Source organism: Cornus florida, unplaced genomic scaffold (assembly GCF_030987335.1).
Source record: "Cornus florida cultivar Cherokee Brave unplaced genomic scaffold, ASM3098733v1 CherokeeBrave_3.0.0_Hap2_Chr03, whole genome shotgun sequence".
Lineage (NCBI taxonomy): Eukaryota > Viridiplantae > Streptophyta > Magnoliopsida > Cornales > Cornaceae > Cornus > Cornus florida.
Genome location: NW_026775573.1, coordinates 10,975,011 through 11,119,189, shown reverse-complemented (window position 1 = coordinate 11,119,189; position 144,179 = coordinate 10,975,011). Strand labels below are relative to the sequence as shown.

General features: G+C 36.3%; 5 protein-coding genes, 1 long non-coding RNA gene and 1 pseudogene across 28 annotated transcripts; 4 read left to right on the top strand and 3 right to left on the bottom strand.

Annotated features, from left to right (window-relative positions):
* Positions 1 to 52,866: 52,866 nt before the first annotated feature.
* LOC132299466 (uncharacterized) lies at positions 52,867 to 57,719 on the top strand. Its single transcript, XR_009480123.1, has 2 exons — positions 52,867 to 53,084; positions 56,854 to 57,719. It is a non-coding gene; the product is annotated as an uncharacterized LOC132299466 (long non-coding RNA).
* Positions 57,720 to 62,479: 4,760 nt separating this feature from the next.
* On the top strand, positions 62,480 to 78,951 carry LOC132301096 (disease resistance protein RPV1-like; annotated as a pseudogene).
* On the bottom strand, positions 75,288 to 84,654 carry LOC132299465 (2-C-methyl-D-erythritol 4-phosphate cytidylyltransferase, chloroplastic-like). 5 transcript variants are annotated; one of them, XR_009480122.1, is made up of 6 exons: positions 84,234 to 84,654; positions 83,951 to 84,022; positions 82,583 to 82,638; positions 81,417 to 81,472; positions 76,376 to 76,501; positions 75,288 to 75,510 (listed from the first exon to the last, which is right to left on the bottom strand). XR_009480122.1 is itself a non-coding variant. In XM_059796098.1 (5 exons), the coding sequence occupies exons 1-4, from the start codon at positions 84,477 to 84,479 to the stop codon at positions 81,430 to 81,432; spliced, it is 417 nt and encodes a 138-aa protein (XP_059652081.1). In that variant the 5' UTR covers positions 84,480 to 84,654; the 3' UTR covers positions 75,292 to 75,510; positions 81,417 to 81,429. The 5 variants fall into 5 exon arrangements, 4 of the variants coding, with proteins under 4 accessions (XP_059652081.1, XP_059652080.1, XP_059652082.1 ...); XM_059796098.1 differs by lacking the exon at positions 76,376 to 76,501 and having other exon boundaries at positions 75,292 to 75,510; XM_059796097.1 differs by lacking the exons at positions 75,288 to 75,510; positions 76,376 to 76,501 and having other exon boundaries at positions 76,514 to 81,472.
* A 3,094-nt stretch (positions 84,655 to 87,748) lies between these two features.
* Positions 87,749 to 102,774, bottom strand: LOC132299464 (probable disease resistance protein At4g27220). Of its 2 annotated transcripts, XM_059796094.1 has the most exons (5): positions 102,711 to 102,774; positions 102,530 to 102,606; positions 101,277 to 101,353; positions 88,926 to 92,042; positions 87,749 to 87,927 (listed from the first exon to the last, which is right to left on the bottom strand). In XM_059796094.1, the coding sequence occupies exon 4, from the start codon at positions 92,035 to 92,037 to the stop codon at positions 88,975 to 88,977; it is 3,063 nt and encodes a 1,020-aa protein (XP_059652077.1). In that variant the 5' UTR covers positions 92,038 to 92,042; positions 101,277 to 101,353; positions 102,530 to 102,606; positions 102,711 to 102,774; the 3' UTR covers positions 87,749 to 87,927; positions 88,926 to 88,974. The 2 variants fall into 2 exon arrangements, with proteins under 2 accessions (XP_059652077.1, XP_059652079.1); XM_059796096.1 differs by lacking the exons at positions 102,530 to 102,606; positions 102,711 to 102,774 and adding an exon at positions 101,448 to 101,550.
* A 17,005-nt stretch (positions 102,775 to 119,779) lies between these two features.
* Positions 119,780 to 128,669, top strand: LOC132299462 (disease resistance protein RUN1-like). 10 transcript variants are annotated; one of them, XM_059796090.1, is made up of 7 exons: positions 119,780 to 120,305; positions 123,491 to 123,545; positions 123,644 to 123,693; positions 124,328 to 124,715; positions 126,313 to 127,424; positions 127,507 to 127,875; positions 128,024 to 128,669. In XM_059796090.1, the coding sequence occupies exons 4-6, from the start codon at positions 124,480 to 124,482 to the stop codon at positions 127,521 to 127,523; spliced, it is 1,365 nt and encodes a 454-aa protein (XP_059652073.1). In that variant the 5' UTR covers positions 119,780 to 120,305; positions 123,491 to 123,545; positions 123,644 to 123,693; positions 124,328 to 124,479; the 3' UTR covers positions 127,524 to 127,875; positions 128,024 to 128,669. The 10 variants fall into 10 exon arrangements, with proteins under 10 accessions (XP_059652073.1, XP_059652075.1, XP_059652076.1 ...); XM_059796085.1 differs by having other exon boundaries at positions 119,782 to 120,305; positions 124,157 to 124,715; XM_059796083.1 differs by having other exon boundaries at positions 119,782 to 120,305; positions 123,910 to 124,715.
* Positions 128,109 to 129,570, top strand: LOC132301095 (disease resistance-like protein CSA1). The gene is made up of 2 exons (XM_059798379.1): positions 128,109 to 128,939; positions 128,998 to 129,570. The coding sequence occupies exons 1-2, from the start codon at positions 128,109 to 128,111 to the stop codon at positions 129,568 to 129,570; spliced, it is 1,404 nt and encodes a 467-aa protein (XP_059654362.1).
* Positions 129,571 to 133,453: 3,883 nt separating this feature from the next.
* Positions 133,454 to 136,920, bottom strand: LOC132299460 (F-box protein At3g07870-like). Of its 9 annotated transcripts, none has more exons than XM_059796075.1 (4): positions 136,856 to 136,920; positions 136,516 to 136,618; positions 136,079 to 136,140; positions 133,454 to 135,276 (listed from the first exon to the last, which is right to left on the bottom strand). In XM_059796075.1, exon 4 carries the CDS (start codon positions 135,189 to 135,191, stop codon positions 133,941 to 133,943), a length of 1,251 nt encoding a protein of 416 aa, XP_059652058.1. In that variant the 5' UTR covers positions 135,192 to 135,276; positions 136,079 to 136,140; positions 136,516 to 136,618; positions 136,856 to 136,920; the 3' UTR covers positions 133,454 to 133,940. The 9 variants fall into 9 exon arrangements, with proteins under 9 accessions (XP_059652058.1, XP_059652059.1, XP_059652060.1 ...); XM_059796076.1 differs by having other exon boundaries at positions 136,516 to 136,580; XM_059796077.1 differs by having other exon boundaries at positions 136,831 to 136,883.
* Between the last annotated feature and the right edge of the window lie 7,259 nt (positions 136,921 to 144,179).

The following is a 144,179-nucleotide window of genomic DNA, read 5'->3' as shown; positions in this document are numbered from 1 at the left end:
CCGCTCAAGCACTTTCTTAATATAACTCTTCTGTGATAAACTCAACCTGCCAGCTTGACGATCCCTCTGAATTTCCATGCCCAAAATCTTCTTCGCTGCACCGAGATCTTTCATCTTGAATTCAGTATTCAACTGAGATTTTAACTTGTTGATTTCTGACATGTCTTTTGCAGCAATAAGCATGTCATTAACATATAACAACAAGTATACAAAGAACCATCTGAGAGCTTCTGGTAATAGACACAACTGTCATAACTATTTCTCAAGTAGCCATGTCCAACCATAAAAGTATCGAACCACTTGTACCACTGTCTTGGAGATTGCTTCAATCCATACAAGGATTTTTTCAACAAACAAACGTGGTCATCTTTTCCCTGAACAATGAACCCCTCTGGCTGATGCATATAAATTTCTCCTTCAAGCTCACCATGTAGAAAAGCTATTTTAACATCAAGTTGCTCAAGCTCTAAGTCAAATTAAGCAAACATGGAAAATAACACGCGGATAGAGGTGTGTTTCACAACTGGTGAGAAAACTTCATTGAATTCCGCACATTCTCTCTGACTATAACCTTTTGCCACCAAACATACTTTGTACCTTGCATCTTCAACACCTGGAGTTCCTTCCTTTTTCCTGAGACCCATTTGCAACTAACAATCTTCTAGCCTTTAGGAGGTTTCACAAACTCCCATGTCTGATTCTTGTGAAGAGATTCAATCGCCTAAGTCATAGCAACAGTCTACTTGGCAGATTTATTTCCTGTAACAGCTTTTTGGTAGGTGGAAGGCTCCTTATCTTCAATATTTTCTGCCACAGACAAAGCATAGGCAACTAAATATGCATAAGCATACCTCTCAGGGGGTTTAATTTGTCTTTTCTATCTCCCTGTAGCAATACTGTACTGTTGCTCATCTGGTACTTGATCGTCTTGCACCACTTCAACATCGGACTAAATAGGAGAGTTGATTTGTTTCTCTGGAGCTTCAAAGTCATGCTCCACTTGCTGCTTAACACCCTGAGATTCACCTGTAATAAAAAAAACTCATTTCTCGGGTGAAGTAAAGCAAACTCATCAAAAGTAACATCTCTGCTGGTAATAAACTTAGGTGACTTGGGATTAGGACACCACAACCTGTATCCCTTCATCCCGGATGCATAGCTAATAAAAATACATTTCTTGGCTCTAGGCTCAAGTTTTCCTTCATTAACATGAGCATAAGCAGGACATCCAAAAATTCTTAAATTTGAATAATCAGTAGGAGTACCAGACCATACCTCTTCAGGTGTTTTACATTCAATAGCAGTCGATGGTGACCTGTTCACCAGATAGTAAGCTGTGTTGACTGCTTCAGCCCAAAATCCATTAGACAACCCAGCATTGAAAAACATACAATGAGCTCTTTCCTAGAGAGTTTTATTCATACGTTCTACTACACCATTCTGTTGTGGAGTCTTTCGAACTGTTTGGTGTCTGATTATGCCTTTATTTTTTCAGAAATCATCAAACTCTCCCGAGTAAAATTCTAAACCGTTCTCTGTTCTAAGCCGCTTGATCTTCTTTCAGGTCTGCTTTTCAATCATGGCCTTCCACTCCTTAAACTTAAGGAACACTACATGTTTTTGCTTAAAGATATAGATCCAGACTTTCCTAGAGAAGTCATCAATGAAAGTCAACATTTATCGAGAACCACCAAGAAAGGGAACTCTGGACGGACCCCAAAGATCTGAATGAATGTAATCAACAGTGCCCTTGGTCCGGTGAACAGCTGTACTGAAATTGAGTCTTTTCTGCTTGCCAAAGACATAATGCTCGCAAAAGTCCAGCTTTCCTGTCTTCTGTCCACCTAGCAAACCTCGTTTGCTCAATTCTGTCAAACCCCTCTCACTCATATGCCCTAAACGCATATGTCACAAATGGGTAGTTTCTAAATCTTGATCAACTGAAGAAGATACTTAATCAACGCCTGTTACAGTACTGCCCCGCAAAAAATAGAGGCTTTTTCTCAGTTTTTCCTTAAGCATAGTAAGAGCACCTTTAGAAACTCTCAAAACTCCACCTTCAGCTGAAAACTTATAACCATTAGAGTCAAAAGTACCAAGAGAAATTAAATTCTTTTTCAAATCTGGAGCATGTCGAACATCAGTTAAAGTTCTAACAATACCATCATGCATCTTAATTTGGATTGTGCCTATGCCAACAGTTTTATAGGGATTGTCATTCCCTATTAAGACAGTACCACCATCAACAGAACGGTAAGTAGAAAACCAGTCCCTATTGGGACACATATGATAGGAACAACCAGAATCAAGAACCTATTCACTACTGGAGTGACAATCACTGACAGAAACTGAAAGAACAATTTCGACAACCGGGGAACTTTCCTCAGCAACCCCAGCAATATCAGAAGAATTACTAGTGGATTTATCCTTAGACTCTTTTTTATCTTTCTTCTTATTTTTCAATTTTGGACAATTCCACTTAATGTGCCCTTTTTGATGACAATAATAAAATTCAGTATCTTTATGAGACCTAGATTTAGATCTCGATTTGCCCCTACTACCATAGCCCTTTTTCTCACTTCTTCCCCTCACAACCAAACCCTCAGCCTGCTCATCTCCATTATTTCCAGACACCTTTATTCTCAACTCTTGAGAGTTCAGTGAGGATTTAACATCCTCTATTCTAATGGTGACTTTTCCATAAAGCAATGTGGTAACAAAACGCTCATAGGAAGGAGGCAAAGAACACAACAGAAAAAGGGCTTGATCTTCTTCATCAATTTTAATATCAGTATTTTTCAAATCCATAATAATATAATTGAAATTATCAACTTTTTCCTTAAGAGGCATACCTTCCTTCATATGAAGGGTGTAAAGTCTCTGTTTCAGATAAAGTCTGTTAGTGAAAGACTTCGTCATGTACAGACTCTCCAATTTCAGCCACAACTTTACTGCCGTGTCTTCGTCAATAACTTCACGCAGCACCTCATCGGCTAGATTCAAGAGAATCACACTACGCGCCTTTTCATCGAACTCATCCTTATCTTTATTGGACATAGTTTCTGGCAAATTGTCTTTCCCGAACAACACCTTCTTTAGACCTTACTGAGTCAGCAGGGCCTACATCTTGATGCACCAAAGACTGAAGCTAATCTTGCCATCAAATTTCTCGATCTCGTATCTAGTCGACATCTCAAAAAACTCCCGAAAAAATTTCTCGGTGAATAGTACCGTATTTGTGAACAGTACCCGAAAAGTATATGTGAACAGTATGTGTACACAATACACGAACCAATGCTCTAATACCAGTTTTTTACGAAAATAAAGATCGAATAGGGGTTTGTGAGAACAAGAGAAAAATAAGGACAGGAAAAAAATAAAATAGCACGCACACAACTAGACAAGGATTTACGTGGTTCGGCTGTGCCTACATCTACGGGGAGAAGACAGAATAATATTTCACTATGGAAATAAAGAGATACAATGCTAAAGTGGCTCACACCCAAAACCCAATTATACCCTAAACTCTCTCACACTCTGCTTTGCTTCATAGGGCAAATGAACACTCAATTTTTGGGATGCTTGAACCATGGAGAAGCCAGGCTATTTATAGCCGAAAGTTCACATTGTTTGTGAACTTGGAGACCACGAAAAAGTCTTGATCAGCAAGCACATGGCCGGACTGCTTGGAGACTAAGCACAGCTTCTTCATCAATCTACTTGGCTGCCAAGCATTGCTGATGACATGAGTGATGTATGTTGATGATGTAATGGGTGAGGTAATGCATGATGAGGTGGCGGAAATTAAGCCACAAAATCAATAAATCTCCACCTTGGCTAAAATTCAAATGAGCCACTGCATCTCTGTCAAACAAACTGTCTTCTCCACTTAGCCCCTAAGGGCAATTTCAACATTTGAGAATACCAACTAGGTCCAAGCCATGCTTGAACTTGAGAGCCAGAATGGACTTTGTCATCATATCCGCTGGATTTTCAGCTGTGCCAATTTTCTTCAAAGTAGCAATTCCATCAGATATGGCATCCCGAATAAAATGATATCTGACATCAATGTGTTTGGTTCTCTCGTGATATATTTGATTTTTGGTCAAATATATCGCACTTTGACTGTCACAATAAATAACAGTTAGGCTTTGTTGCAAACCCAAAACACTAACTAAACCTCTCAACCAAATGGCTTCCTTCACTGCTTCAGTGGCCGCCATATAATCTGTTTCTGTAGTAGAGAGAGCAACTGTAGATTGCAAAGTTGCTTTCCAACTAACTGCACAACCTGAGAGAGTAAAGACGTATCCTGTCAAAGATCTTCTTCTGTCTAAATCACCAGCGTAGTCGGAGTTCACAAAACCAATAACACTGTCAAAATCATCCCTGCTCTTTTGATAAACTAAGCCAATATCTGCAGTACCTTTCAAAAAGAATCCACTTCACGGTTAGCTAATGCTCTTTTCCTGGATTATCCATATATCTGCTAACTACACTGACTTCATGTGAAATATTAAGGCGAGTGCAAACCATTGCATACATTAAGCTACCAACTGCACTAGCATAAGGAACATGTGACATGTGCCCCTTCTCCTCTTCGGACTGTGGTGATAAAGCTGCAGAAAGACGAAAATAAGCAGTAAGTGGTGTACTCACAGACTTGGAATTCTGCATGTTGAACCGCTCAAGCACTTTCTCAATATAACTCTTCTGTGACAAACTCAACCTGCCAGCTTGACGATCTGTCTGAATTTCCATGCCCAAAATCTTCTTCGCTGCACCGAGATCTTTCATCTCGAATTCAATATTCAACTGAGATTTTAACTTGTTGATTTCTGACATGTCTTTTACAGCAATAAGCATGTCATCAACATATAAAAACAAGTGTACAAAAGAACCATCTGAGAGCTTCTGGTAGTAGACACAACTGTCATAACTACTTCTCAAGTAGCCATGTCCAACCATAAAAGTATCGAACCTCTTGTACCACTATCTTGGAGATTGCTTCAGTCCATACAAGGATTTCTTCAACAAACAAACGTGGTCTTCCTTTAACTGAACAATGAACCCCTTTGGCTGATGCATATAAATTTCTTCTTCAAGCTCACCATGTAGAAAAGCTGTTTTGACATCAAGTTGCTCAAGCTCTAAGTCAAATTGAGCAACCATGGCAAACAACACTCGGATAGAGGGGTGTTTCACAACTGGTGAGAAAACTTCATTGAAATCCACACCTTCTCTCCGGCTATAACCTTTTGCCACCAAACGTGCTTTGTACCTTGCATCTTCAACACTTGGAGTTCCTTCCTTTTTCTTGAAAACCCATTTGCAACCAATAACCTTCTAGCCTTAGGAGGTTTCACCAACTCCCATGTCTAATTCTTGTGAAGAGATTCAATCTCCTCAGTTATAGCAACAGTCCACTTGGTAGATTCATTTCCTGTAACAGCTTCTTGGTAGGTGGAAGGCTCCTTATCTTCAATATTTTCTATCACAGACAAAGCATAAACAACTAAATCTGCATAAGCATACCTCTCAGGAGGTTTAATTTGTCTTTTCTGTCTCCCTGTAGCAATACTGTGCTGTTGCTCATCTGGTACTTGATCATCCTGCACCACTTTAACATCGGGCTGAACAGGAGTGTTGACTTGTTTATCTGAAGCTTCAAAGTTTTGCTCCACCTGCTGCTTAACACCTTGAGATTCACCTGTAATAAAAAAACTCTTTTTCGAGTGAAGTAAAGCAAACTCATCAAATGTAACATCTCTACTGCTTAACACCATGATATTCACCTGTAATATAGTGATAAACGCTGAATACTGTATATTCAAGCGCCCTAAATTACATTAACAAAGTCCATTAAGTGTTTATTTTATGTAGATTAACTCCATTTGCATGTTTTTATGCATTTTCAGGTTAAAGTGCAAAAAGGAAGCAAAAATGATGCCTTGTGGAATTTTGAACAAAAAGGATGCCATTTCTGAATTTCTGGCAGCAGTGATCCTGACTTTTGTCGCCATTTTCGACCTAGTAAACTCAAGAACTGGACTTCCATCATAACATGAAAGATTTAGATCTCTGAATCAGCTTTCCAAATCTTCAAGTGGTTTATAATTCGGAGTTTGGAGCAGAGAGTTATGATCTTCTTAACAGAGGTGCGCAGAACTGCCTGGCAGCACTGAAGTACTGCCTTTCTCCCCATTTTCGACCAACCAGACTTGAGAATTGGGTCTTCATCAAAACATGAAGTTTTTAAATTACTGAATCAGCTCTCCAAATCTTCAAACAGATCATCATTCGGAGTTCGGGGTACAAAGTTATAGCAGTTTTACCAAAGTAGGTCAGCATTGAGCAAGAAGAGCATGTTGCACATTACACTAATTTAGAGTGCTCGAGACCACTTTTCGAGTGCTCGAAAATCAGGCAGATTGCACTCGGAAATGGCTCATTTTCAGCCACTTGCACATTGGTTTCCTCAATGCCATCTTCCTTCTTTATGAAGTGGTTGGAGGTGTTCCTTGGAGGAGAGAGAGGGTTTTGTTGGAGAATAAAAGGCTACCAAAGGCCACACATTTGGTATGCTTCATTTTTACAAGATAGAGGAGAGAGAAGAGAGCAAGAAAGAGGGGTTCTTCAAGCTCTAAAGAGGGTGCACGAAAATGAAGATGAGGATGATGCTTCTTCCTTCTTCTAGCTCACCAATGGGCAACTAAACCTCATCTAGGGAGGTGATGAAACCCCTCCCTTGTAAGCATGTGTTAGTATAGTTTATTTTTGGGGATTACAATGTATTTTTGATAGTCTTTCCATGATCAAGAGCCTCATTTTTGTTGTAATGAATGTTGAATGTTTATAAATGATTATTGTGAATTATTCATCTTGTCTTGGATGGTTACTTTTCTTAATTATATTGCTTGCACTTCCATGGTGACAATGGAAGTTAGATCATGGAATGGTTTTAATGGCATGGAGTTGGAGAACCTAGATAGTTCATGGCTTAGGGTTTCCCTTTGATGGTCTATACTTGATTCTTTGCTTTATATGCATTCACCATTTAAATTAGGGCTTGATAATCCTTGACTTAGTAAGCATGTTCTAAGCTACATTTGAGTTTAGGTAGATGATCATGTGAACCTTTGATGGTTTATTCTTGCCTTCCTATTTAAATGAACTTCTTGAGGATATTATAGCAACCTAGTATTGTTATGTATCAGACTATCATATATATTGTTTTTCCCTTAAATTAATCTTAACCTAGCATATGTATAGGGATGGAGGTGGATTCATTTCCCTAGCCTTCTTTACTTGTACTTCACTCCCTTGAATTCTTGCCATTTATTATTTTATGCATCTTTACATTTCTAGCTTAGTGACAAACCAATCAACAACTCTCTATTCCCCTCATTTTTGGGGATTACAATGTATTTTTGATAGTCTTTCCATGATCAAGAGCCTCATTATTGTTGTAATGAATGTTGAATGTTTATAAATGATTATTGTGAATTATTCATCTTATCTTGGATGGTTACTTTTCTTAATCATATTGCTTGCACTTCCATGGTGACAATGGAAGTTAGATCATGGAATGGTTTTAATGGCATGGAGTTGGAGAACCTAGATAGTTCATGGCTTAGGGTTTCCCTTTGATGGTCTATACTTGATTCTTTGCTTTATGTGCATTCACCATTTAAATTAGGGCTTGATAATCCTTGACTTAGTAAGCATGTTCTAAGCTACATTTGAGTTTAGGTAGTTGATCATGTGAACCTTTGATGGTTTATTCTTGCCTTCCTATTTAAATGAACTTCTTGAGGATATTATAGCAACCTAGTATTGTTATGTATCAGACTATCAAATATATTGTTTTTCCCTTAAATTAATCTTAACCTAGCATGTGTATAGGGATGGAGGTGGATTCATTTCCCTAGCCTTCTTTACTTGTACTTCACTCCCTTGAATTCTTGCCATTTATTATTTTATGCATCTTTACATTTCTAGCTTAGTGACAAACCAATCAACAACTCTCTGTTCCCCCTTATCATTCTAAAATGATTCTAGACGCTTAGGTTGCCTTAAACTAGCGCAGTCCCAGTGGTTCGACTTACCCGACCAATAGCCCTATTTTACAATGATTCGTGCTATTGCGAAGGTTGATGTATAGTTGATCAACCGATCAAATTTTGGCGCCGTTGCCGGGGACTGCAAACGGTTTAGCGACCAAAGTTCTAGGGTTAATTTTAGTTTGATTGTGAATATTGTGTCTTGTGAATATTCCTTGTATGTTTTGATCATCTTCGTGTTGTAAGATTCTAGGGACTCGAATCTCGCCGTGGGAACGCTAGCAAAGCGTAAGTCTAGAGGACCCCAGGTAAGTTTCTTGACCTTTTAGTTTCACATTGTAAGATATCGTGCATGTGTTAAGTTTAGAAGTAGTTAATTTAATTGCAAGCCCTTGTCGGGGCTATTTCAATTGTGTAGTTTCAATTCCAAGCATCGGTCCTTGTCGTGGCCATTTATTTTCTGTCTTGATAATTGAGGAGAAAGGGAACATCGTATGTGGAGTTGATGATAAAGATTTGTTGTGATGATGTTGTTGTGAATTGTTGATGTTTGGCCGTAGGTCACTCTCTCTACCCACACTTGACTCGCCTATTGATATAAATTCACTTGAAAGAACTCTTAGACGGAACCTTAGGGAACCCACTCTTACAAGGGACCTTGAAACTGAATTCAATATAATGGGGGATAACGTAGGAAATCCGGGGAATGAAAGGGCTGAAATTCCTAATGTAGAACCAATGACTCTTAGAGATCATTTCATTCCTACCACCTATGCTTCTTCTTCTTGTATAGTGATGCCAAACATTGATGCAACTCAATATGAGATCAAGTCTAGTACCATTCAAATGCTTCCATCATTTCATGGCTTTGATAATGAAGATCCATATAAGCATCTTGATGAGTTCCTTGAAATCTGTTCGACCATCCGGTTGAGAGGTTTTCCGGACAATGCACTTCATCTCCATCTTTTCCCATTCTCCCTAAAGGATAGGGCAAAATATTGGTTGAACTCCCTCGCTCCCAACTCTATTACTTCTTGGGCTCAATTGCAACAAGAATTTCTTAAGAAGTATTATCCGGTGAGTAAAACCAACCAAATGAGGCGTTCCATTCTAAGTTTTTCTCAAGTTGATGGAGAACAACTCCACGAGACTTGGGAAAGGCTACAAGATCTTCTTCAAAAATGCCCTCATCATTTGATCCCAAAATGGCAATTAGTGCAAGCTTTCTATGCTGGCTTGACCGAAACCCATAGATTCATAGTTGATTCTTCTTGTGGTGGGATGTTCATGTCCAAGAATGCGGATGAGGCTTGGACCTTACTTGAGAATTTGAATGAAAATTCACTTCAACACAATTCTTGTAGGGCTCCGACCGCAACCACTCCAAACAACACCAACCCTTGTCAACCAAAGTCAATAAGGGAGGAATCATCTCAAGTGGATGCCATCGCTCATAAATTCTACCAATTGATGGCACCACATCTTCCTCCTTCATTGTCTCAGAGTTTGGCAAGTTCAGTTTGTGCTTCATGTACTAGTCCATTCCATCTCTCGGAAGATTGCCCCACACCGGAGCAATTTCCCAATCCCAACCAAGAGCAAGCTAATGCCATGTTCTCGCGGCCCGGGAACAATCCATATTCCAACACCTACAATCCGGGTTGGCGAGATCATCCGAATTTCTCGTGGCAGCAGCAAGCCCCACAAAATTCCCAATTCCAAAACCAAGGGCGGCAAAATCAGCCCTCTTCTCAATATCAAGGTAGACCTTTCCAAGCCTCTTCAAGCTACCGTCCTCTTTACAATCCAAATGTCTCCAATCAACCTCCTGTGTGTCCAACTGACGAGATAGTAGCTGCAAACAAGCAAATGATGGAATCATTAAATAAGCAAATAATGGATGCCAACAAGCAACTCTTGACATCCTTGCAGCCTACCCTCCAAATGGTCCACTCTCATACTCAATCCATAGCTAATCTCGAAAATCAAGTGGGCCAAATAGCTAACTCGGTGAGTCAATTGCTTCAAAAGGACAAGGGCAAGCTTCCCTCTCAACCTTTTGAAAATCCTAGAGGAATGCATGTGATTGACGAAACCCCTCTTCCGAGTTGGCCGACTCATGAACAAGTTCAAGCTATCACCACCCTTCGGAGTGGTAAAGTGGTTGACAACAAGGTTGATGGAGACACAAGTGAGAAAAACTCTCCTTTGAAAAATCCAAATCCAAGCTCTTTAAATCCAAATTCAAGCTCTTCTAATCAAAATTCTTGTCCAAATACCATTCATGGAAATCCCACACATGTCACCCCAAATGTGGAAACTACTTATGAGCCAAAAGCTCCGTTTCCTCAACGTCTTCAAGAGTCGACACATTTTGGGAACAAGAATTGTAAAATTCAAGACATGTGGGAAGTTTTCAAGCAAGTGAAGATTAACTTGCCCTTCTTGGATGCTATCAAGCAAATCCCTCCCTACGCAAAATTTCTCAAAGATTTATGCACTCAAAAGCGCACTTCTAAAAATCATTTGCCAAAAAAAGTGAGGTTGACTAAAAATGTTAGTGCTATCATTCAGCACAGTACTCCCCCGAAGTATAAGGATCCGGGTGCCCCCACAATCTCTTGCGTCATTGGTGACAGCAAAATCGAGAGGGCCCTCATTGACTTAGGAGCTAGTGTGAATTTAATTCCATACTCAGTCTACCTACAACTTGGTTTGGGAGATCTTAAGCCGACTTCTGTGGTTTTGCAACTTGCCGATAGATCGGTCAAGCATCCACGAGGTATTCTCGAGGACGTTATCATCAAAGTGGATAAATTCTACTTCCCGGTAGATTTTGTGGTTCTTGATACGGAACCGGTCCATGACCCAAAAAAGCACATTCCTGTGATCCTTGGTAGGCCATTTTTAGCCACGGCTAATGCATCGATTAATTGTCGAACCGGGGTGATGGACATTGCTTTTGGAAACATGCAAGTCAAACTCCACATCTTTCATGCAACTCAACATCCCTCCAATGAGGATGATTGTTTTCTTGTGGATGTCATTGATGAAGTGGTCGAAGAATCTCTCCTCTTCATTCTAAGCAAAGATCCTCTTGAAACTTGCATGTCCCATTTTGACTTCTCAAACTTTGATGTTGATCAGGCCATTCAAGAAGTCAATTCCTTGCTTGATATCAATGCTGTCATGGACATACCTCCTTGGAAAATTCCAAAAGAACCACTTCCCCAACTTTCCACCACTCCTCCGGTCCCATCATTGCTATCTCCGCCACAACTTGAGCTTAAGCCGCTCCCGGCCCATCTCAAGTATGTGTTCCTTGGTCCAAAGCAAACCCTTCCGGTCATTATTGCCTCGGACCTTCAAAACGACCAAGAGACCAACCTTTTAGCGGTGCTCCAAGAGCATAAAGAAGCTATTGGTTGGACAGTGGCAGATTTGAAAGGAATTGACCCCTCCATTTGTATGCACCGCATTCATATGGAGGATGACGCAAAGCCTACTAGAGAGGTCCAGCGCCGGTTAAATCCAAATATGAAGGAAGTGGTCATGAAAGAGGTGATCAAATTGCTAGATGCGGGAATCATCTATCCTATCTCTGATAGCAAGTGGGTGAGCCCCACACAAGTTGTCCCCAAGAAATCCGGTCTCACCGTTGTGGAAAATTCAGCGGGTGAGCTCGTGCCACAACGAACCACCACCGGGTGGCGTGTGTGCATTGACTATCGGAAACTCAATTCATCAACTAGGAAGGATCACTTCCCACTCCCATTTATTGATCAAATCCTAGAAAGGTTAGCCGGCCAAAGCTTCTATTGTTTTCTTGATGGTTATTCCGGCTATAACCAAGTGGCAATCGCCCCCCAAGATCAAGAGAAAACAACATTCACATGTCCCTTTGGTACTTTTGCCTATCGACGCATGCCTTTTGGTCTATGCAATGCACCGGCAACGTTCCAAAGGTGCATGATGTCCATATTCTCCGATATGGTTGAAAAGTTCTTGGAAGTTTTCATGGACGATTTTTCCGTATTTGGCTCCTCCTTTGACTTGTGTCTCAAAATATCTCTTGTGCTCCAAAGATACAAAGAGACGAATCTCATTCTAAGTTGGGAGAAAAGCCACTTCATGGTCCAAGAAGGCATTGTTTTAGGACATGTCATTTCTAAGTGGGGAATCGAGGTAGATAAGGCAAAAGTTGAGTTAATCTCTAATCTTCCTCCTCCGAATTCCGTCCGTCAAATCTGTTCTTTTCTTGGCCATGCCGGATTCTATCGTCGCTTCATCAAAGATTTTAGCAAAATCTCACGGCCCTTGTGTAATCTCTTAGCCAAGGATGTTCCGTTCAATTTTGATGACGCTTGCATGGAAGCTTTCATCAAACTTCGCATTCTCCTCTCCTCCGCCCCAATCATGAAACCCCCTAATTGGTCTCTTCCCTTTGAGATCATGTGTGATGCATCCGACTATGCATTAGGCGCGGTTTTGGGCCAACGTGTGGATAAACTTCCGCATGTCATTTATTATGCTAGCAAAACTCTCTGCGATGCCCAATTGAACTACACCACCACTGAAAAAGAATTGCTAGCTGTGGTGTACGCCTTGGATAAATTTCGCTCTTATCTTCTTGGCTCCAAGGTCATCGTCTTTTCAGATCATGCCGCTCTTAGGCATTTGTTAGCGAAAAAAGAGATAAAACCCCGTTTAATTCGATGGATCCTCTTACTTCAAGAGTTTGACATTGACATCCGGGACAAAAAAGGGACCGACAATGTTGTCGCCGATCATCTCTCTCGCTTACTTATTGAGAAATCTTCAGAATTCGCAGCCATCCGTGATTCCTTTCCGGATGAGCAACTTCTTCAAGTTTCACATTCTACTCTTCCATGGTTTGCGGATATTATCAATTATCTTACGGTTGGCAAAATTCCAGCTCATTGGTCCAAACAAGAGAGGGACCGGTTTTTCTCCCAAGTCAAGCATTTCTTTTGGGAAGATCCGGAACTATTCAAGTATTGCCCGAACCAAATCATACGGCGATGCATTCCTGAAACCGAGGCCACAAGCATTCTAAATTTTTGCCATACTCTTGCTTGTGGAGGCCATTTTAGTGCCAAAAAGACCGCTAACAAAGTTCTTCAAAGCGGGTTCTTTTGGCCTACCTTGTTTCGGGACGCATACAATTTTTGCAAATCATGTGAACGATGTCAAAAACTTGGATCCATGTCCCGAAGAGACATGATGCCCCTCACCAACATTTTAATTGTTGAAATTTTTGATGTTTGGGGGATTGACTTCATGGGACCATTTCCATCTTCTTATGGCTATGAGTACATCCTTGTAGCGGTGGATTATGTATCTAAATGGGTCGAAGCTGAGGCTATGATAAGCGCCGAATATTGTATATTCAATCGCCCTAAATTGCATTAGTAAAGTCCGTTGTATGTTAATTTATGTAGATTATCTTCATTTCTATGTTTTTATGCATTTTCAGGTTCATTGGCCAAAATGGAACAAGAATAAGGCCTTGTGGAATCTTGAGCAACAAAAGGTGCCAATGCTGAATTCTAGCAGCAGTAGAACCTGGAATTTGCTCACCATTTTGACCTTCCAAACTCGAGAACTGGACTTCCCTCATAACATGAAAGATTTAGAGCTCTGAATTAGCTTTCTAAATCTTCAAACGGTTTGTCATTCGGAGCTCAGACCAGAGAGTTATAGCCTTGTTACCAGAGGTGTGCAGAACTGCCTGGCAGCAATGAAATTCTTCCTTCATCTTCATTTTCGACCAACCATCCTTGATAATTGGATCTCCACCAAAACATGAAATATTTAGAGATCTGAATTAGCTTTCTAAATCTTCAAACGGTTCATCATTCGGAGTTCAGAGCGCAAAGTTATGGCTGTTTAACCAAAGTAGGTCTGGGCGGAGCAAGTGAAGCATGGAGCTTTTTACACTAAATTCGAGTGCTCGAGGCCTTGCTTAGAGTGCTCGAATTTTGGGCAGAATGCCCTACGGAAATGGCTCATTTCAGCCCACTTGCACCTTGGTTTCTTCATTTTGTTTTCCTCTTTAATGAAGTGGTTGGAGATGTTGGTTGGTGGCCTTTTGGTGGTAGATAAGAGGGATAAGAGCCACACAATATCATTAAGCTTCATTTTGGCAAGTTAGAGGAGAGAGAAGGGAGCAAGAAGGAGGAGTTCTTGAAGCTTCAAGGAGGGTGCACGAAAATGGAGATGAGGATCAAGCTTCTTCTTCAATCTAGGGCCACCATGGGTAACTAAACCCCCTTCTAGGGAGGTGATGAAGCCCTCTCTAGTAAGCATGTTGTAGCCTTAGTTTATTTTGGGGAAAATGATGTATATATGTGATTATTTCACAATCTAAAGTTACACTTGATGTTATGAACCTAATTTCTTATAAATGATTATGATGAATGTATTATCTTGTCTTAGATCATCTTTTCTCATGATTGTATGCCTTGCATTTCTATAGTGACATTGGAAATGAGATTGTGAAATGGGTTTCTTGGCATGTTGTATGAGAATCTTGATATTCCATAGCTTAGGACCCTCCTTTGATGGACTATTCTTGACTCTTGACTTCATGTGCTCCTATCATGTGATTAAAGGCTTGATAATCTCTAACTTAGTAAGCATGTCCAAGGCTACACACTAGTTTAGGTAGTTCAAACATGTGCATCTTTGATAGGTTATACTTGCCATTGATTTCATGAATTTCTTGAAGGAATGTAGCAATTTTGGTTGTAGCATTCCATGGTCACATATTTATGTTGTTTCCCCAATTTAGCTCTAATCTAGCATGTGTTTAGGGATGGAGCGGATTCATTTCCTTAGGCTTCTCTACTTGTATTATATCTCTTTACTTCCTAGCACATTACTATTTTATGCATTCTAAGTTCTAAGTTTAAGTGACAAACAACCAAAACCCTCTATAAACCCCTTATCATTCTAAGAACAATTCTAGACACTTAGGTTGCCATAGACTAGCGCAGTCCCAGTGGTTCGACTTACCTGACCAATAGCCTTATTTTACAATGATTCGTGCTATTGCGAAGGTTGATGTTTAATTGACCAACCGATCAATTTTTGGCGCCGTTGCCGGGGACTGCAAACGGTTTAGCAACCAAAGTTTAGGGTTAATTTTAGTTTGATTGTGAATATTGTGTCTTATGAATATTCCTTGTGTGTTTTGATCATCTTCGTGTTGTAAGATTCTAGGGACTCGGAGCTCGCCGTGGGATTGCTAGCAAATTGTAAGTCTAGAGGACCCCAGGTAAGTCTCTTGACTTCTAGTTTCGCATTGTGAATATTGTGTATGTGTTTAATTTAGTTGTGAAGCCCTTGTCGAGGCTCTTATCTTGTTTATATTTTGTGTTCAAGCATCGGTCCTTGTCGTGGCCATTTACATTTTCTGTCTTGATAATTGAGGAGAAAGGGAACATCGTATGTGGAGTTGTGGTTGATGAATTGCTTTGTTGAGTATAAGCTTTGTTGTTGATGTTCGGTCGTAGGTCACTTTCCTTACCCACAATCGATTCTCCCATTGATATTAACTCTCTTGAAAGAACTCTTAGACGGAACCCTAAGGAACCTACTCTTACACGGGATCTTGAAACTGAATTTAATACAATGGGGGATAATATAGGAAATCCGAGGAATGAAAGGGCTGAAATTCCTAATATCGAGCCAATGACTCTTAGAGATCATTTCATCCCTACCACCTATGCTTCTCCATCTTGCATAGTGATGCTAAACATCGATGCAGCTCAATATAAGATCAAATCTAGTACCATCCAAATGCTTCCATCATTTCATGGCTTTGATAATGAAGATCCATATAAGCATCTTGATGAGTTCCTTGAAATCTGTTCGACCATCCGGTTGAGAGGTTTTCTGGACAATGCACTCCATCTCCATCTTTTCCCATTCTCCCTAAAGGATAGGGCAAAATATTGGTTAAACTCCCTCGCTCCCAACTCTATTACTTCTTGGGCTCAATTGCAACAAGAATTTCTTAAGAAGTATTATCCGGTGAGTAAAACCAACCAAATGAGGCGTTCCATTCTAAGCTTTTCTCAAGTTGATGGAAAACAACTCCACGAGACTTGGGAAAGGTTACAAGATCTTCTTCGGAAGTGTCCTCATCATTTGATCCCAAAATGCCAATTAGTGCAAGCTTTCTATGCCGGCTTGACCGACACCCATAGATTCATGGTTGACTCTTCTTGTGGTGGGATGTTTATGTCCAAGAATGCGGATGAGGCTTGGACCTTACTTGAGAATTTGAGTGAAAACTCACTTCAACACAATTCTCGTAGGGCTCCGACCTCAACCACTCCAAAGAACACCAATCCTTGTCAACAAAAATCAATAAGAGAGGAATCATCTCAAGTGGATGCCATTGCTCATAAATTCTACCAATTGATGGCACCACATCTTCCCCCTTCATTGTCTCAAAATTCGGCAAGTTTAGTTTGTGCTTCATGTACTAGTCCATTCCATCGCTCGGAAGATTGCCCCACACCGGAGCAATTTCCCAATCCCAACCAAGAGCAAGCTAATGCCATGTTCTCAAGGCCCGGGCATAACCCGTATTCCAATACATATAATCCAGGTTGGAGGGACCATCCAAATTTTTCGTGGAGGCAACAAGCCCCACAAAATTCCCAACTTCAAAATCAAGGGCCTTAAAATCACCTCTCTTCTCAATATCAAGGTAGGCCTTTCCAAGCCTCTTCAAGCTACCAACCTCCATACAATCCAAATGTCTCCACTCAACCTCCTGTGAATCCAATTGATGAAATAGTGGCTGCGAACAAGCAAATGATGGAATCATTAAATGTGCAAATGATGGAATCATTAAATAAGCAAATCATGGATTCCAACAAGCATCTCTTGACATCCTTGCAACCTACTCTCCAAATGGTTCACTCCCATACTCAATCCATAGCTAGGCTCGAAAATCGAATGGGACAAATAGCTAACCAAGTGAACCAACTTCTTCAAAAAGACAAGGGTAAGCTTCCTGCTCAACCATTTGAAAATCCTAGAGGGATACATGCAATTGATGAAACCCCTCTTCCGAGTGGGCCGAGTCTTGAGCATGTTTAAGCTATCACCACCCTTCGGAGTGGTAAAGTGGTTGACAACAAGGTCGATGGAGACAAAAGTGAACAAAATCCTCCTTTGAAAAATCCAAATTCAAGCTCTTCCAATCCAAATCCAAGTTCTTCTTGTCCAAATACCATTCACGGAAATCCCACGCATGTCACCCCAAATGTGGAAACTACTTATGAGCCAAAAGCTCCGTTCCCTCAACGTCTTCAAGAGTCGACACATTTTGGGAATAAGAATTGCAAAATTCAAGACATGTGGGAGGTCTTTAGGCAAGTAAAGATCAATCTTCCTCTCTTGGATGCTATCAAGCAAATTCTTCCGTATGCAAAATTCCTTAAGGATTTGTGCACTCAAAAGCGCACTTCCAGAAGTCATTTACCAAAGAAAGTGAGGTTAACCGAAAATGTTAGTGCGATCATTCAGCACAGCACTCCTCCGAAGTATAAGGATCCGGGTGCCCCCACAATCTCTTGTGTCATTGGTGACAACAAAATTGAGAGGGCCCTCCTTGACTTAGAAGCTAGTGTGAATTTGATTCCATATTCGGTTTACCTACAACTTGGTTTGGGAGATCTAAAGCCAACTCCGATAGTGTTGCAATTTGCTGATCGATCTATTAAGCAACCACGGGGAATTATTGAAGATGTGATCATAAAAGTGGACAAATTCTACTTCCCGGTAGACTTCGTGGTTCTTGATACGGAACCAGTCCATGATCCAAGAAAACACATTCCTATAATTCTCGGACGTCCTTTTCTAGCTACAGCTAATGCTTCCATTAACTGTAGATCCGGATTGATGGATATCTCTTTTGGGAATATGAATGTTAAGCTCAATATCTTCAATGCTGTGCAACTTCCTTCAGATGACAATGAGTGTTTTGTAATCACTATTGCTGATGAACACATTCAAAATCCAATCCCACCTCCTTCAACGGAGGATCCCCTACATGCTTGCTTGGTCCCTTTTGATTTTGAGGATTTTGGTGTGGACAAGTCCATTCGGGAAGTCAACTCCTTGCTTGATATTCCATCACCATTTTCCTCTCCTTTATGGGAAGCACCAAATCCATCTCTATCTTGGGATTGTCCATCTCCTTCCATTTCTTCACCGGAGTTACCTCAACATTTTGAGGGTGAACCACCGGACAAAGGTAAGGAGAATGTTGACAAGTTGCTGGAAATTCTTCCAATCATTCCGGCCCAATCTAGAATCATTGTCCATGATACTCAACCTGTGAACAAACCATTTGAGTACAATGAGGTATATGACTTGGAGATTGAAAATATGAAAGGTCATGATCCTCCTATTGTTAGTCAAGACAATGACATTCAAAGAGCTTCCATAATCTCGAACAAGCAACACCTTTGCTTAAATCTGAAAATAAAAGAAATGAGATTAAAAGCGATGCTCAAATCCTCTAAGGCCAAACTTGTTTCTCTTCAGAAGGATTAATATCCCTCACCATTCATTGATCCAAGTTTGAGACCATATGAAGGAGGCAAGTTGCACACGGAGCGTTAAGGATCCATCTCTCCAATGGATCCTGATCCTGGTTCGTCTAGCTATCGACATTAAATTTAGCAAAGCATGGGAATAAATTCTTTCGATGTTCCAAGCTTCCCTACCTTCTCAAATTGCTCGTGCCTTGAAATTTTCTGGGAAATGGTTTCGAAAAGCCAAAAATTTGATTTTTTTGGAATGCTCTTCAGTTGTGTTCCACAATTTTAGACCGGCTTCTTAGACCTTCTCAGCTCTAATTTTCATTCCCGGAAATTTCCATCGCTTTCTAGCAATTTCATAAGATCTTTGGCATGCAACTCATGTGCACAACCTCTCATCTTCAATGCATTGTTGGATCATGGTTTCTCAAAATCATCCATGCGTTGGAAAGGTGCTACATTTTGAAAAAATTTCCAAATTGTCCATGCATTAGAAAGAAGTTGAAAAGTTTTCAAAATTTTCCATCCATGCATTACATTGGAATGAAAGTGCAAAGTTTAAATTTTTCCATGCATTGAATTAAAATGGAGTTGCAAAGTTTTAAAAAAAAAAATATTTCCATGCATTTGAGATGATTGCAAAGTTTGAAAAAAAAAAATTGCAAAGTTTAAAAACAAAATTTTCAAAATTTTCCATGGAATGGAATGAAGTTCATTGGAGGAAAATTGCACAATCTGAAAAATTTTCAAAATTTTCCTTGCATTGCAATGAAGTGTAGAGTTTGACAATTATCCATCCATGCATTGGATTGTATTAATATGCAAAGTTTCATTATTTTACATGCATGCAAGGTGAAAATAATCCATCTATGCATTGATTTGGAAGCATGTTGTAAGGTTTTATCAATTCTTCAGCTCTCAGTTGATCATGTATACATTCACAATGCATAAGAATGAGGCACCAAATGGAATGACATGCAAAGTTCATCTCTCAACCACACTGCATAATGTTACAATGCATGCAAAAATTCATCTCTCAACCTCAATGCTACTGCCTTCATTTCGAGCACTCTATTTCCTCTTTGGAGTGCTCGAAAGCTCTATGAAGCTTGCACAAAACCATTCCGAGGCTATTGCTTGTATTTCGAGCACTCTAAGTCCATTTTCGAGTGCTCGAAATGTGAACCAATCTCATCCCAAGCTCACTGCCCTCCCTTCGAGCTCTCTAGCTTTCATTTCGAGTGCTCGCCAATCCCACACAACCATGCAACCATTCTCCTCTCTGCCTGTATTTCGAGCACTCGAAGCAGGCATTTCGAGTGCTCGAACCCCCTCTCAACCTCACCCAAGCTCTCTCACTCAACAGCCGAGCCCTCTGCCAAAATTTCGAGCACCCCAAGCTCTTATTTGGAGTGCTCGAGATTGCTCAACCTCACCCAAGCTCTCTCACTCAACAGCCGAGCCCTCTGCCAAAATTTTGAGCACCCCAAGCTCTTATTTGGAGTGCTCGAGATTGCTCAACCTCACCACCAAACTCCCTCTCTCTCGGCAACATACCACACCACCCCTCTCGGCAAATCATCAACCCAACCTCACTTCTATCCATGCACCAACCCACAAACAAACCCCTCGGCATCACTTTCCACCTCCAAACCACCATGCCGAGTGCTCTCACCAACTTCCCTCTCCACCATGCAATCCTTAGGCAACCCAAGCAACCCACACCTCATTTCCCTCAACTTCCACCACCTCAACCCACAAACTAACCTCTCGGCAACCCCTCATCATCCTCAACCATGCATGTCTTCCACGGCCACCCTCCCAACACAATCCCAACCATTCACATCAACACCATGCACACACCAACCAAACCGACCACCACCCCAACCTTCACCCTTCTCTCATTCGCCAACCAACCCTCACACCAGCCTTCTCTCTCTCAGCACCTTCATTCCCTAACCACCCACCACCCTTCACACTCAATCAACCCCATCCTCAATTCCTCCACAACACCCTCATGCATGCCATTCAAAAAAAAAATTTGGCACACTTTTGGCATTCTTTTGCTATCCATTTTACACTTGTGGCTAATGTCTGCATTTGTGTTTTGTTTGGATTTTTATCTTGCACTACAATTCAGGTTAGTGTTTTTAATTTTGTTTTAATTTTTCTTAAGAGCCTATGCTTTTACATGTGTATATTAGTTGTGTTTTGCTAGGTCTTCATGTCCAAGTTTAGGGGAAGCACTTGCATATTCACATAGATGGAAACCTTTGCCTTCCTCACTCCACTTGGTATTATTGTTATTTAACCCTCTCTGTTCTTATTTTCATTTGCTTGTCTTCTCACATTGAGGACAATGTGACATTCAAGTTTGGGGGTGCATTTATGTATTTTTGGTTTTACATTTTTGCTAAGCAATGATAATGGAATTTGAAACCTGTTGGAGATGAAAGCATATGTTTAAAACTTTATGCATAGAAGCAGCTGATATTTTTGAAAATAAAGAAAATTTGAGTTGAAATGATCATGTAGATTCAAATTAGTCTGTATAAATGTCTCAATTAAATTCTCGCTGGATTTGACACTCTTTTAAGCTTCACAATGCACAGATGCACATTGGAAACTTAACTGTGAGGCATGCAACTTGATTGACCTTGACCTTGCCCTAGTTAATCTAATTTGATGAACCTAATGGATGAATACTTTTGGCATGAATCTAAAAAAAAAATAAAAAAAAAATGAGAAAGAAAGAAAATAATGATCAGTTGACGTTCGTAGCCTTTCCAACTCGAGTTATTAAGCCCTAGGAGTGTCTCTACACTTAGCACCCTAAAACCGTCTGGTTTGGGAGTTGTTGGCCTAACGCTTGCTACAGGGGTTGGTTAGAAAGCTTAAGGGACTTAAACATTGCACGGTCATTCAAAAAATAAACTGGTAATAAACATGGTTCGTTGGAGTTCGTAGCCTTTCCAACTTGAGTTATTAAGCCCTATGGAGTGTCTCTACACTTAACACCCTAAAGCCATCTGGTTTGGGAGTTGTTGGCCTAACGCTTGCTACATAGGTTGGTTAGAAAGCTTAAGGGACTTCAGCATTGCACAACCATTCTATGTTTCACTTATGAGTTACAATAAATTGTCAACAAGCAACAAAAGTTGTCTTGTAAATAAAATCATGCCTTAGGGACCTCATTTAAAGGGGAATTCAATGATTTGAAAACTTGTGCTTTGGAATTGGAAAAGAAAGTAAAAGCCGCATGTTGAGAATCCAATTCACTTTCACTGAAGCTAGAGTTGATTTCCATTCAAGAGATGATAATTGAGTTATTTATATAGACTTTGATGTTGATGCATATATGTGGAAATGTATTTAGCCAATTTTTGTATCAATGCTTCATATATGTAAGGTAGTCTTCCCAATGACCCCATCTCCAGCTCTTTTTCTATTTCAAGTTATTTTTGAGCAATGTATATATCTTATTTTACCATGGATGATATTTTTGTAGTTGTAAGCCCATGGTTGTCTTTTCATTAAGTCTTTCATTGTAGTTTTGCTAAGGGACTAGCAAAATGTAAGTTTGGGGGTGTGATAAGCGCCGAATATTGTATATTCAAGCGCCCTAAATTGCATTAGTAAAGTCCGTTGTATGTTAATTTATGTAGATTATCTTCATTTCTATGTTTTTATGCATTTTCAGGTTCATTGGCCAAAATGGAAAAAGAATAAGGCCTTGTGGAATCTTGAGCAACAAAAGGTACCAATGCTGAATTCTGGCAGCAGTAGAACCTGGACTTTGCTCACCATTTTGACCTTCCAAACTCGAGAACTGGACTTCCCTCATAACATGAAAGATTTAGAGCTCTGAATTAGCTTTCTAAATCTTCAAACGGTTTGTCATTCGGAGCTTGGAGCAGAGAGTTATAGCCTTGTTACCAGAGGTGCGCAGAACTGCCTGGCAGCAATGAAATTCTTCCTTGATCTTCCTTTTCGACCAACCATACTTGAGAATTGGATCTCCACCAAAACATGAAATATTTAGAGCTCTGAATTAGCTTTCTAAATCTTCAAACGGTTCATCATTCGGAGTTCGGAGCACAAAGTTATGGCTATTTAACCAAAGTAGGTCTGGGCGGAGCAAGTGAAGCATGGAGCTTTTTACACTAAATTCGAGTGCTCGAGGCCTTGCTTAGAGTGCTCGAATTTTGGGCAGAATGCCCTTCGGAAATGGCTCATTTCAGCCCATTTGCACCTTGGTTTCTTTATTTTGTTTTCCTCTTTAATGAAGTGGTTGGAGATGTTGGTTGGTGGCCTTTTGGTGGTAGATAAGAGGGATAAGAGCCACACAATATCATTAAGCTTCATTTTGGCAAGTTAGAAGAGAGAGAAAGGAGCAAGAAGGAGGAGTTCTTGAAGCTTCAAGGAGGGTGCACGAAAATGGAGATGAGGATCAAGCTTCTTCTTCAATCTAGGGCCACCATGGGTAACTAAACCCCCTTCTAGGGAGGTGATGAAGCCCTCTCTAGTAAGCATGTTCTAGCCTTAGTTTATTTTGGGGAAAATGATGTATATATGTGATTATTTCACAATCTAGAGTTACACTTGATGTAATGAACCTAATTTCTTATAAATGATTATGATGAATGTATTATCTTGTCTTAGATCATCTTTTCTCATGATTGTATGCCTTGCATTTCTATAGTGACATTGGAAATGAGATTGTGAAATGGGTTTCTTGGCATGCTGTATGAGAATCTTGATATTCCATAGCTTAGGACCCTCCTTTGATGGACTATTCTTGACTCTTGACTTCATGTGCTCCTATCATGTGATTAAAGGCTTGATAATCTCTAACTTAGTAAGCATGTCCAAGGCTACACACTAGTTTAGGTAGTTCAAACATGTGCATCTTTGATAGGTTATACTTGCCATTGATTTCATGAATTTCTTGAAGGAATGTAGCAATTTTGGTTGTAGCATTCCATGGTCACATATTTATGTTGTTTCCCCAATTTAGCTCTAATCTAGCATGTGTTTAGGGATGGAGCGGATTCATTTCCTTAGGCTTCTCTACTTGTATTATATCTCTTTACTTCCTAGCACATTACTATTTTATGCATTCTAAGTTCTAAGTTTAAGTGACAAACAACCAAAACCCTCTATAAACCCCTTATCATTCTAAGAACAATTCTAGACACTTAGGTTGCCATAGACTAGCGCAGTCCCAGTGGTTCGACTTACCCGACCAATAGCCCTATTTTACAATGATTCGTGCTATTGCGAAGGTTGATGTTTAATTGACCAACCGATCAGGCTACCAAAACCGATGATCATAAAGTCGTGATCCATTTTATTCAGTCTCACATCTTTAGTCGTTTTGGTACGCCCCGAGCAATTATTAGTGATGGCGGATCTCATTTCCGAAATCGTTATCTCAAATCCGTCCTTGCTAAGTATTCAGTCATTCATAAGGTTGCTACACCTTACCACCCTCAAACGAGTGGTCAAGTAGAGATTTCTAACCGGGAGATTAAGCACATTTTAGAAAAAACGGTTAGACCGGACCGTAAAAATTGGTCATTAAGGCTAAACGATGCGCTTTGGGCTTACCGGACAGCTTATAAGACACCCATTGGCATGTCACCATATCGACTTGTCTTTGGCAAAGCATGTCATCTCCCGGTAGAATTAGAGCACCGTGCTTATTGGGCCATAAAAAGGTTCAATTTTGATCTCAAACAAGCCGGCTCTAATCGTGCGTTGCAATTAAATGAACTTGAGGAATTGCGTAATGACGCGTATGAAAGCGCAAAAATTTACAAGGCAAAGACTAAAGCTTTTCATGACAAACATATCGTCAAAAAGTCTTTTGCCTCGGGACAAAAGGTCTGGCTTTTCAATTCCCGCTTGAAACTCTTTCCCGGTAAACTCCGGTCAAGATGGGATGGTCCATACATTGTCACTACCGTCTTTCCTCATGGAGCAATCAAACTTCATAATCCTGCAAGTGGATCACTCTTCAAGGTAAATGGCTAAAGGCTTAAGCCTTGCATTGACGGCACAATTCTAACCCGAAAAGTTGAGGAAGTCCTCTTGACGGATCCAATCTATGAGGATTAGTGCCTGCTCTAGCTTTGTCTAGCTATCGACATTAAATTTAGCAACTCAAGGGAAGAAATTCTTTCAATTTCCAAGCTTCCTTTTCTTTGACATTGCTCGTGCCTTGCAAATTTTTTGGGAAACGGTGTAGAAATGCCAAAATTTAACTTTCTCTGGAATTATCTTAACTTGTGTTCCACATTTTTTAGATTGGCTTCTTAGACCTTCTCAACTCTTGTTTTCATTCCCGGAAGTTTCCGGCTCTATCAGGCAATTTTCTCGGACTCCCGACATGGCACTCATATGCATAGCCTCTCATCTTCAATGCATTGTTGAAATGTTCTTAAACTCATCCATGCATTGTGGGAAGTGCAAAGTTTGAAATTTTTTTTTTTTTTTTTTCCAATTTGATCAATGCATTAGCAAGATGTTGCAAAGTTTGACAAATTATCCATCCATGCATTGGATTGGAATAATGTGCCAAGTTTCAAATTTTCCATGCACAGCTTGAATTTAGGACTGACATGCAAATTTTCAAAAATTCTCTATGCTTGAAATATTCAATTTGGAGAATTCCATCCATTTTGCATCATGTTGCAATGTTTCAAGGCTTGGAAAGTTTTCCATTGACATGAACGTAAAAAAAAAAATATATATATATATATATAATAATAATAATAATAATAATAAAATAATAATAATAATAATAATATTAATATTACTTATTATTTTACGCCAACTTACTATTATTATTATTGTTGCCTTCATGCATGCATGCAAATTCCATGTAGAAATTCTTGCATGCCTTAACCCCTTGCATGCATCGGACTCAATGTTGCATGGCATGCCACTGTCGTCATTTGCTCACTGGCATGCTCACTGTCCCTCCATGGTTCAATGGTTTCAAGAACCAGCTTCATCCTCCTTCCCAAGGCCCGATTGCTCAAGCTCACAAACTCTTTTAAACCACACCATTCTGAGCCTACTGACCCACTTTCGAGCACTCAAACTCCAATTTGGAGTGCTCGAGCTTCCTTGCATTTTTCCTCGACCTCTCTGGCTTCATTTCGAGCAATCTAAGCTCCAATTTGGAGTGCTCGCGGTCCATGCATTAAACCACTGAACCTACTGCTCTCAACTCGAGCACTCGCAATACCATTTAGAGTGCTCGACATTGCTTGCACCAAACACCCACCTCACTGCTCTCAGTTTGAGCACTCGCCAAGCCTCTCTAGAGTGCTCGAACTCCACCTTCTTTCTCTCTTAATAGCCAACCCCAAGACATCCATGCATGCCTCCACAACCCTTCCCATGCAACCACCTGCCGAGTGCACCATGCACTCTCCAGCAACACCAACCAGCCAACCTTCCCACTCTCATGCTCTCGGTTTCCCCCTTCTCCCCACCAACTTCAACCAAACCATCCTCATCTCTATCATCCAACCATCCCAACAACCTCTCCTTCACCACCCACGACATCCTTGCATGCATGCAAGCTCCATGCATGCATGCATGCAAACCACAACCAACCTCCACCCACAACCCTCACCCACTCGGCCACCTCTAAACCTCTCCACACCTCAACTTAACCACTCTCCACTCTCTCCCTCTCAACTCTCGACTATCCCCAACCTCTATCCCTCCATGCACCCACATCCAACCACACAACTCACTAACCCAAGCAACCTAACCACACACCATGCATGCATGCGACCATGCAGGTGTCACCACAAACTAACTAACCAACCTCCCAACCTCACCCCCTCAAGCCACCTCACCTCGCAGCCACCATGGAGGTGCATGCATGCATGCAAGCCCCATGCATGCATGCACCACCTTTCTTCCTCCAGCAACCAACCTCCTCAACTTCTCCAAACCTCTCTCTATCTCGACATCCAACCCTCACCCCCTCAAGCCACCTCACCCAATACCAACTTCCCTCCACCAACCTTCCTTCTCCTTCTTTCAACCCCAATCACCACCTCCACTCTCACCCACCATGCAGCCATGCATGTAACACACCATGCACACCATCTACAAAACAAACCCACCACACCAACCCAAACCAAACCATCTCTGCCGATTTCTAGAGCACTCGAAGCCAAGCTTCGAGTGCTCGCCATTGCCCGAGCTCTCTCACCCAAACCAACCGAGCTCACTGCCCCATTCTAGAGCACTCGAAGTCCAACTTCGAGTGCTCGAACCAAGCCCCCCCCCCCCCCCCCTCTTTTAAACACCACCTCACCCCAACGACAAACCAATCCCCACCCAACCACCTTCCCCCTCTCGGTTGCAACCCAAACCAAGCCCCCACTCTCCTTCCCCACCTCTTCCACCACCCTCGGCCACAAACCCCACCCCACCTTCACCCACCATCACCACCACCCCCCCCCCCCCCACCTAGGATAGAGTCCTTCTTGCTCTAGGCTACACTCTCACTCAAGGTATGCCTTTGCTATCTTTTCTTTTCACTTTCTTAGTTAAGTTGTTGTGATCATATTGAGGAGTATGGGACATACCTTTAAGGAGGTTTTGTGGTGCTGTTGATGTTGCTCTATGCTAGAGCCTTGTTGTGCACAAAATTTTTGGGTTTTGATCCTCCATCCCACTCCTCTTCACATTCTCTCTTTTATGATGCACGCTAGGTGTTCGCTGAAATTCCTCAACCAAGTCCACCTCTCTAAATGTCTCGTGCCGGTCCTTCTCGCCCTCCTAGACCCTCTTCGGGTGCCCGTGCTGTCGATCGTGAGCGACCACGTGATCCTTGGGATCGCAAACAACTCAACTACGAACTCTTATTTCCGCTCACGGATGCCTTTGACATTCTACCCACAACTTCGTGGGCTGTAGCCGAATTGACTAGCCGGCGTCTGCAGCACATTTGCGCGCCCCTTGCCAGGGTTGCCTACCCCCGTGTAATGCGCCTCTTCTATCAGAATCTCCAATGCCCTGAAGAGCCGCCTATTTCTCTCACTACATCCATTGATGGCACCACCTATGCTTTCACTATGACTGACATCATTCAGGTTTCTGGTTGCCCCACCCGATGACATTGTCAATCGTGAGAATCTCCCTTTATATGAGGAGCCAGATACATTAACTGTGGAGCAGATTGCCGCTGCCATTTGCACTGTTGACGATCCTACTAGGCCCCGGTCTTTTATCTGTAAAACCATTCTTCCGGAACGCCTCTGGTTCATTGACACTGTCTTCAAGCACAATGTCTGCCCTTTGGTGCATAGCACCGAGCGTCGGGGCCTCCTTTTGCAAGCCTTATATGCCATGGACCAAGGCCAATGGTTCTCCATCCCAGAGATCATTTGGACCACATTTATGAAGTTTTGGCATGATGCTCATAATGCACGGGTTCCGCGAGTTACAAACCGGAAATTGCCTTTACCGTTTTTCATCACTCGGCTCCTTCAGCACAAGGGTTTCGTTGTTCCTCCCCATGAACCAAAAGGCGAAAAAATTAAAATTTTTACCAAGCGCCGGTGGATCAATGTTCTTAGCCATTCTAGTACCCCTCAGCCTTCTGCCCCCCTGTTCATCCACGCTCCACCTCCTCCTCCTTCTGAGGATGCTTCCACCGCAACAGCCGCTGCAAGGGTAGAGCCTCCGGTTGACTCTCACCAGGACCAGGCTTTCATCCGGGCTAGCATTGCCGGTATTCATGAGCGACTGGATCGTTTTGAGAATTCTTTGTCCGCGTGCACTCAGACTCTGTGTGAGACTTCTTCACGTGCTGAAGAAGGTCGTCATCTTGCTGCTGAAGACCGCCGTGTCGCCGCTGAGGAACGTCGTTTGGCTTCCGCTGAACGGCGTAAGACTCAATCTCTCCTCCATTCCATCCTCGCCCGTTAACCTTCTGGACCGTAGCTTGTTGCGAGTGTGGACCTTATCTTTTTGTTTCATATGTAACTATTTCTCTTGTATCTTTTGTTTTCCTTTTGAACTGTAAGAATTTACTATGTATAGGTTGCTCTAGTCGACATGATCCCTGTACAGCTCTTTTTGTAATCATGTAAACTCTTTGTGCAATGCAAATTCTTAATGTTCTGTTAACTTTCGGTACATTCTTTTTCTGTATTTATGCTTGTGCTTTTAATGCTGTTTGTGGTTGTTTCTTTTTGTTCTTCACGATGCTCTTGATCGGTTGATCAACTATACATCAACCTTCGCAATAGCACGAATCATTGTAAAATAGGGCTATTGGTCGGGTAAGTCGAACCACTGGGACTGCGCTAGTCTTAAGGCAACCTAAGTATCTAGAGTTATTTAAGAATGATAAGGTGTAATAAGGAGTTGTTGATTGGTTTGTCACTAAGCTAGTAATTGAAGTGTGCATAAAACAAGAATGCTAGTAAATGTAAAGGAAGGAGATCTAGGTAGAGAGGGCTAGGGAAGTGAATCCACTACCTATCCATAAGCATGTTAATACATGATTTACTTGGGGAATAATATATACATAAAACCATGAAATGCAACAACATAAAATTGCTACATTACCTTCAAGAATTTTTATGAAATCAATAGGAAAGAATAACTTATCAAAGTATTGCATGTTTTGGTTACCTAAACTAGGTTGCAACCTTAGACATACTCACTAAGCATAGAGTTATCAAGCCCTTAATCACATAGTAGAAGCACATGACATTAGGAATCAAGAATAATCTATCAAAAGAGAACCCTAAGCTATAGACTATCAAATTTCCCAAGCATCATGCCAATAAAAACATTTCCATAAACTCATCTTCATTGTCACTATGAAAATGGAAGCAAAATAATCATAAGAGGAAACAATCTTAAGACAAGATTTTAAACTCAAAATGATCATTAATAGACATTGAAGCTCTTACATCAAATAAAGCTCTAGTTCATGGAAAGGTTATATATATACATTACATCCCCAAATGTAAATCAAAAATAAGACATGCTTACAAGAAGGAGTTTCATCACCTCCCTAGAAGGGAGTTAGTTACCCATTGATGCACTAGAGGAAGGAGGAAGCAAAGCCTTGACCTCCATTTTCGAGCTCCCCTCTTCTAGCTCCAAGAACACACCTTTCTTGCTCTCTTCTCTCTCCTCTAATCTTGTAAAATGAAGCTCAATCATATTGTGTGGCTTCCCTCTCTTATCTTCTAGAGATAAGGCTCTAGAAACCCCCACCAACCAACATCTCCAACCAACCATTAAAGAGGGAAATTAGAATTGAGGAACCCAAGATGCAAGTGGCTGAAAATGGGCCATTTCCGGATGCAATTCTGCCCTAAGTTCGAGCACTCGAAATAAGGGCTCGAGCACTCGAAATTGGAGCAGAATGCTCCATTCTTGCCTTGCTCCGCCCAGACCTACTTCGGTTAAACAGCCATAACTTTGCGTTCCGAACTCCGAATGATGAACCGTTTGAAGATTTAGAAAGCTAATTCAGAGCTCTAAATATTTCATGTTTTAGTCGGGATCCAATTCTCAAGGATAGTTGGTCGAAAATGAAGATTAAGGTAGAATTTCATTGCTGCCAGGCAGTTCTGCGCGCCTCTGGTAACAAGGCCATAACTCTCTGCTCCAAGCTCCGAATGACAAACCGTTTGAAGATTTGGAAAGCTGATTCAGAGCTCTAAATCTTTCATGTTATAAGGGAAGTCCAGTTCTTGAGTTAGGAAGGTCAAAATGGCGAGCAAAGTTCAGGATCCACTGCTGCCAGAAATTCAGCCTTGTGCCTTTTGATGGCCAAAACTCCACAAAGCCTTGATTTTGCTCCTTTTTTGGCAAATGGACCTGAAAATATATACATACACACAAATGAAGATAATCTACTTAATTAAACAAACAACGGACTTAACTAATGCAATTTAGGGCGCTTAAATATACAGTATTCAGCGCTTATCACACCCCCAAACTTACATTTTGCTAGTCCCTTAGCAAAACTACAATGAAAAACTTAATGAAAAGACAACCATGGGCATGCTACTACAAAAATATCATCCATGGTAAAATGAGATAGATACATAGCTCAAATACAACTTGAAACAGACAAAAACTAGAGATGGGGTCATTGGGAAAACTACCTTGCATATATGAAGCATTGATACAAAAATTGGCTAAATACATTTCCACATACATGCATCAACATCAAAGTCTATATAAATAACTCAATTATCATCTCTTGAATGGAAATCAACTCTAGCTTCAGTGAAAGTGAATTGGATTCTCAACATGCGGCTTTTACTTTCTTTTCCAATTCCAAAGCACAAGTTTTCAAATCATTAAATTCCCCTTTAAATGAGGTCCCTAAGGCATGATTTTATTTACAAGACAACTTTTGTTGCTTGTTGACAATTTATTGTAACTCATAAGCGAAAAATAGAATGGTTGTGCAATGCTGAAGTCCCTTAAGCTTTCTAACCAACCTATGTAGCAAGCGTTAGGCCAACAACTCCCAAACCAGATGGCTTTAGGGTGCTAAGTGTAGAGACACTCCATAGGGCTTAATAGCTCAAGTTGGAAAGGCTACGAACTCTAACGAACCATGTTTATTACTAGTTTATTTTTTTGAATGACCGTGCAATGTTTAAGTCCCTTAAGCTTTCTAACCAACCCTTGTAGCAAGCGTTAGGCCAACAACTCCCAAACCAGATGGCTTTAGGGTGTTAAGTGTAGAGACACTCCTAGGGCTTAATAGCTCGAGTTGGAAAGGCTACGAACGTCAACTGGTCATTATTTTCTTTCCTTTTCAGTTTTTTTTTTTTTTTTTTTTTTTTTTTTTTTTTTTTTAGACAACTTACATCATGCCAAAGATATTCATCTATCAGGTTCATCAAATCAGATTAACTAGGGCAAGGTCAAGGTCAATCAAGTTGCATGCCTCACAGTTAAGTTTCCAATGTGCATCTGTGCATTGTGAAGCTTAAAAGAGTGTCAAATCCAGCGAGAATTTAATTGAGACATTTATACAGACTAATTTGAATCTACATGATCATTTCAACTCAAATTTTCTTTATTTTCAAAAATATCAGCTGCTTCTATACACAAAGTTTTAAACATATGCTTTCATCTCCAACAGGTTTCAAATTCCATTATCATTGCTTAGCAAAAATGTAAAACCAAAAATACATAAATGCACCCCCAAACTTGAATGTCACATTGTCCTCAATGTGAGAAGACAAGTAAATCAAAATAAGCGCAAAGAGGGTAAAAGAACAATAATACCAAGTGGAGTGAGGACGACGTAGATATTCAGCCATGTGAGTGCGCAACGGCGTCCCCCAAACTTGGACATGAAGACCTATCAAGACAGAACTAATGTACATAGGTGAAAGCATAGGTCTCTTAAGAAAAAAAAAAATCAAAACAGAAATGAAAACACTAAGACGAATGTGATGGCAAGGTAAAAATCCATACAAAATACAAATTGGCACACATGAGTCATAAGTGTAAAATGGAAAACAAAACAATGCCAAAAGCCGTGCATTTAGAGAGATAAAGTTGGCTTAGGCAATTCGTCAAACACGTGGTGTGCAAGACAAAAAGGAAGAGGGCCAAAGGTTGATTAGAGATGAGAAAATCCAAAAATTTGGCCCTGCAAATGCAATACACCACTCCCAAACAATCACAAATCCTTCACACAAGCAATCCCATCCTCCATTGATCAAAAATTAAAAGAAAAAGAGGGTTAGACACTTACCCAACAATGGAGAACCAAAGACCCTGTGTGCGTGGGATAAATGGTGGGGATGGGTGGGAGGTTGATGATGGTGCTTGGGTTAGAGGAGAGTGGGGAAAAAGGTGGAGGAGGTGAAGGTGGGTTTGCATGGGGTGGTGAGGTTGAGGGTGGTTGGGTTATGAAGTTGGAGTTGGTTGTGAGGTGCATGCAAGTTGCATGAAAGTGCCGAGAGAGAGAGATGGTTTTGGGCAGGCATGAGGTTGAGGGAATGGTGTTGGTTGAGTTATGGGTTGCATGCATGGTGGGATGAGATGAGGGTGGTGAAGTGAGGTTGATGGTGGTTGAATGGTGTGAGGCCGAGAGGGATGGTGGTTGGTTTGGGAGGTGAGATGCGGGTTGAGAATGATGAGGTGAGGTTGATGCGTTTGAGATGAAGGTTGTGCATGCATGGTTGTGCATGCATGGGTGTGGGTTAATGTGGGTTGGTTGAGGAGTTGCCGAGAGGGAGGAGGGTGGTGTGTGGGGTTGAGGTTGAGTTGGTGGTTTGCAGGTGAGGGAGATGGGGAAGATGGTTGATGCCGAGAGGTGGTAAGGGTGATGGTTTGGTGAGGTGAGTTGTAAGAGATGAGGGCTCGGGTGAGGGAGGAAGAGAAGTTGGTTCACACTTCGAGCACTCGAAATGGGACCTCGAGTGCTCGAAGTCTTGGCAGTGAGTTCGGGTGTGAGCTTCAAACAAGCTCGAGCACTCAAGAGGGAAGTGAGAGGGCTCGGGTGAGGGCTTCAAGCAAGCTCGGCAGAGGAGTGAGAGAGCTCGGGTGAGGTTGAGAGGGGGGTTCGAGGAGATGGGTGGTAAGAAATTCGAGCACTCGAAATCGGTTCTTCGAGTGCTCGAAGGACATGCAGTGAGTGAGGGAGGGAAGCTGCATGGTGGAAACTTGGTTTGAGAGAGAGAGAAGGTTTAAGGTTGAGGGGTGGTGGTTGCTGGGTTGCCGAGAATGGGAGAGATGGTGAGGTGAAGGGGTTGTGGGTTGGTTGGAGGTTGGTGGAGAGGATGGGGTGAAGAGGTTGGTTGATGATGGGAAGGTTGCTTGGTTTGTTGCATGGTGGGCATGTTGGCTAGGCTCGAGCACTCCAAATGGGAGCTAGAGTGCTCGAGCTTGGGGCAGAGAGATTGGCAAGATGAGGAGGGATGTCGAGCACTCGAAATGCCAATTCGAGTGCTCGAAATTCAAGCAGTAGCCTCGGAATGGTTTTGTGCAAGCTTCATAGAGCTTTCGAGCACTCCAAAGAGGAAATAGAGTGCTCGAAATGAAGGCAGTAGCATTGAGGTTGAGAGATGAACTTTTGCATGCAGTGTAACATTATGCAGTGAGGTTGAGAGATGAACTTTGCATGTCATTCCATTAGGTGCCTCATTCTTATGCATTGTGAATGTATACATGATCAACTGAGAGCTGAAGAATTGATAAAACCTTGCAACATGCTTCCAAATCAAGGCATGGATGGATTATTTTCACCTTGCATGCATGGAAAATAATGAAACATTGCAAATTAATACAATCCAATGCATGGATGGATAATTGTCAAACTCTACACTTCATTGCAATGCAAGGAAAATTTTGAAAATTTTTCAGATTGTGCAATTTTCCTCCAATGAACTTCATTCCATTCCATGGAAAATTTTGAAAATTTTGTTTCTAAACTTTGCCGTTTTTTTTTTTTTTTTTTTTTTTTTTTTTTTTTCAAACATTGCAATCATCTCAAATGCATGGAAATATTTTTTTGTTTAAACTTTGCAACTCCATTTTAATTCAATGCATGGAAAAATTTAAACTTTGCACTTTCATTCCAATGTAATGCATGGATGGAAAATTTTGAAAACTTTTCAACTTCTTTCTAATGCATGGACAATTTGGAAAGTTTTTCAAAATGTAGCACCTTTCCAACGCATGGATGATTTTGAGAAACCATGATCCAACAATGCATTGAAGATGAGAGGCTATGCATGTGAGTGCCATGTCGAAAGTCCGAGAAAATTGCCTGATAGAGCCAGAAACTTCCGGGAATGAAAACAAGAGTGGAGAAGGTCTAAGAAGTCAGTCTAAAAATGTGGAACACAACTTAAGATAGTTCCAGAGAAAGTTAAATTTTGGCATTTCTTAACCATTTCCTATAAAATTTCATGGCTCAGGCAATTGATCATTAGGGAGGCATTGAAGTCGAAAGAATTGCTCCCCAAGGGTGCTAAATTTAACGTCGATAGCTAGACGCACCGAGATCAGGTTAATCCTCCTTACCCTATACCATGTCTCTCTAGAGAGTCATAGGTCCCCAAATAGGATAATTCTTTTAAAAGTGGAGGAGGAAGACTTTGAAGACAAAAGTGGAAAAGAGGTAACGGAAAGACCTCAACCCACTCTTCTTTCTCAATGAAGAACTTTGGACTATGGGGCTGATTTGGATTATGGGAAGATGGATCAAGTGAGGGCACACCTAGCAAAGGGTTTTGAAAAATCATATTTAGCACGGGAATGCCCGGAGAATTGTCCTTCAAATTTTCAACATCCTCCCCACACTTATCCGGTGGTTCGGGCTCAACAGTTTGAGATAACTCAAGTGAGGGAATGGGATGAGATGCAAGCTCCCAAGAAAGAGATACATTTGATGTTGACAAAGGAAAAGAATGAATATGTGGATGAATATTAAGCAAAGAATTCACCTCTGAAATGGAATTGTCAACATTAAAATCCTCACAATTGAAATGAGCCAAACAAGCTTTTAGAGGATCCTCCATTAAAGGAGGTGTATCAAGCAAAGGATTATGTAGGGGCTGTTTTGGAGTAGGGTAGACAATCTCTACATCATTATTTTTCCCATTTTGAGCCACAATTGCTTCATTTTGATGTGGGGCAACAATTTGATCTTCCACCACCATTTTATCATTTTCACATGTAATAACCACTTGATCATTCTCATGATGAAAGTTACTAGGAGTAATCTCATCATTCATAGAATTTTCTTTTGGATTGGCCATAAATTCAAATGAAAATGTTTCCTCCTCTTCATGATTTTTAGCATTAATCCTTTGTTGAATTTGAGATATTTGGTCATCTATCATTGCACTAACTTGGGACTGGTGATATGGTACCACTTGATTGATAGACTCTACTGTGGATTGCATGCTAGCAAGGGAAGCCAATAGTTGATTGTTGGAGTCCATCATTTGCGTGTGCATAGACTCCATCATTTGTTTGTTAGCAACAATTAGCTCATCCAATGGAAACGGTGGAAAAAGGAGAAGAGGGCGGGAAAGGATGATCATTGGGTTGAAAAGGTTGCATATGAGATTGTGGGGTTGAATTTCCTATGTCATGCCACAAGAAGTTTTGTTGGTCTCCCCAACCCGAGTTATAACCATTGAAGTATGGATCACTACCCGGTTCAAAGAAATTTTCATTTGGTTGCTCTAGATAGAAGTCCGAGAATTGTCTCGTTGGAAGACAATCTCTTGTATGATGTGTATTACTAGAGCAAAAAGCACAAAACTCATGAGGTGTGTAGAATTGAGTTGGAAGATAACTATTCTCCATCTAGGAGTAATTCAACAACACACAAAGCAATCAACACAACACTTCATCACCATAACCTCCACATACAATGTTCCCATTCTCCTCAATTATCAAGACAAAAAATGTAAATGGCCACGACAAGGACCAATGCTTGAATACGAAATTTAAAACAATTGAAATAGCCTCGACAAGGGCTTGCAATTTAATTACTTCTAAGCTTAACACATGCACGATATTCACAATTCGAAACTAGAAGTCACGAGACTTACCTTGGGTCTTCTAGACTTACAATTTGCTAGCAATCCCACGGCGAGCTTAGAGTCCCTAGAATCTTACAACACGAAGATGATCAAAACACACAAGGAATATTCACAAGACACAATATTAACAATCAAACTAAAATTAAGCCTAGAACTTTGGTCGCTAAACCGTTTGCAGTCCCCGGCAACGGCGCCAAAAATTGATCGGTTGATCAACTATACATCAACCTTCGCAATAGCACGAATCATTGTAAAATAGGGCTATTGGTCGGGTAAGTCGAACCACTGGAACTGCGCTAGTCTTAAGGCAACCTAAGTATCTAGAGTTATTTAAGAATGATAAGGTGTAATAAGGAGTTGTTGATTGGTTTGTCACTAAGCTAGTAATTGAAGTGTGCATAAAACAAGAATGCTAGTAAATGTAAAGGAAGGAGATCTAGGTAGAGAGGGCTAGGGAAGTGAATCCACTACCTATCCATAAGCATGTTAATACATGATTTACTTGGGGAATAATATATACATAAAACCATGAAATGCAACAACATAAAATTGCTACATTACCTTCAAGAATTTTTATGAAATCAATAGGAAAGAATAACTTATCAAAGTATTGCATGTTTTGGTTACCTAAACTAGGTTGCAACCTTAGACATACTCACTAAGCATAGAGTTATCAAGCCCTTAATCACATAGTAGAAGCACATGACATTAGGAATCAAGAATAATCTATCAAAAGAGAACCCTAAGCTATAGACTATCAAATTTCCCAAGCATCATGCCAATAAAAACATTTCCATAAACTCATCTTCATTGTCACTATGAAAATGGAAGCAAAATAATCATAAGAGGAAACAATCTTAAGACAAGATTTTAAACTCAAAATGATCATTAATAGACATTGAAGCTCTTACATCAAATAAAGCTCTAGTTCAAGGAAAGGTTATATATATACATTACATCCCCAAATGTAAATCAAAAATAAGACATGCTTACAAGAAGGAGTTTCATCACCTCCCTAGAAGGGAGTTAGTTACCCATTGATGCACTAGAGGAAGGAGGAAGCAAAGCCTTGACCTCCATTTTCGAGCTCCCCTCTTCTAGCTCCAAGAACACACCTTTCTTGCTCTCTTCTCTCTCCTCTAATCTTGTAAAATGAAGCTCAATCATATTGTGTGGCTTCCCTCTCTTATCTTCTAGAGATAAGGCTCTAGAAACCCCCACCAACCAACATCTCCAACCAACCATTAAAGAGGGAAATTAGAATTGAGGAACCCAAGATGCAAGTGGCTGAAAATGGGCCATTTCCGGATGCAATTCTGCCCTAAGTTCGAGCACTCGAAATAAGGGCTCGAGCACTCGAAATTGGAGCAGAATGCTCCATTCTTGCCTTGCTCCGCCCAGACCTACTTCGGTTAAACAGCCATAACTTTGCGTTCCGAACTCCGAATGATGAACCGTTTGAAGATTTAGAAAGCTAATTCAGAGCTCTAAATATTTCATGTTTTAGTCGGGATCCAATTCTCAAGGATAGTTGGTCGAAAATGAAGATTAAGGCAGAATTTCATTGCTGCCAGGCAGTTCTGCGCGCCTCTGGTAACAAGGCCATAACTCTCTGCTCCGAGCTCCGAATGACAAACCGTTTGAAGATTTGGAAAGCTGATTCAGAGCTCTAAATCTTTCATGTTATAAGGGAAGTCCAGTTCTTGAGTTAGGAAGGTCAAAATGGCGAGCAAAGTTCAGGATCCACTGCTGCCAGAAATTCAGCCTTGTGCCTTTTGATGGCCAAAACTCCACAAAGCCTTGATTTTGCTCCTTTTTTGGCAAATGGACCTGAAAATATATACATACACACAAATGAAGATAATCTACTTAATTAAACAAACAACGGACTTAACTAATGCAATTTAGGGCGCTTAAATATACAGTATTCAGCGCTTATCAGCTCTCCAGGTTGCGCGATCCAATTCACGTTTGGGGGTTTTTGTATCAAGATGCCGTTTCCTCCCCCTGGGTATTGTTGTTCTTTTTTTTACTCGTTGTCATTTTTGTCTCTAACTTCCATCCATGTCCCACATTGAGGACACTGTGTAGTTTAAGTTTGGGGGTGCATCAAAGCATTCTTGGCATAGTTTCGGTATCATATTTTTGTAAAACAATGATAGTGTAACTTGGAACTTGTCGGAGACAAAGCATATGTTTAATACCTTGTGTATAGAAGCAATTGAGAAATTTTTGAAAATAAAGAAATTTGAATTTGAAGTGATCATGCAAATACAATGTAGTCTGTATAAATGCCTCAATTAGATTCTTGCTGGATTTACACTCTTATAAGCTTCACAATGCACAGATGCATATTGGAAACTTAACTGTGAGGCATGAAACTTGATTAACCTTGACTTTGGCCTAGTTAATCTGATTTGATGAACCTGATAGATGGATACCTTTGGCATGTATCTAAAAAAAAAAAAAAAAATGACCAGTTGACGTTCGTAGCCTTTCCAACTCGAGCTATTAAGCCCTTTGGAGTGTCTCTACACTTAACACCCTAAAGCCGTCTGGTTTGGGAGTTGTTGGCCTAACGCTTGCTACAAGGGTTGGTTAGAAAGCTTAAAGGACTTAAACATTGCACGGTCATTCAAAAAAAAAAATTGTAATAAACATGGTTCGTTGGAGTTCGTAGCCTTTCCAACTTGAGCTATTAAGCCCTAGGAGTGTCTCTACACTTAACACCCTAAAGCCATCTGGTTTGGGAACTGTTGGCCTAACGCTCACTACATAGGTTGGTTAGAAAGCTTAAGGGACTTCAGCATTGCACAACCATTCTATGATCCGCTTATGAGTTGAAATAAATTGTCAACAAGCAACAAAAGTTGTCTTGTAAATAAAATCATGCCTTAGGGACCTCATTTAAAGGGGAATTCAATGATTTGGAAACTTGTGCTTTGGAATTGGAAAAGAAAGTAAAAGCCGCATGTGAAGAATCCAATTCACTTTCACTAGAGTTTGAGTTATTTCCATTTAAGAGATGACAATTGAGTTATTTATATGGACGATGATGTTGATGCATGTATGTGGAAATGTATTTAGCCAATTTTTGTATCAATGGTTCATATATGCAAGGTAGTTTTCCCAATGATCCCGTCTCCAGCTCTTTATCTGTTTCAAGTTGTATTTGAGCTATGTTTATGTTTTTCTTTGCCATGGTGAATATTTTTGTAATAGCATTCCCATGTTTTCATTCCATTGAGCTTTCTATTTTGGTTTTGCTAAGGGACTAGCAAAATGTAAGTTTGGGGGTGTGATAAGCGCTGAATACTGTATATTCAAGCGCCCTAAATTACATTAACAAAGTCCATTAAGTGTTTATTTTATGTAGATTAACTCCATTTGCATGTTTTTATGCATTTTCAGGTTAAAGTGCAAAAAGGAAGCAAAAATGATGCCTTGTGGAATTTTGAACAAAAAGGATGCCATTTCTGAATTTCTGGCAGCAGTGATCCTGACTTTTATCGTCATTTTCGACCTAGCAAACTCAAGAACTGGACTTCCATTATAACATGAAAGATTTAGATCTCTGAATCAGCTTTCCAAATCTTCAAGCGGTTTATTATTCGGAATTCGGAGCAGAGAGTTATGATCTTCTTAACAGAGGTGCGCAGAACTGCCTGGCAGCACTGAAGTACTGCCTTTCTCCCCATTTTCGACCAACCAAACTTGAGAATTGGGTCTTCATCAAAACATGAAGTTTTTAAACCACTGAATCAGCTCTCCAAATCTTCAAACAGATCATCATTCGGAGTTCGGTGTACAAAGTTATAGCAGTTTTACCAAAGTAGGTCAGCGTTGAGCAAGAAGAGCATGTTGCACATTACACTAATTTAGAGTGCTCGAGACCACTTTTCGAGTGCTCGAAAATCAGGCAGATTGCACTCGGAAATGGCTCATTTTCAGCCACTTGCACATTGGTTTCCTCAATGCCATCTTCCTTCTTTATGAAGTGGTTAGAGGTGTTCCTTGGAGGAGAGAGAGGGTTTTGTTGGAGAATAAAAGGCTACCAAAGGCCACACATTTGGTATGCTTCATTTTTACAAGATAGAGGAGAGAGAAGAGAGCAAGAAAGAGGGGTTCTTCAAGCTCTAAAGAGGGTGCACGAAAATGAAGATGAGGATGATGCTTCTTCCTTCTTCTAGCTCACCAATGGGCAACTAAACCTCATCTAGGGAGGTGATGAAACCTCTCCCTTGTAAGCATGTGTTAGTATAGTTTATTTTTGGGGATTACAATGTATTTTTGATAGTCTTTCCATGATCAAGAGCCTCATTTTTGTTGTAATGAATGTTGAATGTTTATAAATGATTATTGTGAATTATTCATCTTGTCTTGAATGGTTACTTTTCTTAATCATATTGCTTGCACTTCCATGGTAACAATGGAAGTTAGATCATGGAATGGTTTTAATGGCATGGAGTTGGAGAACCTAGATAGTTCATGGCTTAGGGTTTCCCTTTGATGGTCTATACTTGATTCTTTACTTTATGTGTATTCACCATTTAAATTAGGGCTTGATAATCCTTGACTTAGTAAGCATGTTCTAAGCTACATTTGAGTTTAGGTAGTTGATCATGTGAACCTTTGATGGCTTATTCTTGCCTTCCTATTTAAATGAACTTCTTGAGGATATTATAGCAACCTAGTATTGTTATGTATCAGACTATCATATATATTGTTTTTCCCTTAAATTAATCTTAACCTAGCATGTGTATAGGGATGGAGGTGGATTCATTTCCCTAGCCTTCTTTACTTGTACTTCACTCCCTTGAATTCTTGCCATTTATTATTTTATGCATCTTTACATTTCTAGCTTAGTGACAAATCAATCAACAACTCTCTATTCCCCCTTATCATTCTAAAATGATTCTAGACGCTTAGGTTGCCTTAAACTAGCGCAGTCCCAGTGGTTCGACTTACCCGACCAATAGCCCTATTTTACAATGATTCGTGCTATTGCGAAGGTTGATGTATAATTGATCAACCGATCATACAGATCCAGACTTTCCTGGAGAAGTCATCAATGAAAGTCAACATATATCGAGAACCACCAAGAGAGGGAACTCTGGACAAACCCCAAAGATCTGAATGAATGTAATCAACAGTGCCCTTGGTCCGGTGAACAGCTGTACTGAACTTGAGTCTTTTCTGCTTGCCAAAGACACAATACTCGTAAAAGTCCAGTTTTCCTGTCCTCTGTCCACCTAGCAAACCTCGTTTGCTCAATTCTGTCAAACCCCTCTCGCTCATATGCCCTAAACGCATATGCCACAGATGGGTAGTTTCTGAATCTTAATCAACTGAAGAAGATACTGAAGCAGCGCCTGTCAAAGTATTGCCCTGCAAAAAAAAGAGGCCTTTTCTCTGTTTTCCCTTAAGTATAGTAAGAGCACCTTTAGAAACTCTCAAAACTCCAACTTTAGCTGAAAACTTATAAACATTAGAGTCAAGAGTACCAAGAGAAATTAAATTCTTTTTCAAATCTGGAGCATGCCGAACATCAGTTAAAGTTCTAATAATACCATCATGCATCTTAATTTGGATTGTGCCTATGCCAGCAGTCTTATAGGGATTGTCGTTCCCCATTAAGACAGTACCACCATTAACAGAACAGTAAGTAGAAAATCAGTCCCTATTGGGACACATATGATAGGAACAACCAAAATCAAGAACCCATTCACTACTGGAGTGACAATCACTGACAGAAACTGAAAGAACATTTTCGACATTCGAGGAACTTTCCTCAGCAACCCCAGCAATATCAGAAGAATTACTAGTGGATTTATCCTTAGACTCCTTTTTATCCTTTTTATCTTTCTTCTTATTTTTCAATTTTGGATAATTCCACTTAATGTGCCCTTTTTTATGACAATAATAACATTCAGTATCATTATGAGACCTAGATTTAGATCTCGATTTGCCCCTACTAACATATCCCTTTTTCTTACTTCTTCCCCTCACAACCAGACCCTCGGCCTATTCATCTCTATTATTTCCAGACACATTTTTTCTCAACTCTTGAGAGTTCAGTGAGGATTGAACATCCTCCATACTAATGGTGTCTTTTCTATAGAGCAATGTGGTAAAAAAATGCTCATAGGAAGGAGGCAAAGAACACACCAAAAAAAGGGCTTGATCTTCTTCATCAATTTTAATATCAGTAATTTTCAAATCCATAATAATAGAATTGAAATTATCAACATGTTCCTTAAGAGGCATACTTTCCTTCATATGAAGGGTGTAGAGTCTCTGTTTCAAATAAAGTCTGTTGGTGAGAGACTTCGTCATGTACAGACTCTCCAATTTCAGCCACAACTTTGCTGCCGTGTAGATTCAAGAGAATCGCACTACACGTCTTTTCATCGAACTCATTCTTGTCTTCATTGGACATAGTTTCTGGCAACTTGTCCTTCCCGAATAACACCGTCTTTAGACCTTGCTGAGTTAGCAGGGCCAACATCTTGATGCGCAAAAGACTAAAGCTAATCTTGCCATCAAATTTCTCGATCTTGTATCTGGTCGGCATCTCAAAAAACTCCCGAAAAAATTTCTCGGTGAATAGTACCGTATTTGTGAACAGTACCCGAAAAGTATATATGAACAGTATGTGTACACAATACACGAACCAATGCTCTGATACCAGTTTGTTACAAAAATAAAGATCGAATAGGGGTTTGTGAGAACAAGAGAAAAATAATGACAAAAAAAAAATAACATAGCGCACACAAACCTAGACAAGGATTTACGTGGTTCGGCTGTACCTACATCCACGGGGAGAAAAGAGAACAATATTTCACTATGGAAATAAAGAGATACAATGCTAAAGTGGCTCACACCCAAAACCCAATTACACCCTGAACTCTCTCACACTCTGCTTTGCTTTCATAGAGCAAATGAACACTCAATTTTTGGGATGCTTGAACCATGGAGAAGCCAGGCTATTTATAGCCAAAAGTTCACACTGTTTGTGAACTTGGAGACCACGAAAAAGTCTTGATCAGCAAGCACATGGCCGGACTGCTTGGAGACCACGCATAGCTTCCTCATCAATCTACTTGGCTGCCAAGCATTGCTGATGAGATGAGTGATGTATGTTAATGATGTAATGGGTGAGGTAATGCATGATGAGGTGGGGGAAATTAAGCCCTAAAATCAACATTGTCTATGATTGCTTGTAAGAAAGTAGTTGAGGTAAAGAAATTGTTCATGTTGAAACCTATTCGAAACATAGATGCAGAAATCATCAAAAATTTGGACCTAGTTGAGTTAGAATCCATGGAAGAGGTTAAGGTGATATTGCGCAATAACCTGACACATTGTCGCATGATTTGTCCCATCCAGGTGCTCTCTCTCTCTCTCTCCTATTGTAATAGAAGTTTTGATTATCATGGAACATGGACTGTATGAATTCGGTATACTCAGCATTTATCTTCCTGGAAATGAGGTTCCATCCTGGTATAGAAATAAGACTACAACATCCTAGATATGTTTCAATGTTCCTTCACTTCCTAATAATCTCAAGATCCGAGGCTTGAATGTATGCGTTGCTTATGATTTCCATGGTTCTAGAGATTTCCACGGCTTTTTGTATGAATTTATAATGAGAACCTTCAATAAGACCAAAGATGTGAAGTGGACCTATTACCCAACCTCAACAGGGTTTCCAGATGAGGGGGAAAACATGATATGGGTAAGACATTGGAAGCTTGGGAATCAAATTGAAGCTGGTGATGAAGTGGATGTTACTGTGGATTTGTGGCACCAATATGAAGTGAAGGAGTTAGGAGTCCACATTGTGTATGAACAAGAAGAGGAGGAGAAGGATACCCAGCACAACACCTATACTTCTTTTCCTGATGATGTTTTTGATGGTACAGATTTACCATCACATATGGTTACCACTTCATCACATTCACACTTTTATACGTATATGGAAGCTGATATGCTCCTCGATTTCATGCAGAAACCTACCTTTAGGCAACACAACAATTTGAAATCTTTAATGTAGTGAAATGATCAATTCATTACAGGTGAAGTTTAACTTTTGGAAGACCCATTGCTCAATATCACAAGTTCTTGTATATATAGATCTTTCTACAATTTATTATTATTATTTTTTTTAAAGAGCTTGCAATAAAGCTCAATTTGTAACGTAGCCTATGTACCTGTTGTATAGTGTTATAAGTTTGGCCCAAATGTTTCCTCCGCTGCAGTGCATAGAGTGGGCCAAATGGTGCTGAATCATCTTAAAACACCATTTTGGTTTTTCAAGTTTTAGGCCTTTTTCCTAAAATGTTGTATAACTGTTTAAAACAAAACAAAATATTATTGCCAGAATTATTATATTTGTGAATAAATTAGTGTTGCATTTGAACAGGAGAGGGGGACTCTTGATTTCCCACTATTAATTTCTGACCAACCCGGCCATGATGGATCTTTCTACAAATTAGAGGTGCCATGATAAGCTCTCTGTTAGGCTTAGGGATAATTAGTCAAATTATTACTTTATTAAAAGTAGATAGTAGAAGTAGTTAATATGATGCCAAAACCAAAGGTATTCTCTTTAGAAAAGAAGATAATATTATGAATCACTTATTGTGTTTGATTGGTTAATAAAGAATAAGACTGGAAATGAAAATAATAATGTTTGGGGAAAGAGATGAAATAAACTATTTTAAAAAAATTATCACTATACTATTTTCTAGAAATTTTATCTTTTATGAAAATAAGAATAAATTTGATATTAATAAAGTTTCATTAAAACTGATAGTCTTTTCTCTTTTTTTTTCTTTCCTTTCTACTTTCCTTCTATTTTTGAAAGAATAGCAAAACTAACTCATCAGGATTTAATATATCCCTTCAAATCCTTCCACCCTTTCTTTTAAAATTTTATACCAAACACAAAAAAATCATATCTCTCCACTTCCTTTCCTTTCTTTTCTTTTCTCTTCTTTTCTTTTCCATCCATTTCTTTTCAACCAAACTGGCCTAAATTATCATCAATTTTTCAAAAGAAATCCAACCCCCACAGCATAAGTACTCCTGGCCGGCTGGGCCCACGTATGTTTGGAAGTTCCATTGAGAATTTTCGAACACTAACAAGGCCATGTGGGGTCCAGTGGGCTCTATTGACGGTCTTGTTATGATAACTTATAAATATGAAATGACTAAAATGTCCATAAAATAATATCAATTCACAAAACCCCTACAACCATTGCCCCCTTTCAGAATCGTGTCCAAGTACAACAAATCAAGTCAATCTAATTCACCTTTCTTGTTACTATTTCAGACTTCTCCTTCAATTATATCGACTACGCTCTGTTTCGGTCACAAACCTCTCTTCAGGCAACGCAACAATTTCAATCTTTAATGTGGTGAAATGATTAATTCATTACAGGTGAAGTTTAACTTTTGGAAGACCCATTGCTCAATATCACAAGTTCATTATATATATAGATCTTTCTACAATTTTTTTTTGGGTAAATAAATATAATATTTTTCATTTGTATCATTCTATGCGCTGCTTTTGTTCTGTTCTAATTTGTTGTTTAAGTATAGCCTGAATTAAACTTGCCGCTGGGTCTGATTTCCTTGTTCATGATGAGTTAACCTATATGTTAGAATATTATGTGGCTCAAAAATTGCCAACTCAGCAAAGTTTTTATCACCCATAATTACATCATCTTGGCAGCCTAATCTTCACCTTGGTGAAAAAATTCTGAATGAGCCACTGTATCTCTGTCAAACAAACTGTCTTCTCCACTAAGTCCCTAAGGGCAATTTCAACATTTGAGAATACTAATCAAGTCCAAGCAATGCTTGAACTTGAGAGTCGAAATGTACTTTGTTGTCATATCCACTGGATTTTCAGCCGTGCCAATTTTCTTCAATGTAGTAATTCCTTCTGATATGACATCCCGAATAAAATGATATCTGACATCAATGTGTTTGGTTCTCTTGTGATACATTTGATTTTTGGTCAAATATATCGCATTCTGACTGTCACAATAAATAACAATTGAGCTCTGCTGCAAACCCAAAACACTATCCAAACCTCTCAACCAAATGGTTTCCTTCACTACTTCAGTGGCCGCCATATATTCTACTTCTGTGGTAGAGAGAACAACTGTAGATTGCAAAGTTGCTTTCCAACTAACTGCACAACCTGAGAGAGTAAAGACGTATCATGTCAGAGATTTTCTTCTATCTAAATCACCAGCATAGTCGGAGTCCACAAAACCAACATCACTGCCAAAATCATTACTGCTCTTCTAATAAACTAAGCCAATATCTGCAGTACCTTTCAAATACCGAAGAATCCACTTCACGGCTAACCAATGATCTTTTCCTGGATTATCCATATATTCGCTAACTACGCTGACTGTATGTGAAATATCAGGGTGAGTGCAAACCATTGCATACATCAAGTAACCAATTGCATTAGCATAAGGAACACATGACATGTGTTCCTTTTCCTCTTCGGACTGCGGTGATAAAGTTGCAGAAAGACGAAAATGAGTAGCAAGTGGTGTGCTCACAGGCTTAGAATTCTGTATGTTGAACCGCTTAAGTATTTTCTTAATATAACTCTTCTATGACAAACTCAACCTGCCAGCTTGGCGATCCCTCTGAATTTCCATGCCCAAAATCTTCTTCGCTGCACTGAGATCGTTCATCTCAAATTCAGTATTCAGCTGAGATTTTAACTTGTTGATTTCTGACATGTCTTTTACAGCAATAAACATGTCGTCAACATATAACAATAAGTATACAAAAGAACGATCTGAGAGCTTCTACTAGTAGACACATGCTGTCATAGCTACTTCTCAAATAGCCATGTCCAACCATAAAAGTGTCGAACCTCTTATACCACTGCCTTGGAAATTGCTTCAATCCATACAAGGATTTCTTCAACAAACAAGCATGGTCTTCTTTTTCTTGAACAACGAACCCCTCTAGCTGATGCATATAAATTTCTTCTTCAAGCTCACCATGTAGAAAAGTTGTTTTGACATCAAGTTGCTCAAGCTCTAAGTCAAATAGAGCAACCATGGCAAGCAACACGTGGATAGAGGTATGTTTCACAACTGGTGAGAATATTTCATTGAAATCCACAATTTCTTTCTGACTATAACCCTTTGCCACCAAACATACTCTGTACTTTACATCTTCGACACCTGATTGGAGTTCCTTCCTTTTTCTTGAAGACCCATTTGCAATCAACAATCTTCTGGCCTTTAGGAGGTTTCACTAACTCCCATATCTGATTCTTGTAAAGAGATTCAATCTCCTCAGTCATAGCAATAGTCCACTTGGCAGATTCATTTCCTGTAACAGCTTCTTGGTAGGTAGAAGGCTATTTATCTTCAATATTTTTTGTCACAGACAAAGCATAAGCAACTAAATCTGTATAAGCATACCTCTTAGGAGGTTTAATCTACCTTTTCTGTCTCCCTGTAGCAATACTGTACTGTTGCTCATCTGGTACTTGATCATCCTGCACCTCTTCAATAGTGGGCTAAACTGGAGTGTTGACTTATTTCTCTGGAGCTTCAAAGTCATGCTCCACCTGTTGTTTAACACCTTGAAATTCATCTGTAACAAAAGACTTCTTCCTCGGGTGAAGAAAAAACAAACTTATCAAAAGTAACATCTCTGCTGGTAATAAACTTGGGTGACTTAGGATCAGGACACCACAACCTGTATCCCTTCACCCCGAATACATAGCCAATAAAAATACATTTCTTGGCTCTAGTCTCAAGTCTTCCTTCATTAACATGAACATAAGCAGGACATCCAAAAATTCTTAAATTAGAATAATCAGCAGGAGTACCAGACCATACCTCTTCAGGTGTTTTGCACTCAATAGCAGTCGATGGTGACCTATTCACCAAATAGCAAGCTGTGTTGACTGCTTCAGCCCAAAATCCCTTAGACAACTCAGCATTAAAAAGCATACAACAAACTCTTTCCAAGAGAGTTCTATTCTTGCATTTTGCTATACCATTTTGTTGTGGAGTCTTTCAAACTGTATGGTGTCTGACAATGCCTTCATTATTGCAAAACTCGTCAAACTCTCTTGAGCAAAATTTTAAACCGTTTTCTGTTCTAAGACGCTTGATCTTCTTTCCGGTCTGTTTTTCAATCATGGCATTCCACTGCTTAAACTTAAGGAACACTTCATGTTTTTTATTCAAGATTTAGATCCAAACTTTCCTGGAGAAGTCATCAATGAAAGTCAACATATATCGAGAACTACCAAGAGAGGGAACACTGGAAGAACCCCAAAGATCTGAATGAATATAATCAACAGTGTCCTTGCTCCTATGAACAGCTGTACTGAACTTGAGTCTTTTCAGCTTGCCAAAGACACAATGCTTGCAAAAGTCCAGTTTTCTTGCCTTCTGTCCACCTTTGGTCAATTCTATCAAACCTCGTTTGCTCAATTCTATCAAACCTCTCTCACTCATATGCCCTAAACGCATATGCCATAGATGGGTAGTTTTTGAATCTTGATCAATTAAAGAAGATACTGAAACAGCGCCTGTCATAGTACTGCCCTACAAAAAATATAAGCTTTTTCTTTGTTTTCCCTTAAGCATAGTAAGAGAACCTTTAGAAACTCTTAAAAGTCCACCTTCAGCTGAAAACTTGTAACCATTAGAGTCAAGAGTACCGAGAGAAATCAAATTCTTTTTCAAATCTAGAACATGCCGAACATCAGTTAAAGTTCTAGCAATACCATCATACATTTTAATTTGGATTGTGCCTATTCCAACAGTCTTACAGGGATTTTTGTTCCCTATTAAGACAATACCACCATCAACAGAACGCTAAGTTGAAGACCAGTCCCTATTGGGACATACATGATGGGAACAACCAGAATCAAGAACCCATTCATTACTAGAGTGATAATCACTGACAGAAACTGAAAGAACATTTTCGACATCCGAGGAACTTTCCTCAGCAACCCTAGCAACATCAGAAGAATTACTAGTGGATTTATCCTTAGACTCATTTTTATCATTTTTATCTTTCTTTTTATTTTTCAATTTTGGACAATTCCACTTAATGTGCCCTTTTTGGTGACGATAATAACATTGAGTATCTTTATGAGACCTAGATTTAGAACTCGATTTGCCCCTATTACCAGAATCCTCTTTCTCACTTCTTCTCCTCACAACCAGACACTCGGCCTGTTCATCTCCATTATTTCCAGACACTTTTTTTCTCAACTCTTGAGAGTTCAATGAGGATTTAACATCCTCCATACTAATGGTGTCTTTTCTATAGAGCAATGTGGTAACAAAATGCTGATAGGAAGGAGGCAAAGAACACAACAAAATAAAGGCTTGATCTTCTCATCTATTTTAATATCAGTATTTTTTAAATCCATAATAATAGAATTGAAATTATCAACATGTTCCTTAAGAGGCATACATTCCTTCATATGAAGGGTGTAGAGTCTCTATTTCAGGTAAAGTTTGTTGGTGAGAGACTTCGTCATGTACAGACTCTCCAATTTCAGCCACAAATTTGCCGCCATGTCTTCATCAATAACTTCACGCAGCACCTCATCAGCTAGATTCAGGAGAATCGCATTGCCCGCCCTTTCATCGACCTCATCCTTGTCTTCATTGGACATAGTTTCTAGTAACTTGTCCTTCCCGAACAACACCTTTTTTAGAACTTGCTTAGTTAGCAGGCCTGTATCTTAATGCGCCAAAGACTGAAGCTAATCTTGTCATAAAATTTCTCAATCTTGTATCTGGTTGACATCTCAAAAAACTTCCCAAAAAAAAATTTCTCGGTGAATAGTACCGTATTTGTGAACTGGAATAGTATCTATACACAATACACGAACCGAGCTTTGATACCAATTTGTTACTAAAATAAGGATTGAGTAGGAGTTTATGAGAACAAGAGAAAAATAAATTACAAGAAAAATAAAATAACACACACACAAACGAGACAAGGATTTACGTGGTTCGGCTGTACCTACATCCACAGGGAGAAGACAGATCAATATTTCACTATAAAAATATAGAGATATAAGGCTAAATGGCTCACACCCAAAACTCCAATTACATCCAAGACTCTCACACACTTTGCTTTGCTTGATATTAAGTAAACACTCAAATTTTTTTTTGATGCTTTTGGGATGCCATGGGTATAGGCTATTTATAGCCAAGAAAACATAAATATATGCTTGCTCATCAAACATACTTGTTGTCCACGCACAACTTCTTGACCACTCAACTTGGCTACCAAGATGATGAAGTTATGGGTGATGAAAACTTTGTTGAGTTGGCAATTTTTGAGCCACATAATATTTCTAATACTATATATATGTATATGTTGGTCACTTTGTTTACTCAATTTTGACCATGAAGTAAAACACTAAATTTGCCTGTATTGTGGTGGAAATGTGAATGCTAAGATAGATGTTAGGAAGAACTAGAAAAGATAAGATTAATAATCCAAAGATTAGGGAGAAATTAGGTGTAGTGCCAAGAAAATAAGAGAGCGTAGACTTAGGTGGTATGAACATATTTAACGTTTATCTATAGATGTGCCAGTGAGGAGAGGAAGATTGATTTGCATAGAAGGTATAAGCAAAAGAGGTCAACCAAAACTAACACGGGACGTAGTGATAAGAAATGATTTTTAAAAATTAATTCTAGTAGAAGAAATAACTTATGATAGAAAAGATTAGAAAAAGAGAATCTGTGTGGTCGACTCTGTTAGTATGAGATAAAGGCAAAAAAATCTAAAGATGATGATGATGATCACTCATATATAAAATTTTGTTGTTGGTGCCTAAATGTGTAGTATTCTTGTGTAACAAAAACAAATTAAACCTATGCATACAAAACTTTTCCCCCAATCTTCACAAGCTAGACCACACCAAACCCAAAAATCACTATGGCTCACTAAAGTGGAAGAGGAAAAGCATAATTTGCAGAAAACAAATCCTTGGAAGTCATGGAAAGGGTCGTCTTCTTTTCTTTGGAAAAAAAAAAAAAAAAAAAAGCTTACTGTATAGTTTATTCCTTTATTGTTTAATTAATGGACATCTTATTCAAATACCGGTTGTGATTGTACAGCTTGAATATAACACTTGTTCATTGATTGAAACGACCTGAATACGAGGGTCCGAATCGCTAACCGGGTCCTTATCCGAACCCGAGGTCAACTAAAGACACTACCGTTCTTTCCTACGTCTATACATAATATACGTGTCATCTCATGATTTTAAAAAAATAGTAATAACAATAATAATAAAAAGAGATCATAGCTATAAAATATGTCAAAACAATCTACTAACCTATCGAACCCTATGGAGAAGCGTTGTCCGCCACTTCCCTTCCGTATCCTGAAAAATGTTAATAATAAAAGGGTGAGCATAAGCTCAGTAGGAAGTGTTTAAGACACACTTCTTATGACCCCGTGAATTCACATAAGGAATAGAGTACAAGTAAATGGGGTCATGCCTCGGGGAAAACAAGCAAAACAATGATAATACTAACAACGCATACTCAAGTCGTCTAACCACCAAATGTACAATGTATACCAATGCAATGCCATGCCATGCAATGTCGCTCCCCATTTCTGAAATGACACCATTTTAATCCTCCAAACCGTTAATGCAATCCGACCCAAAATACCTCCAAGGCGTCACGAGGGAGGGGTTGGCTAGCTTTCCCCGACCACATGGCACTTCCATGGCGTCGTCTGGGCCTAAGTAGCTCAACCACACTAGAGTCTCTCTCTAGTCCCCCTCTAGATCACACTAACACTACAAACCACTAAGCGCCTCTTAGGTTTCCGGGTTTTGTGATAACCCAAATTTTTAAGAGTTAAATTTATATTTTTTTTCATTTGTCATAATTAAATATTTTATGATTTAAGACTTGGTGATTTACCCAATAGAAAGATTTAATGGGTTGATTTTGTTGTTGCATATTATATATACACAAATAATATCTGTTGGAGATAGGGACTGCCAGCCGAATTGGGAAGGAAATGAAGAGAAAATTTAAATTGTTTTAGGTGTGGGTCCCACTTGAATGATGATTAGTGGGTTGAATTGGTTTTTGATATATATATATATAGAGAGAGAGAGAGATGAGATGGAGCTGCTGCCAGCCGTGGGAGAAGAAAATGAGATTGAAATGGGAATGGAAATGGCAGGTCCCACGATTTAATGGGTTTCAATTTTAGTTTAGCTTTGTATGTAATTTTATATATATATATATATATAATTGGCATTTGATGGAATGAAAGGAAGGAGGTGCCGAAAATGGTGGAATAAATAATGAAATGTGTAATGATGGGCGTGGCCTACTAAGGAGACTTTTTGACCAAATTTCCTTTGGCCTTAGCATTTTTCACGTGAGTATGTTGCAGATTAGAAGGAAAAGAGAAAAAAGAGGTAAAAGTGATCATGGAAAGGTAATGGTAAGGTTAGGTGGTGGGGTCCATTTCGTAGGTGTGATCATTATTTGCATGGAGAGCAGTTATGTGAATTGTGCTGGTGGAAAGGCCTATAAATTGTATACGTGTGCTTTGAGTTTGTGTGAGAATCGGAGAAGGAGAATTAAAGAGTTAAAAGAGTGAGAGCACAGATGGACAATGGAGGTCCGAGAATACAGAGAGAGAAAAAAAAATTAGAGAATAGAGAAAGAGTTTGAGGGCAGAGAGAGACGAGTTGCGGGGAGGAGCTGAGATTTTAGAGAGGAAGCCGGGAGCTTGAGGCTTTGATGATCCTGTGAGGGAAATTCTTTTCCAAGGTAAGGGTGCTCTAATTCATGTATTCTTTGCCCTCGGTGAATTTTTCCTTCATTAATTTGAAACTAGCATGTTTAATTGGTGTAGATCCCTTGAGATGTGATACAAATGTTGTATATGAAATTTTGTTGTGTAAAATAAGTATGCCATGTGTTAATTGCTATTTTGTGATGAGGTGCATTTAAATGACAAAAATTGTGTATGTATATGTTGAATTTATTGTATGAGTGCATGGTGGCTAGTTTTAAATTTCTATTAAAGCATGCTATGTTGTTGTTGTTAATTACGCATGATGGAAGGTTATGAATTTTTTTTTTTATTGGTTATAGCATGTAACATTGATACACCTCATTGGAAAAGAAAGGAAAGTTTGTTATAAAAAGTAACGAAATTGATTTTTGGGAAATTGTTTTTTTAAAGAAAAACAAATGGAATTGTTTTTGGAAAGCATTTTTAAAAGTGTTTGCAAAAACCGGTCCGTGATGTTAGTGTAGTCTAGAAGGGAGTGTGGTTGAGCTAAATAGGCCGGATGCAACGCCTTGGAGGTGCTTTGTGGTCATGGATAGTTAGTCAATCCCCCTTTTGTGACGCCTTGGAGGTGCCTTGGGTCGGATTACATTAACAGTTTGGTTGTTGAAACGGAATTATTTCGGAAATGGGGAGTGGCATTTGCATAACATTGCACTTCATGACATTGTAGTAAATCTGTGATCGGTTGACATTTGCAATATACTTGTTGTTGTGGTTGAGAATATGTGTTTCCTTATGGTATGATCCCGTTCCTTTTTACTTCTTCTTTATGTGGATTCACGGGGTTATAGGAGGTGTGTCTTAGACACTTCCTACTGAGCGTTTAGCTCACCCCATCATTTTAACATTTTTTTCAAGATACGGAAAGGAAGTAGCGAACGACGTTCCTTCACAGGGTTCGATGGGTTAGTAAACTGTTTTGACATATTTTGTAATTATAATTTATTATTATTATTATTGCTATTACTATTTTATTTTTAAAACCCTGGGATGACATGTATATTATGCATTGACGTAGGAAAGAACGGTAGTGTCCTTAGTTGACCTCGGGTTCAGATAAGGACCCGTTAGTGATTCGGACCCTCGGGTTTAGGTTGTTACAGGTTTTCACAACACTTTTTAAAAACTTTTCCCCAAAAACAATTTCATTTGTTTTTAAAACAAACTTTTCCCTTTTCACTTTCCCAATGATAAAGCATGAACTATGCAAATCCTTCAATGCCATAACAATATAGAAATTTCCTACATTTCATCCACATTATTCAAGCATGCTTAAAATATGAATTCCCACACAATATCACATTCTCATACTTTCTGAATCATGGCATTTTACATACTTTCAATTAGCAACTCCAACAACTTAAATAGATAAAGCATAAAATATAATCATTCATTTTCATAATTACTACATCACTTTTCATAGTAATTTGAAAACATAGGCATATAATACATCAACACTAAGCATGCTTATTCAGCACAAAAGGTTTAATCATATTTCTAAGCTCACTTAACACCTAGCATGCCTTTATCACTTAAATACCAAGGACCACAACAAACATACTCAAGAAAAATTAAATTTAAGCATGCTTAGAGTCTAATTAAAAGAAAACTTCACAAGAAATCCAAAAAATTGTATATTAGAGCACCCCTACCTCAAAGGATGCAAAAACCCCAATTCCAAGCCCAATTTTTGAAAATTCTATGGTTGGCCAACGATGAAATTGCTTACATCAACTTGAAGATCTCGCCGAGCTCTCCGTTTTGCCACAAACGGCACCAAAAATCTCTCAAAAATGAGAGAGAAATCAAAGTCTAAAGCTTGAAGCAAAAAGGAAAAGAAAAAGAAATGAAAATGAGGGAGAGGGAGCTTTTACGGGGAGAGAGAAAATGAGAGGTCAAATGGCCTCTTGGCCATACAAATGTGAATTAGTGGTAGGTCCCACTAAGAAAAATCCTACTTTGACTTTTCTTTTCTTTCTTTTTTTTTAAAAAATTTACTACCACACACACACACACACACACATATATATATAAATCACCAACATTACATTGATCTTCTGGATCTTTGTTCAATGGTTGCTATGGGATCCTAAGAATCCTCCTCAACTCGGTGTTCTTATGATATGTTCTTGAGTTTCAGAGGTGAAGATACCCAGAATACCTTTACTGATCACCTCTCTACCGCTTTGATACATGCCGAAATACGTACACTTAGAGATGATAATGGACTTGAGAGAGGAGAGAAAATCTCCTCAAAACTATGCATCTTTAAGATGGTGCCTTGATGAACTTCTAAAAATCCTTGAACGCAAGAAGAGCTTTAGTCATATTATTCTACCCATTTTCCATCACGTGGATCCATCCCATGTTAGGAAGTAGACGGGAAGTTTTGCAGAAGCATTTGCAGAACACAAGGAGAAATTTAAGAAAGAGACGGAAGGAAGAAAAGAGGAAGGGATGGACAAGATAAAGAGGGGGAAGGCAGCTCTGAGAGAAGTTGCAGATTTGGCAGGAATGGTTTTAAATCACGGGTTGTCTCTTTGAAGTTCTTTGTTTAAAACTGTCTGGTTCAACAGTTCATAGCTTTGAATATTATTTTATTTATTAGCATCTTTAGATGCTTATATTACCATCTATTTCTTAAATACAAATTCTTTCTTTCGATTTATCTTCAGTGTGATATTAACTATACAGGCATTCTATCAAGACATAGTCAAAACTAAACATCAAATTCTTTTCTTTTTTCTTTTTTTTTGTTTGCACTTTCATTTAACTTCTTATTCATTTCAACTTATGACATGCATGTTTGCTTTATTTTCAATTTTAGTAGTAATTTGTAGGTACTGTTAGCGATTAATTTTATGTGCCATATGCATAGTCATTCATGATTTAATATTAGATTATCATATGAAGAGAGTTTTATGAAATTTAATTGGAAGAGATTTATAAACTAAAAATATGATATCTGTAAAACTAAAGATTGTCACTATTTATAAGTATAATAAGAATTAAAAATTATTTTTCATCAATAGGAATTAACAGACCAGAGGAATACTCCATGGCGTAGACAAATGAAAATTAAGATTACTGTATCTTCCACGACGTTGAGTTGTATGCAAAAAATAAAAGCAATCTCTTAACTATTTCTATATGAAGAAAATTAAGGGTTTATGATGTCAAGACCAATAGTTAGTTTATTTTAATAACATTAAGTTAAGGTCCGAGGTTGCACTTTCTTGGAAAATGAACACCACATTTAGCTATAAAAAATAAGAGTAGTTTGAAGATCTCACAATGCAAGGAAGGTTTTTTCGTTTAAAGTTTATATGCCATGGAGCAAGGTAAGATCTTGACCACGTCTTAATTTTCTGATCCATAGTATTTTATGAATCAAAATTCAATCTTCATTGTTTTTTCAGTAAAGTAATTTGTAAATTATCCTAACAGGAACAAGTTAAGATTTATTCAGCAGATCGTTAAAAAGATCGGGAACAAATTAAAGCCCATGGTCTTGAGTTTTTGTCCACATCCAGTTGAAATAGATTCTCATGTAAAAGACATTAATTTGTGGTTACGAGATGAATAAGACAAAGTTGGCATAGTGACAATATGTGGAATGGGTGGTATAGGTGATGAGCACTGAAAAGTGCGCATTTAAACCCTTTAAGCTTAGGTATTCTAAAACCTTTATCTATCTTATTTTTTCGCTTTAGAATAATTTAGTATTATTTCCATTTTCAGGTACTTATCCCCAAAATAAGCTAACTCAGCTAAATAAGAGCATAATTGAATCAATCTTGAGATGAATCAAAGAAATGAGGCAAAATGAAGCAAGTGGTGGAAGTTCAGCATGTTCGATTGATCGAAAGTTCATCGATCTCAGCATTCCAAGATGGATCCAAGCTCTTTTGTCCTTATCCAAAGATCTCACAAAGTTTGATTGATCCAACTTTCTTTCGATCGATCGAAAAGATTCCATCTTATCCACTTGTACCACCCTACCTACAACATTTGTCTCTTTCCCAAAAATATCTTCAAAATATCTCAGATTTGTTTTTATACAAAAAGGCGCCGCCATAGTGGACCGATCCAGCCTTAGTTTGATAGATCTCAGCCATGTTCGACCGATCTCATCCAAGGTTCGATCAATCGAACTTCCCCAAGTACGCAAAAAGACAAAAATCCAGCTCATTGAAAGTTGTCTCATAGCCAATCATTGGAGGAATGTTGGAGTGTGAGCCCAGACCATTAGGGTGACATTTTAACCTACTTATATAAGGAATATGAGCCACTTTTTGAGATATACTTGATATACTTTAGAATAGAGAGGAGGCACAATTTTCATATTCTTAGTGAAGAAGAAAAGAAAGGAGGAGGCTAGAGACACAAGCTTGGAGTTCTTCCATCCACCAAGAAGAGGAGCAATTTCATCCATGGAGTTAGCCCTTGAGGGTTGGAGAAGCACATCCATGAGTGGCTAGACATCCTCTTGGGGCTAGAGTTAGCCCTAAGCATGCTTTCTGCATCTTGATTTATGTATATTTGAGGGGATTTGTATTGTGATACATGTTTTGACATATTTATATACATAGATCTTGTTTATTCAATGATTTGTGTGGTTTAATGCTTCCAATTAATCATTTCATTCTATCCATATGTCTATGTATGCTAGAATAGATGTTCATGTGTTTGTCTCTATTTCTTGTGTTATTGATATATGTCTATTTGTATTGATGCTATAAATCTAGAGATTGTCAAGACATAGTGCTTAATGGAATGCTCTTGTGGTTTATTTGATGGTTCATACTCATTTCTTGATAGATTGTGCCTCTCCCTTAATTTAATTTCATGTTACTAGCTTAATTGTAGTGTAGTTGTAGTTTAGATGTTAAATGGGAGGACAATCCACGCTTGTGTTTGATGTTCCATACTTATGAAAGCAAGTAGCACATATCTCTAACCTTATGATGTGTTTGGATTGTGAGCTTAAAGAAATGATTAATGGCTTAGTTTGATATATTGTGCTATCCACCATGTTGCTTAGACAATATATGCTTAATTTATCATCCATGCTTATTGAAACAACCACACACACACACTATGTTGCAATACATATTTTCCCCCTTATTAATCATTCATTAAGGGTGTAAAAAAGCTATTCTTAGTGGTGATCTCTAAACCCCAAGATCTGTCTCTTATTTTCTCTCCATTATATTTAATTGTCTACTTTAGTTTAAATTGCGTCTTAGTGTAATTCAACCACCAACCAATCTTTTGATCACTCGACCTACTAACCCTAATCTCGATTTCACAACTTAACACGACCCACCAATCCCTTGGGACGATCCCTACTTGCCCTAACTATATTTTTAGTGAAAGGTAGTAGTGGCAATTTCTAAATGTAAAACTTGGCCACACTCATCTTAGTTCAACATCTCTTTTGCAAACATTTAGTGCATAGGTACGGCACACACCAAGTTTTTAGCGCCATTGTCGGGGATTGATTCAAGGCAACGTCGTATTTGTGGAATCAATTAGGAATTAGTACTCTTTTGATCGTGTCTTTACTTTGTTTTCATTTTGGTTACTTATTGTGTTGGTTCTTGTTTGACTATGTGCATTGAAAAGAAGGTGAGCAAAGGAGCATTTCAAGTAAGGAGTTAAGCAAAAGTAAGGAAAAAGCAAAAATCTAAAAAAAATTGCAAGACTAGAATTGAAAATTAAATTGAAGTGCTAAAGGACCCTTTGTGAGCTCTTTCTTAACTCCATCTCTAGTTAAATCGTCGGCCCGCGTGGAGGCCTGTATTTCAATTCTTCGATAAATCGTAAGCCCACGTGGAGGCAATTTTATTACTCTTTGCATATTGTTGAAAGCATGGGAGTATGGGATCATTGTATGTGAAGGTTTGTTGATTCATTTGTTGCAGGGGCAAAGTGTTTGCTTAGTTGTTTTCATTGTTGTTGTTCCTTGAATTTCATGTGGTCTTAACCAACCCCATCACAACCAATGGAGAATCTAGAGGGTCATCTTGGTTATTTAGACCCAAACTTCATGGAGCATCCTCCTTTCAATCAATTTCCTCCCGGAGTTCAAGCTCCAATTCCTCCAATGATCCTTCGTGATCATTATAATCTTCATGAATACCATGCACCAACTTGCATTATGCTTCCTAATTTTGAGGCCAATCAATATGAAATTAAGCCCAAGACCATTCAAATGTGTCCGCTATTTTATGGCTTAGATGATAAGGAACCACATAAACATCTCAATGAATTTCTTAAAATATGTTCCACCGTGAGGTACATGAATATTCCGGAAGAAGTTCTTAGATTACTTCTTTTCCCTTTCACACTCAAAAACAAAGCAAAGCATTGGTTCAACACTTTGGGGGCTAATTCAATAACATCTTGGATGCAAATGCAAAATGAGTTTTTTTTAAAAAAAATTACCCCGTAAGTTTGACTAATGTAATGAGAGCTTCAATTAGAGAATTTTCTCAAAGGGAAGGGGAGTTGTTGCATGAGGCTTGGGAGAGATTGAATGACATGCTAAGAAAATGTCCACATCATGGTATTCCAAAATGGCAAGTTGTCCAATATTTCTGTGAGAGCCTATCGGACATTCACAAGGACATAGTTGATACATCATGTGGAGGTTCATATTTTGGAAAACATGAAGATGACATTTGGCACCTTTTTGAGAAAATTAGTGAAAACTCCTTGCACAAATATTATATTTCTCAACTTAATAATGGTTCCAATAAAAAGGAGAAAAATGCAAAAGTGTGTCAAATTTAAGGGTCAATGGAAATTGTAGCCAAAGTTAAGACGTTTTCTCAAAAGCTCGATCAATTCTTGTTTAGTCAAAAACCGGTTATCAAGTCAACTCCTTTTCATCATACTTCTCCTCTTTGTGAGCCTTGTATGACATGTTCGAGTGTTTTACATATTACTTCCAATTGTCCCCATGGACATGTGTTTAATGAACACTTTGAACAAGCCAATGCTACATTTTCTCACCTTCATTCAAGTGCATATGTCCCAATGTGGAATGAAAACTCAAGTCCTTATCAAGCTAAAAATTTTCGAAGCAAATACATTCCACCTCATAAAAGGAATGGAAGTTCTCAAGGATTTGTTTCTTCTTCTCATCACCAAAGAATGAATCACTTCTCACATCCTCAAATGTATGATTCCCAAATTTGTTCTCATCATCCTCATGCACCTTCTAGCAATCCTATATTCGAAGATAAAGTTTTGGTGGCTTTGGGTAGTTTAGAAATGAACACCAATTTGTTGCATTCTCATTCTCAATCCATATAAAAGCTTGAATCCCAAATTGGGACCATAGCTAATGCGTTAAATGTAAGAGAAGTGGGTAGATTACCTAGTTAACCCGAAAGGAACCCAAAAGCTCAACATTTTGTGGAAGCAAACTCCACTTCGGGGTGTTCTTCCCAGGCACAAGTGTAAGCCATCACCACTTTGAGAAGTGGTAGACAAGTTGACAATAGGGTTGAACAACCAAAGGAAGATAGTGAACCGGTGCAACCAAAAGTTGACACCCGTCCCATTTCCAATCCTACTCCTACTTCCTTGGATGAAAATGTCCCTAATCAAAATTCTCAAGCTTTTTCATCAATTCCTTTAGTTACAAGGTCTTATGAGCCAAAAGCTCCATTCCCTTATGCTTTAATAGAGACTTCACCTTTTGGGAGGCAAGAAGGAAAAATTCATGACATGATGGAAGTTTTTAAGCAAGTCAACATAAATCTTCCTCTCTTGGATGCAATTAGGCAAATTCCGCCTAATGCAAAAAATTTGAAAGATCTTTGTAGACAAAAGAGGAAGAGCAAGGGATAAGGCCCTAAAAAAGTGTTTCTCACGGAGCAAGTAAGCTCCATCATTCAACATAACACTCCACCTAAGTTCAAAGATCCCAGTACTCTGACCATTTCTTGTGTGATTGGAAACCATGAAGTTCGTAGAGCTCTTCTTGACTTAGGAGCGAGTGTTAATTTGATTCATTACTCCGTATATGTCCAACTAGGTTTGAATGAGTTAAAGCCAACTTCGGTGGTGCTTCAATTGGCCGATAGATCTGTCAAAACACCTAGGGGCATGGTTGAGGACATTCTCGTCAAGGTTAATAAGTTCTACTTCCTGGTTGATTTTGTAGTTCTTGACACCGAATCGATTGCCAATCCTACCAACCACATCCCAATTATCTTGGGAAGGCCATTTCTTGCCACCGCAAATGCAACTATTAATTGTAGATCCGGGGTTATGCACCTTTCTTTTGGTAATATGATGGTCAAGCTTAATATTTTCAATGCAAGTCGACATCCCATAGATGAAGACGAGTGTTGTCTTATAGATGTGTTGAATGAGGTTGTTGAAGAATCAATTCCAACTATGGTTATGAAATAACCAATTGAGGATAACCTTTTATTTCTCCTATTCGATCATCCTCTTGCTTCTTATCTTCTTGAAATGTATGGCAATTGTGGGTTTGATGAAAAAATCAATGAATAAAGTAAGTAATCTCATAGAATCTGTTACAAGCTTGGATTTTTCACCTTGGAAAACTCCAATAGAACCTCTTCCTCCACTCTCGAGAACTCCACCAGTCCCATCTCTAGTCTCTCCACCAACTTTTGAGCTTAAAACTATACCTTCCAATCTCAAGTATGCATTTTTAGGCCCAAAAGACACTCTTCCGGTCATCATTTCCTCAAGTCTTGAAAAGGACCAAGAAGATGCACTCTTAAATGTGTTTAAATAGAACAAAGAAGCCATAGGATGGAGTATGGCGGATCTTAAGGGAATTGATCCTTCTATTTGCATGCATCGCATACTTATGGAGGAGGATGCAAAACCTTTTAGGGATGCACAAAGGAGACTTAATCCAAACATGAAAGAAGTGGTTAAGAAAGAGGTAGTTAAACTCTTGGATGCTGGTGTTATTTATCCAATCTCTGATAGCAAATGGGTGAGTCCAACTCAAGTAGTTCCCAAGAAATCGGGAATTACGGTGGTTGAAAATGCAAAAGGTGAGGCAATTTCTAAGCGTACCGCCAATTCATGGAGAGTATGCATTGATTACCGAAAATTGAATGCTGCCACTAGAAAAGATCACTTCCCTTTGCCATTTATTGATTAAATCCTAGAGAGATTGGCCAGGCAACAATTCTATTGCTTTCTTGATGACTATTCGGGTTACAATCAAGTAGCCCTTGACCCCTTGGACTAAGAGAAAACCACATTTACTTGTCCTTTTGGCACATTTGCTTATAGACGGATGCCTTTTGGTTTGTGCAATGCCCCTGCCACATTTCAAAGGTGTATGATGTAAATTTTCTTGGACATGGTGAAAGAGTATCTAGAGGTCTTTATGGACGATTTCTCTGTCTTTGGGTCTTCATTTGATGCATGCCTCAAGAATCTGAATTTGGTACTTAAAAGATGTCATGAAACAAACCTTGTTCTTAGTTGGGAAAAAGAGCCATTTCATGGTTCAAGAAGGTATTGTTTTGGGTCACGTCATCTCAAAAAGGGGAATTGAGGTGGATAAAGTGAAAGTTGAGCTGATTTCTGAATTACCTCCACCTTCTACGGTGAGAAAAAGATCACTCCTTTCTAGGTCATGCCGGCTTCTATCGCCGTTTCATCAAATATTTTAGCAAAATTGCTAGACCCTTGTGCAATCTTCTCGCTAAAAAAACTCCTTTTGTCTTTGATCAAGCATGCCTTGACGCTTTCCATAAATTGTGTGACATGTTATCATCCGCTCCTATTATGCAGCCTCCCAATTGGTCATTACCGTTTGAAATAATGTGTGATGCTTTACATTATGCCATGGGAGCAGTTTTGGGACAAAGAGTAGAAAAGCTTCCATATGCCATATATTATGCAAGCAAAACTTTCTCGGGAGTTCAATTGAACTACTCTACTACCGAGAAAGAGTTATTTACTGTAGTATATGCCCTTGATAAATTTCGGTCCTATCTCTTAGGGTCTAAGGTTGTTGTCTATTCTGATTATGCTGCCTTGAGACATCTTTTGACAAAGAAGGAAACAAAACCTAGATTGATTAGATGGATTTTGCTTCTTCAGGAATTCAATTTTAAAATCAAGGACAAGAAAGGCATCAAAAATGTGGTTGCCGATCACCTTTCAAGGTTATTGATAGAACATTCCCCTAGCCCACCTATTCGTGACTTCTTTCCGGATGAACAGCTCTTTCAAATCTCCAATAGGCAAATGCCTTGGTTTGCCGACATTATGAATTATTTGGCAATAGGCAAGCTTCTAACTTCTTGGTCAAAGAATGAGAAGAATCGTTTCTTTGCCAACATCCAGAATTATTATTGGGAAGACCCTGTCTTCTACCGTTATTGTCCGGATCAAATTGTGAGGAGATGCATTCCGGAGAGCGAAATTCCAAGTGTTCTTGTGTTTTGTCATACGCTTGCATGTGGTGGGCATTTTAGTGTAAAGAAGACCGCCTTGAAGGTTCTTCAAAGTGGGCTTTTTTGTCCCACTATCCATAGAGATGCTTACAACTTTTGTAAGTCGTGTGAGAGATGTCAAAATATGGGATCAATGTCTAGAAAAGATATGATGCCCTTGGCCAATATCCTTGTTGTAGAAATCTTTGACATATGGGGCATTGATTTTATGGGTCCATTTCCTATATCCTATGGTTTTCAATATATTCTCCTTGCCGTTGATTATGTTTCCAAATGGGTGGAAGCTTGTGCTACCAAAACAAATGACCATTCCGTGGTTATTCAATTCATCAAATCCAATATCTTTGCTCGTTTTGGTATGCCTAGGGCTATGATAAATGACGGAGGAAAGCATTTTTGTAACCAATTCTTAAAGCATTTATTTCTTAAGTACCCCGTTACTCATAAAGTGGCCACTCCTTACCACCCTCAAACGAGTGGGCAAGTATAAGTGTCTAACCGGGAAATTAAGCATATTCTTAAGAAAACGGTTAACACCACCAGGAAAGATTGGTCACAGAAGTTAAATGATGCTTTATGGGCTTACCAAACGGCATATAAGACTCCCATTGGCATGTCTCCCGATAGATTTGTATATGAAAAGCCTTGCCATCTTCCAGTTGAGCTAGAACATAAAGCCTTGTAGGCGGTTAAAAAGCTCAATCTTGACCTTGATAAAGCCGGAGAGAACCAGTTACTTCAATTGAGTGAGTTGGAAGAGTTGAGACACAATGCTTATGATAATTCCAAACTCTATAAAGAAAGAACTATGGCCTTTCATGATAAGCATATTTTGAAGAAGTCTTTTGAACCTGGTCAAAAAGTTTGGCTCTTTAACTCTAGATTGAAGCTCTTTCCTGGGAAATTGAGAACTAAATGGGAGGGTCCTTATGAAGTCATCTCTGTTGCACCTCATGGGGCGGTTGAAATACGAAATTTGAAAAAGGGGAACATTTTTAAAGTCAATGGGCAGAGATTGAAACCCTACATTGAAGGACAGGTCTTCCAAAGACATTTGGAAGCTGCATATCTAATAGACCCTATTTATGAAGACATTTAGGGTTGTAATGCAAAATGAAAGAATTTTTGCCTATTCGATCGATCTCAATGGAAGTTCGATCGATCGAACATCATGCCTGCATCCAACCTGCATCCAAATCACTCTCTGTCTAATCGTTCAAATAAAACCTGCATATTTCAGCTCTCTGTCCCATCGTTCAAACTTGTTCCTAAATCGATCTTTAGCTATTCGATCGATCCAACTTTATCTTGGATCGATCTGCAGTTCCAACACTTAGAAAAATTTTGAACCTGCATCCACCTACATCAAAAGGCCTCTATGTCCCATCAATCGAACATGTCTATAGGTTTAAGCATGTTCGATCGATCAAAAAGTTTTTGGGATCGATCGGAACTTAATCGATCTGAACATCTTTGGTTTGACCTTTTCTTCCCTTTTTGAATTCCAAGTTTATTTATTCAAAGCAACATTACATCTAGTTAGAGATGTTAAACTTAGCAAGCATTATTCATACATTTTTAAGTTTGTTTATTCAAAAATAATAATAATAATAAAATAAAATTTTACCATTGTGCCCTTATATGTAGTCATGCTATTTTTCTACGGGCTTGATCTCATGTCTCTCTTTCATCTTGTGTTATATTGCTTTAGAATGCATGATTTGATCATTCTTATCCCACTTGATATTTGATGTGAGTTTACTAGTGTGGTTATTCAAGTAGATTGTTGATTTTAAGTTTGGGAGAGACGTCTTTCAAATTGGATCACTACCGGGCTTCATGCATTCGCCACCACGGTATACTGTTTCCATCTTTTCCATTGTTCTCATTGCACATTGAGGACAATGTGTGGTTTAAGTTTGGGGGTAAGGTGTCTTGTTGCATTCTACTTAAAGTTGAACTTTAAATGCATAATTGAAATTTGAGATTGATGTTAGCGATGATTTTGATCTTTTGATGACTATATTGCTTAGAATTTAAAAATTGTATAACTTGAGAGTCCAATACTCCTTGTATGCCTTGTGGATGCCATTTAGAGGTAAATTTTTTGAAAGATTAATATCATGCTTGCACTCGTGGTCCACATCATCCTGATTTTGTGATTGTTTTGAGATTCACTCTAGTATTCTACACTAGCACAAGCGCACACTAGCATTCATTTGTGGGGTACATGCTTTGTTGATTATTGAATTGGTTATATCCTAATTGGGCTAGTAGTGCATTGAAAGGTTTCATTCTTGATAAAAGTGGATAACAACCCCTTTTCACTAAGTAGCTGGGATTCTAGCCTCATCAAGCACTGAATTTCTCGCGCTGAAAGGTGGAGGGCCCAAACTCTAGGTTAATAATTGAACTTGAAAAAAAAAAAAAAAAAAAAAAAAAAAAGGTCGCAAAAGCAATAAAAATAATGACTTCTCCCAAAAGGTGAGAAGTGAGAAATGATTAGATGGAGGTTATCTTGATTTGTAGCCTAGTTGATTTGAGCTTGTAAATCCGTAGGGGTGTTTGAACACCTAGTGCCCTAAAGCCGTCTAGTTTGGGAGTCATTGACCTAACGCTCGACCTCATGGATCGCTAGAAAGCTTAATAGATCAACACATTGCACCATGCTTCCATCTTTGATCCTTAGGGATAGAAAAAAATAAATAAATAAAAATAAATAAGCGCACCTAGAGCAATAAAAGGTCCACTATTTGTCTTGATGATCGGTACTAGATTTGTGTGCTAGTTTGAGAGTAAAGATGTGATCATTTCTTTAGTTGGCTAAGATAGCAACATATTTGATGCCGATCCACTCAAAAAGAATTCTAGAGTTGTTTTGATTTACATGATCATTTTCTTGATGTGTAGAGGACCATACTTGCTTGCTTGATGTTGAAATTTTGGGAAATTGCTTGGAAATGGTTGAAAAATTGCATACTTGAGGTAGTTTTCTCCCAATGCTTGTTTGCAATATTGGTGCATCTTTTATGAAAATGAGCTTAATGTTTGTGGGTATCATTTTTGAAAACCCTAACGAGACTTCACTTGTCCACTAGGGGTAATATAGGGGTTTAAAAGGCTTATTGCATATGCTAAATGTAATCGTGTTCCCTACGAAAGTGGCGTTATCCATTTATAACTTTTTAGTTCATAGTTATATAGTTGTCCATTTCATTACTTTACTTTCTAGTTCATTGCTAGGGACTAGCAATATTTAAGTTTGGGGGTGTGATGAGTGCTGAAAAGTGCGCATTTAAACCCCTTAAGCTTAGGTATTCTAGAACCTTTATCTATCTTATTTTCCCGCTTTAGATTGATTTTGTATTATTTCCATTTTCAGGTACTTATCCCCAAAATAAGCTAACTCAGCTAAATAAGAGCATAATTAAATCAATCTTGAGATGAATCAAAGAAAGAAGGCAAAAGGAAGCAAGTGGTGGAAGTTCAGCATGTTCGATCGATCTCAGAAAATACTCGATCGATCAAAAGTTCATCGATCTCAGCATTCCAAAATGGATCCAAGCTCTTTTGTTCTTATCCAAAGATCTCACAAGGTTCGATCGATCCAACTTTCTTCCGATCGATCGAAAAGATTCCATCTTATCCACTTGTACCACCCTACCTACCACATTTGTCTCTTTCCCAAAAATATCTTCAAAATATCTCAGATTTGTTTTTATCCAAAAAGACGCCACCATAGTGGATCGATCCAGCCTTAGTTCGATAGATCTCAGCAATGTTCGACCGATCTCATCCAAGGTTCGATCGATCGAACTTGCCCAAGTACACAAAAAGACAAAAATCCAGCTCATTGAAAGTTGTCTCATAGCCAATCATTGGATGAATATTAGAGTGCGAGCCCAGACCATTAGGGTGACATTTTAACCTACCTATATAAGGAATATGAGCCAATTTTTGAGATATACTTGATATACTTTAGAATAGAGAGGAGGCACAATTTTCATATTCTTAGTGAAAAAGAAAAAAAAGGAGGAGGCTAGAGACACAAGCTTGGAGTTTTTCCATCCACCAAGAAGAGGAGCAATTTCATCCATGGAGTTAGCCCTTGAGGGTTGGAGGAGCACATCCATAAGTGGCTAGACATCCTCTTGGGGCTAGAGTTAGCCCTAAGCATGCTTTCTCCATCTTAATTTATGTATTTTTTAGGGGATTTGTATTGTGATACATGTTTTGACATATTTATATACATAGATCTTGTTTATTCAATGATTTGTGTGGTTTAATGCTTCCAATTAATCATTTCATTCTATCCATATATCTATGTATGCTAGAATAGATGTTTATGTGTTTGTCTCTATTTCTTGTGTTATTGATGCATGTCTATGTATATTGATGCTATAGATCTAAAGATTGTCAAGACATAGTGCTTAATGGAATGCTCTTATGGTTTATTTGATGGTTCATACTCATTTCTTGACGGATTGTGCCTCTCCCTTAGTTTAATTAGTTTAATTTCATGTTACTAGCTTAATTGTAGTATAGTTGTAGTTTAGATGTTAAATGGGAGGACAATCCATGCTTGTGTTTGATGTTCCATACTTATGAAAGCAAGTAGCACATATCTCTAACCTTGTGATGTGTTTTGATTGTGAGCTTAAAGAAATGATTAATGGCTTAGTTTGATATATTGTGCTATCCACCATGTTGCTTAGATAATATATGCTTAATTTGTCATCCATGCTTGTTGAAACAACCACACACACACACTATGTTGCAATACATGTTTTCCCCCTCATTAATCATTCATTAAGGGTGTAGAAAAACTATGCTTAGTGGTGATCTCTAAACCCTAAGATCTCTCTCTTATTTTCTCTCCATTATATTTAATTGCCTACTGTAACAACCCAAACCCGAAGGCCCGAACTGTTAGCCGGGTCCTAGGTCGAACCCGAGATTACCTAGGTCCATCACGACATTTCAATAGTCGACACACCATTACAACGCTTGAATAACAACTTCAGTACATCCCATCACCCAATCTGTCATTTAATCAAATAAACGCTGGAGAAAGAAGGAAGAATGATCAAGCTGCTTCATTTCGGTCGACCGAAGTGGAGCTTCGGTCGTCCGAAATAGAGATCCCAAGAGCGACCAAAGAGGAGAAGAAGACCTGACCAAAAAAAAACAAAAAAAAAGCTTCATTTTGGTCGACCAAAATGAAGCTTCGGTCGTCCGAAATGCGGATACCGAGAGCAAGAAAATGTTTCGGTCGACCGAACCCCATTTCAGTCTACCGAAGTGGAGATCCTGAGAGAAATCAATCTGTTTTGGTCGACCGATGCACCATTTCGATCAACCGAAATGGCTATGCCGAGCCTGGATCCAGAAGTCAACTTGTTGAACTGTGAAAATGGAAAGAAAACCGGAAATGAATCTTATCAATGGTTTAAACTCGAAATGGATCCTCAGCCCCAAGTTATTCTACGATTAAAGACAAGGGAACCAACCCGCAATCACATTAAAACATTCTTTGAGAATCAAATCCATGAATTTAATACATAGGCTTTACATCATGATCATTATACATCAAAAATGAATTCCAAATTCAGGTTTCATCATTTACATGCCAAAATAAACTTAGTACATTTCAGAACTTGTACTTTACTTGATATATTCAAGTTCTACAAAAAATACATCCAATAGATTCACCAAGTTCCATCAATTCAGTGGTGGATTTTCATCCGCCGTTTCTTTACCGTGACCTGAAAAATATAATAATATAGGGGGGTGAGCAATTTACTCAGTAGGTGACGCCTAAGACGCACCTTATGAGACCCCGTGAATCCAAAACAAAGAATAGGCCAATAGGAGTTGGGGTCATACCACATAGGGGAGAATACAACATGGTTATCCATCTCAACACAAATAATAAGATGCAATGGAGATGTAATGCATGCCGATATCGCTCCCCATTTTTCACAATCAGAATCATCGCTTTCAAACTGTCAATGTAACCCCCTTTGGTGACTCCGCAGCGCCGAGAGAAGGATTGGCTACTGCCCCTAACCTTTGGTGACTCCGCAGCGTCATTATGGGGCCAGATAGCTCAACCATGCTGGGGCAATCTCCCTAGTTCCCTCTAGGTTACATTAACCTACCGGCCCGTTGGTGACTCCGCAGCGACCGGGTTTTCCAAAACTCTTTCATCAAAATGTTCTTTCCCAAAACTCCCCATTTTCATTTCAAAAACAATTTCTTCCCTTCATGCAACCCAATGGTGTACATGCATGTCTCATGATCTCAATACTACGAAAATGAGGAATTTGGCACAACACAAGTAAGCATGTTCTCATACTTTTAATATTTAAACAATAATGGATTATCATTAAATACAATAGGGCATGCTTTCATACACCATTCATAGCATGTGAACAACACAATAGGCATAAAACTCATCATATAAGCATGCTTCTCATACAGTACAATCAAGACAAGTCTTCACATATTCACATATATACAATTAAAACATTTTAAGCTACAATTAACACCTATAAGCATGCTATAACACAATTTAAATAGAATAACTCACAAAGGTGCATGAATAATGTGAATTAGGAAGCCCCTACCTCAAAATGAGCAAAATCCTTAAAATGGGTTAAGGAATTTCGAAAATCAAGGAGGGCACCAAATCTGGAATTGCTGGTATGGATGTGTAGAGCTCCTCGTGGGCTTTATTTTGCCTCAAACGGCACCTCAATCCGATAAGAAATGAGGAAGAAATCAAGTCTCAAAGGTTGAAGGAAAAGAAAAATGTAACAAGAGAGTGAGAGAGAGAGAAAGAACCAGTGGGGAGAGAGAAAATGAGCTCAAAAAAATGGTCTCTAGACCTTAAAATGGGTAGTGGTGGGTCCCACCACTATCCTTTGACTCTTCCTTTTCTTTTTGTTTTAAATTTTACACCACAATTAGACATAGTGCACCACAATTAATTATCACATAGCTCATATGAAAATAGATGGACCAAAAGCAATTTGACTAAAATAAAATCCCGCGCACAAAAGTGAAATGACCAAAATACCCTTGCATCAAAGAAATTTCGGGAAAAATGAAAAATGCCAAAAATTGGAAACGTTACAAGCTACCCTCCTTAAGATAAGGAGGCCCACAACCAGAGTCTTTTCGAGAACACCTCAGAAAACCCCGAGACTAAGAACTCAATCAACCATAATATCCTTGACACCAGCGCCAATAGGCAATCACACACTGCAGTCAGAAAACCCAATGATCACCACCCTATGAGGGAACCTATCACTCGCAACATCGTACACAAAACCCACTAAATCCTATACTCGACTTAAGACCAACACCGCTACACCGCTACATAATACTTCGGAGCTCGAAGAAGAATGGTCACAAGACTCCTGAACATGATAGCATCCTAACACACTCATCCTTCTAAAGGGCAACCCAGACCCCAAATGAGAAATCTCATCCAACACACAATCAGACTCAACCCAATTTACACATTACTGTCCAATCAATATTCGTCATCTATCATACGGCTATACAACTACATAATCATACAATAACCACCAATCACACCAATCGATAATTATCATATGGATCATTCCTCAAGATAACTAAACAATGAATCCTCCAACAATTATTCAATCATGAGTCACCGAAACAATAAAATGTACTACTCTGCATTCTGAAAACAAATCCTCAAAACGAGATTCTCTATTATCAATGATTGTACTACTAACTTGTTATCATGCACCCAAAACCACCTAACACTTTCCGTCACCCAAGATAAATCAGGTAAGTCCACATCATCACACCAACACAATGTACAGTACCATACTCTCACTATCACTAACAAGTCGGACCGATCGTTGACCTTTGACCCGATATTGTGCCAAAGAAGGATTGATTCAGGAGAAATGGTTGGCCAGGCCATTCTCATCGTCGATCTGATCTCAACATAGATATCGTTCCTGTCCTCAGGTCTAAACCTTAAACACAATCCCATACAGTCCACAAAATAACCATAAGATCCACTCCTAATCAATCCGTCGCTCTACATATCCTCAACAACTATATAGTCACAAAACAATAAGCTAAAAGCAACATGACAATCATTCTTCGATCACCCAATTATAACAAGTCAAAAATAACACAACTCCAGATGTTGCAATTATCGATCAGCATCAAAGTTTCCTAATCTCCTCATAACATCCAAACCAGATAAACAACTCTATGACATCATTCAGTTCAATTCTTACTCCTTCAAAACACATGATACGATCATCTCATGTTTGAAACCTCAAACCAAGGTTAATCACTCCTACAGTTCTTTAACGGAATTCCACAATCACGCTCTAGTTGCAAAACATTCAAACAATACCGACATTTGTCCTCAAGACACTACTAAAATCAATCACTTCTAAAAACATCCAAATACATGAGTCTAATACATCACCTAATTATCCTAAAACAACAATTCACAACACATTTCTTAGTTGTTACCGCTGGTACCAATCATCAGAAATATAATCCCCATTTGACAACCTGTGCCTCACATCCTATCGGTCAAAACCATTCTCAAAACAAACACCACAAAACTAAAGGCTATACCTACCTCCGTGAAAGTAAGTCGACCCCTTCAATCAGAACCTCAATCGACCAACTTTAACAGCGTAACACCCACTCACAAACCCGTCCATCCACGGAAGCGCACATCCCCTAGACAGAGACAAGACCCACAGCAAACGACGTCTTTGCCAAGACTAGAACAAACAGAAAGGTAATAAACCCCACTCTCAAAAGAGACCAATAACTCGCACCCTACTGAACCAGACACTCTATTACATGCTACTCACCAGTCGTCCAACCATGGACACCCAATCTAAACGACATCTCCCATTATCGGACCGTCCTACACAATCAACACCAAAAACCTCGCACACACTTCTCTGCAACACTTTGCTAGCCAGAACCAATCAAATAAAAACACCAACGACTTTAACAAACTAACACTAGGAACCATCACTGTACGTTGGACACTGCGTCCCGTCTCATCCAGAAATCGTTACTCCAATTGACAACCTTAAAATCGAAAAATGATACTTTACCATTCATTCTACTTTCACTTTTCAAAACGACATTACCTCAAACACCCTACACATAAGACCCGTGACCTCAGTCACAACAGTCCACTGACTCATCAAGAGAAAAAGATGCCTATAGGGCAACACCTATCTATCTGGTTCTAAAAAATTAGGTCGTCCACAATCACCATAACTGGCACACAAACCCATCACATACCTATTAACATATAACAACACTCAAAACTTTCAACCTACATTCGAATCACATTTGAAACCATTATACTTATCAATGCCAAACTTCATATCATAACATCTTCACTGCCATTCATTTAAGTCAACGGTTCAAGCCTATGACCCCATCAAACCATCAAGTCACTAGTAAAAGATTTTTCCTCGAACATCCTTAAGATAACATCATCATAAACAAAGAATGAGCATAACGTTCACTGCTCCCTATAACAACCACTATCTACCACTAGAGAAGGACATCCACACTGCAATGCCATGCCAACAAATCCTCAAATAAAAATGAACATAAAAAAAAAAAAAAAAAAATCCAAATGCTCAACACCCAATTGCCTCCTTAAGTCCACCAACGATGCAATCAATCACTATTGTCTTCCTGAATACTATGGTCACCCCTAAACTGACTTACTCCTCTATACATGAACCTCAAGTACTAATACCTCTATGATCATTCTTCCCAAAACAACTGCACAAACTCTAATCCCCTGGAAACAACAAGCCTTTACTAACCAATCACTCATTCAAAAGTGACGCTAACTCAACATGAAAACTCACGTCACTCACGATACCCGTTACCATAGTCAACGACCTGCTACAAGAAAAAGGAATCATACGTGGCACACTACAGAAACAGTTCTTAAGAGGAAAATAAACACTACGCTAAATGGTCAATCACAAAAACTGAAGTAGACGACAACTATAAAACAATGGTCTCTAATTGGTATCTAGTTGGACACTCAAGTCACACCTACACTGACCTATCCAACCAAACAAAAGGGTATACTACTCTTACACCCCCAACACTATCATTACCCAGCCAATTGGTACCATTACCATCCAACACAATGGAATGTCCACATCGATTTCATCTGAGTTGTGTGCCCGCAGCTCGCTCAGTGTGGTAGCCTTCTGGTGCCACCTAGACACGCTCACACACACCCGCCCACAAGGCCACAAAATAAATAAATCAAATAGAACAAGCCACCAAGCCCGAGAGGTCACTCCTCATCCTGGCTCAACCCAATCTGTGACCAACACTCTATGGTCACCAAACAACATCATACTGAACTCCTGTCTTCCTCACTGGAAGTCAAAACAAAAGATACAACCTACTCATCTCGTCGCCAACCCAAGGTCAACCACAATTCATACTCTCAAAATGACAATCTAAAGAACAAACTCTCAACCTTAAACATCAGTGAACTTCTAAATAAGAATCCAAATACTGACCCGTACAACACTTGAATCTCACAAGTCACACTCTGTAACCCACCTCACGTACTATGACATCCAAGCAACTTTGCTTACACGGAAGGACCCCAATCATAGGTGATAACTTACCGAATTAATACAACATAGAAGTGCGCATGCTAAACAATTACCTACTGAAAATATAACACCTACTCATGGATCATTTAAGTTAGTGCTACACACATATAACATATAAGCATATGACCGCTCAAGCAAATTTACACGTAGGCAATTAAATAGATAAGCAAATAAACAAGTAGGCATGTTGCTCCAACATTTAAACACGTTAATATGTAGCACATAAGCAAGTAAATGATTTAGCATGCTTCCTCAAATATCTAAACACATAACAAATAATCTCATACACAATGCAAACAACTTCTCACGCAATCCTGCATAGGCCTCTACCCATCGTCCTAAGGTTTTCGAACCATCGCTCTGATACCATTCTGTAACGACCCGAACCCAAAGGCCCGAACCGTTAGCCGGGTCCTAGCTCGAACCCGAGATTACCTAGGTCCATCACGACATTTCAATAGTCAACACACCATTACAACGCTTGAATAACAATTTCAGTACATCCCATCACCCAATCCGTCATTTAATCAAACAAACGCTGGAGAAAGAAGGAAGAATGATCAAGCTGCTTCATTTCGGTCGACCGAAGTGGAGCTTCAGTCATCCAAAATGACGATCCCGAGAGCAACCAAAGAGGAGAAGAAGACCTGACCAAAAAAAAAAAAAAAAGCTTCATTTCGGTCGACCGAAGTGAAGCTTCGGTCGTCCGAAATGAGGATACCGAGAGCAAGAAAATGCTTCGGTCGACCAAACCCCATTTCGGTAGACCAAAGTGGAGATCTTGAGAGCAATCAATCTGTTTTGGTCGACCGATGCACCATTTCAGTTAACCGAAATGGCTATGCTGAGCCTGAATCCAGAAGTCAACCTGTTGAACTATGAAAATGGAAGGAAAACCGGAAATGAAACTTATCAATGGTTTAAACTCGAAATGGATCCTTAACCCAAAGTTATTCTACGATCAAAGACGAGGGAACCAACCCGCAATCACATTAAAACATTCTTTGAGAATCAAATCCATGAATTTAATACATAGGCTTTACATCATGATCATTATACATCAAAAATGAAATCTAGATTCAGGTTTCATCATTTACATGCCAAAATAAACTTGATACATTTCAGAACTTGTACTTTACTTGATATATTCAAGTTCTACAAAAAAAATACATCCAATAGATTCACCAAGTTCCTTCAATTCAGTGGTGGATTTTCATCCGCCGTTTCTTTGCCGTGACCTGAAAAATATAATAATACAAGGGGGTAAGCAATTTGCTCAGTAGGTGACACCTAAGACGCATCTCATGAGACCCCGTGAATCCAAAACAAAGAATAGGTCAATATGAGTTGGGGTCATACCACATAGGGGAGAATACAACATGGTTATCCTTCTCAACATAAATAATAAGATGCAATGGAGATGCAATGCATGACGACGTTGCTCCCCATTTTTCACAATCAGAATCATCACTTTCAAACTGTCAATGTAACCCCCTTTGGTGACTCCGCAGCGCCGAGAGAAGGATTGGCTACTGTCCCTGACCTTTGGTGACTCTGCAGCATCATTATGGGGCCCAGATAGCTCAACCACGCTGGGACAATCTCCCTAGTTCCCTCTAGGTTACATTAACCTACCGGCCCCTTGGTGACTCTGCAACGACCGGGTTTTCCAAAACTCTTTCATCAAAATGTTCTTTTCCAAAACTCCCCATTTTCATTTCAAAAACAATTTCTTCCCTTCATGCAACCCAATGGTGTACATGCATGTCTCATGATCTCAATACTATGAAAATGAGGAATTTGACACAACACAAGTAAGCATGTTCTCATACTTTTAATATTTAAACAATAACGGATTATCACTAAATACAATAGGGCATGCTTTCACACACCATTCATAGCATGTGAACAATACAATAGGCATAAAACTCATCATATAAGCATGCTTCTCATACAACACAATCAAAACAAGTCTTCACATATTCACATATATACAATCAAAACATTTTAAGCTACAATTAACACCTATAAGCATGCTATAACACAATTCAAGTAGAATAACTCACAAAGGTGCATGAATAATGTGAATTAGGAAGCCCATACCTCAAAATGAGCAAAACCCTTGAAATGGGTTAAGGAATTTCAAAAATCAAAGAGGGCACCAAAGCTGGAATTGCTGGTATGGATGTGTAGAACTCCTCATGGGCTTCGTTTTGCCTCAAACGGCACCTCAATCCGATAAGAAATGAGGAAGAAATCAAGTCTCAAAGATTGAAGGAAAAGAAAAATATAACAAGAGAGTGAGAAAGAGAGAGAGAACCAGCGGGGAGAGAGAAAATGAGCTCAAAAAAATGGTCTCTGGACCATAAAATGGGTAGTGGTGGGTCCCACCACTATCCTTTGACTCTTCCTTTTCTTTTTGTTTTAAATTTTACACCACAATTAGACATAGTTCACCACAATTATTTATGACATAGCTCACATGAAAATAGATGCACCAAAAGCAATTTGACTCAACTAAAATTCCGCGTACAAAAGTGAAATGACCAAAATACCCTTGCATCAAAGAAATTTCGGGAAAAATGAAAAATGCCGAAAATTGGAAACGTTACACCTACTTTAGTTTAAATTGCATCTTAGTATAATTCAACCACCAACCAATCTTTTGATCACTCGACATACTAACCCTAATCTCGATTCCACAACTTAATATGACCCACCAATCCCTTGGGACGATCCCTACTTGCCCTAACTATATTTTTAGTGAAAGGTAGTAGTGGCAATTTCTAAATGTAAAACTTGGCCGCACTCATCTTAGTTCAACATCTCTTTTGTAAACTTTTGGTGCATAGGTACGGCACACACCAATAGGTAAGACAACCATTGCTAAGACTCTCTATAACCTTAATTTTAGCAAATTTGAAGGTAGTTGCTTTCTCGCAAATATCAGAGAAATATCATAACAACCCAATGGATTGGTTTGTTTACAAAAACTACTTCTTTCAGATATTCTAAAGAGGCTAAAAGGAAAAAATTAGGTGTGTTAATGAAGGACTTATTAGGATAAGAGATGCAATTTGATGGAAACGAGTTCTGCTTGTGCTTGATGATGTAGATCAATTAGACTAATTAAATGCAGTACTCGTAATGCGAGATTGGTTTTATCCTGGTAGTAAAATCATCATAACAACTAGACATGAGAGATTATTGAAGGCTCATGAAATGTATAAGATGCATAAGGTTGAGGAATTAAATAAGGACAAATCATTTCAGCTCTTTAGTTGGCATGCCTTTGGACAAGACCGCCCCACTGAAGGTTACGTGGAGTACATAAAAGAGGTTGTGAAGTATTGTGGAGGACTTCCTTTAGCTCTTCAAATTATGGGTTCTTCTTTATCGGAGAGAAGTTTAGAGGTGTGGGAAAGTGCATTAAAGAAATTGGAAACAATTCCAAACAGTCAAATCCTAAAAAAGCTCAAAATAAGCTTTGATTCTTTACAAGATGACCACGACAATAATTTATTCCTCGACATTTCTTGTCTCTTTGTTAGAAAGGATAGAGATTTCATAATTGCAATACTAGATGAATGTGGTTTTTACACAAAGGTTGGGATTCAGAATGTCATCGATAGATGTCTCTTAACAATCAATGAAAATAACAAGTTGACAATGCATCAGTTGATTCGAGAGATGGGAAGAGAGATTATACGTCAAGAATCACCCAAGGAACCTAGGAAGCACAGCTGAGTGTGGCATCATGAGGATGCCTTAAATGTATTACATGAAAAAACTGTAAGAAATTTGCCTCCAACATCTATTTTCATGTATTTTTTGGTCTGTTACTTATCAACCTCTTTTATCAGGGCATGGAGACAATTGAAGGCCTCATCCTAAATTTGCATGTCCGAGAGCAAGATCGGCTTGCGCAGAATTTCGTTGGTTTAGATAATTCAGAAAGAAGTTGTTATGAACGTTTTCTTGACATATTAACATGACCTTGTGGAAACAATTCATCACAGGGCCGTCGACTAGGCTTCCTCTCTTGGCTCCCCACAAACTCTGCTTCGACAAAATCATCTTCCAGTTCAAATGAAAGACACTTAATAACTGATGCATTTTCAAGAATGCGCCAATTAAGAATACTCCAGCTCAATAATGCAATGCTCACTGGAGACTACAAAGAATTTACCAGGAAGTTAAGATGGTTGTGTTGGCACAGGTTTCCTTTAAAATCTATGCCCAACGAGTTCATTCTAGAGAGATTGGTTGTTCTTGATATGCAAAATAGCAGTTTGAAACAAGTTTGAGGGGAATGACGGTATACTACTAAATTATTTATCTTTTTCCTTTTCTGGAGGATTAATGTAAATATTCATATAAATTAATTTCTTACTTTTTGACAACAGGTGCTCAGATCATTAAAAATCCTCAACCTTAGTCATTCCCACGGCCTTGCCAATACGCCCGATTTTTCAAAACTCCCAAATCTTGAGAGATTGATTCTTAAAGATTGCATAAATTTGATCGAGGTTAATGAATCCATTGGGGAATTAGGGAGACTTGTTGTGTTAAATCTTAAGGACTGCAAGAATCTTAGGAATCTTCCCACAAAAATTGGTCAGCTAAAATCTGTGGAGAAATTCATCCTCTCTGGTTGCTCAAAGCTCGACAAGTGTTGAAAGAATTTTGCAAGATGGAATCTTTGAAGGTTCTTCACGCATATGGTGCTGCAATAAATCAACTACCCTCTACCAGCACTACAGAAAATAATGGCACTCACACTGGTTCTCTTGGGTTTCTGGACTAAGAAAATCTCCAGAATCGATCAGTTTTTCAATGGATTTCCTGTCACGCTCATTAGTGAGCTTGAATCTTGCAAATTGCAATCTGTCAGATGATGCCATTCCAGAGGAATTTGGTAGGCTATCCCTGTTGCAGAACTTGAATCTAGACAGAAATCCGATTTGTAGCCTTCCAGATAGCATCAAGTGTCTCACCATGCTCAAGTCACTTAATATAAAGAGTTGCATGAGACTTCAATTGCTTCCAGAGCTACCTATGAGTTTACAATTTTTGAGTATAGATAATTGCAAGTCACTGGAAATAATAACAAATCTACCAAATCTGTTGACATCATTGCTTTTGGTAGCGTTTAATTGTGATAAACTAGTCGAGGTTCAGAAATTGTTCAGGTTGGAAGCTATTCGAAACATTGATGCAGATATGATCAAAGAGTTATGCTTGGTTAAGTTGGAATCCATGGGAAAGGGTGGGGTGAAATTGTTCAATAACGTGACACTTACGGACATGATTGGTCCCATCTAGGTGCTCTCTCTCTCGTTATGATTTCCAAGGATCAGGGACTGTATGAATACGGTATATTCAGCATTTTTCATCCTGGAAATGAGGTTCCAGGCTGGTTCAGCAATAAGAGTACAATGTCCTCGATATGTTTCAGTGTTCCTTCACTTCCTAATCTCAAGGTTCGAGGCTTGAATGTATGCGTTGTTTATGCATACGCCAATACACCTTACATGGGTAGGACAGCAGCACAGTATTGGATTGAATGCCTTGTGAATACCCCCAAAACAGAAGAGTATTGGGATTTATGCATTATGAAAACCTTCAATAAGACCAAGGATGTGAAGTGGATCTATTGCCCGACGTTTACAGGGATTCCAGGTTATGGGGAAAGTATGATGTTGTCAAGCCATTGGAAGATTGGAAATGAGTTGGAAGTTGGTGATGAAGTGGTTGTTTCAGTGGAGTTGTGGGATAGATTTCAACTAAAGGAGTTAGGAGTCCACATTGTGTATGAAGAAGAAGAAGAAGAAGAGAAAGATGATGTTATTGATATTGATGTGGTAGATTTATCAATATATCAGGCAAGGAGAGGTTCATACTTCCTCTGCCATGACTATTTTATCCACCAACAGTGCTCAATTGATGATGGCTGGAGTACTAAGGGTTGGTATGACATCCTATTTGGGGACTCTCTAGGCCACGGAGCCCCAATGATGAGTAAATTTTTACTTAAGCTCAGTCTCGAAGATCTCTACCTAAAAGGATTTATGCAAAGGAGGATGTCCTCATCTTAAGAGCTGTAGGATGGGAGATCTCTCTCTCTTGACTCTGGATCGGATCAATTGTTTTATTATTATTATTATTTTATTATTATTATTTTTTTTGTGTGTATTTATTCAATTGAATTTACCTTCATCTAAATTTTTTGGATGACTAAATATTTTCTGGGCATTTGCACAGGTCATCTTAAACATTGCCATACCTTTTTTTATTTAAAAAAATAATTTTATTTTTTGTAAACATTGAAGCATGGTTGGAAAGTGACACAATTTTCTGGTCATTTTTATTATCTTATGTCTTGCCTCATCAGGAAACCATGAATCAACCTGTAACTTAAGTGCTTCCCTTCCATATTTTGGTTTTCGTTGACCTTGTCGCTTTCTCTTTCTTTTATCTTTTGATTTTCCAACGTTGCCAAGGATACATACATAAAAATAAATATATAAATAAAACTTCATATTGGGCGGTTTTAAAGAGTTTTTTTTTTTTTTTTTTTTACATGGCAAAGAGTGTTAGAAATTATTAAATTAGATTAATAAATGCATAAGGTCAAAATCTGACATTTCAAAAGCTAATTTAGACACACAAATAATAAAAACTAAATAAAATTGAGATTTTTTTTTTATGATAGACTCAAACCATCTAATAATTGATATTTATAATACTAAAGTCACTTTATGTCAGATAGTTTATACAATTACCTTCACGTTTTTACTACTATAGTGTTGTAATTAGTGGGTACTATGTAATAAATTATCATAATTAAGACAGTGTAGGAACAAATTATCATAATTTCGACACTGTAAAAACTTCTGATTGGTTTGTGAGGCAACAGTAGAGATGGTGGGCAGAGAGAGACCAAACAAACGAGTTATCATTTTTGTGGTTTCTATACCATGTTTGCCTGAAGTTCCATGTATCACATACACTATAAAAATGACTATTAACATTGGTATGAAAAATCTTTAAACTGGGACCCACTATATTTTAGTATACTTGTTTCCGATCTGAGCCTGATTAGTTGAGGAAAAAGTATCTTGAGTTGAGTTGTTGCGTGTACCTATATAAAGCAATCAGTTGCCCAAGAAGTAGAAGATACTGCTTTGGCATGCTTGCCTACAAACATAAGAAAACCATCATCTCATCATCATCATCATCATCATCATCTGGCATATGAAAAATCAAGAACTGAAAATGCTGAAGAATATTGGAATAGAAGTAAGGGCGTACCCATAAGAAGACACTTACATATACATGACAGACAAAAAATTGTATGCATATGGAAACTGACAAAAGATGCATGCAAATAAATAAATAAAATTACATGCCAAGGCAAAGAAATAGATATTGCTTTTAGCAAATTTTATTTTAAAGCAGCATGTCACCACAACAAAATTCCTTGTATACTTTGCTATGTAGGATCAGGAAAAGGAATGAAAGAACATTAAACCAATAGCAGAATGCAAAGAGTGACAAACAAGGTGATCAAGAATCTATAGGTTGGCTGCTTTGAGTTGACCTGATAAGTTAGATATCCTAAGTACTCACCATGCTCAAAAACTAGTCATTATTAAATAATGGAGGCACAACAAGAAAAATACAGCACTTGTTATGTTTCTCTCACTGTTCTCCAAATCTAAATTTTGTTTAAAACTTATTAAATATGTATATCATTTTAGTTTAATAATAATAATAATAAAGACTTTCACTGATCCAAGACTTTTTTCCCATAACTAGTGCAAGAAAAACCATGGGCTGACACTGTAATACATTAATTCACATGGTAAACAGGTCCTTAAGCACATTGTGGAGTAGCGACACTATAATACAGTCACTACTCCAGCTAAGAGAACCTCTGCATCCTTTACTAAGTACCTTAATTACCATAATGGAAAAAGGCCATCAACCAGTGTTACTCCACCTAATGCAGGATGTTGGGACTTGGGTGTGGTGGATTAAATACAGACAGTAATTCCTAACTTTTAGCTTCATTTTCACATAATAACTGCTCTCCGACTCTAGTTACCATAACAATTGCAGACCTTTTTTGGTTTCTATACCATGTTTGCCTGAAGTTCCATGTATCACATACAATATTAAAATGACTATTAACATCGGTATGAAAAATCTTTGAACTGGGAGCCACTATATTTTAGTATAATTGGTTTCCGATCTGAGCCTGATTAGTTGAGGAAAAAGTATCTTGAGTTGAGTTGTTGCGTGTACCTATATAAAGCAATCGGTTGCCCAAGAAGTGGAAGATACTGCTTTGGCATGCTTGCCTATTCGCACAAACATAAGAAAACCATCATCTCATCATCATCATCATCATCTGGCATATGAAAAATCAAGAACTGAAAATGCTGAAGAATATGGGAATAGAAGTATGGGCGTATCCATAAGAAGACACTTACATATACATGACATACAAAAAATTGTATGCATATGGAAACTGACAAAGATACATGCAAATAAATAAATAAAATTACATGCCAAGGCAAAGAAATAGATATTGCTTTTAGCAAATTTTATTTTAAAGCAGCATGTCACCACAACAAAATTCCTTGTATACTTTGCTATGTAGGATCAGGAAAAGGAATGAAAGAACATTAAACCAATAGCAGAATGCAAAGAGTGACAAACATGGTGATCAACAATCTATAGGTTGGCTGCTTTGAGTTGACCTGATAAGTTAGATATCCTAAGTACTCACCATGCTCAAAAACTTGTCATTATTAAATAATGGAGGCACAACAAGAAAAATACAGCTCGTGTGGACCTCATATGCCTAATTTAACAAAATCAAGATATTTGCCATTAAAATTGTAATTAGAGAGCAAAATTTGGTAACTATCTTGTGGTTTTTGGGTTTGGTTCAACTAACACAAATTTGGCTCAAAAGTCCCTTCACAATCTCCGAGTCATGGTTTGCATATCAAACTTCAAATTTCTTTTACTAGGCCAAGAAGATAAGTAATGCAATACTCCACTTTGTAGCACATTTACTAGAAAGTTCAGTTCCTTAGTGGCTGAAACTGCTTAATAATTCAAAATCTTCGAAATAGTGCAATATTTTTATTTTTTATTTTTAACTTTTGTGTAATATAAGGGACATACTCCGTATTATACTAGATATAAACTTCAGTACGGTGATACCATTTAAAAAACTGTGAGTGTGTGGAGAAAGAAAGTTAGTGGCATATACTACGAGCTTTCAAAGATAAGATGGTTATGTCTAAGAATTGAATAATGGAACATAGGAATTGTTGTGGAACCAATATCACGCTGTTTGGGTATTGAGCTCTGCTGCACTGAATAGCAATAAAATTTTTACATAGACTCTGGTATTAACAAATTTTCAATTTTTTTTGGCCAATGTGACACCCTTCTCTACTAAATACAGGTTCCAAACAAGTAAAACCATACAAATGCTATCAAAAACAATATGGACCCAAACCCATTCCCATTGAAAAACACAATCAACTGATTCAATTTCCACGAGACCCTAAAGGAACCATAAATGGGTGCATTACATAAACACAATTAATAACAGCATAATATATATATATAGAGAGAGAGGAGAGAGAGACTTACCCCCATCCGTTTGCCCTTTCCTCCAGCCAAAAGAATGACGGAGACGCTTTTCTCTTTCACAATTTCATCGGTCTGCAGAATAACTCGAAAATCAATACTTTCAATCAGCCAACAAATGACAATCATCTCCAGATAAACAATCACATACACATATATACATGTATAATAAAAAATAAAATAAAATAAAATAAATCCCAAATAACCAAATCTAACTGACTCTGCATATAAATACACATACACAGATTTGCATACATATTTACATATATATGTGATTATCATTCACCTCTTTGAGCTCCCCAACTTCCGCAGAACAACTGATTCTTGATGTACTAGCAATTCTTGCCTCTCTCACAAAATCGATTCTATCCCTACGCTTGCCCACAACTCCAAAGTTCTTCAAGTGATTCGAATTCGAGAAATGCAGAATTGGGGTGAAGGAATTGGACTGAATTCGAAGATTAGTTCCAAACAACACTGGGAAATGTGAAGAATAAGAAGATAGTGAGAGGCTGACTTGCAGAGTCATCATCTCTCTAGACTCTTGTTTTCCTATCTGGGTTTGAGCTGTATAAGAGGCCGAACCAATCAAAAAGATGCATATATATATATATATATTGATTGATAAAAAAATTCTTATACGTCTGCTATTGGATTTGGAGTAGCCACGAATATTATAAACACAGGAAAGACTAAACGTGCATCGCGAGTTTGGTCCAGTACATATTAAAATGAGAAGAAATTAAAGAAGACAAATTTACAAGTATGGGTGGGGCCCACTGAGCAATATAAAGCGCAACTCTAACTTCCATGGGAAATTCAATAACTTACAAGGTTTAGTTACAATTAGGCACCGAACTGGTATGTACATTATTACTTATATTTTTTGTTAAAATTTTAAAAACATATCTCTCAATTTGTAAAAGTTTTAAAAAAGCCCCTCAATTTATTGAAATATTCCGCTTCACATTCTTACTCTTACTGATTTTTTTTATTTAAAAGGTAATAATCCCTTTTTACTATCTACAGCTCAGCCACATTCATAATTCTCTCCCACACTTTTACATACCGACTGAATTTTTAATAATATCCACTATATATATTCTCGCATGCACTGATATTGTTAGATCCAAAAGAAATAAATAAATTAGTTTTCTTGTTTCTTCACTCTTTACTATTCTAGCACAAATACGATTAAAAGATTAAAGAATCTAAGTCCAACAAGCCACAAAAAATAAAATTCTTATTTATTAGTATTTTATTTTTTTTAAAAAAGTATCTTCAATTTTTTTTTTTTTTTTAACAACGCCCCTTCTCAAAAAAATTCATGAGTCCGTTACGGGTTACAATCTTTTACAAAATTAATTTTTCTTTTGTCACACAACCTCACCGCATTAAATCAACACATTCTCATTTTCAATACACTTTTTGAAATATTTTTATAAAAAATTATTGATTTTTCAAATCCAGATTATAAATTTTGTTCTTTCGTCATGATGCAAGTTTTTTTTTTTTTTTTTTTAATCCTCTCGACTATCATCTTGCCAAAGAAAGTTTTGAATGATATTGAAAATATATTAAGAAGATTTTCTTAAGATACTCCTAATATGAGACATATGAGGAAAGGTGGCCCAAAAGTGGCATGGTGTAATGTATGTAAAAAATATGAGGGAGATTTGTGTACTAAGAATTTTTATTTTTTATTTTTTTTTCTTTGAATAAGGTAGCTATTTTAAAATATTTATGAAACTAATTCAATTTAATAATCAATATTTACTACAAAAGAGTGTAGCCTAGAAGTATCTACTTCCATAGTGTAAGGTGGATTCGGTCCGTAGGACATATGGAGTACATGTTACCTTCTGAAACCACTACTGTTGGGTCAGAGTACTCCACTTGTGGATTCTTCAGTCTATGACATGGTTGTCAAATAGAATCGCACGATTTTACGACTCAGAACTCAAAATCAAGTCAAATCGCAGCAGAATCGTTCAATTAGTAGAATCGGGGTAGAATCGTAGAATCGGAGGTAGAATCATACGATTCTACACGATTCTACCGATTCTACGAAATTGATTGTTTGGGCCTTTATTTTTGGGCTTTTTTTATTTTATTTTATTTTTTGGTTGGTTTCTTTTAGGCTACAAAATAAAAGAGGCCTGACCCAAGTGTAGTATACAAAGTTAAATATTTATTCTATAAAATATAAATTATTTTTCATTAGTGGCAGAAAAAGAAATATATATATGTATATATATCAATTATTTTTACCATGCATGTTGATGTTCCATAATATATTTTTGTGTATAATTATAAAAAATTAAAATGATCAATTATATCTCAAGGATGCATACTCGTGACTAACAGGTTTAGGCAAATTTTGGTTTCATTTGACTAATTTTTTTTTGAAGGCTTATCATATATATTAAAAATTAAAAATAATTTAAAAGCTTAAAAAACTTGCCAAATATGCCAGCCAATGTATAATCTTGTAGTCTAAACTGATAGTATAATGAGATCAAGTTAATGCGTGGTTTATATTTTGTTGTGCTAACTCTTGATTAATTTCATACTTGTGACTAATAAGGTCACAAACACCGTAACACTTGGATTGGTGGACAAAAAGGTCTTTTTATTTCTTCAGTTTTCGTGAAATAAATAAATAAATAAATAAAATTGCATAGAGTTAAAAAAAAAATAGTTTACTTTTGATATGTAATTTTATTTTCTAACTTTGGAGATGGATGGGTTAAGATTTGAGATTTGTAAACTTATGTTATTTTGAGCTAAATTCTCTTTCATTTATATTCGGACTTTGAAATATTGTTAGGATTTGAGATTTGTGAATTCATGGATATGTAATATTATGTGTTTTGGCCTCATTTTTGTTATATTTTACAGATCTTATTATTTAAGAAGTTAGTTTCAATTGTTTTTTCACAATTTAGTAGAATCTTACGATTCATGATCCGATTTTACGATTCCGATTCTACGGAACCCAAAACGATTCTGCGTAGAATCCCGATTTTAACAACCTTAGTCCATGACATGTATGTTTTTAGGATGGAAATGAACTTGTATTGCCCCATGTATTATTATTATTATTATTATTATTGAAATCGGAGCTCCGGAACTCTTCCCCAAATAGTGGTTAAATATAGAGAACTTGTGAAGATAGAGTAGTGGTAGCAATTTGTGTTCATGAGTCATAATTTTATACTATCGTTGATGTAAAGATATTCTATTAAAAAAAAAAAAAAAGAAGGTCAAATTCGATCCATTTAATAATCGTCTCAGGAACTTTCAACACTAACCCCACCTGTTTATTAAATGGGTTAACATGTAACCCATTTAATAACTTGTTTATCAAACGAGAGATTTAATATTAATAAAATAGTAAATACTAAAAAAAATTTGTTACAATTAATCCAAATATTCAAAATAAAAAGAAAAATCATAAGGCGTAATCAAAGTTTATTTTGAAATGATTTAATTGTTCATCGTAATTGGGTTTAAACAAGTAACATATTACATAGGTCATATTCACGATTATGACATATTGAGTTAAACGGGTATAAACATGTTACACTGGTTAAACTCATCAATCCTAACCCGATACGGTTAAATAAACGGATTAATCGTGTCAACTTATTTATGACCCGAACTTATTTAAGGTCAACCCAAACTTGCTAAAGGTCAACTCGAACCTGTTTATCTCGTGTCATGTTCGAATCGTATTGGCATGTCGTGTGAAAAAATAGAGAGGAGGTAAATACAAATAGATTAAGAATTAATGGCAAATACAAACAGTAGTGAGTAAAGTATTGAACAAACCATTATTCCAAAGTCTCTTACAAATTCCACACACCAACTAAATAAATCAACAATACCATATCAACTAAATTCTTTATTGAACACAAATGGAAACAGGAAAACCAGAAACATATCATCAAGCTTTGTTCCTCACACTCAGCATTCACCTGCACATGCAATAAGGCATTCACTGAACAATCCATTTCCAGAATGGTTAAATATAGTTTTGTGCTAAGATGTGAACGAAATTACCTAAAAAACACACCCAAAAAAAAAAAAAAAATATTGGGATAAGAAAAAGAACAGAAAAGAAAATAAATGACCCATGACATCTATGTCGATATGGAACTGACCCTCTTGAACCATGAAAAATTTCAATTGCCTATCCACAGTAATGTGAACCCTTCATAGAATCCTATATTGGCTAATGAAAAAAATACGTAAAAAAAGAAAAATATAATCCCTAATGTTTCTCCTTGTTGAAAATGGGAGCACAAGGAAAAAGGAAGATGCGTTCAACAACTTATTTTGTAGGGTAAAATAAAAGAACATAAAAAGAACATTTAAAGTCAGCTCGTTAGCCATGATATTGTGTAAAAAAATTCGTTGTTTCTTCATTGCCAAATCATGAAAAGGTAATGAGCTTAACTTTAGGTTTTCTATTATTTCTTTAACAAAACTAGTAAATGTAAATTAAACCGAAACAACAAGAAACATTAAAAATATTTCCTAAACAGCGGTCGCCCTGTCTGGTATAGCATCAAAACATAATAATGAAAATTAATGTTTTTCAAAACTTTTTAAAGTTTTGAAAAACATTAATTTTCATGGCATCATCTCCTATCCTTCTCCAGCCATCATAAGCATGTATTCTTAGTCAAAAGAATATAAAACCATTTGTGAATGTGTCCATGAGAGAAGGACTCACTCAAAATTTGTTGGATAAATCCAACAATTCAAGCAAAAGATGTTCTGCAAATTCACCTTCAAAGGACCAAAAAAAAAAAGGGAGACATTAGAGGGAGAGAGAGAGAGAGAGGGTACTATCCAAGTTTTAGTGGGAGAATCATGGGCAATGTACTGATACAACAATTTTATAAGCAAAAGATGTTCCACAAATTCAACTCAAAGGAAGAAAAATAGTAAACAGAGAAAGAAGGGTTACCTTAACCATCCTCAGCAGAGGGATGTGGATGAATAAATGGAGCTCTGCTTTATAGAATGTTGCACGCATTCGCTAAGGCCTTCCCCAAGGCATGCGCCAAGATGATGTTCATGAGATCATTCGGCAAACGGTCATCTATTGGGTAGAAGAAAGGGCTGAATTTTAATTTGACGTTGTCATCTTCCCATTTCAATGCTTCCCACCACTGCTGGGGTCCATAAATTTTCCTCAGATTAGGTGCACTGTCTACGCCAAAAGGAAAAAATTCCAGTTTTGGGCCAACGAAAAAAGAAACCTCCTGTAATGAGGGCCAACAGAAGGAGACATTCCCCTTGGAGAAGTGAACAAATTCCTGTAGAAAACAAAGTTCCAAACGCTTCAGTTTCGGCAACATCACACATTCAGGCTTCCTGCTGCTGGACTCCACATCGTCAACTGAAATCATCTCTACGAAATTATCACACCCGATAATTCTCAATAACTCCAAATTAAGGAATTGTGGAATTGACTGCCATGTGAAAAGTGTCCTCAAGCCATTGCAAAAACATAGTTCCAAATGTCGAAGATTAGTGAAACTGCTGCTGCTGCAGGTTCCTGATTGCATTGCTAATCTCCTGCAGATGCTCTCTAAATTTTTGATATGTTGCAATACAAGGCATTCTAAATTTGCAAAGGCATTCGCTCGTAATCCAGCTTCATCTACAATGTTTTCAATTGCATCACATTTACAAACCCTGCAATATTTTAACCCATTCGTGTTTTCTACGCCCAAATCTGAAAGTTTTCTAAGTTCATTGTGACCAACTAGTGCAAAAAACTCTGAGCGTAAAAGCACGTCCATTACTGCAGAGGGGATGATGTTGTCGCCATCGCTTCCACCTTCGTAACCCAAACAACTCTTATATGGTTTGCATTGATCTGTAAATCTTCCACATAGTGGAATTGTATTTGGGAATTCATGTCCAACATAGAAAACGAATTTCGTCAACTTTCCATGTCTCCATTGTTTGCTGTTTAAAAGAAAGTGTTTGAGATCACTTGCATTTCCAAATCTGAATCTAAGAGAAGAAAGCCGTGTCAAGCTACCAAGCTCTTTTTGTAAGACTTCCCAACTTTTCTTTGTTTCATCTTTGATATCGTCTCCAAAAATATCCAATTTTTCTAAGAGACGAAGTTTGGACAATATTCCATTTAGATTGATCACATCGTCACTGAGACTAATCACTTCACTAGAAAATTTGAAACACCTAAGGCCAGTCAACTCCCAAACAGCACTAGGTATGCATGCCATGTTATTTTCTGTGAGACAGAGCACCTCAAGTAGCTTAAGTGCACGTACTTCACGAGGCAATGCCTTCAACTTCCTGCATCTTTTTAGAAGCAGTGCTCTGAGGCTTACCAAATTTGAGATGGAGGATGGTAATGAGATGATGCCGGTATCTGATAGATCCAAAACTCGGAGGCTTGGCATGTGGTTGAAGAAAGATTCAGGTATTACTTGCAACCGAGAGCTAAGATAATCTTTTGATTGAAGCAGCAAAGTTAAGAGGTTGGGACAATTTGGCATCTCTGGTAAATTGTACAGTTGATTAAACATAAATGAGATCCTAATTGCGTCTTCCCAATCCTTATCATCTGGTATCTCATCTCTGCACAGTCCAGCTCTCACCATTTGTCTGCTTTCTTCTCCTCCCGGTGAAGTCATTTTTAGAACTAAATCTCGAACCACATCATGCACCTTTACATGCCTTCCATCCTCACACTTTTCCAACAGAGACAAATCACCAAGATCACGTAATAGGACAAGTCCTTCAACACGGGCCTCTTCTAAAGTCCTTTTACTCGGAAGAAGTCCCTCCGCTCTCCAATAATTAATCAATTGAGATTTGCTAATCTCGTGGCCTTCCGGATACAAGTTACAATACAAAAAACAGTTCTTGATGTTGGAATCTTTTAATTGATCATAAATGACCTTCAATGACCCAAACAAACGGTCACTCACATTGTTGACAGTAGACATATCTGGTGACTTCAACTTCTTCAATAAGTTATGCCAGATATCAGCATCTTCAACCTTTCTTAGGGCACCACCTACTACATTTAGTGCAAGTGGTAAGCCACCACACTCTCTAACAATTTCTTCAGCGATAGGCTTGATAGTTGGAGACCTAACAATTTCTCCAACTTTTGATTCGAACATTTTCCATGATTCCTCATTAGACAAAGTCTCCACTTGGATTTCCACGTCAGTCTCCATCTCATGACAAACTTTTAATTCTCTAGTTGTCAGAATAACTTTGCAACCACTATCTTGATTTATGCTTGGAATGCCTACCTTACTCAAATCTACTCTTTCCCAAACACCATTCAGAAGTAACAAGTACTTTTTGCCCTCAAGTTCGCGGTGCAGTCTCGTTGAAACTTCATTATCTTCTATATTGTCATTATCTCCCATTTTGCTCATATCCAAATTCAAATTCAAGCAATTTGCAACTTGAACTTGCAGTTTCCTAACATTCCAAGACTTTAAGACAGATACCCAAATTACAAAATCAAACATTTTCTCCACTTTGGGCGAGTTGTTCATGGCTTTCATTAAAGCTGTCTTACCAACCCCACCGATACCCCAAATTCCTATCTTTCGGATATTTTTCTCCCCTATGCAATCAAGTATCTTTTTCAAGTTGCGATTAGCTGAAGTTTCTGCACTCAAATTTGGGGCACGCCTCATCTTAACTATTTCTGGAGGCAAATTAGTAACGAAACCACCTTCAAAATCGGATTTCTCTTGGAGCTCTTTAACACGCTGAATCATCTCAACCACACGCTCGCCAAGCTTTGCACGGGCGGTATCTGGAAACCATCCTTTAAAACGCCTCTTGTCAACAAGGTGGTCCTCTTCTATCATCTTCGCCTGTTTCTCAATCCTATCCACATCTGCAAGCCATCCAATGCATTCCCGTGTAGGCTCCTGCTGTTGCTTTACACGGTCTATTTTATCTCTAATGTCGCCCCTCTTGTCACATAATTGTTGTACTCTTCTCGTAAGCTCTGTGAAATTCTTTGCCAGGTTTGATGGAGAAGTACTCGTGCGTCCTACAATGGGTTTCATTGCCTCTGCAAAGATTCAGAATATGACACACTAGTTACAAACTACGTACCTGCAGTGGACTGGAAAACTTACATAGGCAATCAGAGTATATTGTAACTTTGCAATTTTGCATGTTCATAGATATTGTTGTTAAAGACGTTCCCTCATGTAGGAAATCATACATAGTTGCAAGAAAATCCATGATCAATAGAAAACAATGGTAAATTTTGACAATCAATAGTATTCTAAATTTCAAAAAGAAAATATTTTCCATGTATTACTAATTAGAGGTTTCTCATCTTAATGATTTCGAAATTTTCCAATGTGTACCTTGTCATTATCAAAAGGATAGCTAAATTGAAATTAGAACAAAAATGGGAAAAAAAACTTATGCTATTGACGCCTTCTACTCCTTTTGGACCAATCTTGAATTTATTAATAACATAAAGTATCAAAAGTGTAAAGGTATAAACTCAAAAATAAAATAAAACTGTAAATAGTGTCCATAATTCAAGTTTAAACAAATGTTATGTTTTGCGGCTCCGAATCAGCACATTGAATTTGAAATTGGATAAATTTTAATACAATTTTTTTTTCTTATTGATGGTCATTTTCTAATTAAATTAGAGATGCAGTTTAGCATTTGGCTTACCAGAATGTGTCCCAAAAATAAAATAATAAACCCATAATTATATTAATAAGAAAACTCAAGCATGTGGCATTGTCAATAACATAACGCAATATCAATCTTAATACCATGTTTGTTTATCCTCCTTCTTGGATATATATATATATATATATATATATATTAAGGTGATGATAATTATAATCAATCATAATTATACATATATATATTATGGTGATGATATCCTAGCAGGTTAGAAGGAATGAGTAGGGTAGACAAAATGGAAATAAACAAGTGATATTCTTTGTGCTGGGGTGCAATTTGGGTAGGCTAACCTAGCCCAACTCAAACTCAACTCGAAAATTTTGAAATTTGGGCTTTTAAATTCACAAACCGGGCTCAAATTGGGTTGACCCAAACAACCCGACCAACCCGAAAATATTTGGGTTGGGCTTCATGGGTTGAAACCCGAATTCGAGTTACCTCGAGCCAGTCCAACCAAACTTGAATCCGGGTTGAGGTTGGGCTCGGGTTGGGCCAGTCCAAGTTGCACCCCTAACTTTGTGACAAATAATTATTAAATAAATTGATGAAAATTTTTGTAGAAGTAGTTTTTGCAAGATACAACATTTTCAATAGCTGAGAGGGCAAAATGGAAATACAGGAGGTAGCTTGCAATATATATAGGCTGAGTTTTTGTTTGCGGCTGACACACTCCTACCATCTTTTTTGAGTAGTAGAGGAAATACGATGACTAAGTATACAACCATTTTGGTAGTGGTGATATTGGCAATCATCTTTTCTAATTTATATTTTCATTTAAAAGAAAATAATATTTTATAAACCTTAACTTCAAAAGTTGATGATTATTCTTTTACAAATTACACTACAATCCTTCTAGATATGGTTGATCTCCCCATCTTTCTTTTTAATTTTTAATTTTTTGGTTTTTGACTGAATAAAAAAATAATTATTATTTAATTAACCCCATAATGACATATTTCGCCACATTGTATGATACTGTTTACTTTGGGCCCGAGTCAGCACGATTTTGCTCTTAAATTTTACCCCAAAATACCTCATATCATTTGAATTATATTTAAGTAACAATAAAAATAAGGATAATGCTTGTATCCAACCCAGATTGGATGAAGTTCATCCAACCTGGGTACGTGGCCCAATCATTCTATGACAAGTGTTCAAAAGCATTATTAGAATTAAGTTAGGTATTATCCAATTATTCGGGTTTGACCCGTTCAGAACTCACGCTTTCATAACTCTTTTTTTTTTTTTTTTTTTTTTTTTTGCTTGATTTCATAACTCTTTAAATCGCTCCCTTTGCCCTCTCTCCAGCAATGCCCTAGCTCTCTCATTTTGCCCTCTTTCACTCAAGACGATGTGGGGAAGTCAAATTCTTGTTATTTCTTTAACCAACACATTTTTGCTTATTTGATAGGAATCTCAAATGGTAGGGGAACAGAAATGCCTTCTACAATTCATTTAATGATGAACTATAGAACATAAATGCCTTCTATAGTTTATTTAATGATGAATTATGGAACAAAAATTCCTTCTACATCTCATTCAATGATGAACACAAATCGACTACCTAATATGATTTACACTCGATTACTTCAAGTAATTATTTTATCCTAAGAAAATGGTTGATTATGTTAAAGATTAATGACATAGATTTAATTATTTCAACCTTCTTGTCATTTTTGTTTTTCAATATTTGTAGGAGTCTCATCATGGTAGCCTGCCACAAAGTGCACAATAAGGCAAAGAATTTGAAATTTTCCTCACTGTTAGAGGACTATTCGGAAAGTTATTTGAAAGCTTGCATGTGTTACTTTTTGTTCTTTCACTTAATTATTATAATTTTTGTATCCTATGGCAACACAATAGATATGGTCCAATGGAATGCCTTTTGTGCGAATTATTTGGGTAATGCAAATTAATTGGGAGATAAATTTTATGCTTTGTGCTTAGATAATGATTACATAGTTGTTCAACTTCAATATAACATCACAAAATTTTCAACTTGTTATTCCATCTTTTTCTTAATAAATTCCATCACTTTCTTATCCCATAATGATTACAGAGTTTGTTGTACGGAAGCGTGGGCCCAACAAATAACTAATGGTGATTGTGATCATACACTAAAAAGAATGCACTCACAACATAATAAATAGGAGAAAACACACACACAAAAAGAAGAAATGGATTTACGTGGTTCAGTAATGTGCTTACGTCCACGGGGCAGCTTAAGATCAATGCACTAATATCAAAACCCAAAGGGTTACAAAAGGCTCACAAATGAGAAAATATACAAATATTTTATTCTATCTAAATTAGCTCACTTAAGAGCTCTTGTTTTTCTCACTCTAATGAACTTCTCCTTTTATGCTTCAAATGGTTTCTAGGACTTCTTTATTTATAAGGAGAAACGATCCTTTCATCATTGGAGCCAACAACAATTGGAGTAAAACATAGAATGTTTCCTTCAATAAAACCATCCCACTTTTGAGCCATAAAACAAGGAACCATAAAACAAGGATTCCATGTTTTGAGACAAGGAACCATAAAACAAGGATTCCATGTTTTAAGCCATTAATCAACAATCTCCACCTTGGCGAAAAATCTGTACAACTCCCCGAAGTGAAGTATTTCCAAACATGATCTTGAACTGCCTCCAAATACGCCCAAAGCCCAAAGGTGCTCAAACTCGCAGGATATTAATCAAGTCTAAGCAATGCTCAAACTTGACCTTCGTTATAACCTTCGTCAGCATATCTGCGGGATTATCCGTAGGCCCAATCTTCTGAAGGAGAATATCACCATCCAAAATCTCACGAATAAAATGGAAACGGACATCAATGTGTTTCATACGTGAATAATGAACCTGGTTCTTTGCCAAACAAATAGCACTTTGACGTCATAATAGACATCAACATGCTCTTAAATAATCCCCAAGTCCTCAATCAACCCATGTAGCCATATGGCTTCCTTAATGGCCTCTATCACTACCATGTACTCTGTCTCTATTGTAGACAAAGAAACTGTAGGTTGTAATGTCAACCTCCAACTTATCGGTCCTCTAGCAAGTGTGAACACATAACCCGTAGTTAACCGAGATTTACCCAAATCACCAGAATAGTTCGAATCCACATAACCAACCAAATGTTGACTAAGTCCATCATTCCGCTCAAACTTCAAACCAACATCCATAGTACCTTAGATGTACCGTAGAATCCACTTCACTGTCTGCCAAAGACCTTTTCCTAGGTCATGCATAAACCTGCTCACCATACTAATGACCTATGAAATATCGGGTCTCGTAGACACCATTGCATACCTCAAACTTCTAACTGCACTTGCATACGGAACATGAGCCATGTGCAAACACTCTTCATCTGTGCTTGGAGATAATGAAGCATTGATCTTGAAATGAGGGGCCAAAGGGGTACTTACAGGTTTAGTATTCGAGTCCATACCAAACCGATGTAGCACCTTCTTCAAATATTGCTTCTGAGACAAACAAACAGTGCCCTTTCACTCTATCTCTGCTAATCTCCATTCCAACTATTTTCTTAGCTTCACAAAGATCATTTATCTCAAACTCAATACTCAACTGAATTTTCAACTTATCAATTTCAACTTTGCTCTTAAATGCAATGAACATATAAGAGCAAATATACAAATGATCTATCACGAAGCTTACGAAAATACACACAGTGATCAAAATGGTTTCTTCTGTACTATTGCCCTTTTATGAACTGATCAAATCATTTTTACCATTGCCTTGGATATTATTTCAACCCATATAACGATTTCTTCAGTTTGCAAACCCAATTTTCCTTTCCAATAACCTTGAATCCATCTAGCTGAGATATATAAATCTCCTCCTCAAAATCACCATGTAAGAAAACAGTTTTGACATCGAGTTGAGCTAACTTAAGATCAAACTGTGCAACCAAAGCTAGCAAAATACGAATGGAAGAATGTTTTACAATAGGTGAAAATACCTCATTATTGTCAATCCCTTCCTTTTTTGCATAACCTTTTGCCACTAATCTAGCCTTGAACCTCACACTGTGTTGCCTTGAAAAGCCTTCCTTCTTGGTGTATACCCACTTGCACCCTATAGCCTTCTTCTCATTTGGAAGCTAGACCAATTCCTAAGTCTGATTTGTATGATGAGATTGCATCTCCTTGTTTATTGCTTTCTTCCGATCTATATTTTCTGAACTTCTGACAGCTTCTTTATAGGTAGATGGAATGTCATCATCAACTATGGGTGGTGCGTATGCCACCATATCAGTAAATCGTGCAGGTTTCTTTATTTCTCTTCTTGATCTACCAACTGCAATAGAATATGGTTGCTATGGAGACTTTTAAGTATAAGCCTCCTCCTCTTCTGTACCTGTTTCCTCATCATCTGAGTTACTGACAGGTCTAGCTGGAACAATTGTAGCCTTAAGCTCCACCCACTGAGAAACTTATTTGGTCTTGTTCTTTATAGGATAACTTTTCAATGTAGAAGACTCATCGAATGTAACATCCCTACTATTAACGATTTTCTTTAACTCGGGGCACCAAAGTCTATACCCTTTCACACCTTAATTATAGCCAGAGAATATGGCTTTCTTGGCTCTAGGATCTAACTTACTCTCTTTAACATGAAAGTAGGTAGTATAACTAAATATTCGCAGAAAATTATAATCTGTAGCAGCTTTTTCCCTCATTCGCAACTGCAGGCAACCTATTGATGAAATGGCATGCGTATGTCACAGCCTCAGCCTAAAAGGCTTTGCCCAATCCAACATTTGACAATATACATCTAACCTTTTCTAACAAGGATCAATTCATGCGTTCTGCCACCCAATTCTGTTACGACGTGTTTCTGACTGTAAAGTGTTGAACAATACCCTCGTCCTGCATACTTGCAAGAATTGGTCCAATGTGTATTCACCGCTATTATCAAATCTGAGTCTTTTGATTTTTCTGCCAATCTGGGTCTTCATCACCTTTTTCCACTTCAAGAACACTTTTTAGACTTTATCTTTATGTTTTATGGTGTACACCCATACTTGTCTAGAGAAATCATCAACAAAAGACACAAACCAATGCTTACCTCCCAAAGATGCAACTCTAGTATATCCCCAAACATTTGTGTGAACATAATCAAGTATTCCCTTGGTGCGGTGTACTGCTATGCCAAACTTGACTCTTGTCTGCTTGCCCAGAACACAATGTTCACAAAATCCAAGCTTGCAAGTTTTGGCACCTTTCAATAGACTCTGCTTTACTAGTCCCTGCAAAGCCTTCTCACATGCATGTCCCAAGCATACATGCCATAATCTGGAAGTATATGATGCATCTGCCTCCGAATTATCTGCAACAGCTACTACGCCTGTAACTGTATTTCCAAGGAGAAAATACAAGTTACTTTTTTTCGTACCCTTCATCATAACTAGAGCTTTATAGGTAACCTTTAGACCATCGCCTTTCAGTGTGATCTCATAGCCTTTTGCTGCTAATGATCCAAGTGAGATGAGATTTTTCTTCAAATTTGGTACATACTGGACATCTTTGAGAACTCTGATTATTCCATTGTGCAACTTCAAACGGATCTTTCCTATCCCACTTGTTTGACAGGGATGATCATTGCCCATGAAAATAGCTCCACCGTCCAGCTCTTGAAAACTAGAGAACTACTCCCTGTTGGGATACATATGATAGGAACAACCCAAATCCAAGATCCACTCATGAGAACTGGATCGAACCGATACAGTCAAAGCAAACTCTGCAACTTCATCGTCACTGCTTACAATGTTGGCGGCAATTTTCTTGTCATCCCTGTTTTTCAACTTAGGACAATCCTTTTTCCAATGCCTTTTATTGTGACAAAAGGCACATTCTTCTTTGGTAAGATTTTTCCTGCCCGAATTTGATGCTCCTTTTGATTTAAATTAAGATCTTCCATGGCTACCAGACTTTTCTGATTTGTTCTACCACATACTGTTAGAGCTTCAGCTATTGAATCTCTATAAACCTCCTTATCCTTCTTGCAAAGCTCATTATACATGAGGGTATTAGAGACATCAACATATATAATTTCGTCTTTTCCATATAGTAGTGTGGTAACCAGATGTTCATACGAATCAGGCAGAGAGTTCAATAATAGTAATGTTTTATCCTCATCATCAATTTTAACATTCAAATTTTGCAAATCAGTAAGAATTTTGTTCAAATTGTCTAGATGCTTGGACATAAACATATTGTAACGACCCACTCCACCACATGGTATGATATTATCTACTTTGGGTCTGAGCCCGCACAGTTTTGCCATTAGATTTTACCCTAAAAGGCCTCATACTAATTGGAGATAACACCACCATATATAAGCATTTCACTTTTCCTTTACCCAGGCGATGTACGATTATACAACCATAGCTCGCCCAGTATGGTAACCTGCCAGTGCCTCGCACATGTTCACAAGGTTGCCATAATCACCCCCCCTTTGGGGCGCCAACATCCTTGTTGACCACACTTCCGGCTGAGTCAGGCTCTGATACCATTTGTAACAACCCCCACCTTACTCAGGCACAATATTATGCGCTTTTGGCTCCCTTGGACCAGAGACTTCCCAGGATTGGTCATCTTAGGAAGTCTCTGATCCAGGGGAGCTAAAAGCGGATAATATTGTGTTTGGGTAGAGTGAAGGTTGTTACACATTCCTTTTTTATAATCAAACCAGAAGAGTTTCTTCTTCAAATAGAGCCGATTTTCAATGCTCTTTGTCATATACTTGTCCTCCAGTTGCATCCAAAGTTTGTTTGCTGAAATTCCATGCATGAAAGGATATTTCTGATCCTTCCCGAGATAAAGTTGAATTTGACCATAAGCCTTACGATTAATCTTTTTCCAATCTTTTTCCTTCATTTCTTCTGATTTCTCTGCCCCCAGTGCAATGTCTAACTCTTGTTGAGTCAAAACATCCAAAACATTGCATTGCCACATCTTAAAGTTGTTTCGTCCATAAAAATTTTCAATATCAAATTTTGCGGTTACCATCTTCTTTTTCAACGATCAGGATCACCTAAAAGAATTTCTGAGTAATGGTGGTTGTGATCACACACTAAAAAGAATGCCCTCACAAAATAATAAATATGAGAAAATACACACACAAAAGGAAGATAAGGATTTACGTGGTTTGGCAATGTGCCTACGTCCACGGGGCAACTTAAGATCAATGCACTAATATCAAAACCCAAAGGGTTACAAAAGGCTCACAAATGAGAAAATATATAAATATTTTCTTCTCTCTAAATTAGCTCACTTAGAGCTCTTGTTTTTCTCACTCTAATGAGCTTCTCCTTTTGTGCTTCAAATGGTTTCTAAGGCTTCTCTATTTATAGGAGAAGCAATCATTTCATTATTGGAGCCAACAACAAGTGGAGTAACATGGAATGTTTTCCTCCATAAAACCATCCCACTGTTGAGCCATAAAAAAAGGATTCATGTTTTCAGCCATTAATCAACAGAGTTGTTATTCCATTGACGTGGATCACCATTGAAATGGATCTTACATTTTCAGCTTCAATATAACATCACAAAATGTTGCGTTTAAAACCCCGCTACTGGGGAAAGTGCACATTGAACATCTTATGGGGAATGCACGCACTTTCACCAACAAATAACGAACCCTGGTGAGAACTGCGCTAAGGAACATGAACGAAAGAACGAGCCTACGAAGCCCCGTCCGTGGGCTAGTCTTGAATCCTAAACTTTAACACTTAGAAATTTTTTGTCAAAGCCCTATTTTGAAAAACTAAGTGAAAGACACGGTTCATTAAGTCCATGAATGTGAAATCCATGGTAATGTGCTCCCATTTTCACTCTACTACTGGTAATGGTTGCAGCAAATTCGTCGGTCTCTGATACTCGGCCTTCACTTACTGACAAATAAGGCACCTAGTCACAAACTGCGCAACCCAAAATTTCAAAGTGGCGTAATGGGCTTGATTCTTACATCAATGGAAAGCTCTCATCAAGTGGAAGATTTTTCACTTCTAGCACAATCTCGAAAAAATCCTTTAAAAATCTTAATACTATAATGATAAAGTAGTATCAGATTTTATTTTTATTCAATTTGTTACAATTTTTATACCTGTAAAAGTTATATCAGATTTTATTTTTATTTAGTTTATTACAATTGGATTCTACATTTTATAGTCTGGGATTGGGTTCTTTGACATTGTTTATAGTCCGGGATTGGGCTATTTGCCTGAGAATTTTTAATGTGACGTAAAGTAAAAGGCAATTTGATGCACAGTAAAAGGCAATAAACAAAAAGAAAAAGTAAAATGTTAGACAGGTCAAATCCAAATAGTTGGGTAATACCCAATTTAATTCTAATAATGCTTTTGGACACTTATCTTAGAATGATTGGGCCACGTACCCAGGCTGATGAACTCAAGGACCATTTCCAAGATATATACACACACAAATATATAAATATATATATGTCTAGGTAATGGGTATATATATATATATCTATATATTAATTTTAATGTAAAGAAATTGTAACACATGGACGAAATAGTCAGGACAAATTTTTACTGCTCACCTTATTTCAATTTGAAGCACTTGGTGTCACTAGAAGAAGTACAGAAGATTTGAGCTGCTGGATAAAACTATTAGAATCTGTCAAAAAAAAAAAAAATGATTTAACCAAATGAATGATTTTAAAGAATTAGGACAATACAATACATGCTCACAGGAACAATAAATTACTTACCTAATTGTTGGAGTACGTAGTGTAGCCTTATGGAGAACCTTAAAGTAATTTGAAATTTTTTAAGGTTTCTGATTTATGTAAGGAATGAAACCAGCAAGCCGAATCTTATGACATGACTTTCGTGCGGGCATATATATATATATATTTATAGATAGAGAGAGAGAGAGAGAGAGAGAGAGAGAAAGAGCAACAATCCGAAGAAAAGAAGATGCTACTCAGATAAAGCTACACCAGGAAAATGAAGCAAGAAGATGCTTTCTTAGTTACACTTAGCGTTCCCTATCATGCTCATTTTGGATACATACATACATATATATATATACATACATACATATATATATATATATATATATATATATATTGAAGTGATGATATCCTAGCAGGAATGAGTTGGGTAGACAAAATGGAAATAAACAAGTGATATACTTTGTGACAAATATATAATTATTAAATAAATCGAGTGGAAAATTTTGTAGAAGTAGTTTTTGCAAGATACAACATTTTCAATAGCTGAGAGGGCAAAATGGAAATAGAGGAGGCAACTTGCAATATATATAGGCGAGTTTTTTTTTGCTGTTTATTACTAGGTATACAACCATTTTGATTAATCATCTTTTCTAATTTATATTTTTAAAAAGAAAATAATATTTTATAACCTTAACTTCAAAAGTTAATAATTATTCTTTTACAAATTACACCACAATCTTTCTAGATATGGTTGATCTCGACCTTTCTTTTTAATTTTTAATTTTTTGGTTTTTGACGGAATCAAAAAATTATTATTATTTAATTAACCCCATAACGATATATTTCACTATATGGTATAATATTGTTCACTTTGAACCCGAATCAGCACGGTTTTGTTCTTAAATTTTATCCCAAAATACCTCATATCATTTGAATTATATCTAAGTAACAATAAAAATAATTGATAGAAGGGAAAAACTCAAGGAACATTTCCAAGACATATATATACACATATATATGTCTGGCCGGGTAATGGATATATATATATATATATTTTAATGTAAAGAAATTGTAGCACATGGACGAAATAGTGAGGACAAATTTGTACTGCTCACCTTATTTCAATTTGAAGCACTTGGTGTCACTAGAAGAAGTACAGAAGATTTGAGCTGATGGATAAAACTATTAGAATCTGTCAAAAAAAAAAAAATATTTGATTTAACCAAATGAATGGTTTTGAAGAATTAGGACAATGGACAATACAATACATGCTCAAAGGAACAATAAATTACTTACCTAATTGTTGGAGTAGCGTATCCTTATGGAGAACCTTAAAGTAATTTGAAAATTTTAAGGTTTCAGATTTATATAAGGAATGAAACCAGCAAACCGAATCTTATGACATGCCTTGAGCAACAATCCGAAGAAAAGAAGATGCTACTTCGATAAAGCTACATCGGGCCAGGAATATGAAGCAAGAAGATGCTTTCTTACCGGGGAGGAATTCATTTACAATTGGATGATGGCGCGCAAAAAGTTTTAGTCCATCTCTTGGTCTAGAATAAGTGGAAGATGGAAAATACAAAGATTTATACGATTCGACACTAAGACCTACATTATAGACAAAGAGCCTAGGGTACACAGCCTACATTTCTATTATTCAGATTTGTATATTGTTTGAGTACAAGGCATGGTAAATATAATAGAATATAAAAGGTGTAAAAAAGTCAAATGAGGCAAATTGACCGGGTCACTATCATTGGTGGAAAATTTTGCTCCACGATTATATAGAAATATTTACATATTTCAACACTCCTCTCAAGTTGAAACATGAATATCATGAATGCCCAACATACCAAAGAAACGCTTCGAAAGATGATGCGAAGGTATTCGGAACAAAGCCAGGAAATTGACAAGATCTTGCTGGGAAAATGACTGGATGTTGCCAGGGAAAATAAACTGGAACTCGCCGGGAAAAATGGTCAGAACTAAGTTGGGAAAATCGGAACTCGTTGGGAAAATGCTAGGAACTAAGCGGGGAAATGACCAGAACAATGCCTGGAAATGACGGGAACTAAGCCGAGAAATGGGCCAGAAATACATCGGGGTAGGCCGAGGTGCTGAACCATCTGAAAAAGGACCGGAACTATGCCGGGATGAATCAACCGGAACTACGCCGGGAAAGGAATGTGAAGACATAAATCCATGATAATAATACACAGCTAGGTTTCTGATAACATGTTAAATTTGAATTTGCAAATATAAATGCAAATCAAGAATAAGCGGAAGATGAAAAACACAAAGATTTACATGGTTCGACACTAAGACCAACATCCATGGACAAAGAGCCTCTAAGATCTACATTTTTATTATTCAGATCTATATATTGCTTGAGTACTAAGAGCCTATATATATAGACATGGTAAATATAATAGAATGTGGAAGGTGTAAAAAAGTTAAAGGAGTCACTGTGATTGGTGGAGGATTTTAATCCACCATTATATAGAAATATCTATAATTCAAAAGAAATTGACCGAATCATCGTGATTGGTGAAGAATTTTACTCCACAATTATATCCAAATATTTATATATTTCAACAATTATTTTCTAAGAAAACAACTCCTCTTCTAATTCATATTGAGTCAACATTGAATATGATGATTATACCTTGAATTGATATGGTTGCACCGCAACGTCTCTTTTAGTTACTCTTAGCGTTCCCTATCATGCTCATTTTGGCTACATTATATATATGTGTGTGTGTGTGTGTGTGTGTATTAAGGTAGTGATATCTTAGCAGGAATGAGTAGGGCAGACAAAATGGCAATAAACAAGTGATCCATATATTCTTTGTGGCAAATAATTATTAAATAAATTGAATAGAAAATTTTGTAGAAGTAGTTTTTGCAAGACAAACATTTTCAATAGCTGAGAGGGCAAAATGGAAATACAGGAGGCAGCTTGCATTGTATATAGGCGAGTTTTTTTTTTTTTTGGTTGACACACTCTTACCATCTATTTTTGAGTAGCAGGATAAATATACTAGGTGTACAACAATTTTGGTAGAGGTGATTTTCACAATCATCTTTTCTAATTTATATTTTCATTTAAAAAAATATATATTTTATAACCTTAACTTCAAAAGATAATGATTATTCTTTTACAAATTACACCACAATCCTTCTGGATATGGTTAATCTCCCCACTTCCTTTTTAATTTTTAATTTTTTGGTCTTTGACGGAATCAAAAAATAATTATTTAATTAACTACGTACGTAACTACATACTTTACCACATGGTATGATATTGTTCGCTTTGGACCCGAGTCAATACGATTTTGCTCTTAATTTTTATCCCAAAATGTCTTATACCATTTGGAGATACCACCACCACCACATATAAAGCACTTCACATTTCCCTTACCCAGACGATATAAAATTGCGCACTTGTAACTCACCCAGTGTGGTAGTCGTGACGACCTTGTGGGTGAGTGTAAGATGCATTGATAAAGTGGGTCGTTACATATGGTATCAGAACTTAACCCAACCGAAAAGTGTGGCTAACGGGGATGTCGGGCCCCTAGGGGGTGATTGTGGTGACTTTGTGGGCGCGTGTGCCATGGGTGAAAAGTGTGGCTAACAGGGATGTCGGGCCCCGTGATTGTGGCGAGGTTTGTTATTATGGGTGCAAAAGGCACTAACAAATTATCACATTAGACGAATTACAGTGTATAATTCTACATTGCCTGAGCTGAAAAGGAGGAAGTGCTATATTAATGCATCTGATTGGGTAATTGGTGTGCGACAAATCTATCATTTTTGTAATTATCATTAATTCATCTTTTTGGGTAATTGGTGTGCGACAAATGTCATGGAGGTGGTTGATGGAGGCGGTGGTAATGGTTTTTGACAAAGTTGGGTATGGGTGGTGGGATTTTTTCTGCAGCGTGAACTTTTGGAGCTAAGACTGAAATAATAATTATCATTAATTCATCTTTTTGGGTAATTGGTGTGCGACAAATGTCATGGAGGTGGTTGATGGAGGCGGTGGTAATGGTTTTTGACAAAGTTGGGTATGGGTGGTGGGATTTTTTCTGCAGCGTGAACTTTTGGAGCTAAGACTGAAATAATGAATTGTTGTGAACATGTGATATTTGATTCCATTCCGACCATGGTGGACTCACTTATAGTGATGACTTTTTCTTAATCTATAGTGGTTGACTAGTGGATCCTACTTTCCACCAAATTTTATTTATTTATTTATTTTAAACTATTTATTTATTTCATTGGCAAGGAATTCGCATCTTCATTGATTTTAATTTGTAAGTAGATGAGATACTACTAGACTATGTAATATTTGATCACTACCCATCATAGTTGGTAAAATTCGGTACGGAAAAAAACCGATTAAAAAATGTAAGAGTATAATTTGATTTTTTTTTAAAATATGTCATAAAAATTTGACTGGAAAAAAACGAAAACATAAAAATTCGAATATTGTTACGTAGGTGTATAGTATGTATGGTTTAAAAATTCCGCTATATATACACAACTTATTTATTTATTTTCGTATAGTATTAAAATGTAAAAAATAATAAAATAAATAAGAAAATGTTAGAAATAATAAATAAAAATTCATTTTATATAAATTGACACTACCAGAATAACTATGGAAGAAATAAATTAAATATAATTAATTAATAATTCTGACATCATAAATTCATCAATCATCACAAATTAATAAAAAAAAATTATAATTCAAATAATTAACTATGAGTATCTAAAAATAAATAAAAGTTTACTTATTTCCCATCTTTTCTTGATGATGTGGACCATTTAGACCAATTAAATGCAATAGGCATAATGAGAGGTTGGTTTCATAACAACAACAAATGAACAATTGCTAAAGGCAGATGAACTGTACAAGATGCATGAAGTTAAGAAATTAACCAATGATCAATTTTTACAGTTCTTCAGTTGGCATGCCTTTGAACAAGATCGTCCCCTTGAAGTTTACATGGAGCACTCAGAAAGGGTTGTGAAGTATTGCGGAGGGCTTCTTTTAGCTCTTCAGGTTTTGGGTTCTTATCTATCTAGGAGAAGTTTAGATGCGTGGGAAAGTGCAATAAAAAAATTGGAAGTAATTTCTAATAGTCAGATCATAAAAAAGCTCAAAATTAATTTTGATTCTTTAGAAGATGACCACGACAAACAATTATTCCTTGACATTGCTTGTTTTTTTCGTCTGAAAGAACCAAGATTTTGTAATTACAATGTTAGATTGTTATATGTACCACGCAAAAGTTGGGATCGACAACCTCATTAAAAGATGTCTTTAACAGTCAATATAGGAAATGAGCTGACAATGCATAAGTTGCTTCGAGACATGGGAAGAGAAATAGTACATCAAGAATCACCAAAGAAGCCAGGGGAACGCAGCAGACTGTGGGATCATAAGGATGCCTTACATATATTGAGAGAAAAAACTGTAAGAGTTATGCCTTCGGTTTCTATTTGCATGTTTTTGTTGCATGGTGTGCTTAGTAAGTGAGTCATTTTTACAGGGAACAGAATCCATTGAGGGCCTCATGCTCAACTTGCCTGGAAGCAACTCATCGGAGCGGTGAGGTACTGGTCTAGGCTTCTTTTCTTTGCTCCATGTAACTTCTGCCTCAACAGAGTCATTTTCCACATCAGATGAAGTAGACTTCCAAACAGTTCGATGCATTTTCAAGGATGCACAATCTAAGACTACTCCAGCTCAATAATGTAAGGCTCACCGGAAACTACAAACAATTTCCTAGGAAGTTGAGATGGTTGTGTTGGCGTGGGTTCTCTATGGAAGTAATACCCATTGAATTTTTATTTAGAGTGTTTGGTTGTTCTAGATATGCAAAATAGTAACTTGAAAAAAGTTTGGAAGCACGGGAAAAAGGTATGATATTAAGTTCTCTTTTAATCTTTTTTTCTTTTCTTTGGGGACTATTAATAGCTAAATTCCTTCTTCTTTTGACAGTAGCTTAGATCATTGAAAGTCCTCAATCTCAGTCATTTCAGTAGCATTATGTTTGACTTCTCAAATGTCCCTAATCTTGAGAGCTTGATTCTTACAGATCGTATAAACTTGATTGAGTTTCACGAATCCATTTGGGAATTGGGGAGACTAGTTTTACTGGATCTTAAAGATTGCAAAAATCTTAGGAAGCTTCCATCAGGAATTGGCCAGCTAAAATCTCTTGAAAATCTCATTCTCTCTGGTTGCTCAAAGGCGCTTCCAATTGCCTAGAGAGTTGGGCAGAATGGAGTCTTTGAAATTGCTCCTTACTAACAGAACTGCTATAAATCAATCACTTTTAACGAGCACCGACTTAAAATCATGTTTTTCACACTTGTGTTACTGGGGATCAGGGCCAAGGGAAAATCTCAAAGCCATCAATTTTTCGGACGACTTTACCACGCTCGTTAACAAGGTTATGTCTTGCAGACTGCAATATATCGGATGATGTCATTCCAAGAGATCTTGGCAGCCTATCCTTGTTGCAGGAATTGGTTCTAAATAAAAACCCATTATGTAGCCTACCAGAGAGCATCAAGTGCCTCGCTATGCTTAAATCACTTAAATTAGACGATTGCTATACACTCCAATCACTTCCGGAGTTCCCAATGAGTTTACGGATTGTGAATTTAAGTAATTGCTCGTCATTGAAAATGTTAATTTACCAAACGTGTTGACTTCAATAATTGTTTGGGATATTCGTGGCTGTGAAAAACTACTTGAGATTCAGAGATTGTTTAAGTTAGAACCCATTGGAAACATTGATGCAGAAATGATAAGCAATTTGGAATGGGTCTATTGCCCAACGTTCATAGGCATTCCAGACATAAACAAGGAAACGATATGGTCAAGTCATTGGAAGATCAAGAAACAGTTGCAAGTGGACGATGAAATAAATGTTTCGGTGGTATTGTAGCCTTTTTTTTTTTAGAGATAAAGGAGTTGGGAATCCACGTTGTGTTCGAGCAAGATGAGAAGGGTACTAATGGCTACAACACCACCTATCCGTATTGTCAAAATGTCGATGACACAGATATATCAGTATATCAGCTGGGCTCTACAGGCGTGTACTCCCTTAGCATTACAGGTTTTGGCCCTGTTTCGCCTAGCATCCTAGGGCTCGATAACATCAAAATAAACTATCCATGATGCGTATTGTGATACCCCTAATTTTGGAACACAGGTTGATCAAGTCAGCGCACAAAATCAAGGGATATCAAAACAATTTAAGTATTTAACAAGCACAGAATACAAAGATGAATAATAAAGAATAAATAAACCGCTGAAGAAAACTAATAAATAAATATTACTTAATGATTCTCCAACAATTACAATTCGGAAATCCCATAACTCAAGGACCCTTTAAAACATTATCCAATAATCCAATACTATTTAAAAGTACACAAGATGAATAAACGAATGACTGCGAATCTTCAACCTCGAGACTGGAACCTCTAATAACCTGAAAAATAAAAACCCTACGAGCAAGTTCACTCTACCAGGCCTCTGAAAACCAATAAGCAGATCATCTCTGATCAAAACCAAACCTAATAAAGTTTTAACTTTAATAAAGCACGATATACATGTCTATATATAATTATATATACTATACTAATCACATCCATTAATAGGTTTATTAAATTTCCATACCTATTAAATAATTATTAAAATAATATTCATACCTAGACCAATCTACCATTTCATTTTATAAAAACTCCTTTGACCTTAATCCCATCCTAGTCAGTTGTCTAATCATTTAAATAACAAATTATAATAAAAGAAATACTCTATTTAATCCCAACCCGATAATGATTTTAATTGTTTAAATCACATATCCAAAATCCAAGTTTTGACAAATCATCCACGTCTTCCCCAATATTATTTTATTAATATAAAATAATACACTAACCAGTAAGTACTAAACTATTCTCATTTAAGAATATCTAACCCTAATCCAATCCATACATACAACAACCATAGATGATATTTTAATCATCTAACACATAACAACGTAATTATGCTTTGGCAAATCAACCATGCCATTGTAAATATTTTTATTTATATATTGGCAATTCAACCATGCCTCCATAAGTATATTTATTTATACATTGGCAATTCAACCATACCTCCGTGTATGTATATTTATACATTGGCAATTCAACCATGCCTCCACAGGTATATTTATTCATACATTTAATTAGCAATTCATCCATGCTTTCCATATATGTATTCTATTCATACAAATATTTAGGTAATATATTTAATCATTTGACAATTCATCCATACCCGCACTTTAACCATGAATTAACTTTAAAATTAACAATACGCTAAATCATACATAGCCATCACATGCATATTATACGCATATCATTAATTTAACAACCAGCCTATTAAGATATACCAAATAAGAATGATAATATTAATCATCTTAAATGATTTATATATATATATACCTACACATATGTTATTTAATGTATATATGTGTTTAACACCTTCTTTAATAATCCTTGATTATTTAAAATCAATATACATATATATATATATATATATATATATATATATATATATATTCATCCTTCCATACAACTCATAGACAAATTAAACTATATATACACATATATAAATAATTATATATATATATATATATATATATATATACACTTCCTTCCATAACAAATTATTAATTTATTATATTTACACAAATTAGTGCAACTAAATATGTCAGAAATAGTTTCCTTTAAATACTCCATATTGGTTTAAATAGTTTTCCGACACTTTCTCACTAAAACATAAATATCTCCTAGTAGGATGGGAATCTGATAATGAAATTGGTACCATTGGAAAGAAGACGAAAAATCCTTGAATTTGAGCTCAAGAATGACCCAATTTCGATTTAAAATGACTAAGTTATGACCGTTTTAATTTCTAGTGTCGAATTAGGCCAACATAGTTTCCCACGCGCGCCCACATGCTTACTATGCACTTGCACGCGCTGGATTCAAGCCTCCTTGTGTGCTGGTATTGGCTAAGCTCTTTCAGCTACCGTGAGCTCACCACACTGAATCCATCACTTCCTTTATGCCGCATCCAATGGTCATAAATGAGTGCGCAAATGAACACGCTCACACTAGATTATTTTCTATTAACTATAATAGATCTAAGGTCCAGATCAGCGAGTGCACCATCTTCTCATGGTCTGCAATACACCAAATAATCCCATAGTTGACCAGACCACTTTTATGGTCCAGATACACATGCGCACCAAAGTTTTATGCGCCGCGATGCACCATATCAATTCACATAAGTTTAATTAATCAAATGGCCCTAATTGGCGTATACACCCTATTATCCTACACCGCGCCGCACTGGATCAATTCTTTATTGTGCCGCCGCTCCACATGCGCCAGTTACCTAGTATATATATATATATAATTATTTTCCTAACAAATAATAGGAAAATAAATCCTAATAAATTCCTAAAAATATCAGAAAAATTCCAGAAAATTACAGAACAATTCTAGAAAATAAAGAAACCATAATTAACTCTCTTGGGTCACAAATCCACCTATAGATTGATTTTAAAATATACATAACACCTATATATATCAATTAAAATCCAATAATCTAAAAATCAAATATAATAGTTTATACTTTTTAATTATTCCGATCTAACCATAATTTTTAAACAAATAAATTTAATTAAAGCCTTGATACTCAAGGTGAAATCCTTATGAGTTCTAAGAGGAAAGTTAGAGAAAACTCGCCTGAAGGTTTCGAAACGAAACCGACGCTTTAAGCTTTAATTATCTCTTCCAATTCCGACGTCCTCCTTTTCAGATCCGACCTCCTCCTTGTCAGCCCTTCTTCTTCCTCTCTCTCTGTCTGTTTTATTTTTCTAACGTGTAAAACCTTTAACCCTAAAGCCTTATGTGTATTTTTATACACCTTAAATTCCAAATCCTATTCCAACTAGTATTATGAATTAAAATAATAATCTTTAAATAATTTATATCTATAAACATATATATATATATAAATATATATTCCTTCCATAATTAACTCATTAGTTAATTAAATCATATATACTTATAAATATCAATAAATATATATCTATATATATATATATATATCTTTCCATAACAATTATTAATTAATTATATTTATATATATATATATATATATATATATATATATATATATATATATAATTGATACAAAAGTGATCATTTAAATAATTAAATAACCACGGACCTTCATTAATTAACCCAATAAGGTTTCATACAAGCCCAAGACCACATCTTTTTGTCCAACTTTCCTTAAGCCCAATCCAATTAATTTAAATAAATAAGATAATTAATTAAATACAGAAATTAAAATAACTAATTACATGAAGCACATAAACAAACAAGAATTTACAACTAAGTCATATAATACCAATAAAATCAACACACCAATAATTCAATCAATAATCAACCACACAAACAATCAATCATCATACATAATCACGAAATATAACTTAATTAAAATAAGATAATTAATCTAGCACTCAATAAAATAAAATAAATCATTGAAAAATAAAATAAAATAATTAATCCTAATTAATAAATCTTTTAAAATTATCGGGGTATTACACGTATATAATTATATATGTAAAATCCGTCCTATCCAACCATCAAAATAAACTATCCATTTATTATTTTAATAATATGTCATCCAACTATTCCGTTGACCTGACATGAATAAGCAAGACTTAACATTATGGTTAATCCGTTCTCTTATTAAAAATAGGTAGGATTTAACTCTTAAGTTAATTCGTCCCTAATATGCCCCCATCCCATAATGGTGCATTAATCCATATTATAATCAAATAAAAGTTTCTTCCAATCCAAGGATAATGTAAATAATATTTACATCTAATAATCCAAATAAACATGATATAAATTATAGACACATCCTTTACATTTACTTGAGCAAAAATATCAATTCTAAATAGCATGCATTTAATTTACATCACAAAAAATTAACATGCATCTCAACTAAATTATACATCTCCATATCCTGATTAAATTAATTTAAATCTAAACAATTGATTAAAATAATTTAATCCAACAATATTTAATTAATTTATTCTTTTAAAATTAATTAAACTCCATACTCAGCATGTAAACTTAAATCATGCATTCCAATTCTTAATGAATCTATTTAAATTAAATAAATATTTAATTAAGATCCATCAATCAAAAACAACAAATATTAATTTAATATCCCAACATTAATCAGATTAACATTTAAAATATTTAATGCAAAAACTATTTAATCAAAACAAAATAAATAAATCATTATATTAATTATAATACCAATCATAATACTAATCATTATATTAATCATTATATCAATCATAATACCAATCATTATATTAATCATAATACCCATCATAATACCAACCATTATATCAACTGTGGCATTATATAACAATCCGTTATTTTTTTTCTTTAAAGGAATTGTCAATGATTTTCTCAATCAGCGTGCCTATTTTAGGAAAACAAATTTTGACTTCACTCACATATTGTACAAACTGATTCATCATGCTACCAATTTTATGTTTTTTTTTTAAAAAAAAAATAAAGAACAAGGCACCAACAGTGCCCAGTTCGGCACCACATGTTTTACTTTTTTTTCTTGTTTTTTTTTTCCCACCGTTGTTAATGATCCTATAAACTAATCTATATTCTAAAATTGTCCTAATAGCAATTAAATATTATATAAACACACCTTGAACATCATAACCACAATATATGGATCAATTTATCAAGATACGAAAAGTTCATTACAAACCATTACTAAAACATATGAATTGAAATTTTCAAATCAACCTATGTAATTAGATCAAATTAATTTATTTAAAGAACCTAGAATTAATCTAGCATGCATAGGGTATGAATCAAAGGATAAGAGAAGAATTAAAACTTGCCTTAAGGGATTTGAAAAAAAAACCCTAACCTCCTTCTTCCTCTTTCTCTTCCTTTCTTATCTCTCAAAAATATATTACATGATTTATTTTCCAACCCTTTTTACAACCCTATAACTATATATTTATAGGTAAATAAAATGAACCTAATCATTTTTCCAATTCAATTATAATTAAAAGAAAACAAAAAAGAAAAATATAAAAAGGTAACTAAAATATATGTTACGTATAATCTATATATATTCCTTTCTATATATAATATATAAATATATATCAGATTATTACTAAAGGACTTTCCTTATATATATATATATATATATATGTTTATTTATTATATATATATATATATATATATATATATATATATATATACACACAACTATCCATGGGTAATTATCCGTACCCTTTAAACCCCTTATCCAAGTAATCTATGGGACCCAATTGGTTAGTCCAATACTACTATCCATATATAATTCCTTAAAAAATTAAAAATATATAAAAATAAAATAAAATAAGAGAAAAATAAAAATAATTAAATTCCTCTATAGACCATCACATACAATGTAATTTAAACAAATAATTCAATTAACACATAAACAATCAAATCAATTAAACAAGTAAACAATTAGCTAAAAAGTTAATTAACAAGAAATCAAATAAATAATTAAAATGCAATTAAAACAATTAAAAAAAATACCGAGACTATCCTTTTAAAATTAGGGGTATTACAAGGTCCAAGCAAAAAAACGAAGACGAAATAGGAAAAAATTACCATCGACACGAAGAAGAAAACGAACAAGAATAGAATGGAGCTATGTTTACCGATCGGAGCCCGTAAGAACGTTGTTTGTAGCGACGGGATGGTTGAAGCTCGGTGCACAGTGAAATCACCTCCGAATCGCCCTAGGGTTGCTCTCGGTTGCTTCTCAGATTTGTGGTGATATTTTAGAAATATTGCTTCAAGTATTTGGGCCACTAGTGAGCTACAGTGCAAAAGCATTTTACCGCTACAGTAGTGGAAGCAACAAGAGCATCAAAATGATGCTTCTAAAAATAGGACCAATAATGGAAGTGTTTCAGCACTGTTTGGAAGCGTAGCAGATTTCACCAAACATGCTTTGGGCCGGAATTTTGCTACAGTAACTGGCCCAAAGCAAAAAACAAGTGGTAGAAGCAGCCACCAAATATTTTGTTTGTTGATTCTTTTGAGTTAAGAGTATACCCTTTCATCTTTATGGGGTTGAGTATCGACTGTGACAACTGTTGTTTCTGTTTCGATTCTGAACATTATTCCCCTCCATAAGCTTTAAGCCACTAATGTTGATGAACTTTTCAATCCTACACGAAGAGTTTCAAACATATATATATACACGTGGAATATATTCTGTGGTTACTTGTGTCCAGTTTTTCCTATTAAGTATCATGAAAATTATCATATAAAACATCTAAGCAGGACATTTTTCATAATTACTTTTCTAGCGTTTTGGTTCACATTAACTTTCATATAAAACATTAAGTTGTTGATTTTACAGTGCATAGCTTGAATTAATCACTTTTTATGTTTGTTATTGCAAAATGTAGTTTTGATTTGATTTACATATATTAATCCTATTAGTGGAAGTTGTTACGAAATAAGGATTGAGTAGGAGTTTATGAGAACAAGAGAAAAATAAATGACAAGAAAATAAAATAGCGCACACACAAACGAGATAAGGTTATACATGTTTCGGTTGTGCCTTCATTCACGGGGAGAAAATAGAACAATATTTCACTATAAAAATAAAGAGATACAATGCTTAAGTGGCTCACACCCAAAACTCAAATGCACCCAAACTCTCACACACTTTGCTTTGCTTGACATTGAGCAAAACACACATAATTGTTGGATGCTTAAAACACCATGGGAGCAAGGCTATTTATAGCCAAAATGTCATCACACTGTTTGTGAACTTGGAGACCACGCATGGGGAAGCTTGCAGAATACACTCCTTGGCTGCCAAGAATAATGAAGTAATTGGTGATGCAAATTGATGATGCAATGGCTGACATCAGAATTGAGCCACAAAAGTTAACAAATCTCCACATTGGCGAAAATTTAAATGAGCCACTGTATCTCTGCAAAACAAACAGTCTTCTCCACTAAGCCCCTAAGGGCAATTTCAACATTTGAGAATACCAACCAAGTCCAAGCAATGCTCGAACTTGAGAGTCGAAATGGACTTTGTCATCATATCCACCGGATTTTTAACTGTGCCAATTTTCTTCAATGTAGTTATTCCTTCTGATATGACATCCCGAATAAAATGATATCTGACATCAATGTGTTTGGTTCTCTCGTGATACATTTAATTTTTGGTCAAATATATCGTACTCTGACTGTCACAATAAATAACAATTAAGCTCTATTGCAAACCCAAAACACTAACCAAACCTCTCAACCAAATGGCTTCCTTCACTACTTCAGTGCTTGCCATATATTCTGCTTCTGTAGTAAAGAGAGTAACTGTAGATTACAAAGTTGCTTTCCAACTAACTGCACAACCTGAGAGAGTAAAGACGTATGTAATACCCCTAATTTCAAAAGGATAGTACTGGTATTTAATTTATTGGTTAAATTGCATTTTTAATTGTTGACGTGCATATGTGTTAATTGAATTGATTTAATTGCATTTGATAATTTAATTGTTTTAATTTAATTGATTTAATTGCTTTAATTGAATTTAATTGTTTAATTGTTTTACTCTAGTTATTTTAATTGAATTAATTTACTTAAATTTAATGGTTTAATTGTTTTAATTTAATTGTTTAAATTGAATTGATTTAATTACATTTAATTATGCTTTCAACGTGACTGTTTAGATGGTTGTACACAGATAGCATACATTAGGTTTATAGTTCACAGCCGACATTAAATATAACCTAGGTTATTCTATAGGCCAAGTAAATTAGATTAGGGTTTAGTTGAGCCTAGGATTAGTGTGGCCTATAAATATTCACCTAAGATGTCTGCCTAGGGTTTTAGAACAATACTACGACATAGCAAGGCTGAGAGAAGTTTTGGAGACGGTTGGGAAGAAAACATAGTACATATTCATTCATTTCTCAAGCACAAAGTAAAAAAAGTGATTAAAAATTAACAAAAAACGAGGTTATTTTGAATCCACAAGATAAATTACATTGAACCTACACAGAGAAAAAAAAAAAAATCACATGAATCACATGGAATTATGAAACATTATTGATAAAAAATTATATTTCTTTCAAAGAAAAAAAAAATTTACATAGAATTATGATATTCTTTTGGACAAGAAACTGTCCCACCAGAAAATGCAAGAAAGGTGCCACAAGAATGCTCGTCCGCCTCATTTTAGAAGTAACGTTACTTGGACTTGGATTCGTATATGTAGTAAGGTGGAGAGAAAAGAAAGATGGAAATTATATTTTGGTCTTAAAATATGAAAATTTTTAGTAAACAAATGTCATTGTAAAGGTTATCAAGGTCATTTTAGATGTAGCATTAGTGTAATTAGGCCGTAACATTAATTTTTTATTTTTATTTTTTTCCAGCGTATGATGCCTTCGATTATATGCTGATGGATTGGCATCATTATACATGCAATAAAATAAATTAGTAAAGTAGAATTGAAAAAATAATAATTTCTTTATAATTTGTTGTCTTCTGATTTCCCTTTTAATTTTTTAAAATTTATAATATATATTTATCATTTTAATGATTTTATTTTATTATTTTCTTTAAATGTACTGCAGGACCGAAATGAAATCCTGCTCCAGTTCTTGACTTGAAATGACTTATTACTATACCAGTCAGATCATAATTGAGTAATTAGGTAAGTTAACATTCAATCATTCAATTCAAATATTTAAATTATTGAATAGGTTAACAATACATATTCATGTATTTCTTCATGCACAAAGTAGCAAAGTGATTAAAAGTTGACAATAAACGGGGTTATCTTGAATCCACAACATAGGATACATGGAATCACAGAGAAGAAAAAATATTCACATGAATCACATAGAATTATGAAATATTATTGATAAAAAATTATATTTTTTTTCAAAAAAAAAAATTTACATAAAATTATGAAATATAATTCATAAAAAGCTATATTTTTCTCTTGCATTACACATATTTTTATAATATATATAAAAAAAAAACTTTAATATTAAAAATAAAACTAATTGTTTAAGTAAACTAAAAACACAAGGAAATTTAATATAAGAAAACTAAAAATATAAAACAATTATCTAAACAAATTTAAAATAAAAATAAATAAATAAACCTAATTAAAAATTATACTAAAATCTGCCAAACATCAATCCATCAATCCAAGTCGAATGTGGTACACCACTGGAGGGATTATTTTTTCCGCAATTATTGGTAAATTTCGTTTGCAAGAAGCTTCAGTTGGTGGATGCCACCTGTATAAGTTTCTTCCCTTTTCCTCCCTTTTTTTTCTACCATTTCAGACTTTACCCTCTTTAACTATCTTGCTCACTACAATCGGTCTTCTTCAATTTACACCATGATTGCAAGTTCAAAGAATTATTGCAAAGAATAAGTCTTGTCCCATGTCAAATTCGAATATAAAGTAAAATTAATACATATATATTAGATGTTAACTCCACCTAACAACTAAAACTTTTGAATCAAGACAGTAAAATCAAGTAAGAAACTGTAAATGAATGTCCTGATACAACCCAACAAGATTCAATTGTTAATCTTTTGAAAAATGAAAAGAAAGGAAGAAAAAGGGGGGCATCCATCTCCTTAGTCAAAATATGCATCTATTAATCCGCCATAGGGTCAAGAAACTGTCCCACCAGAAATTGCAAGGAAGTTGCCACCTTATATGCTTCTTTCCTTTAATTTCCTCCCTTCTTTTCTACCATTTCAGACTTGCAACTTCCTAATCTTTAATGCTGATGTTCACTTGGACTGTCAAGAAACCGTCCCACTAGAAATTGCAAGGAAGCTTCGTTTGGGGATGCCACCTGTATATAGGGATGCAATTTAGGTTAGGTAACCCAAACTCAATTCAAGCCCGGATCGATTTTTTACGGGCTTGGGCAATCATTTTTATAATTCGGGTTGGGTTTAGGTTAAAAAATCTCAATCCGAATTTAATTAGATTTGGACTTGGGTTGAAGCTACCCGAACCCGAATTATAATATTACTTTTTTCTTTTCAACTTTTTTTTGTTAAATCTAAACTTATTGTATGTTAACATTCAGGAGAATTAATTTTCTAAAAATTTGTTTGTAATTTATTAAAAATCTACAAAAGTCTTTAAACTTCTTCTTGTTTAAGAATATTTTAATCTAAAACTAATTCAAGATCATATTAAATTTTCGGTATAAAGATTAATCATTTGAGTAAACCGAATTAACCCAAAGTTTTAATCCGGAATTACAAGGAAGCTTCGTTTGGTGGATGCCACCGGTATATGCTTCTTTCCTTTATTTAGTGTGCATGCAATGTCATTGGTATACTCAGTCAATGACAATGCATCATTTCATAAAAAATTGGTCTACCATATACCATGTATCCCATGGGTATTGTACCATTAGGTTTCGAATGGTTGGATGCGATAGTAAAACCCACTTGATTGATGATCCAACGACTGAAAGATTTCAGAATATAGTATTTTGAGGGTATTGTAGACTTTCTCGTAAGGCGCAAAGAAAAGTAAGATGGAAATAGTATTTTGGTAAATAAATGAAATTGTAAAGGTTATCAAAGTCATTTCAGATGGAGGGAAGGCATTTTTATTGGATGACACTTATTCTTTTAGATGAAATGTGTTAACAAGTGAGTAAAGTTTAGGAGGATTAGGTGTAAATGTTTTGAAAAGTTTCATTTGATATTGTGTTGGAGTACCGAATAATCATAAACATAGCATGAGTGTAAGTAGGCGGAAGCATTTAAACCTTGTTTTTTGGGTCCAACACATATATTGCCTTAGATTCATGCTGAGATTTGGCATCAATTATACATGCAATAAAATAAATTTGTAAATTAGAATTGAAAAAATAATTATTTTGTTATAATTTATTTTCTTCTGATTCTCCTCTAATTTTAAAAAAATTATATTATACAGTATTTATCATGTTAATGATTTTATTTTATCATTTTCATTAAATATATAAACTCAGGACCGAAATAAAATCGGTTGCAGCAGCGCTTGCTTACAAGGACTTTTTTGCAATGAGTCTTCTTCTTGGACCCCACTTGCACCAATTCTTAATGGTGCATCTCCCGCATCAATTTTTACATTTGAATGTCAGGTACAAAGGACTCGTGAGCATTATCGGGTAGCCAAGGAGCAAGTGGCCCAAATTCAAGCACTGCGAGTTCGGATAGAGAGATTGTCACAAGAAACTTTGGTCCCCTATCAGATTCAAATAAAATTGTAAAATTGGTATGTATAGAATGACCGTTAATTTTACCTAACAACTTAAACTTTTGAGTCGAATAAAAAAAAAAAAAAAAAAAAAACGAATGTCGTAAGTGTAGACCCTACAGTTCAAATGTTTTACTTAATAGCTTATTCGAAAGAAAAGAAAGATCCAAATCTCTTCTTAGCAGCTTCTTGGAATTGTTAATCTTTTGGAAAATGAAGAAAAATGGGAACATCCATCTTTAACGCAGATTTTCACTTGGACCAGTGAGGCATAGTGTCAAGAAACTGCCCCACCAGAAATTGCAAGAAAGATGCCACCTTTATATGCTTCTTTCCTATAAATTCCGGACTTTACCCTTTTTAATTATATCTCTCTCTCTCTTCTTGAATCAACAAAACAATCTCAATAATATTTCTGTGAATCAATCAATCATCTAATACAGGTAACATTCTTGTACCTTTCAAGCTAACTACATCAAGTTAATAAGTTTTTTAGCTTTTTTTTATTATTTTGGTTTATATGATTTGAAAGATCCCAGTACCAGAAACACCAATAAGATTTCTTTCTATTTTTTTTTTTTAATTTATTTATCATACATAGGATTGATTGTTCAAAATCATAAATCAATTGAACTTATATAATTCTGTTTCTTGTTTTGGATGTAGAATATGTTGACCTCAAACGATTGAGATAAAATTTTGTTGGATTATTGAATTTAGCTACATAATTTGTGAAGCCAATTTAAAGCATTTGTATTTGTCTTGCACTTTTTGTTATGCGTTTTCCATTTAACCCTTGCCTTGTGTATACTTTATTAAACTGTTTTTTTTTTTTTTTGGGTAGCATTTTGCTTATGCAGGAGATATATAGGATTTAATTAATTTTGCTTATTTCAAATTTTCAGTATATAAATATTGTTTTTTATTTATTTATTGACATCTTATATATACAAATATTGGATGTATTGTGATTACACGGATTGTGTATAGCACCGGTCAATTGATCTCCTTATTCTTTGTTTGATGGCTGCTACGGATCTCAATAAGCCTCCTCAACTTGATACTCTTATCATATTTTCTTAAGTTTTCGAGATAAAGACACTAGGACTACCTTTTTCGATCACCTATTGGCTTCTTGGAAAGGAAAGAAAAGAAAATTCCAAATCTCTTCTTCGAATTGTTAATCAATTTATACCTATAAGTTAATTACAGCCAACGTCTTTTAGCTTTTTTATTTTGCTTTATATATACAAATATTGGTTGCGCTGTGATCATAAATATTTTGTACAGCACTTGTTCACCTCACCCTGGTAAGTCCTCATCTTCATCTCGTGAGAATCTCTGTTTTACAGTACTACATATATATACACCTGGCTTTCTTTCTTTTTTTAAAAAAAAAATCTTACTGTATTTGTTTTTTTATCCCATTTCTCTGGATTTATATGAGTCTAGTGTTTCTAATTAAGCTTTCTCTTCTGCTTGGAAAATCTGTACAATTTTAATTACTTTAAGTATCAGTTGTACCATTTATTAGCTATAACTGTTTGCCTAAATCCATATATATATAATGGGAAGTTGTTCCATTTTATGCGGTGATCATCAGCCATTACCGAATTGGTAGAGCACCCAGCTCTCCGAGTGAGTGTGCCCGTGTTAATTAGAGTTGCCCCTTTCCCTAGTTTGCTAGAAAAAAACAAAAACTTATCATCAATGTGATGACCTTGTGGGCGGGTGCAAGAGACACTGACAGGCTACCATACTGACAAGCTAAGAGTGCACAGTCCCACATCACTTGGGAAGAGGAAAGGTGAAGTGCTTATATGTAGATGTGTCACTCCAATTGGTGTGAGGCCTTTGGTATGAAGCCCAAGAACAAAACCGTGCGGGCTCAGGTTCATGGAGTGGGTGATTACAATCAATCTCCTACTAAGCTAGTAAAAAAAACTAAAACCAACCTATGTAGATGATAATTATATTAAAATTTAAATAAGAATATTTTTTTTCTTTTTTATAATTATAAAAGAAACTGAAGTTTTCATTCCATATGATATATTGTACATTAATTTGACAATTGTGATAATAAAGTTTTTCTAAGAGAGATAATAAACTATTAGCAAAAATATATAGGGATTTTTTTTTTTTTTTTTTTGAAAAGATGAGAAAATTTTTGAAAGTGGGTTAAATATAGTTGATGTGTGCATAACACTTTGTACTATAAGATTATTAGCATACACACACCCTTATGTATTTTTGAAAGAGTAAAATAGCAAAACGGGTATTACATTATTATTTTATGTCAAAGTTTTGATTGAAGGGTGTTTTCGTACAATTTTAAAAGAATATAAGAATATGAGTGTTTTTGTACACTTTTTTAAGTAAGAATAAAAGTGCTGCTCAAAGTACACACATTAAGAATATTTTCTGTAGAATAAAAAATCTATTGAAGGACAATTGTTTGGTTATCAAAATCCTTTCCCACCAACGCGTTTTCATAAAAGAGACTTTAGACTAAAAACTCTTATTTCCTTATCATTCCATATTAGCTTCCGCTACTTCCCCAGCTCTATTTTTTTTTCGTCATCAAAATCCTATCCTACCAAGGGTCCATTAGTATTGATGGTTTAATAAATAAAAAAAAACATTTTTATCACTAACGGAATAAAATATTCTACTTATTAATGACTTCTTTGAAAGAAAAGAAAATTTCAAATCCCTTCTCAGCGGGCCAGCGGCTTCTTCGAATACATATTATACCCGACTGCAAGAAGAGTATTGTGAGTTTGGATAGAGGGATTGTTACAAGAAAGCCTTGTCCAACATCATATCCGGATAAGAATGTAAAATTAGTATGTATAAATTAGTATGTATAGGTTGGGTGTTAACTCCACTTAATAACTTAAACTTAAACTTTGAGTTGGATCGTAAAACCTAAGAAGAAAACTGTAATCAAATGTCCTGGATACAGACCCAACGGTTCAAATATTTTACTTATTATTGATTTCTTCGAAAGAAAAGAAAAATCCAAATCTCTTCTCAGCGGCTTCTTCGAATTGTTAATCTTTTGGAAAATGAAGAAAAGGGGGGACATCCATCTCGCTAGTAATTGTATATGCTTCTTTCCTTTTCCTCCCTTGCAACTTCCTCATCTTTAATGCTGATGTTCACTTGGTCTTAAAATATGAGAATTTTTGGTAAATAAATGTCATTGTAAAGGTTATCAAAGTCATTTCAGATGGAGGGAAGGCATTTTGATTGGATGACACTTTTTTTTAAGATGAAATGTGTAATAGTAACAAGTGAGTAGAGTTTTGGAGAATTAGGTGTAAATTTTTTGAAAAGCTTCATTTGATATTGTGTTTGGAGTACCGAATAATCATAAACATAGTATGAGGCGGAAGCATTTAAACCTTTATTTTTTTGGTCCAGCACATTTGTTGCCTTAGATTCATGCTGAGATTTGGCATCAATTATACATGCAATAAAATAAATTAGTAAATTAGAATTGAAAAAATAATAATTTACTTATGTCCTATATAGAGACCCGACAGACCGTTCAAATGTTTTACTTTGTAGCTTCTTCCAAAGAAAAGAAAAATCCATCTTTAACGTAGATTTTCACTTGGACCAGTGAGGCACAGGGTCAAGAAACTGCCCCACCAGAAATTGCAAGGAAGATGCCACCCGTAAATGCTTCTTTCCTATAAATTCCTCCCTTTTTTTAAACAATTTCAGACTTTACCCTCTTTAATTATATGTCTCTCTCTTTCTATTCTTGAATCAGCAAAACAATCTCAACAATCTTTCTGTGAATCGATCAATCATCTAACACAGGTAACATTCTTGTATCTTTCAAGTTAACTACATCAAGTTAATTAGTCTTTTAGCTTTTTTTTATTTTGGTTTATATGATTTGAAATAACTAAGTACCAGAAACACCAATAAGATTTCTTTCTTCTTTTAATCTATTTATTATTCATACGATTGATTGCTCAAAATCATAAATGAATTGAACTTATATAATTCTGTTTTTTGTTTTGGATGTAGCAGATGTTGACCTCAAATGATTGAGATACAATTTTATTGGATTATTGAGTTTAGCTACGGTGTTTTCCATTTAACCCTTGCCTTATGTATAATTTATTAAACTATTTTTTTTTTTTTTTTTTGGCTTATGTAGGAAATATATAGGATTTAATTAATTTTGCTAATTTCAGATTTTCAGATTTAATATTGTTTTTTATTTATTTATTAACATATAATATATACAAATTTTGGATGTATTGTGATTACACAGATTGTGTATAGCATCTGTTAATTGATATCCTTGTTCTTTGTTCGATGGCTGCTACGGGATCTCAAGAAGCCTCCTCAACTCCGAGTCCTTATCATGTTTTCTTAAGTTTTCGAGGCAAAGACACTCGGACAACATTTTCCAATCACCTACATACAACTCTATTAAATGCAGGAATACGCACATTTAGGGATGATGATGAACTTGGGAGAGGAGATCATATCGCCTCAGAACTGATAAAGGCAATCGATGAATCAAGGATTTTAATAATTGTCTTCTCAAAAGACTATGCATCTTCAACATGGTGCCTCAATGAACTTGTAAGGATGCTTGAACCAAGGAGGAGTGTTGGTCATATGATTGTACCCGTGTTCTACCATGTGGAGCCATCTGATCTAAGGTGGCTAGAGGGAACTTTTGGAGATTCATTTGCAAAACACGAAGCAAGATTGAAGTCGAAGTCCGATGAAGAAAAAGAGGAGGGAATGGTTAGGATAAGAAGCTGGAGGAAAGCTTTGGAAGAAGTTGCAGATTTGTCAGCGCATGTGTTGGGAAACGATGAGTTAGCTCCTTCCTCCTTTCTTTGAGTGAATTTGAATTTAGTCCTACAATATTTCATATACAATTAGGAACCACTCTTTTTACAAGCCTATAATGTTAGTTAGCCATTAAAAGGAGGTCCAAGGTCGGCAAACCAGCCTGGCCTAATAAACTAATAGGATCGGGTAGGCCTGGGCTTAGGTTTTAATATTAGGCCAAGCCCAATTATTAGCCCAACTCAACTGGTGCCAGTTTTGGGTCTATTATGTCTTCTTAGGCCATGAAATAAGAATCCCGACTTCCAAAACCCATTTGGCCAGTTTTGGGTCTATTATGGCTTTTTTGGAGGTTGCCAAACAGTCCCGTTTACACGGCCTGAAAGATATATGTGTGTGTGTGTGTGTGTGTGTATAATATATTTTTTAAGGTTTTCATAACAGTTTCCTCATAATTGGAAAACCTATAGGAGGGGTCCAATTTCTTAATTTTGATCAGTATAAATGAACAAACACTATAGCCTCTTCTTTTTAAATAAGCACTATCAATTGATGTAACATCAAGAGGGTTGCTTAGTGGCAAAGACTCTCAATTCATATCTTGGAGGTCGAGAATTACTGGTAATGGCAGAGATGTGATTGATTAATCTTGCCTTCACAACATTTGATGATGTGCTTTTATAACCTATTAGATGTCCCTAGAATCGTTTCTTTGCAACAAATAAAACTAATGTCCTTAAAACTTTCTTCATTTTTTAATATGAACATTGTGGGGGTCACATGATAACATTAAGTATATTGATAAGTGATTAGTAACATTATATATGCTTTAGTACATAACAATGCTAACTTATTATTCCAATATATTTATGTATATATATAATCCATAATAGTAGTTAAATAATTCTATTTATATATATATATATTAGTCCTGGATTACGCAAAAACAAAAAGGCCCAAAATCAGCCCCTATTTCAGCCCAAATTGAACTTTATTGCAAGCTTGAGCCTGGCCAATTTAAGCCCAATAGCCCAATTTTCCTTCCACAACTGCTTGCGCCTGGCTTGGTTGAAGAAAGGGCTAATCCCTAATAATTTTTAAGAGACCAATGCAAAAAAATATATGCTGTGACTTAAACCCTTATTAAGCAAAGGCAATTTAGGAAAAATGGCATCAATAACTTCAACTTGGTTGTTTTAAATGAATAAAAGCACTTTGAAAGAATAAAGATAAAATTTAAAAAAAAAAAAGAAGAAGAAGAAAAGAGTCCGAGAATAGATGAAGCTTTAAGAATGAAGCATGGCCAGGGTTGTGAACCATAAGAGACCCTCATTATGAAATTGCTTTCTCAAGTTGGATTTGAAATTTTTGCTAACATTATTGCAATTTGCGACAATTTTCTTTGTTTGGTGCATTTTTAACAAATTATTGATTGTGTAATTATATTAATTCAATATTGTCATAAATATTCAACATTTTCCATGAAAATATATATATTTGTGTGGTAGTGACCACACTGAAAGCATGAAATTATTATTATGTTTGCATTCTCATTAAATTTTTTAATTCATTTCAACTTAATAATGACATGTTACCTTTTTCTATTTCCATCGCAATTTGTAGGTACGAGTCACATTTTATTCAAAAAGTCATTAAAGATATTGGAAACAAATTGGGTCGTCGCACAATTTTAAGTGTTTGTCGGTATCCAATTGGATTGAACTCTCGTATAAAAAGAATTAATTTGTGGTTACAAGATAAATCAAGTAAAGCTAGCATAATGGCAATTTATGGGATGGGTGGCATTGGCAAGACAACCATTGCCAAAACTGTGTATAACCAAAACTTCCATAAATTTGACGGGAGCAGTTTTCTTGCAAATATGAGAGAAACATCAAAACAGCAAAATGGTTTGGTCGGTTTACAGAGAAAACATCTTTCAAATATTTTGAAGGGAAGCGAAGTAAAAATTAGCAATGTTCATGAAGGAAACAAAATGATCAAAGAAGCGCTTTCCTCCAGAAGAGTTTTACTTGTTCTCGATGATGTGGATCTAGTAGACCAATCAGCAGCAGTGCTCGCAATGCAATATTGGATTAAGCAGGGAAGCAAAATTATCATAACAAGTAGAAATGAGCAATTATTGGATGCACGTGAATTGTATGAGATTCACAGAGTTACGGAATTAAACTATGATGAATCACTGCAGCTCTTAAGTCAGCATGCGTTTGGACAATATCATCCTTTAGCTCTTGAAGCTTGCAAGGAGCACTCTGAAAGGGTTGTGAAGTATTGTGGGGGCCTTCCTTTAGTTCTTGAGGTTTTGGGTTCTTCTCTTTCTAAAAGAAGTGCAGATATTTGGGAAGATGCAATAAAGAAATTGGAAGCAGTTTCTGATTGTCAAATCATAGAAAAGCTCAAAATTAGTTTTGATTTGTTAGGAGACGACTGCGACCGAAAAATATTCCTCGACATTGCTTGTTTGTTTGTCGGAAAGAATAAAGATTTTATAATTACAGTTCTGGATGCTAGTGAACTCCACGGAAAAGTTGGAATCGACAACCTCATTAAAAGATGTCTATTAACTGATTGGTGTAACGTGCTGGGAATGCATCCTCTTCTACAAGAAATGGGAAGAGAAATAGTAGGCCCGCCGGAATCACCAACGGATCCATGGAAGGGCAGCAGGCTGTGGCGTCATGAAGATGCCTTGAATGTATTGAGAGAAAAAAAATGTAAGAACTGTGCTTTGCAAGTCTATTTGCATGTGTTTTGTTGCATGGTGTGCTTGCTTACTTTGTGAGTGCTCTTTATCAGGGAACAAAAGTCATTGAAGGTCTCATCCTCAACTTGCAGAGTGGCCAAGGCTTCTCTTCATCGAAGAAGCGGCGTCGACTAAGCTCTTCCTCTTGGATCCCTGGAACTTCTGCCTGGACAGAGTCATCTTCCACATCAAATGAAGTAGACTTACAAACTGATGCATTTTCAAGCATGCACAACCTTAGACTGCTCCAGCTCAATAATGTAAGGCTCACTGGAAATTACGTACAATTTCCTAAGAAGTTGAGATGGTTGTGTTGGCATGGGTTCTCTTTGGAAAATATACCAAGTGAGTTTTCTTTGGAGAGCTTAGTTATTCTTGAGATGAAATATAGCAGCTTGACAGAAGTTTGGAAGGAAAAAAAGGTATTATATTAAGTTCTTTTTTAATCCTTCCTTTTTTCTTTTTTTTTTCTCTTTTCTTTCGTCTTTCTTTGGCAATTCATATAAGCTAGCTAAAATCTTTTTTTTTTTTATGACAATCGCTCAAATCATTGAAAATCCTCGATCTTAGCCATTCCCATAGCCTTACAGAGACACCTGACTTCTCAAATGTTCCTAATCTTGAGAGCTTGATTCTTGAAGATTGCATAACATTGATGAAGGTTCATGAATCCATTGGGGAATTAAAGAGACTTGTTCTGTTAAATGTAAAAGACTGCAAGAATCTTAGGAATCTTCCCACAAAAATTGGTCAGCTAAAATTGCTTAAGAATTTCATTCTTACTGGTTGCTCAAAGCTTGTCGAGTTGCCCAAAGAGATGCGCGAGATGGAATCTTTAAAGTACTTTAATGCAACTGCAATAAATCAACTACCCTCTACCAGCAATGGCATAATCTCTCGGCTTTTTAGACTAAGAAAACCTTCGGAATCAATATTGGATTGCTTGCCGTGCTCATTAGTGAGTTTGAATCTTGCAAACTGCAATCTTAGGAATCTTCCAAGGGATCTTGGTAGGCTATCCGTATTGGAGGACTTGGCTCTATCAGGAAATCCGATCTGTAGCCTTCCAGAGAGCATCAAGTGTCTCACCATGCTCCAGTTTCTTAATTTAAGGGAATGCACAAAACTCCAATTGCTTCCAGAGAGCATCAAGTGTCTCACCATGCTCCAGTCTCTTCATTTAAGGGAATGCACAAAACTCCAATTGCTTCCAGAGCTACCAATGAGTTTAAAAATGTTGGATATAAACCGATGCAGGTCACTGGAAATAATAACAAATCTACCCAATGGGTGTAAACTGGATTTGTATGCATATGATTGTGAGACAGTAGTTGAGGTAAAGAAATTGTTCAGGTTGGAACCTATTCGAAACATAGATACAGAAATGATCAAGAATTTGGAGTTGATTGAGTTGGAATCCATGGAAGAGGTTGAGGTGAATTTGCTCAATAAGCTGACAAATTATCACATGATTTGTCCCATCCAGGTGCTCTCTCTCTCTCTCTCCTCATGTCGTAATTGAAGTTATGATTATCATGGAACAGGGACTGTATGAATTCGGTATATTCAGCATTTATCTTTCTGGAAATGAGGTTCCAGCCTGGTACAGCAGTAAGACTACAACATCCTCGATATGTTTCAATGTTCCTTCACTTCCTAATAATCTCAAGATCCGAGGCTTGAATGTATGCGTTGCTTATAATTTCCATGGTTTCACCGGCTTTTTGTATGAATATATAATGAGAACCTTCAATAAGACCAAAGATGTGAAGTGGACCTATTACCCAACCGTAACAGGGTTTCCAAATGAGGGGGAAAATATGATATGGGTAAGCCATTGGAAGCTTGGGAATCAGTTTGAAGCTGGTGATGAAGTGGCTGTGGATGTGGAATTTTTTGACGATTTGTGTTACGAATATGGAGTAAAGGAATTGGGAGTCCACATTGTGTATGAACAAGAAGAGGGGGAGAAGGATACCCAGCACAACACCTATACTTCTTTTCCTGATGATGTTTTTGATGGTGCAGATTCACCATCACGTGGTTACCACTTCATCATTTCCAAATTTTGTACTTATATGTCCAGCAAGGAGGTGGAGGAGGATGATGATGCATGATGTCTGTACAATCCACGAGTTTTATATGGAGTCAAGTGCAGGACTACATGGTTAAGGTGGTACTTTCTATTGAATTCTAATCCATTGAGTGATGTCAGCTGATGTTTGTTATCTATATAAAACTTGAATCACCCTCTATTTATTTATTTATTTATTTAAACGCTGAGAAAGTCCAATTAAACTTATAAGTCTTGATGGTGTTTTCATATTAGTTTTAGTTTGATCTCCTAATTATTTTTATTTTTTTTGATAATCTTCAAAATTATTAGCGTCATTTTAGAGTTTTTTTTTTTTTTTTTGTCATTTTCTTATGATTTTAATTTTCGCTATTATAAATACTTATTAGTATACGACAAGAGAACAATAATCATTAATTATTAATAGTATTTCATATTACTCTGCAATTTGGGTTTACTTTTTTACTTTAAAAATTTATTACAATGTAACTTCCACTTCGCAATTCAATTGAATGCTAAGAAGAGACAAAGGGTACTTTATTTGGAACTAAATTACTTTCCTACAAATTATATAGAAAAATATATTTTTGGAATAAGAGAAATTAATTTAGTTATTTCAAAATGAGAAGTCAAAACCTAACAAATTATCATTCAAAAGCCTAATGGATGCGAGTGTTGCGTTGCTTCAGTAATTGAGTTGCTGGAGTTCGTGTTCGGACTTTACACCCCTTCTAAGGGTCCGTTTGGAATGTGTTTTGTTTTAGTCGATTTATTTTTAGTTAAAAGAGAAACTGTGTTTTTTGTTGTAGGAATGTTTTAGAAAAAAAATCGAAAGCACGTTTGGGAACGATATTTTGTTAAAACAGAAATAGTGTTTTTGGTTATTGTTATAGTTTTGGGTTATGAACAGTTGTCAAAATAAGAAAAAATAATTTTTTGGTGTTTTAGTTTTGGACCACTTCACAAAGTGTTTTAGCACTATACTTTTGTTGCTAAAATCGACATTGTAGAGGTCAAAACTAAAAACAACAAAAACAAAACGCATGCCAAACGGGCAACATCGACACTGTAGAGGTCAAAACCAAAAACAACAAAAACAAAAAGCATGCCAAACAGGGCCTAAACATTCTTGCCATTTGAAAAAAAAAAAAAAACTAATGGACAAAATAATGGGTCATAAAGCCTTTCACTGATCAACAAGGAACAAACTAATCTCCATCTATTAGGCTTTCCTAAAAGCCCAAGCCCTGTTAATTGGGCTGGACTGAACCGATCAAAAAAGAATATCTGGAATGAAGTTGTTTCAGCCCAGTTTAAGGTTTGACCCTCAGCCCATTCCTTGCAACAAATTTTATGTTACCACAATATTAAAAATGAGGCATGGAGGTGCTATATCTATAATTCACCGTATCATCCGATATGCGATCGTTTTTCAAATCCGATACGTAATTCATATAGGCCAGTTGACATTTCTGGGATTCTTGCAAACAATGGGACATTCTCTCCTGCATTCACTCCTTGAAAATGTTATATCATTCATCTATACTTTTGGGAAGCATAAATATTTTTGCTATTGTATTCACTATTATGCATTTTTCTTTTTTATTTTTCTACTGTCTTGTTTCTTTCTTACTTTTGTCGCATTGAATATGATTTCGGAGGGGACACATCAAATAAAAAACATTTTTTTCAATGAGTGAGTGATATAGCCAGGAATTTATTTGGGAGGGACACATCAATTATGATTAAAAAAAGAGGGGTGCTAATCACAATCATCCCCGTGACCGTAGAATCTCAGTCGCTAGTTTAATGATTGACGCATGTATTTTTTTTTTTAATAATTAATTACTATTATTATGCTAACTTCTTTTTGGGTCTCTCATTATATATAATTACTATACTAGCCTCCTAACTGAGAAACCAGTGAAAAAAGTACTATAATCTGATTCTTTCTCTAAAATTATCTATTTTTTCAGATCTCTATTCTCTGTTTTGAAGTATTCGGTTGTTTTTTAAATAAAATCAGATGAAAAAAAAGTATAATCTGAAAAAAAAAATTATAGTTTTTTTTTTCTTTTATGATATTTTTTTTTTTTTTTTAATCTGAAAAATTAGAACAATACTTCAAATACAAAGAATACGGATCTGAAAAAATTCAGATTTGAACTTCAAACATTTAGATATGGACTTTTGTATAAAGAAAATTTTGGTGTTGGAACTTCAAACATTTAGATATGGAATTTTGTAAAAAATAAAATTTTAAAGTAAGATGGAACCGTGGAGGTTTCAGATTAAAAAAAAATAAAAAAAAAATCAGTGAAAAAAGTATTATCAATCCCTATTTTCTGTTTCGAAGTATTAGGTTGTTTTTCAAATAAAAAAAATAAAATCAAATAAAAAAAAAGTATAATCTGAAAAAAAAATTTATAGTACTTTTTTCTTTTTATTTTATGATAAATTTTTTTTTTTTAATATGAAAAATCATAGCAATACTTCGAATACAAAGAATACGGATCTGAAAAAATTCAGATTTGAACTTCAAACATTTAGATTTGTACTTTTGTTAAAAAAATAATAATAATAATAATAAAATTAGTGTTGGAACTTCAAACATATATGGAATTTTGTAAAAAAATAAAATTTTAAAGTGAGATGGAATTGTGGAGGTTTCTGAAGTTTCTCAGTTAGGAAGCTAGTATAATAATTATATATAATGAGAGACCCAAAAGAAGTTAGTATAAAAATAGTAATTAATTATTGAAAAAGAAAATACACGCGTCAATTACTAAACTAGCGACTGAGATTCCACGATTGTGATTAATACCCCTCTTAAAAAAATGGTAATAACTTATAGTGAGATAAAAAGTAAAAGTATAGCAACAGTCTACTTTAATATTCAAATAATGTCATTATTCAACTAAGCTAGTGATTTTCAAAGAGATGTCAGTGATTCGACTCTCAGTAGAAGCATAGAAGCAAGTGTGTGTAAGTACAATTAAGAAAAAAATAATAATGTCATTATTCAAAAATAATAATAATAATAATGTCATTATTCCAAAAATTATATATAATTCCACTAAAAAATCAAAAAACATAAAATATGGAAATTAAGTTCATAAAATCAGAAAAATAAATTTAAAGAAGATGGAAGATTAAAAAAAACAAAAAAGTTAGCTACAAATACATCATACATGAGTACAACAAGAATAAATTTTAGAAGAGCAAAAAAAAAGAAAAGAAAAAGAAAAGGGTAAGGGAAAGGGAAAACTTTGAAGGGGAAAAATTAAGGTTTGAATGAAGAAGGGGGAATGCAAATTGTTTTTAAGGGATGACTGAAATTTGGATAAGAAAAAGGGCAAGAGAGAGAAAAAGAAAGAAAGAAAGAAAGAAAAAAAAAAAAAAAAATAGACATTTTAAGGAAGAGCAAATTTTAGGGAGGCATTTCATAAAATTACGTACATAAAATAATAATAATTGAGGAGCCAGCTTGGGGCAATTGATTCCTGTGAGCCCAATGTGGCTTCATCATAGCTGTTAGATTAAAAGAACATCACGCGTGAGGGGGAAATAGTGTTAGAGATATAAATATTAAAGTTATGTGAAAATGACCAACAACTATACCCTGTCAAACTTTAAAAAATTTGAAGTTGCAGTAACATGACATTCATAAAAGGGGAAGTTTTCAATAACATGACCCTGTCCAGGTGCTCTCTCTCTTTCCCTCAATTCTTCTCCCCACCAAACAAAACATTAGTTACAGCTAACATGGAGCTTATCAAAGCTCATCTATCAAGAGTGTGAGAACCACTACAACTTTACATCTCCTGTTCAGATTATTGAGATGCCGTACTAGCACATAAAATTAAATTAGCTCCGAACAAGTCTGGAATAAAATTGAATTAAGTACAGGTCAACAATCATGGAGATATTACTACATTTGACTTGGCATATCACAAAGAAAATAGTCTACAATTAGTGACAACTTTGACATTTGCACATTTGCTACCACTGACAACTTTGAAGAACAGATTAACTTACAGAAGGGAAATAAAAAATTCAAACACCAGATTGTAGTCATTAATATGACAATGAAAATATACAAGACACGGTTACCAAAGCATAGATTGAAGAATGAGGTAGAGCAAAATGTATTTACAACAGCCAAAAGGACGGATGGGCATATTTGAGGATCTTTGCTAGAAGATAATCAGGGTTGAAGCATCCACCAGGCACCGACTTGCTAACATCATTAGCAGAAGCCAAAAAAAAAAAAACACATACATACATACCTATATATAAACTGTTTTTTCTTTTTAACGGTTCACGTATAAACTGTTCATAGTAGCCAATTGTTTCTATTGTAAATAAAATAGCTGAAAAACCACTCTGCTTTACCATACCAGAATGTTGAAGCTAAATGTTGAAGCAGCAATGGCTTTCCCATTTCACATTTTTCACTTTATTCAGGCTTTTTCCAATCACAGTGTCCTTGAGGGAAATGAAGCTTGGAATGTGAGCAATCACTTCAGCCTTCGGTAACTCCAGAGTCTTAAAATCTCTGAAAGTTCCTTTTTCAGGACTATATATAACAAGAGATTTGGAGCCGCATATAAGCCACAATTCTCCATTGTTGAGAAATTTAATTGGTTGATGCAAATCCTCTACTCGCAACCCACAATAGAACTTCGTGTCAATGACAAACTCCTTGATCCAAGATTCCTTGACCCCGTAATCCTTCATCACCCAAACCTCAAATTGAGCATCACTGAAAACATAGCAAATACAAAGCCATCCTCCCAGTGCCCCAACGTTGATCCAAGAAATTTTTGATGTGTAAGCTGTGTCAAAATGAGCAGGTGGTGGTACAGGTCGAAATTGCTCCGTCTCTAAGTCAAACGAACATATAAGATCAGAAGTTGTACGACTATCAGCAATCCAATGAAGAGCACCATTGAGAAGAGAATCAAATGATCCCTTAGCCTTTGGGCAAGGAGCATCCTTAATGCTTCTCCATGAGTCTGTTCCGAGCGTGTGTATCTCAGCCACTGTTTTACTCAAATTTTGTTCAAAATCTGTCGAACGCAGAAAACGAATGACCTTGTATTGGTTCGTCCTTGGACAGAAACCAAACCCAGAATGGTTGAGGTAATTACAAAATGGTGTTGATGGAATTCGGGAGGGGACAACCATATATTCACCAAGAATAGGATTGCAAATATAGTAAGAAGACTCCTTTGATGAATTACTGTATAAACAAAGCAAACCATTACAGGAACCCACTAGAGTCGCCTCACCATTGCGGAAACGTAATTCAGCATTTTTCTTGTTCAATGCGTGGCTGGGATGAAAACGATGAAGAGGATCATCAGTGCTGCAGGCGGTAGAGGTGGTTTCATCAAGGTTGAGCATGTATATGTAGAAAGAGATGCTGAAACTTTCTCGAATGATAAGGGCGGCAGTAGATGAATTAGTTAAGTGGACTTTGGCAAAATAAGGATCTGTGAGAAGTTTGAGAAACAATTTACAAACACATTTGCAACAAATTATCGTCTTCAGGGGGAGTCTTGAGAGTATGTCACATATTATGTGTACGGGAAGTTCCAGTATACAAAAATTAAGACCACGCAGCATTGCTGTTGTTTGAAACTGTTGTTGCTTCTTCATCCTTATGCCCGTCTCATTTAGTAGTTTACTTATGATGTGTTTTGCTCCTCTCTAGCATCACATGGCCACTGTCCCCTTGATGGCTCTGGAGTCCGGAATACAGATCAAAGGTAAACTGTTAGAAACATATACATACCCCAAGCTCAAGTTGGCAGCAGTCTAATATGAATTTGGTATTTTATACAAATCAGCATCAATATTGTCTGTTCATCATCACCCAAGATTTCTGAAACACTGGCATCAGTACATGTTCGCCCTTGCAGCATGTGAAGACACGCGGGAATATTTAAAACTTAACCATATCAATTAAACAACTACAACATACTTACGCTCCTTAGAAATTATCAAACTGTTGGAATAACGCGAACTCAAATAAGTAAAGTCATAAGAATGCTTATCTGCCTCATTTTAGAAGTTATGTTACATGGACTTGGATTTGTATATCGGGTATCAATATGTGTCCAAGCATCACATTATCAAATCTTCAATTCCGGGTACGCAAGGACACAGCAAAATATTCATACTTTTTAATACTCTTCTCTTATTTTCTAGGATTATAAAAATTAAAATAAAATAAAAACTTAAATTTTTTTAATATGCTTATTAGTTGCATGTCCACCACATATCCCATACCCAATAATGGTGTGCTCAATATGGGCAATTTACGCATTTAGAAGAATGAACTCACATGTAACATAGTTCGAAAGCAAGCACACATAATGGGGAAAATAAACAAGTAGAATCAGCATGTTGAAACATGGGCAGCTTGTAGAAGGATAAATATGCCTCTACTTTTGCAGTATCTTAATCTCAAAGTCCAAATAACATTCAATATTTGCTCCAATTCAGACGATATATGAATAATAAATGGTAAGAGAGGTGTTTACTTTTTCATTCGATTCATGCTACCTAAAGCGTCATAGGGGGAAATGGAAGCTAACGAGCAGTCCTGAAACAATAAAAGTTGGGATTTTGAGCATAACATCAAATACTGTAGGATAACCCATTTTGAACTAAGTTTCATCCAATTCCAGTTTTAAACGCAAAATATGTGCAAACATTTTAAGGTCACTTGGCACAATGGTAAGGTTGCTCACCGGTTCCCAGACCCTGCAAGGGCAATAATGGAGGTAACCTCGTGCATTGGGACTGCCTTTTTTTAAAATATATATATATATATATATATATGTTTTCCATCACGAGATCAATGTTCATGAAATGATAAAGAGATTAATACATACTCCGTACTTGATTAAGAATTTAAGACAACAATAAGCCTCTACCTATATGCACAATTAGATACATATAATACATATCAACATACCTATATAGATGGGCATATAGGTGTATAGATTCCACAAGTTATTCCACCCTAGCCATCATCCACGCCTGTAATTCGGCAACTCAAGCTTTGATCACTGTAAACCCTTTTTACAAGGACGAGAAATTACTAATTTTTTTATAATTCAAAATCTGATTCCACCTACCCACAAACCCCAATTATCAAAAAGTCGCATAATTCAACTAAATTGTAATGGGAATTCAGTTACTTCCAATCCAATTATCTGTCAAGGGTTCACATACATGTGTGTGTGCATGTATAAATATATAGTCATGTGTATTACCAAGAGATACATACATGCATATATAAGGAGAGAGAGTACCCTGAGCGAGGAGAGTGAAGCTGAAGCACCTTGTAGAGAGAGAGACTAGAGGAAGTATCCTCTTGTGTGTGTGTGTGTAATATATATATATATATATATATAGATATAAAGAGAGAGGGGGAACCGTGTAGAGAATGAAGACTTGGAAACGAAGTTTTGACTGAAGATGGACTGAAGCCTGAAAAAACAAGATGAAGTCCAAAACAGAGGCCCAATTTAGAATCTGAACTTGTAAACTTTAGGCTTGGTCAGAAAAATATATATGGGCTTAAATTCATCACTCAAGCCCATATTTGTGAATGATAATTTTGGAAAGAATGGTGCAGAGAAGTAAAGTTTTCAAAAAATTGAATCAAGCAGTTTTTTTTTAGAAAAAAGTTAGAACATAAAACTGTTTTCAGACAAATATAAAATATGTTGAAAGAAAGAGAGAGAGAAAATATAAAATATGTTGTTGAGGGAGTAATACAATAATATAGGAGAGAGTCTGAGGCGAGTTGCAAAAATTCAAGTTGATCCGTAGATCCAAGACAGTTATCCAAGATGAGTTGATCCGAAGATCTGAGACGAGTAGGGTATGATAAACCTGCTCTGATACCATGTTGAGAGAGAGAGAGAGAACGAGAATATATGAAATCGTATATGTTATTGAGTGAGTAATATAATAATACAATGATGTTTATATAGGAGAAGTTACGGGAGTTGATGAATGGAGAATAAGTAAACCTTATACATGATAACGAGGATATTGAAAATAAGTCCTATTTGTGTTCTTAAAAGATAGTTTTTGCAAAATTGGAGTTACAAAAGTGCAGTTTTTAGAAAACTACTAAAAGGTGTACTCCGTTTTTCTCAAAATTGTTCTCCTTTGTGTGAAAAAAAAAAAAAATAAAATAAAAAAAATAAATAAATAAATAAATAAATAAATAAATAAATAAAAATCCACGATTAGTCACCAAAAATAATTGAGATTTTATCTTTTAAAGGGTAACAAAAAAAATCGTATTTAGTAAAATATTTATAATATTTTTCTAATGCAATCCTCTTGCTAATAATGGTCTATTGGAAGTTGGGCAATATTTATTATTTTTGGTAAGTAATTAATTTGAAAACTGGAATAATGAAAAGAATTTTGTAAAAATAATGTCTGTGTATAAAACTGAAAACAATTTTCAGAAAACAATAAAAGACAAATCTTTGAAAATAGCTATTCAATCGAAAATAGAAAACTGTATAAAAATAAAAAAATAAAATAAACTGCTTGGTTCAATTTTTTGAAAATTATTTTCTAAAAACTCATTCTGGTTTTTAACTCTGAAAATAGTTCTCAAGAATTTAAATAACAAAAAACAGTTTTTAAATAACTATAAAAGACAGTTTATTGAAAACAAGACCTTTTATAACAGAATTTTCATAAAACAATTTTCAGAAAACTAAACCAAACATATTTTTTTTGTACAGTTTTTTGAAAACAGAATTCTATTCTTAGAGTTACAAATCAAGCAGACTAGGTTTTTGTACAATTTTATATTTTTAGTTTTCTAAGAACAAAAAACTGTTTGCATAGTTACAAATCAGGCAGACCCCTTGTTTCTTACTCATTGTAATTATTCTCATTAATTTGAAAATTAAAGTTTGATATATTATGATTGTACTCCTAATAGTTAAGAACTTATTCAATATTAATCCTTGAATTAAGATTATCCTACCACTTTAAGAGAAATAGTAATTTTCTAAAATTTAGTGGTAACAGTAAGAATGATTTCGATAGTAGATATTGTAGACAGAATGTCGATAGTTTGGAAGCATTGTATTCACAAAATTTAGTCTATATTCAATATTCAATGTTAATTTCAATCATTTCAAATACGCTACCGTACTTTTCTATTAATTTCTCCTCCAATATCTTCTCTTTAAATTTGTCATCCAACTTATGTAGAAATTTTATTATATATACTGAATTTGTTAGTAATAGAAATTGTTTTACAATGGAATCCACATTATGACATTAAATATTTATATACATATATATTCAAATATTTTTTCCATGCTATGTGCCTCGTGTAGTTTTTAGTTTTCGACGTGATATTGACTATTTTGGACTGCCATGTATTATAGGATGCAATTGATAATTCAAGTCCTTAATAATTAGTCTTTATGTAGAATTCCTTTCAATGGTGAGTCACGAAAACTCTTTTTTTTTTTTTTTTTAATAAAAAAATAGAGAGCTTTCAAATGATGTGTTTTTATTGATTTGAAGTACTGCACAGTAAAGTAAGTCTTGCAAAGTATTCTATGATTTTTCGTTATTCATATGCTTTTTCACAACTATGACCCTTGTCAATAAAGTCTAATGTAATGCTTACCCGTTATTTAAAAATTTAAATAATTAAGTAGTATTACATACTCATTTATCTTTATACACTTCAACTCTTATCCAAATTTGATGTGAGACAAATTGTACTTGTAACATTCTTCCACATTCGAACCCGCGCAACGTCCTCGTTGCGATCGGACCACACTGTTCATTCGGGGACAAATCCAGAAGCCTTTTGGGTCGGGCACTTGGCGTGACACGGGATTAAAGATTGAATTTGTCTCTGATAGAATACTAATTGTAAACGGTGGATGCTTGTTCATTTACTCAAAAACTCAAATTATTAAATATTGTTATATATCCATTTATTTATACACACTTCAACTTCAATCTAAATTTGACGTAGGACGAATTTCACTTGTAACACCTAACCATTAGGCTGTAATATAATGGGCAATGAAGCATGGTTACCGAAGAGATTGAACACAGAACAGGGGCTCTGAATGTGTTCTCCCCTCCCCCGCCCCCCCCCCCCCCCCTTCTCTCTCTCTCTCTCTCTCTATATATATATATATATATATATATATCTCACTTTTGAATAAACGTGGGAACTCCTTTTGGCCGAGGAAAGAAAACTATGTTAAAGTAGTTCAACTGTGCTGGGGCTGCTTGGCATATTACTCATTATATTATCAAAATTGTTATAATTAATTGATTTAGGATGTAAATTCATGTTAATATAATTTTTGTAAAGCCCTTTTTTTGTGGGGTTTGTGAATCATTCTCGAAGAAGTTATGATTGTAAGCATGTTAATATTTTTTTTATGTTGCTACTTTATTTAGAGGGCAACAATTATTCCAATTGGAGGTTCTTTTGAGTAGTGGGCAGTGTCCTTGGTCAATAAAAGAATGGAAATGGAAATGGAAAAGGAAAAGGAAAAGGAAAAGGAGAAGGAGAAGGTGGAAAGAAGTGGAAATACTCCCTTAGACGGTGGTTGTACATTGCACAAGCACATCCACTTTTTAAGGTAAGCTATGACATCTATGTTTGACCTAGGCAAGACTAAAAAGTATTATTGTTTATTTTTTATTTTTTTCGATCACATCAAGAGCGAAATTATTAAATAGTCATGAACTATTAACACGGTCTAATCTAAACTTTTTCTATTATAAAAAATAAACTCACAAAAGTATAATATATTACAAACAAATATCAACATTACTTTTGATTATTATAATTATTATTATTTTACAATTGATTAAACTGAATCACCAAGTTAACAAAGGTCCAGAACCATCTAATATTTGTATTAGATCAATAGTTTGGTGGTATAAGGCTATAAGCAAATAGTGAACTAAACTGAAATTCCATTTTTTTTTTTTTTTTTGTGTTCTAGCAAATAACTTTTGGAGAGACTTGACATACAAGTTTGAAAATAAAAGGGATATTACAAGACCACATGTCTTAGCGATGAAATAAAATATCTTGAAAACACGTACTAACATGTTATCTCCGTTCCAAAATAATTGTTTATTTTGAGAACCGTGATGAACAACTATTTTGAAAAGGAGAAAAGTGTTAATAGGATTTGGATGATCATTGATCAATTATTCATGTGAGATATTTGATGGTGTCAACATTTAATGTGCTCAAAGGAAAAATAATTTTTGCATCAAATAGTTACAATAAATTGTTAAATTTATTATTTTAATTAGTCAATTATATAATAAATAAAATAATAAATAAGAAAATAATCCTTTCATTAATTTATATTTAAGTATAAATAACCAATCAAAATTCATTCAATTATTTTGGATCCAAATATCAACACTCTTTCCAAAATTTGACACCTCAATCATAGTTTTGTTAAAACAAAGTGGTTTTAATTGTGCCTCTTAAATCTCATAGGCCGTTAGGCCCCACAATTTCATCGTCATCTACTACTCCTTTGATCATTCATGTGCCAAAGTAATTTATTATTATTATTATTATTATTATTATTTTTTACTTTTGTCATTCAAAAGCACAAAAGGGAAATCAAGATAACAGTAAAGAAGCACAAAAGCAAAAGCAAAAGCAAATAAATAAATAAATAACAGACTCTAGATTTGTAAAGGAAACAGAGCCCAATCTTATGTAAACCGAATCACCATGGAAGAAACACGGCAACCACTCAAAAGTTACAACCACAAGTCGCTCTAATACCTAAGAAACCCTGCACAAGATCAAATCAAGGAGAAAAAAATTAAATCGAGACGAGGAAAACCAAAAGATACCTAGACCAGAGATTTAATCGGAGAAAACAACAGATTCGCTCATGTAATTCGAAAACGAACTGAAAATGAAACAGATCTAACCAAAGAAAATAAAAAGGGCGTAAAAAACACACACAAAACACACTTATTAAAATATGTTGAGTTTATTGCAGTCACGGGAAGCGAGTTTCATCTCGCCACTCTCATGGAAAGAAGCAGGGAGGCAGAGTGAAAAAGACAAGCTGCTAGAGAGAGAAAGTTAGAGAGAGGTGGGAGAGAAAGTTGGGCGGCTGATCTACGTGCCAAAGTAATTGACAAGTTGCCTTTAATCATAGTTTCCAAGTCACTAGCAATATATATGTATATATAACCGTTGAAATTTGGTGGCTTCAATGATTTACTTGAAATTCTTAGACAAGTGACTTGTGAGCCTGTAAATCCTACTTTTTCTTTAAATGTGGATGGTTTATTTAGGTGTTAGCTCAGTCTTGCCTCCTCCTGATTGATTTGTTTATGCGAAAGAAAAATAATAATTTGTTTCTCTCTTTACCATTGAATATCATTACAAATTAAAATTTCCTCAATAGTTTTTATTTTATTTTATTTTATTTTATTTTATTTATTTTTAAGTAAATCAATGACAGGGCATGAATTCCTTTCATTTCCATCAATTTTCTCTATTTCTTTCCTCAAAAGACAAGAGTTTAATATATATATTTTTTATTTTCTCATAATTTCCAATTTAAACAAGATTTTAGAACACCATGGCACGTAGTTTTTTCTTCTCATGTCAACTCCGAGCCTCTCACTCTCGTGTTAACATTTAAGATTACACCTGAAATTAGATTTAAGATAGTGAGTTAGGATCCTCTGTTGTGGTGCGGTACAATATCCGACAGATCCCAAATCACACACGTGTGAGCGCTTAAATCCGTTCGATGCGATACGACACCACAACTCCAATATAGCTATACTATAAATGTTAAAATTTGCTGGTGCATTGCAAGAACTTTTTGGACCTTGCTAAAAAACTTCACTTTCAGAGGAGAGTTTAATTTGACATTTAGACACTTAAAGGTGCTGTTTGATTATTTAATTTAGCGCCTAATTTTGAATGGATTAAGCGTTTATTTAATTAAGTGTGTTTGCTAACGAAATTTAAATACCACTGAAAACGGTTAGTAACACTTAAAATGAAGTAAAATTTTAAGTGACTATGACACTGAATACTGAATACTAAAAATAAAAATAAAAATATTAAAAATTATTTATTTTTTAATTACCACTTAAAAACATCAACACTTAAAAATCAAATCTTAAAATTTTCGATACTTCATTTTCAATTTTATGAAACAGCACCATAGATTTCCCACCACCCTTTTTTATATAGAAGTTCTAACTTAGCCGCTAGTATTTTGATAGTAACATTGTGAATAGTCAAACAAATGAAGAAAGGTTCATATTACATGTAATATCACCGTCCAAGAGGACCAATAACAGCACTCTCATTCAAACCACGCATGGCACTCTTATTATAGCCAGACATACAGAAAACAAATTTCTTTCCCAAAATAAGGGCAATAGTAATCAACAAGTGCCCCCTCTAATCTTGCACAGTGACAGTATATTTTGGCATTTTAACTTGTTTTAATATCAACAACCCCTTGTCTGTCCAAAAACGAGTAAGGATAGATCCTCCGAAAATTAGAGATGGTAAAATTTGACATGACTCGTCAACACGATTCGAACACAACACGAGATAAACAAGTTTGAGTTTACCTTAAATGAGTTTGGATCATAAACGGGTCGTCATGATTAACCCATTTAATTAATAGTGTCGTGTTAGGGTTAAGGAATTCAACACCTGTAATCTGTTTAGACCCGTTTACCTAAGAGTTTTATAATCATATTAATATCACACGTGTAACTCGTTACCTGTTTAAACTCAATTACTATAGATAATTAGGTCATTTCAACATAAGCAACAAAAATATACATTACCTCTTTAATTAATGCATATTTTTTTATAGTATTTATTATTTGATTGAGTATTATAAATAATTTAAATAATATAATGTTCGATTTTGGTAAATAGGTCTATAAACAAGTTAACATGTCTAACCCGTTTAATAAACAGGTCGGGTTAGTGTTAAAGGTTCCCGTCACCATTATTAAATGGGTTGGGTTAGTGTTGACCTCAGAATACCCTTAGATTGATACGACACGATTATGACACGTGAACACGAATTGTCACGTACTCCTACCGAAAATAAAAAACTGAACGCTAGACGAAACATTTAATGTTTATTTGTCCTCACTAGTGATAATATACACCGTCCTCACCGTTGATTATGAGTAATAATAAATGGAGACATCCTCTATAATTACCAAATTATAGATGATGGGCATATGTACTCACTTACTAAATCAGATATGGAGGGTGCATCACCGTTTTTGATTTGGTAATAAAATAAAACATGTCTATTTTTTATTGGTGTAACATAAACAATAAAAACGTTGTACATTCTTACTGATGAGAACTTAAGTATCAAACCGAATTAAATAAAATCTTATTCAGACTATTTGGATTAAATACCTTAATCTTGTAAATTCATAAAACTGCAAAAGATAAAAATATAGTAAAAATGAAGGATTTTCATTTGTACGTAAAGGCATATTAACAACTGTTAACAAGTCAAAAGATCAAATACCAAGCGACTTTTCTTGGTTTGCCTTTGGAACCTAAAATAG

Bases quoted from the DNA above. Each gene is read 5' to 3' on its own strand.
- LOC132299465 (XM_059796098.1), bottom strand. From the start codon at position 84,479: ATGATGACTCTGCAAGTCAGCCTCTCACTATCTTCTTATTCTTCACAT. The intron at 84,023-84,233 runs GTGAATGATAAT...GTTATTCTGCAG, and splicing joins AAGTTGGGGAGCTCAAAGAG to ACCGATGAAATTGTGAAAGA. The intron at 81,473-82,582 runs GTACACGCAACA...TTATGTTTGTAG, and splicing joins CAACCGATTGCTTTATATAG to GCAAGCATGCCAAAGCAGTA.
- LOC132299464 (XM_059796094.1), bottom strand. From the start codon at position 92,037: ATGAAACCCATTGTAGGACGCACGAGTACTTCTCCATCAAACCTGGCA.
- LOC132299462 (XM_059796088.1), top strand. From the start codon at position 124,201: ATGGCTGCTACGGGATCTCAAGAAGCCTCCTCAACTCCGAGTCCTTAT. The intron at 124,716-126,312 runs GTTAGCTCCTTC...CGCAATTTGTAG, and splicing joins CATGTGTTGGGAAACGATGA to GTACGAGTCACATTTTATTC.
- LOC132301095 (XM_059798379.1), top strand. From the start codon at position 128,109: ATGAAGGTTCATGAATCCATTGGGGAATTAAAGAGACTTGTTCTGTTA. The intron at 128,940-128,997 runs GTGCTCTCTCTC...ATCATGGAACAG, and splicing joins ACATGATTTGTCCCATCCAG to GGACTGTATGAATTCGGTAT.
- LOC132299460 (XM_059796075.1), bottom strand. From the start codon at position 135,191: ATGAAGAAGCAACAACAGTTTCAAACAACAGCAATGCTGCGTGGTCTT.